Consider the following 113220-nt stretch of genomic DNA (forward strand, 5'->3'; position numbering starts at 1 on the left):
GCTGCCAGCCAGGGCTTCCATGTCTGGGAACTGAATGGTGTACCTTTATAGTGTAGCACACCAAGAACCAAACCACTGGCCCACGAAAACATCTGAAGGTCTGAAGCAAATGTTTACTAGGAAGATGAATAGGTTAGGAAGTATAGAAACATGTCTTTAAGAAATCCTTCTCAAAATTGTGTAAGGGCTGAAGGCAATTTTTTTCTCAAAGCTATAGTTGTTCTACAAACATGACTTTCATTACAGTTACTAAAGTGTCCATCATTTATAGGACAACCTGTACACCATTACTCCTGGACAAAAACAAATGAGTTGACTAGATTGAGATGCAAATTCTGAAGAGTGGGAGAGATCCCTTTCTCTCTCTTTCAAACTTCTGGAAAGAGGAGCTTATTCTCAATCTATGTTTGCTAACCTCCTCGTCAGGCTTGGCTTCTGCCTCCACCATTTGACTGAAACTGCTCAAAGGCAACCTTTGACCTCCTTACTGCTAAATTCAATGGCTTCTTTTCAGTCTTCATTTCTACGGGCTCTCTGGTTTGTTTCTGCCTCCTCCATTAGACAGAGTTAACAGAACAGAAATCCTACCTTCCATACTAGGCTTGGCCTAGCACAATGCCTAGGCCTCCTAGATGCTCAGCAACTGTTTGCTCAGTGGCTGGCAATCTCTGTGACCTTGGGCATGCCACCTCACTTCCACGGATCTGTTTTCTCAGACATGAAAAGGTGAACTATGTGGGACCCCTTCTTCTTTTCCTTCAGTTTGTCAAGAATCACCTGTAAGGGTCTTGCAAGGGCTAAAAGTCTCCCTATTTCTTTCTTTCTTTGAGACAGAGTCTCACTCTGTTGCCCAGGCTGGAGTACAGTGGCGTGATCTCAGCTCACTGCAACCTCTGCCTCCCGGGTTCAAGCAATTCTCCACCCTTAGCCTCCTGAGCAGCTGGGACTACAGGCGCATGGCACAACACCTGGATAATTTTCATATTTTTAGTAGAGGCAGGGTTTCACCATGCTGGCTAGGCTGGTCTCAAATTCCTGACCTTGTGATCTGCCCACCTTGGCCTCCCAAAGTACTAGAATTACAGGAGTGAGCCACCACGACCGGCCAACTCTATTTCAAGTGAGTATTATAAGTGGATGTGTCCACTTTATTAGCAGGCAGACTCCTGGATTTTCACCTTCTCTTTGGTCCTTGGGTCTAAGCCCCAAAGCTATCCCTTTGCCTTCTGTTATTTCTTGGCTCAGAGTCAGGCTGAGTGACCTTGAGGAAGTTAAATCGCCATCTTCCCAAGCTACACAATTGGAATGAATGGGAGCTGTGCAAGACAAGCCGGCAAACGTTGAGGACTCCTGTGAGATCTGTACACTGCAGGTACTGGAGCTACATCCCCATACTTGAGCTATGCATATTTTACCTTCATAACATTTCTCCCCTGGAGTTGATCCCCTTCAACTCCTTAATCATTTCGGTTGTTTGCACCGAATTCCCAAGTCTAAAATTCTTTTTTTTCCTGGAGTTGCAGAAATCAGGACCAAACAGTATTCCAGAAGCCACTTTCTACTCCAGCACTATAGGATTTACAGAGGGGGAGGGATCATCTTGCTAATGGCTCAGTGGCATAAAGATCCCATCAGTCAACATTCAAGTTCCTGTTCTCATCTGGAGGTCAAAGCTTCCAGTTCTCCCAGCTCATTATCACAAATACTGATCGTCCTACATTTACCTTCTTGCTCACTGTCTCCATGAGGTGTCCACCTATTGGGTCAAAGGCCCCAACATGGAGGGGTCACCTCCGAAATTAAAAGGGGGAAAACGCATTCACCTTGCACATACACGTACATAAAGAGTAGTCCAACGATACTCACCTGAATGTTAGATTAGTCAGCAAGCCATTAGAAATGAATCTAAATGATGTAGGGCAGAGTTCAGTGACAAGTCATGAGATAAAGGAAACACACAGGGCTCAGGCTGATTAAAAAGATAATTAGTTGTGGAAAATAAGGTTGGGCTCCAGCCAAGAATTTGTCTTTGACAAAGATAAACCAAAGGCTTTGATACAGTCATTTTGGGGGGGATTTAGTTGTTCTTTTATAGGAGTTGAAGAGCAAGAACAAAGCACTAGTCAGTTTCAAAGTGCAGCTCAACTCCCCCTCTGTTTGTTGTTCGGCTCATAAACATACAAGCTGCTTCCTTTCATCTGCACAGGCTCATACAATATGGGGATCCCACAATAGATTTACACCAGATTTAAAACTGAATGCACAGAGTTGCGGTCGAGCCAGAGATCTTCTAGCCTAAGAAAGATCTCAATGTCCCTGGCTAGAATTAAAAAAAAAAAAAAAAAAGACTATCTCTTCAAGACCTGAAAGGCTTTAACAGTGAAAAGGAAAAGAGGAGCATCTCTTACCCAAATTGTTAAAACCCACAAAGGTGTTTGAGATGTCTAGTAACAATGCAAAGAGCTTTAATCTTTACATAGGAAATGGGAAAAATTTTCCATAGGTAACCAGATATATGGGGGAAGCTGACAACACAGGGGAAGGGGAGATGGGGATGATGCCAGACACTCTGTTGGGACCTGAAGCTGCAACTCCAATGGTTCTGTGAAACTACTTGCCTGAAATACTGTTTTGATAAATAAGCCATATCCTTGTGGAATTGAAATCTCCAACTGTTTCACTGGCACGGACATCTCTGCAGTGACAGCACATGCCCCAGATTGTGGAGTTAACTTGAATTAAATTTCAGATGTCGGGGAGCTAAGGGAGGGGGATGGTGGCAGTGGGAGGTTTATGAACAGTATGCTGGGGCTCGATGTTGTCATAACCAGATGGCTTCAGCTGTATCATTTAAAACAAAAACAAACATGTCCAGAAAGAATGAAATAATGACAGAAGCATCGAGTAGCTTTACCTGTACCTGAAATCCCAACAGCTTTGTACCCACAGTAAAGCCCAAGTTGGAAATTCCATAAATATTGAAGATCCCAGAAGGACCTGCATCCTGACAGAAGCTAGGTGCCAGGACTGCTATCCTCCTGAGGGCATAGTCCCTGAACTCACCAGCCCTCCAACCCACAGCTGTCTGTGAATGAAGACGAAAGCAAATCTGAAGCCTGGTTTGTCCTTCTGGAACCTCTGAAGAACAGGTCAGCAGAGGCACCTTTCCAGAGCTTTGTTCTTGCTATTCCCACAGGAAGGAAGCTTCACTTTCAGTTTTGTACCTAAACATTTCAGAAATGGAACTTCCTCCAGTTAATTACATAATTTTCAGGATACTCCATTAGAAGATCTGGCATTCAACAGTTGTGTGATCTTAGCATGTCCCTTCTCTGGGTTTCTGTTTCTCTCATCTACACAATGGGAAGATGCTGTGTTTCACCTGTCCTACCAAGTTCATCAAGTTGTTGGGGAGTACAGATGAAATACTGTATATAAATTTAGTGGGAAAAACCTAAGATGATATGGGTAGAGGAGACTTTGAGTCCAGCTGGATCGTTGGACTTCTGTGCTGATCTGGAAAGCTAGGAACGAGGAGGCACAGGACAGCAGCCAACAGCCAGCACGCAGAATGGGTATTTCCTCACACAGGGGATGCTTCCCAGGGGAAACCGGGAAGTGCAATGGAGTGGTTTCCAATAAACGAATTCTGCCTTTGATTATATTAGTAACTGATCATATTTATCCATTCTAGAAGTAGTAAGAGAAATCAAAGTTGGAAAATTTAAAAAGTCTAAGGTCCATTGATGGGAAATGGAAGGAAAGAGGTTGAGGTTCCATCAAAGGTAAAAAATACACACATTGGCCAAACGGTTATGCATTCTTCAGTATATCCCACTGACCTAACAGAGCCACAAAAAAGGCAGACAGGGAGCCCAGAACATTCTTCTGAGCTCAGATATTAGCTTTTCTCGAAACACATCAAGTCAATGACAGAACCAGTCAGAGACAATAATTTCCCTTTATTTAATCTCCACATTTATGTCCCCTGGATCTTTTTATATTTGGTTAGGAGAAGGGAGATGGGGATTAGGTCTTAAAACATACAGGGTGCAGAAAAGCCCACTACCATTACTTGCCTTGGCAGAGGCAGGGGCCTGATCCCTCATCAGGATATGGACTGTGAGATACTCAGGGAGGACAAGAGACTGGCAGACAGTGATAGCTCACAAAGAAAACTTGAGATTACGGAGTCTCAACAAATCCCTATGGCTCATTAGACATTTCAAACATAATCTCTGCAAGCTGAAAACTAGGACTTCAATATCCCTTAAGCAAGGGATTCCGACCCAAGAGACAAGGCAGGTGAGTGAAACAAAAGACCAGAGATACCACACAGTACAAAATAGTAATTATTTATATTTTCAAAAAGAAAAAAATTAACATTTGGAAGTTTTCCCCTGGAGGAGGAGGGGCTAGTCAGAAGGAACAGAACTGGCTCCTATGCAGGCGGCAAGTCAGGTACAAACAGCTGAGCAATCTGGGCTGGGATTTTATCACGCAGCATTTTTAATTAATAAAATTTCCTTCTCTCTTCTCTTCTTTCATTCTGTTTTTATGTTTTTTGTTTGGTTTTTTAGAAAAAGAGACGGGGGAAAAGAAATAAAATCAGAGAAAAATGCCAAAAAACATTTTCCACAATATCTAAAAACAGATAACCATAGTTCTTGTCAAGACAGTATGAATTCTGGATGAATTATTTTTTCCAGTTTTCAACACCAATAAAGATTTTTGCAAAAGCCACCACATCAGAACACTCATCTTCCAGATGAAATAACCTTCCCCTTTCGCCTTCACTTGTCATTTTTCATAAAAGCATGAAAGGATGTATTCTGCTCTTGCAAACAGTAAGTGCTAACAACAAGAGAGCTGTTCTGGTACTCGTATGGTGGTGAGGAGTTTTCACAAATATCCAAGCTTTAGCACAGCTGGAAGGACTAAAATTTGTTTCTCTCAATATAAATACTACTGGAATCCACAAACTGATTTTTGAGAAGCTCTGCAAAAATCTTTTCTTCTTTCCTTTTCCCTTCTGTTAAAATTCAATGTCCTTTCTTTTTTTTTCCTTTTTGCTCCAGGCACCTGACGATTTGTTCTGCTCAGTCAGATGCAGACAGGTTGCTCCGAAGTACCACCGCTGGGATGTCCTCGGGCCAGCGCCTAAACTGAATTCCCACAGTATCAAACTCGGCCAGGCCAAAGAGAACACAGTGACGCAGCAACAGGGTTTTCATTAGGTTCAATAGCCCCGAGTCCTGGGCCCTTCCCTCCCCCCGTTTCCCCCAAGTTATTTAGTGCTGTTTTAAAAGTTTGGGGCCACAATGCAGTCTCTTCCCCTCACAACAGAGTAAAAGCTCCACAGATTGCGCTGTCTACCTGGTGGTCAGTGGCAGCAACAGTGGCTGCTGCTTCTGGAAAATAAACGGAGTCTTACAACAGGCAGGATCTTAGGATTGCTTCAGGCGTTTGCGTGGGGGTCCCAGAAAAGGACACTGTGCTGAAGCCAGAGAGCGGTATGCCTCAGCCACCAAGTGGGGATGTGACACCACCATTGACTTCCACCCAGAGGTCTCCAAGACATCCGACGCGTGACTACGAGAAATGTGGAGAAATGGGTTACCAAAGGGAGTGAGCAAGGGACGAATTCAACAGCCACCTAGATAGCCTAATTTACCAGCGTTAGGTATAAAGGGTGTCAATGCAGGAAACAGACAGAACCCTTAATACGCGTGAGAATTTGCTTGTTAGACAATGTACAGACTGGTGACTTGCCTGTGGCTGTCGTCATCTGAAAACCAGGACTTTGAGCCACTGTATTCTCAAAAACAAAAAGTGGAATGTTCCCCAGGCCCTCAACACACCCAGTGTTCCTTATATTCACCAGTGATGCCAATCATAAAGAAGGATCCTGGGTTCCCTCGGCCAGACAGCCCCGAGCTTCTGCCTGGCTTTGCCACTCACCAGCCTTTAACCACAGGGCAGACCAGAGACCGGGGCCTACTTGATTATCAAAAAAGAGGGGAGGATAACAGTACTTCATTCAATGGTTAATATCTCAAAAGCACCAAGTGAGTGTCCGGCACACAGGAAGCATTCAAAGGAACTCACACTGATGGGCCTCTCCCCTCCCTCTTCTGCCTCACTTGATAACTCCATAGAAAATAATTCTACAACTAGACCTAGAGGATATCATTCCCTGACTTTGAGAATTTTCTATGTTGAATACTGTTCACTCATCCACCTGAAATATCTCAGACCTGTCTTGCTCCAGACTGCTGTTTTGAGGGCTTTTCTTCTTTGGGTTTTTTCAAGCCTTTGCTCTCTCCATTGGGCAAGGGAGTAGAACATGTTGTAACTACACCTCATCTTGGCCCCTTCCTATCTATGAAGGAATAGACCTAGTGCAATGAACATTTCTTTCTCAAAACAGTGTTATGAAACCAGCTACTGATGATCCTTTCTCTTTTCCTCATTCTACAACCGAACATGAGATACATTTTATCAACTCATAAAGGTACCTCTATCCTCCTAGAAATCTACATGTCTTTTATTAAGCCACTGAGTGTGAAGTAAAGATACTATGTCTGGGGCACACAGCTTTTTCAGGCAGGCAAGTTATTTTCATCAATTCGATTCACTATGAGGAAGTAAAACACTTTACTCACCAATAGGATTCAACCTGTGAAAGTAAACACATTTTCCATACGGTCAATTGAAGGAAAAGATGAAAGCTCTATACTTAACTGCCAAAAGGTTAATGAAGCTACTTGCCCGCTTTACCCACTAATTCAAATTCTTTCTCATTTCTTCAGCTATCCAACTATTCTGAAAGAAGAACTTTGAAGATGCCAACTCACTAGTTTATGAAATCCACTGCTTGAGTTTTCAACTGATCTGCGCTGTGGAGGTCAGCCAGGATGAGAATTTCTGCAGCATTCTCCACGGACAGGTTACTGCAGAGGGCATCCTCACACATGACCTTTAAACGCTCCAGGGCATACTGTAAAACACAAGCACTGCTGTTGTCAGAGCAGCAATAGCTCTGGGCTGACCACTACTGAAGCTGTTTTTTTTCTTAGCCGTACCATCGTATTAACTAGATACTTGAGCAGAACTGCACAGACCATGAAAAGCTACTACTGCAATGATAAATCATAACCATATTCTGAAGGTTAGATGTTTAAGCTTGAAATGTAAACAGCTAAAATAACTTGGAAAGCTGCCATTAGAGTTCTAAAATCTACCTATTAGAGAAATGGCAACTACAGGGTAGACCTGCATCCTGAAGTTTACTCTCCTCCTGACTGTGATGAAAGTCTTTCTTAAACCTTCACCACTTAGGATTACAGTGAGGCATTAGTCTGCTTCAAGTCAACAGAGACATTACTGCAGTCCCCTTATTTACAGCCAGAAGAGGGCGAAGCACAATACTTTCTACTTAAGCATTGTCACTAGCCCAGCAGGATATCCCAACTGGCCCATCAGGCTGTGAAAAGGAGCCCAGTGGTAACTTTTACCAGCATCTCTGCCACTAGTCGTTCCAGAATGAGGGTCAACTAAAGGCCTCCTTTTAAATAGAAAAGGATAAACAGAGTCTTATTTTATTGAGGTTGAGGTTAAGCTTCTCAGGGTAAAAGGACAAAGTGCAGAAACCCTAAATCCAGTTTCAGTTTAAAAACTCCTATTTCTAAGTACAAGGCATAAATGTTCTTGAAATGGAAAATCTAGGTTAATGCTGGGCACGCACATCTGATCTACCTGATTGGTGCTGATACAACTCTACTACTTGTTCTCTAATATGAGATTATAAACTTATTAGGAACTTCAGGGATAGGAAAGGGAAAGGAAATACAAGGAGGCACAAAATAAAATGTCATTAATCAGTTCACAGGAAAACAGTTTGCTCTGAAGCTATGTACAATCTCCTTACAGGCCCCAGCTTGAAGGCCCCAGAACTCAATGACACAATGCCCCTTCAGGGTGAATCATGGCAATCAAACCAGGACAATTGCATTGTTATGAATTCTGGGTGAGGAGCATATCTGCTGGCACTGTGATCTCCTGCAGCAAAAGAGAGGTTTTATTGGTTTTGGTGCAGCTTTAATTTTTTACATTTGAGGACCTGGAAAACAGTTTCCATGGAAAACAGGAATGACATTAGATAAGCAAGAAATGAAGTTGCTGTTTTTGTTTTAAAAGGCTGGAGAAAAAAGGTTTAGTAAATGTTCAGTCTTTATACAGTGCTGCCCAGACGTTTCCTCTTATCCTTTCTCAATACATTCTTTTAAAAGGACTTTTACTGTGAATAGCTCTGATCCCTACTGCATAATTAGACAAAAGTAGCCATTCTTGTCCCTTGGGGACAAAGTTTTTTCTTAATTATGCTTCTGAAAAACCTGCCTAATGGCAGTACTTACCCAAGAGATGGAAATTGTGTCTCCCAGGCCTGGCCGACGTGTTTTGTTTTGTTTTTGGTCTAATTACACATGTCCCCAGGAGACTGGAAAAGCTCAGAAGAAGCTGTTTCAGCCTCTTGGGTAAATTCTAGATGTTTAGATCATTCCATGAAAGATTTCTTATTCTGTTTTCCTAAAACTCACAAAGAGGTGTAAAGGTAAAAATGTTTTCAAACAGGCTTGGAGCAAAAACTGTCTAGTCGGAAAATCTGAATGGAATTTGACAATGCACCCTTCAATTACTTCTCATTCATAAATTTAAAGCAGAGCTGTGATTCAATAGCTTTATCTTTTAAAGCCACAAGTTAACACATTGTGCTGAAATGCCATCCTTGAAATGGCAGTTCAGGCTGATCACCATGCCCTGTGTACTTACAGCAGGTTATCAGTAGGGTCTCTGGCTAAGGAGCAAAAATGAAAACTCAGGGACACAGCAGAAGTTGAATCTTGGCTCTGTGGATATACAACTCTGAGCCTTAGTATTTCTGTCTAAAAAGTGGGCCTTGCAATACTTATCCTTATGGAATCTAGAAGATCAGAGGATAAACACCTGATGTGTATAAGCACAAGTGACCACTTCATTAAAAATCAGAACAAAGATCAGGCAGAATCATATTAACTTTATAAAAGGCAGGTATTGGGTTGTGTCTTCTGCTTTCCCAGAGCTTGCAGTGAATATTTTCTTACTGTCTCCATTAAAAGCAAGTTTCCCCTGGTCAGAATTGAGGTAGACTGAAAGGGTACGGAATTTTCACACTGCTTAACTGTACTCATAAAGTCTTGAAAGGTGACAAGAAGGATATGGTTAATATTCCAATCTTCTTCATCGGGAACTGACTGCGTTTACTTGCCCCATCTTCTACATACACTCCAAAAAGCCAATCAATAAAAAGCTCCACTTATAAACACAGGCACTTTTCTCTGTCCTCAGGCACAAAAGGACGTAGGAGACTACCCCATAAGGAAATCCTGGAAGGCTGTTGTGTCCTTAGACCAGAGCCCACTTTTCCCTCCAATGGGTATTGCAGCATCATGGCAGGAAGAGGGGGTGCTCTAAGCAGAGAAACTTCTTTCTCACAGGGTCTACTGCTGGCAGGGTCTGTGTCCTTTTCCCACCCTCATGCCAACTGCACTTGTCGCCCAGCACAGGAAAAGCTCCATGGGGTAAATACCAATTCTTTTGCCCTTCCCCACAGGTCATGTTTCCACAGACCGCAGGGCCTAGAAGGGCAGAACACTGATCTCTCGCTCTGCTGTACCTACACAATGAAAGTCAGTTTCCCAAAGTGTTTTGGGGACCACTAATCTTGCAGGTGATCCTTGAGAAACAGGATTCCAAGGTTAAAACTAAATTGGAGAAATGCTGTCTATCATAATTCCTGTTAGAAAAGAAATCCTGCAGTAAAATAGCAACTATTTGACTTGGTTCACTCAGTATTTTTCATAAGACCAACCTAATATCTGTTGATATTTCACCTTATTTTGGGATTACAGGCTGGATGTACCACGAACCCAGCACCACTGTGCCCAGCCTGTTTTTTCTTGTTTCTTTTTTTTCTTTTTTTGGAGACAGATTCTTGTTCTGTTGTCCAGGGTGGAGTGCAGTGGCACAATCTCAGCTCACTGCAACCTCCGCCACCCGAGTTCAAGCTATTCTCTTGCCTCAGCCTCCTGAGTAGTTGGGACTACAAGCACGCACCATCACACCTGGCTAATTTTTGTATTTTTTAGAAGAGATGGGGTTGTGCCATGTTGCCCAGGCTGGTCTCGAACTCCTGAGCTTAGGTAATCTGCCTGCCTCGGCCTCTCAAACTGGTGGGATTACAGCCGTGAGCCACTGTGCCCGGCCCCTTCTTTTTTTCTCAAATATTTTTGATCTGAGGTTGGTTGAGTCCACACGGATACAAAGGGCTGTTTTACTGATAAAGTTTAAATACGTTAATAAACTCAAAACCATTTTATAAATTATAAAGCACAATCCAAATGTTAGTATTATTTGAATCTTTACTATCACTGTGGTTAAATTTGAGCTGGAAAAAAGAGGAGAGGTAAATGTCAAACTTACCCATCTTTCCCATAGTTAGGTGACCATATAGTTTACTATTCAAAGCAGGACACTTTTGAGAATAAAAAATGTGCTATTAATAATTGTGTTGGAATAATATGTGTAAACCAGGACCGTCCTCGCCAAACCAGGATATATGCTCATTTTACCCACAATGCAACATAGAAGCCCATTCATGAAACTCAAGAAGTCTCAGTAACTCCTAGTCATGATTATTTTTCTATTCTTATCTTACCTTGTCAGCAGCTGCCAGCAAATCATCAGCCATTTTGTCAAGGTTTGGAGCCTTCCCCGTGTAAATGAAGCACATCATTTCCTTAAAAACTTCAGGCTCCACATCGTTGATTTCGACCCGATTCTATGCCAGGAAAACTGAAAATGAGAAACATTCCGACAGAACAAAATCCCTAAACTAAACTATTTTCATGATTTTAAGCTCTGGTGAGGAGAGAACCTTGTATCATTTAAAACCTAACATTAATGGGAAATTTCTTTGTCTGGCTTGATTATAATATATAATAGCCTTTTCTCCCATCACACATTCCATCTCTGTCTTCTCAAACACAACAGCAAAACAACTCTTTAATTTTTTCACCTTTTCCTCAATTTTCTGAGTGAAAACATATGTCTAAATACCCTCACCCAAAACTGTGTGGATGACCAGCCTCACTGAATAAGTCAATCTGCTTTAGCTATAATTCTTCTAGACCACTTCTCTCTGCTCTCAGAACGAGTCTGTTTAGGGACTCATATTCCATTTTAGTAACACAGTAAGAAAAAAATAATTAGGAAAATAAATCTGCAGCTAAAGTGGGAAAGCATCTGACTCTAGATACCCGGCTAAACAGACGTGTCTTCAGACATGTCTTCATCCTGTACATACCTTTTTGCTCTCTTCCATTTCATGTTCAAACATGGCACTAAAAACCGGAGAACGAGCTACAAAGTGAAAGAGAAACAAACAGATAAGGCTATCACGGTGAAATCTCCTGGTTTTTGCCAGTCATGAGGGAAGAGATCATTTTCTTTCCAATCCTACTGCTATATAGGAAAGGTCTCAGCCTCAACTTTTATCAGAATTATAAAATTCCTTTCTTTATATATTATAACGATAAGTAACTAATTATAATACATAAAGGAAAGTAAGAAACCACTACTTCCAAAATAATTTCTTATCAGTTCTACTCCAACCATTCATATTTCAAGGAAATTACTTAAGTTATCTATGTTGGATGACAATGCTATGTTCTCTGTATAGATTTGGGGTTCAAATGGAAGGCCCCTTATGATCAAGCAGGGTGTACTAATACCTGTGTTTTTGTTGGAACTGACACCATACTTTCTGCACCTCCAGGGACCGCACAGGAAGAAGGTCAAGAACTGGGCTCAATGGCATCCACTAACCAGATGAAGTGCATGCTCACCTATGACAAGCTGTCTGTTTTTCTAAGCTATGCATTCCTAACACAGATGATACTGCCCTAAAGAGGTGGCAGGGGCGGGGGGAACCTTAGATATTATAACGATTTGTGTCCCTTTAAAGCACAACCCTACCTCATAGAATCTTCTTAGTATTTTATTTCTCTCATCAGGGAGAATTTAAATTTAGTTTTTCTCCTTAGAGGTAGGGATAATGAAGGCTGAAAAACAGTGCTCCAACTCATCCTTATTCTAGTCCAATGAACACCATGAAAAATAAGTAAATAATCTCAACCACCAAAAGTAATAAAATGGCTAAGAACTCAAATTTTTTCATGTTGTCAAATAAATCAGGGGTTTTGGTCAAAGCTGAGGTCCAACCATTACCTAAGAGTAAAGGAATGGACAGAATATATAGTAGAAGGGCTTTGAGCTACCAGGGGACTGGAACTTTTAGCCTATAGTTTATGTCAGAAAGGACTAATTTTAGCTCTGCCATTTCTCTTCTTTTCTTTTTTTTTTTTTTTTTAATTTTTTTGAGACGGAGTTGCCCAGGCTGGAGTGCAGTGGCACAATCTTGGCTCACTGCAACCTCCGCCTCCTGGGTTCAAGTGATTCTCCTGCCTCAGCCTCCCGAGTAGCTGGGCTTACAGGTGTCCACCACTACGCCCAACTAATTTTTGTATTTTTGGTAGAGATGGTGTTTCACCATGTTGGCCAGGCTGGTCTCGAACTTCTGACCTCAGATGATCCACCTGTCTTGGCCTCCCAAAGTGCTGGGATTACAGGCATGAGCCACCGCACCCGGTCTCTTTTTTTTTTTTTTGAGACAGAGTTTCAATCCTGTTGCTCAGGCTGGAGTGCAAAGGTGTGATCTCAACTCACTGCAACCTCCACTTCCTGGGCTCAAGCGATTTTCCTGCATCAGCCTCTAGAGGAGCTGGGATTACAGGCATGTGCCACCATGCCCAACTAATTTTTGTATTTTTAGTAGACAGGGTTTCACCATGTTGGCCAAGCTGGTCTCGAACTCCTGACCTCAAGTGATGGGCCCACCTTAGCCTCCCAAAATGCTGGGATTATAGGTGTGAGCCACTGCACCTGGCCTAGCTTTACCATTTCCTAACCACATATTCTTGTGCAAATCATTTAATCCTCTGAACCTCGGTATTTTAATTTATGCCAAAATGATATTAATCCTCATTGCTCTTATCAGAAGGGTTATAGACTATAGAGTACTACATAAATATATTTCAGAAATTTAAGACTAAAGGCCTGGTGCTTTTCATAAAGAAGCAAGGGTCCGAAGCAGCCAGGTCTTGAGGGTCCTCAGTACACAGGCAGCAGCTGGTGCAATGGGAATAAATGAAACCACTCAGGGAGAAGAAGTGGAATCAAAACAGAACTGAAGCAGATCCTTAGGGCTCGCCAACGTATAAAGGGATGGACAAAGCAGAAATAAGGAGACCACGCATTAGAAGCAACCAGAGAACCAGGAGAGAGGAGTCCTAGTATATGAACTAAAGTCCTTCAAATTTAGGAACTAGTACATCACATAATTTTGAAAAACTGTTTTCATAGCCCAGAGGTGAACTGAGGACAAGTGAGAGTAAAGAAGCAGAAAATGAATATGCTAACTCAAGAAACTCAGCTCTGGGGAAAAGAGAGAGAATAACTAGAGGGAGAAGCTCGGAGCCTGTTTACAGGCTGAAGGTGAAGAGGCAATAACAGAAAGAGAGCTAGTGAAGAGACCAGATAGCAAAGGTATAAACCAGTAGAGTAAGGTTTCTATGAAGGCAAGATGGGATATAAAACAGAGCAGAAGTAGAAAACAGTCTGTTTTTCCACAAGGAAGAACACCTGCACTGAGAATGCAGGTGAGGCGAGAGGCAGGAGTTGAGGGAGTTCATACAAAAGGGCCTCCTTTTCTCTTGGACAAAGTAGGCAAGGTCATCTTTTAGGAGTTTGGAAAGAGTTAAAGAGCGGTTAAGGTTTGAGACAGCTATTGTTAAGAAAGGGACTTGCCTGTGTATCTGTAGAAAAACTACTGGTGGTGTTGAGGGCCTAGCTAAGTGTGGAGATACTAACCAAAGAGTTACAGACTTCCTTGGGTTTTTTTTTTTTTTCCCCCCAAGACGGAGTCTTGCTCTGTCCCCCAGGCTGGAGTACAGTGGTGCAATCTCACCTCGCTGCAACCTCTGCCTCCCAGGTTCAAGCGATTCTCCTGTCTCAGTCTCTGGAGTAGCTGGGATTACAGGCGCATGCCACCACACCCAACTAATTTTTGTATTTTAAGTAGAGATGGGGTTTCACCATGTTGGCCAGGCTGGTCTCGAACTCCTGACCTGAGGTGATCCATCCGCCTTGGCCTCCTAATGTGCTGGGATTACAGGCGCGAGCTACCACACCTGGTGAATTCCTTGAGTATTACACAATAACAGTTGTGAGAGGGAACAGGAAAATGTTTAGACTGAGGCAGATTGAGGTTTTACCAGGTGTGCACTTTAGAATGACAGAGCTGAGGGTCTTGGTAAGAAGTGTGTTACTTGAAGGTTTATGAAATCTCCTGTTAGGTCTTACGGTCTTAAGAGAAGTCTTAAGAAGGTGACTGTTACCCTTCCCTGGGCGGTGAAGTCAGTCCTTCCTCATCAGTTCCTCCTTGATGTCAATCTCTCTCGTCTTGAAAACCATGGGCCTATTAGAAGCAAGACCTGATCCTCCATGTCGGGGCAACAGTTTCATTCTTTGAGTATGTTTAAATTGAAGAGAGGGCTAAGCCCTCCAGGGCTGAGGACTAGCTAGATGGTATTTAGTCCTGAGTATAGAATCCTCTCCATTACATCCTAAGCCCCTATCTAGGGGATGATTCCTGCTTTTAACCGGTACTCTGACACCTACTCTCTAGGGGCAAAGGCATTTAAAACCTTTGTACGTGATCATCCATTCCTTGAAAATGATGGCCTAAGTCCACTACAGAGAGGAAATACAGAAATGTCATTTTACAGAGAGCAGCTTTTTTTGGTTCTGAGCATTAATGTTACCAGAATACAAAGATAATATTTAGCTGCAGTTTGTTTTGTAATCAAGTTCAAAAAGTTGAAGTTGTTCAAAAGGTGATTATGCAATCACTTGTTTTTCCTCATTTCACCAAAACTATAAAATTCCTCGTGAATAAATACCAACCTGCTAAGATAGCTTTGTGAGCCTGGAATTCCTGGCCAGCAACACACAAGCAGCAGTCTGTGAACCGGGAATTCTCCCACAGTCCTCCTAACTCATCTGCCAAGCGGCACTCGGGAACCTTTACCATATTCATGGTATTCTGGCCAGAAATGTTGACAGAATCTTGTACAACACTCACCTGTGAAAGACAAGGAAACACAAGCCAAGGTTTTGTTACCAAGAATTTTTTTGCCAGCAGATAGAGAGACGACTTTTACCTCATTGCTGTAGTCCATTCAGATATTAATACTAATCATATCATCTTGAAACCACCTCCACAAATCAAGGCTTTATCCCTGGATCAAGTAACTCCTGATCTGTCACAATCAGATTTATTCTATACCATCTCAGGACAATGGGGAGAGAGCCCCACAAATCTCCTTTTCCTCCAGTTTCTAATAAGCTTCACCTCCCTAAGACTACAAACCTGGGCAAAGGTGCCAGAGAGACAAAACAGAAACAAATGTTAAACCTCAAGTATTTACCTTATTCTGCCTTAAGTTAAATAAAAAGAACTCCTAAAAATATTACCATTTAAATTAAACTCTAGCGACAAGAATCTAATAATTTTTTTTGTGTGTGACAGAGTCTCACTCTCTGTCGCCCCAGATGGAGTGCCGTAGCATGATCATAGCTCACTGCAGCATTGACCTCCCGTGTTCAAGTGATCTTTCCACTCCAGCCTCTGGAGTAGTTGGGACAACAGGCGCATGCCACTACGTCTGACTGATTTTTTATTTGTTTACAGAGACAAGGTCTCACTATGTTCCCCAGGGTTATCTTGAACTTCTGGGCTCAAACTGATCCTCCATCCTTGGCCTTCCAAAGTGCCGAGATTACAGACGCAAGCCACTGCACCTCGCTAAATCTAATAACTGAAGCCTAAAAGCACTTATTTTAGTTAGGTCGAGAACATGCACATAAAATGCACCCTTGACAGGGCCTGGTAAATAACTGGCAATTCTTCAAAAATATTAGTTTAATGAACATGACATTACTGACCCACTATGAGTTAGGGTCAGACTTGGAAGCTCTTTCTAGTAGTGATAACTGGGTGAGTATCCCACAACTTCTATACCTTTAGTCAGTTGTGATAATGACATCCAAGATGCCTGGCTACAGCTACACAGGCACTTACAGCTTTGGAAGAGAATGATGATGATAGGTTTATAAAGGAATCCCAACTTCCCACTATAAATTCAGCAGAAGCATGTTTTAACCAGTACAGCCTAGATAAAAAAAATCAAGTTAACTTCTAGGTGGGTCAGTGAAACTGAGATAAATTGGTTAGGGTACCAAATACAAGGATTTATAAATCATACATCATAAAATAAATGTCAGCTGCCAAACTGTAGCTAGGACCCTGCAGATCAGTCGTCTGCCTCACAATCATTGTTATGCTTCATCTCCATCTCCTACATCACATTCTGTTAGAAAAGTTAAATTCAAAGCAGAACTCAAAAACCTTGAGAATTAGCTCCTCACTCTTGCTATTCCTAAAGGTAAGATGAGAAAGACAGCTTAGGAACATCCTTAATGACCCAGATTTCTTTTAACCTTCAAGATGCAAGTCATCCCTTAAATGCAGTCATAAACCCAGAGGCAAAGTTAATGACCTGTAGTTCCTTCTGTGCAGGAGTGAGATATTTACTATCAGGTCAAGAAATTTATTCATTTGTTTAAAACTAGCTGTTATGGTCTTGGGCAATGAAGCAGCCAAGTTAATCAATTATGAATGTACTTGGCATTAGTATCACATTTATCAGAGCCAGATTATAACATTATTTTAATAGCCTAGGACCCAGTACAAACCATCCCACAGAGATTCTCTCTTGTCCTCTGTAAGATCTCTAATTTGTTTCTGCCACTTTCTCATATTACTGCCCTCACTTCTTTGATATAACATTAACACCAAAAGTAGAAGTTGCCTGTTCTTAGTTATAGCTCCAAAATACTAATTAAAAAAAAAAAAAGGAAAAGACCAATTAAATCCAACTTTCTCACAGGGAAAGGCAGGAATCTCCTGGGAAGGCCAATGAAGGGAATGGAGAATGCTTTTGGCACTGGGTTCCTAGCTTGAATTAAACCAGGTTGATAGGAGCCCAAAGTCATTAACACTTGATGGCAATTTAGTAGACTGGGTGAAATGAATTGGCAAGAAGAGCTAAACTGAATTTCACATAATCAAACCATGGTTACCAGTGGGCCTTCTGCTGGTTAGATGCACATGTGGTAATGAGTGGGGCCCAAAGACTGTGACATTTCTCACTGGGGCAATTCCTCTCTCTGGACACAGACAGGAACATGGCAGGAAAGAGAATGTACCTTTATTGTCTGAGCTAGGCTTGTTCTGTAGATATATAGATGCCTGGAGTCTCCAGAGCTCTGAATGTCTGGCACCTCTCACCAACATTAAATACGCTTAATTAAAAATAAATTCTAAATGGCATTCACAAATGAGTCTTCAGAGCCCAAACTTTTAACTTAGAAAGGGATTGTTTTCCTCTGCAAATGATGATGCTAAAATGAGACCATTTTGAGAAAAACTAAAGATTTTTTTAATGCCTATAAAGTTGACTGTAGAGACTCATTCAGAACTGCAGCTGTGAAGATGACGTGACTGTGACATTTATGTCATCTTATAAATGACTGCATGAAAATGTCTCAGGAAGGCTGTATAATCCCTTAACTTCAAGTTGTAAAAGGGTCTCACTTTTAAAGTCAATCCTTTTCTTAAAAAAGAAAATTTCCTAAAAAACTAAAGATTGTGCCAATTCTTGTACATTTAATCTATACATAAAGTAAAACCTAGGGAAATACATTTTTTAACTTCTATATAATTAAAACAATCTAAGAAAAATAGACACTACCTACAAATTATTTACAGCAGGAGCACTATTTCTACTAGAAAAGATTAGCAACAACCTAAATGCCCATCAGCAAAAGAATGAATAAATTATACATTCATACAGACTATTATATACAGCGATAAATATGGATGAAGTATAGTTACATAAATGTTAGAAACATAATATGAAAAAGCAAGTCTTAGATGACTACATACAGTCTGACATCATTTTTATAAAGCTCCAAAACAAGCAACCTAAACAATATATTATTCAGACATACAAATAATAAACAAGTGCACAATAACATAAAACTCAAAATAGCTATTTATCATCTTCTGAGTGGGAAACAAATCTTAGGGATTGGGGAGAAGCATATACTGGTTAGTTCCAAGTTACTGGTCACATTTTTAGGATGGCTGGTAGGTTAGCTATATTCTTATGCTTTACAACCTACAGTAATGTTACCTATTAAATCACCATTTGTGTAGGTCAAGAAAAATCAAATATTGGTATTTTCATCCAGTACAAATAATATATTCAAATAATCCAATAATTAAAGGATAAAAAGGTAAAAAGGAATAGATCCACTTATTTAAAATTTGGCAAAAATACTTATTCCCAGGCTATTAAAAGTGTGTGTGTGTGTGTGTGCATGTGCGCGCGTGTGCACACATGCATGTATAAAACTATTATTTTTAAAATTTAGAGACAGGGTCTCCCTCTGTTGCCCAGGCTGGAGTGCATTGGTGATGGTGTGATCATAGCTTACTGTAGCCGCCAACTCCTGGGGTTAAGCAATTATCCTGCCTCACCCTCCCAAGTAGCTAGGACTACAGGCATATACCATCATACCTGGCTAATTTTAAAAGTTTTTGTAGAGGCAGGGTCTCATTGTGTTACCCAGACTGGTCTCAAACTTCTGGGCTTGAATGATCCTCCTACCTTAGCCTCCCAAACTGCTAGAATTACGGGTTATAGTGAGTTATGATTAACCAACTGCACTCCAGCCTGGGCAAGATCAAGATCCCATCTCTTAAAAAAATAAAATAAAGATGATTAGTGTCTGGATATTTCACATTTATATGTTATTTCATATTTCATCTTTAATTGCAGTATCACAGAGAGGCACTGGGATTATCTACCTGTCAAAGGCATATATGGTAAAGTTGGAATACAATGCATCTTTATTGCTAATGGCTATTTGTTTTCAATGTAAATAATTGGAGAGAAGGGTCAATAGAAGCTGAAATATTTCATGAAGATTTTCTGTGGACCAAATTATTAAAGAGAAAATTTTAAATGGAATTTAAACATGCTTTCATGTCTCTGTTTATTTTTTTACAGACAGGCAGACAGGGACTAATTATGTTGCCCAGGTAGGAGTGCAATGGCTGCTCACAAGCACAATCACAGCACACCACAACCTCGAACTCCTGGGCTCAAGTGATCCTCTTGCATCAGCCTCAGGGGTAGCTGGGAGCCACAGGTGTGTACCACCTCGCCTGGCTCTCATGTCTCTCTCTTTTATTACCAAAGTAAATGCTCTATCAAGAAAACTTGGGAGAGTCTGTGCTTCCTGGGTGAATGGCATTCAGCTCCAGTTAGTGTAGTGCAGTGGACTAGAGGTAAATAATAGGGAGCTGACATGACCCTCACACTAGTTTGCTGCACAATGTTACGAAAAATTACCTGACTCCCTACACACTGCTTCTTTCCCTTGTAACATGAAATGAAGAAAACAGCACTAAACCTGGCTCAAAGAGTTGTAATAAGGAACAATTCACGCAATGCTTAGGAAATGCTTCCAAATAAGTTAACAAAGTAATACCAATTTGGGAGAAACGCCAAATTTCCTAATAGGTAAAACATCACTGAGAATTGAAAGTGATCTCAGTGTCTATGGTCATATCACCCTGAACACGCCTGATCTTGTCTGAAAGTGAACTCGATGTAGGGCACATTATAAACAAGACCACTCATTCATCATTCGCAGATTCTGCAATCATTTAAACATTTAACAACAGTAATACCACTGAAATAAAGACCACACATAAATAAGTGCTTCTGTCTTTCACTGTAGAAGTCCCTCTTGTGGCCTCTGGGAGCACCAAAACCCCTATGAAACAACCATATTTATTATATCAAGATGAGAATGAGAAGTGCCTGAGCCAAAGGCTGAGTGAGGCATGGGGCACTGGGGTATTCAGAACCCAGATTTCTATATGGACATCAACTTCAAAAAAGCCTCAAAACAATAAGAAAATACTAATTAAACCAATAACAAATAAAATGTAAATACAAATTAAAACAAATACGTTTATAAATATTCCACTGATAGAAGGGAAACAACAGGTCAAAGGGATAAAATGTGCACCAAAAATGATCTAGCTATGAAAAGTGCTAAGAACTGAGATGACAAGACGAGCTGCAGACATCTTTAAAACCCACACATCCAATACACACCCCCACGCAACCGTCTTGCAACGCTGAATGCTACTAAGTCCACGGAGAGCCTTGGAACAGAAACAAGTCTCACTAGGCATAAGCCCAAGTATGAGAAGCAACACTCAGCACCTGTGGCCAACAGAGAAGTGTGAGAGGAACAGATGGCACACCTGGTTCGATGGTAAGAAACCGATGGCATCAGCAGAACCCAGCAGACGTTTCTCTGTTCAACATCTCCTCGTTTCCAAAGTGTCATCTCACTTCCCATCTAAGTCAAGGCACATCTAAACTTAACCACAGGATTTCTCCTAAGAGAATTTCATATGGGGAAGTGAAGGGAGAGAGACCGAGCTGGAACTTGGCCTCAGATTTAACCACAGGATAAGAGACTGCCAAGTGAGGGCAGGCCAACTGGTTTCCAAATCAAGACTGTGAAGACAGGGGTTGGAGCAGCTGGAATGGATAAGGGAGAGAGGGGGAAGCATATGAGAGAAAAGGCTGGACCCACCATGGACTCAAAAAAGCTGCAGTAAAGGTTACTGCATTGCCTAATACTGCCAGATGCGGTATTTAGGGGAGATTTTCTTCAGAGAACAGTTTCAAGATTGGCTTTCATTTCCAACAAAAACTAGCATCTTCTACTATTTTTAAGATTTTCTGAAATGCAAGTCTCTAGGTGAAGATTCAAACTGTGGTCTGATTATATAACATCTAACCTCATGTAAAACCAACTAATTGTTCGCATTTCTTCATTCAGGCAACTGAGTATAATCTGTGACCAGTTAGATTTACACAGAATGCACACTTCAAGTTTATCAGACATAAAAGAACTGCCACATTTTATGAATGTATTATAGATGCTATCACTCTAGTATTTCCTTCTTGCTTAGTAATTAAAAAGGAGAGGAGATAGCAATTTATGCAAACCATATTTTACATACTTAGTGTGGTATTGTAAGAAACTGCCTCCAAAGTTTTCTAAACATTTGCAACCACTCTGTTGCAATACAGAATGCTGGCTGGGCACAGTGGCTCATGCCTGTAATCCTAGCACTTTGGGAAGCCAAGGTAGGCGGATGGCTTGGGGTCAGGAATTCGAGAAACCAGCCTGGCCAACTTGGTAAAACCCCATCTTTACTAAAAATACAAGAATTAGCCAGGCCTGGTGACACACGCCTGTAATCCCAGCTACTCGGGAGGCTGAGGCAGGAGAATCACTTGAATCTGGGAGGCAGAGGTTGCAGTGAGCCAAGATAGCACAACTGCACTCTAGCCTGGGTGGCAGAGCAAGACTCCATCTCAAAAAAAAAAAAAAAACAGAAAGAAAGAAATACAGAAGCCTGCTACTGACAGCCAGGCCTTTTCTGGAAAAGGGCAAGATTTCTAAGGGACTCCCTTTCCTGCTCTCAGGTGGTGACATGCCTTTGAAACGGTCATTAACTCACAGTGTGAGCCTATTATTTGACAGAGCGAGTTGGCAATTGGGGAACAACTGTACCATCCCCCATGATGATACACTGTTTATTATTATCAAGCGGTGCTGCTCAGGAAGTGGTTCCTCAACCACACTATGTGCAGGGAACACTTAATGCCCCAGTTGACTGGAGATTTTATTCATTTATTACACTGTGAGTTTGTATTTCTAAATGTATTCATAACAGCATGAAATGACTAATCAGTATATACTCATTAAAGAAACCACTTTCCAACTCATTCTTGGTTTGGGAATTTTACTTCAAGGCTTCTCCTGTAAACCTGGGAAAGGCTCTTAGGTCACTGGTGAGAGGACTTTCCTAATTGACTACAGCTAACTCTCCAAGCTAACTGTGAGTTAGAGAGCTTTAAGTAGCCTTCACCCTAGAAAAAAAAATGGTTCTCACCTTCCTATTTCACAATTACTCCAGCAAGACAAACCATAGGCACTCAACTCTGGATAAGAATCTAGTTCAAAGAGCAGGAAAGAAAGTAATCGCAAACACACATGGCCCTCACAGTTAAGGAGGAGCCAGAAAGTATAAAGAACAGATACACATATTTAGCTTGAAGTGACAGTCCTTTCAAATGCTATCTGAAAAAAACCCACAGTGAAAACTCCTGACCAAAGCAACTTAAAACTGACACATACCAGGATAGCACACAATCTTTGTTTTTAAGAACAGTAACAAGCAGAAAGCTGACATGCCCAACAACCTTGAAATCATCAGGTAGCTCAATCAGTCATATAAATAACGTTTGTGCAGCACTACTTCACTTGGGGATTTTTCTTACTCTATATCCCTGATACAATATAATTAAGTCTACCAATACTCATCAGGTCTGGGAACTGCTAGACTCAGCAGAATACAAGGACTCACCTCACAGAAGAGGGTAAGCTTGTCATCAGGGAGAAGCCCATTGGCCTCATCCAAAAGAAAATCTCTACGGATGAATTTCTTGAATCCCCAGTCTTTGCCTTGCACAAATCTATATGCCCGTTGACTCTCTGGGATGAAAAAAAAAAGTCACATTTAAGGTTACGCAAAAAGCAGATCAAATCCACAACTTGTCAGTGTATGAAACTGCTGGATATCAAAGTTAAGAGCTGAACAAAGAGGACAACATTTACCCATAGCTTTGGTTTCTTCTCCCTTGGCATTCAGGATGGAAAATTTGAATTTTGCCCGAACTTCACTCTTTGGACAGCTGACCAGTAACAGGTAAAGTGACAGGTAATCTTTGCTTTCTTCATCTAGCCCTTTGGGGTTTACTCGCAAACACCTGTCCAAAACAGGTAGAAAAAAGAAATGTCAAAAGCATCCATGTTGATAGAAATGAAACATCAGACTCAAGAGGGAGATATTTAAAGAACAAATCCAGGCCCCATAGAAGAATATAATCCAGTAGAATGATACTTGGGAACCACTTTTCTCTTCTTTTTTAATTTTTTTTGACAGAGTCATATGCTGTCATCCAGGCTGAAGTGCAGTGGTGTCATCATGGCTTACTGCAACCTCAATCTCCCTGGGCTCAGGTGATCCTCCCACCTCAGCCTCCTGAGTAGCTGGGACTACAGGTGTGCACCACCATGCCCAGCTAATTTTTGTAGAGATGGGGTTTCACCATATTGCCCAGGCTGGTCTTGAATGCCTCAAGTGATCCACCTGCCTTAGCCTCCCAGAGTGCTGGGATTACAAGAATAAGCAACCACACCTGGATGTGAACCACTTTTCTAAAGCAATCTGAGTCACCTTTTAAAGATCAAACAACAGGCTGGGATGCAGTGGCTCACGCCTGTAATCCCAGCACTTTGGGAGGCTGAGGCAGGCAGATCACTTGAGGTAAGGAATTTGAGAACAGCTGGCCCACATGGTGAAACCTTGTCTCTACTAAAAATATCAGGTGTGGTGGTGGGCGCCTGTAATCCCTGCTTCTCCGGAAGTTGAGGCAGGAGAATCGCTTTAACCCAGGAGGCAGAGGTTGCAGTGAGCCGAGATCACACCACTGCAGTCCAGCCTGGGGAATAGAGTGAGACTCTGTCTCCCAAAAAAAAAAAAAAAAAAAAAAATGGCTGAGCACAGTGGCTCACCTCAGGTGATTGAACTCCTGACCTCAGGTGATCCACCGGAAGCCGAGGCGGGTGGATCACTTGAGGTCAGGAGCTCAATATCAGCCTGGTCAACATGGTGAAACCCAGTCTCTATTAAAAATACAAAAATTAGCCAGGTGTGGTGACGGGTGCCTGTAGTCCCAGCTACTCAGAAGGCTGAGACAAGAGAATCACTTACACCCAGGAGGCAGAGGCTGCAGTGAGCTGAGATCACACCACTGCATTCCAGCCTGGGCAACAAGAATGAAGCTCTGTCTCAAAAAAAAAAAAAAAGATAATGATAACATACATAATCTTTTATAGATATGTTACCAATCTGGCAATAATATTCTAAGACTAAAATAAAGAATGTAATATGAAGGAAGCACAGAGACAGTAAATTCCCATTATACAACACAGAATGTCAGGCCAGACTTCTAATAGTTAGAGATGCCAAACTGTTATGAAGAGATCAAAACAAAATTCAGACAGAATAGGTTGAACTAAGTTGTGAATGTCATTAGTCAAATGCATGTGTTTCAGACACTGCTTCTACCACATGCAATACATAGGCCATAAGTATCCTTAGGCCTTGTCAGTATTATTGCACCTCTCTCAAATAGGTGGCCCAATCCAGTGTCTCTCTAGGGACTGCATATGCCACATAAATTACTATACACCTTGCTAATGATGAGGATTTAAATACAACATCTAAGAATAAACATCTCTCTCAACATTTAGTAGTACAATGCACAATATATAGCCAACAAATACTAAATGAATGAAAAAACAACTTTTGGTGGGTTATCAGAGGTCAAAACTGGTGGTTCAGGAACATGTGTTTTGGTCTTTGCAGTGGGTATATGGCTGTGTCCTTAACTGCCTGCTCCTCGGGCAAGATGACGCATAGTTTGAATGAGGCTGATCCCCACTCCTGGATCATATTTCCCCTGCTCCAGGGATTAGTTCAGGGAATGCAGACATAAAACAATCAGTGCATGTTTGTTTTATGACATGACATATTCCTGGCCACACAGTTAGTTCAGAGAAAGCTCAAAGACTTTTGCTGGCATGTAGTGGATTACGTTCATTGCTACTGCCAGTCATCCTTCAAGCACAAGGGAAGCCAGACCTGAGATGTCCAAGAGCGTGGAGAGCAGGGCCAGGAGAGAGATGGGGTTCTTACTCTAACCACTGGCTTGCTGGATCAAGCTACCTTCAAACCTATCCTATACCCTGTTAACACAGTTATATAAGCAAATAAATCCCCTTTCTTATTTAAAAGCAGGCAGTTTAAAAGTAAAGAGATTGTATGTTAAAATCTAGATTTCTCACTTTTCTTGAAAAATTAGGCAGGGCATGGTGGCTCATGCCTGTAATCCAAGCACTTTGGAGGCCAAGGCGGGTGGATCACCTGAGGTCGGGAGTTCAAGACCAGCCTGACCAACATGGTGAAACCCCGTCTTTTATTTAAAAAAAAAAAAAGAAAGAAAAATCAGAAAAGCTGGCAAGGGTCAGCCCTTACTCATACATAGCTATAGTTAGCTGGAGCTGAGTAGCCAGCACCTCTTTTAGAAGAACACTTACTAGTTTGCCAAGCAGTCACCATTCATCCATTTATGGATATCATTTATAACACTGGCCTTCTTTACTTGTTTGCATTACCCTATAGCCTGAATTTGCTGATCTCTGATATACTCATTGAATTAATTCAACAAATATTTAATAAGTACCTATTATGTGCCAGGCACTGTGCTAGGCACTGGGAAATACAGTAAGAACAAAACAAAGTCCCTGCCTTCATGGAACGTACATTCCCATCAGTGTCCCATAAAGTCAAACAAAACAGACAGCTTTAGAAAAATTTTTACAGCTAGATGTATTCTTCCTCACCATTTCAGTTTATCATTAGCTCCTGATGAAAACGTAGAACTTTTAATGACTTCACCCATTTCCTCACGGCAAAAACTAAAGTTATTGATGGTCCACATGTAGGAGAATTTCACTACCTTGATCTGTTGATAGAAAAACAGGAAGCAATTAAATAGGAAGTGGACAACCTGAAAAAGCAGGCTGAAGAGTAGATCATCATTTCCCCTCCCTCCCTCTGCATGATCCTGATAGAAAGACAGCAGTTTTCAGCTTTTTCTCACCTTAGGTTTCCTCATCCACATTTTAAGAAATCTCACACTGACCAATAGCTTTTGCAACTTTTTTCAGCTGCTGAGAAACACTGGATGGAAAGTGAGAGAAATATGGACAGGAAAAAAAAGGCCACCACACCACCATGATCAGAGCTGGGAAAGCATATGATAAAACTGTACTTAAAATGGGTCTCTCTAATTAAAATGCTGATGTCACTGCCTGGGGTTGCCCATCTCAAATTTATTTCCCCAACAAAGGAAACTTAGAACACACTTTCATCAAGGGCAATGTAAGTGGATCTAGTTTCAAAGATTCCCCCTTTCAATCTCCACTGAAAAACACTAGCCTAGGGAATCCAGATTCCACGTGGAAAACTAAGGAACCTAAGGTTAACAAGTACCTTATCTATCTGCTCTTTGGCAGTTGTATTCCAGAGAAAGCAGGAAGCTCAATGTGGAAAAGCAATCCTACTCCTTTTGTCCACCAAACCCTCTCCAAATGTAGGATTCACAGGGTGAAAACTTGAACTTACCTGTGTGTAGCACCAACTCTCAGCTACAGGGCCACTCGACATTTCTGCCGGAGGTGGAGGACTTGGAACCCTTGACATCGCCAGTTTGAAGGTTAAACGAGATTTCCAACGTCAGGGGGCAAAGATTTCTGTTCTCTCTTCACCCTGGTCAGATCCAAGAAGCAAGAATTTTATTAGATTATTGAGATACTATCCCAACTATTGTTTGACCTGCTAGATACTGGACATTTTGTCTCCATATTGTTTGAGTGGCTCCTTACCATTGAGGTCCCAAATTTAAATGTTAACATCAGAGAAGACTATCTAATGCAAAGTAATCACCTAGTCACAATTATATCACTCTATACCACTGCACAATATTGAGAATGAATTTACTCAAAGGGTATTTAAAGTATATCTATGAAAAGGCTGCCTGAAGAGAAGATAGACTCGTTAACACCAAACTTGCCATGGGCTCCTTCCTTTGGGGTATAAATACTCCAGTAAAGCAAAATGACCCTGTTACCCTCTCTAAGTTTGTTTCATCTTCTCCTAAGCTTTATTGAAACTTAAGGAGTCTTCTATTCCTCAACCCTTTGCTAGCTGCTCTCTTGAAAGGCAACATTTTTACACCTTTCTTAGATGTATTCCTTTCTCTGCAGCATTCGTGATCTCTCCCTGCTTACATTCCTGTCACCACTCATGTTTCAGATTCTTCTCCTTACTCTGCCTTGTGATCATTCCTCAGCCTCTTTTACCAGATTATCTTTGTCTACTGTTGCTTCCCATGGTTTAATCCTCAATCATTTTCTCAATCTACATTCTCTTTATGACAATTTTTTGTTTGTTTTTCATCAGACAGTCAGACATATCTTTATGGCAATTTCATCCATCCCAACAATGTCAAATTTCTGCCTTTATACAAATGTTTTCCAAATCTCTACAACTACCACTTCTCTCATAAGCCTCAGATGATCCTCAAATAACGTCTATATATCTCAATGGGGTGTCTCGGTAGCAAATCAAATCCAACTCAAAATTCTTCCCTCCAAAGCCTTTCTAAATACCAAAGCCATTTGAAAAGCTGGTGAACTTGGGGATGAGGGAGTGGGAACAGGGAGATGTAGGTCAAAGGGAACAAAGTTGCAGAGGGGTAGGATGAATCCATCTAGAGATCTAACGTACAATATGAGGGCTATAGTTAATAATATCGTATTACAGATTGTAGCTGCTTTTACTACGTGTCCATGCACACACACGCACGGTAACTGTCAGATAATGGATATGTTAATTGATTTGACTATAGTAATCATTTCATTATGCATATGCAAATCAAAATATTATGTTGCATACCTCAAATATATACAATTTTTACTTTTTGAGACAGGGTCTCACTTTGTAACCCAGGCTGGAGCACAGTGGCGCGATCTTGGCTCACTATGACCTCTGCCTCCCAGGCTCAAGCAGTCCTCCCACCTCAGCCTCACAAGTAGCTGGGACTACAGGTGTGCACCACCATACCACCTTGCTAATTTTTAATATTTTTTTGTGGAGACAGGGTTTTGCCATGTTGCCCAGGCAGGTCTCGAACTCCTGGACTCAAGCAGTCTGCCCACCTTGGCCTCCCAAAGTGCTAGGATTACAGGGATGAGCCACTACACCTGGCCACAATTTTTAAAATTTGGTTACAATTTTGGCCGGGCGCAATGGCTCACGCCTGTAATCCCAGCACTTTGGGAGGCCAAGGCGGGCAGATCACAAGGTCAAGAGATCGAGACCATCCTGGCCAACACAGTGAAACCCCGTCTCTACTAAAAATACAAAAAAATTAGCCAGGCACGATGGCACGTGCCTGTGGTCCCAGCTACTCGGGAGGCTGAGGCGGAAGAATCGCTTGAACCCAGAAGGCGGAGGTTGCAGTGAGCCGAGATTGCGCCACTGTACTCCAGCCTGGTGACAGAGCAAGACTCTGCCTCAAAAAAAAAAAAAAAAATTTGGTTACAATTTTTAAGTACCATAAACAAAGCCAAAAGACAAACTTAAAAAAAGCTTGTAACGAGGGACTTAACAAATATGTAAAAATTGATTCCATAAAAAGAATTCTATAAAACCAATTGGCTGTATCTAGTAAAGTTGAAAATGCATGTACCCTAAAACTTAGTAATTCCACTTTTAACTATACAAGTGCTAGAGCTGTGATTCTGAAGTGTAGAGTGCACCAGAATCTCCTTTTAAACAGATTGCTGGCCCCACCCCCAGAGTTTCAGATTCAGAGATTTGGGATGGGCCCAAGTTTGCATTTCTAACAAGTTCCCAGATGATCCTGAGGTACTGTTCCTGGAACCACATTTTGAGAACTGCTGCCCTAGAGAAATTCTATACGTGGGCACAAGAAGACACAGATAAGGGTGTTCAATGTGGCACTGTTTATAACAGTAAAAAAACTAGAAACAAACTAAAAATCCTTCAGTAGGGGAATAATTAATTTGTATTATTTCCATATAATGGAAAACTCTACTTCGGGATTTAAAATTAATGAACTAGATCTATAGCAACATGGATATCAAACACAGTGCTAATTTTAAAAAGCAAGTTTAGGAATGACATGTCCAGTACATTATTTATGCAAATTTAAGGTTTATATATTATTTACAGATACATGCAGTAAAAGTTATAAAAAGAAAAAAAAAGCCTTGACAGCCTATATATCAGTTTCATACTGAGAGAAGGAGGGAGAAGAAGGAGACTGGGAAAATAATATAAGACACTTCAAGTTTATCTCTCGTGATTCTTTTTAAATAAGGACACAAGAAAAATATGATAATATAAATATCTGTTAGGGATGACAAATACTGGGTATAAACTATTTTTTGTACTGTTCTGATTTTTTTTTTATATTGGAGCAAAAGTGTAAGGATGTATTCCATTATATCACATATCTCTTGTTTATAATATACAATGGAGAAATTTCCTGAACACCTAGTTTGTTTTCAGCTGGCCAAACAATATGAATCTTATAACTGATCATGTTGCCCTCATTGCCTGGCTACTAGGAAATCCTGAGACAAATTTGTGACTCATCTCTTTTTTTTTTTTTTTTTTTTTTGAGACAGAGTCTTGATGGAGCACAGTGGTGCAGTCTCGGCTCACTGCAACCTCCACCTCCCGGATTCAAGCGATTCTTCTGCCTCAGCCTCCTGAGTAGCTGGGACTACAGGCGCCTGCCAAACACCCAGCTAATTTTTATATTTTTAGTAAAGACGGGGTTTCAGCATGTTGGCCAGGATGGTCTCGATCTTTTGACCTCGAGATCCGCCCACCTCAGCCTCCCAAAGTGCTGGGATTACAGGCATGAGCCACTGCGACCAGCCTGTGACTCATCTCTTAAAAACTTAAGCCCATACAGGATCATATACTCATTCTGTAATAGTTTTATTTTCTTAATTATTCCCTTTGCTATAATTCTCCCAACTTTTAATCTTTAATATGTTAAGTATTTTTGGAATCTGCCTCAAATCATATGTAGAAAGAGGTATAATAAGTAACAAGATGGTTCCCAAGTTTTCTCAGCTACAGTGCAAAAAAAAAAAGTAAAAACAGGCTGGGCATGGTGGCTCATGCCTGTAATCCCAGCACTTTGGGAGGCCGAGGCAGGCAGATCACCTGAGGTCAGGAGTTCAAGACCAGTCTGGCCAATGTGGCAAAAACCCATCTCTACTAAAAATACAAAAATTAGTTGGGTGTAGTGGCGCGCTCCTGTAATCCTAGCTACTCGGGAGGCTGAGGCAGAGAATCGCTTGAACCCAGGAGGTGGAGGTGGGGGTTGCAGTAAGCCAAGATTGTGCCATTGCACTCCAGTCTGGGCGACGGAGAAAAAAAAAGTAACAACAAATCATGCAATAGTAACTCAACTCACAAATATTCACTGACTACTCAAATAATAAACAAGGAGATTAATAAACTACAGTTGCGCCTTCACAGAGTAATACTAATAAATGGAATGAGATGCTATTCCCATGGTCATAAACACTATCTTACAGGAATTTACAATTAAAGCATCTATGAAATCACAGACGAAGCTAACAGTCATATACATGGTGTGCTGTCTCACTTAAGCTAATAAACTAAGCACTGCAGTGGCATTTGGGCCTCCCTGGCTTCTGCAATTCATGATTCCATGATAACATGAACAAAAGAGGCCAAATGCTACCGTGGTCACCTCCAAGGTAGGTTTGCATTTGATGGAAAACACATACTCAAAGAACTGTTTATTTTTCCATTAACAAGTAAGTATAAATTAGCTAGTTTTACAAGTCCCAATTATCGTTAATGGCCAGAATGAAATTTCAAAATTCCTACTTTGGGACAGGGTGGCAATGAAGGTTTGATTTTATGCATTAGTTAGGAACAAAAAATTTGGCTCTGGAGAGGTGGATTATAGGCACAGCTCTACAATGAGTAATCATAAAATACTAATTTGAACTTATTTTGAAGTTAAAAAAACTTCAAACTTAGCTAACAATGAACAACTTATGAATTCTCTGAGCCCAGAGAAAGGCCAAATTTTAAAAACCAGTTTATTTTAATACCTTAATTGTTGCTACTGATCCTTGCTTCATTATTATAACCAGAAACAAGAAAATACTACTTTGATCTTGGCCATTTTTTCCCACCTATTTTGCTTCTGACTTATTTTGTAGCTATATCTTTTCCTTTCTTCTCATTTTTAAAAATCCCTAACCCCACAGTCAGTAGAACTGGAGAATCAGTCTCAGACTCTGAGGAGCTCTAACCATACAACCTGCTGGGAAGAAAATTGACTAGGACAGCACAAGTCTAATTAATTTCACTCATAGCAGGAACCATGGGCAAAGGGTTCATCAGCAAAGTAGCCTGGTGCTACATGAACTCTCTAGCACTTCATGCCAATTGCTGCAGACGACCAGCGGAAAAATATTTTAGAAAAGAGGAGATCTACCTGAGGGTTAGCGTTTGAGAAACTCCACAGTAGACAACTAAAGCCAAAATATATTGCTCCTGCCTTCAAACAAGTTAAGACAAGTCTGTCTGCATTCCCTATTAAGAAATTTATTTTCCAAAGCTTACCAAACTTTCTAGTACACTGAAACTCTGAGGCTGAACATATCTATTATATGCCACCATTCATTTTCCTGTTTACTCTATTAAATTCTGACCTGTGAGGACAGACCTCTTTGAGTTGCATCAAAAAATACACTTTAAAATATCTCTGTCAACTGTAATACTGCTTAATTTCCAATGAAGGTATTATCAGCTAGTAACTAATAGCAGTCTCTAACACATTGCCTCCTAGTGGGTATGGTAAGACCATGAAGTCATTAACCAGTTTTGATGTGACTCAAGTCAACAATACAATTTCTAACTAGAACATTAAACTTTGGAGGACAGACAGAAGGACAAACAAAAATGCATTACAGGTTGAGTATCCCTGATCCGAAAAGTTCCAAAATCCAAAAGTTTCTGAGCAATTACATGACATACTCATTGGAACACTTTGGATTTCAGATTAGGGATGCTGAACCGGTAAGCACATAATGAAACTATTCCAAAAAATCTAGAAAAATCTGAAATCCAAAACACTCTGGTCCCAAGCATTTCAGATAAGGGGATATTCAACCTGTAATGCTGTCGTGATGCACAGATCATGCACAGATCACAACTGAACCTATGGTGCATTTCTTCTCTGCCTTCTTTTATACTTAGGAACACTTCTGCTGACTCCTGTAGACTTTAAGCTCCTTAAATAGAACCTACAACTTGTTCTAACTATCCCTTACCACCTAGCACATCCTGCCTGGAACTCAATGGAATCAGTAAAATACTCTGTTGAAGGTCAGGCGCCGTGGCTCACGCTTGTAATCCCAGCACTTTGGGAGGCCGAGACAGGCAGATCACGAAGTCAAGAGTTCGAGCAGCCTGAACACCATAGTGAAACCCCTTCTCTACTGAAAATGCAAACATTAGCCAGGTGTGGTTGTGTGCGCCTGTAATCCTTGCTACTCAGGAGGCTAAGGCAGGAGAATCACCTGAACCTGGAAGGCAGAGCTTGCAGTGAGCTGAGATCCCACCACTGCACTCCAGCCTGGGTGACAGAGTGAGACTCCCAACTCAAAAAAAAAAAATCTCTGATGACTGAAACACTCATCCAGCTGCATTCAAGTTCATTAAGTTTTCTGTTTCTTTCACATACCTCTAAAACAGCCCTTTGAACAATGCTGAGTGTGTAAGATTTATAATACAATGAGAGTATTAATTTCAAAAAAATTATATTACAAAGCCAAAAACTCCCAGTCTGGTACCTCTAATCCTGGCCCTGATAAAAGTGAGTTTTTCATCCAGTGTCAAGCATATATTTATTACACAAGAGGAGAAAGACTTTTTATAATTTTCTTCATTTGAAAACACAAATCAGTAACTAATCTGAATTGAACTCTTACATAATCAGAATTCTTTCAAGACAGAAGACAAATTCCCTGTACAATAAAGAAAAATGTCTCAATAGTTTACTTTGCAGTATTTACAGAGCTAGGCTGGAACACCCTCTGAAAAGTGTTACATAGACAGCTTGTGCAGTCACTTTTCAAATCTTTCACCTATTTCCCATGGGCTTTTCTCCATCGTCAGTCTAATCTACTTATCCAGAGAATTTAAAAACATAAAATCAATCAGTTAAGACAGAGGCATGAATCTGATACATGGTATCTATGAACCAGCCTTACTTATATCCATCAGTTTTAAGATGACAGGCGTTAAGATTGTGAAGACGTTAGATTGAACCATAAAAACTGTTATCTTATATAACAAAAATAGTTGAATATCAGCAATTTCATATGGTTGAACATAATACACAGCATGTACAAGCTAGATGGCTAGGAACAAAGCTTCTTGCCAGAGAATGTTAGGGACTTTTTAAAAGCCTAACTCTCTCTCTGTTTTTTTCTAGTTTAAAGCTTTGTACAGTTTCCAAATAAAGAAAAGCCCCAGTGTCACAACTGTTTTAAACCTGAGATGTTTACATTTTCCAAAACAGAAGATGCCAAAAAGATGGATGACAATTGAAAAAAAAAACTATATGACTTTGGTATACTCATTTTTGAGAAACTAATGTGACCTAAAAGGAGCTTTTTGTTTCTTCTGTTACAGTGTGCTCAATCATATACAGCCCAGGAGGTAATCATTTCTTTCTCATTACCCCAAGGGTAGTTATAACAGGTCATCCTGACTTCTACTGTTGCAAGGTTTAAATGACTTTTGAATATTTGTTATGAGTAAACTTTCTGCAGTTCAATCTAGTCCAACAAAATACTAAATGTACTTAAAAAATATTTAGAGACACTGCTTAAAATGAAACTCAGGGTGGCCAGGTGTGGTGGCTCACGCCTGTAATCCCAGCACTTTGGGAGGCTGCGGCGGGCGGATCACAAGGTTAGGAGTTCGAGACCAGCCTGACCAACATGATGAAACCCTGTCTCTACTAAAAATACAAAAATTAGCTGGGCGTGGTGGTGAGTGCCTGTAATCCCAGCTACTTAGGAGGCTGAGTCAGGAGAATTGCTTATACTTGGGAGGGAGAGGTTGCAGTGAGTCAAGACTGTGCCACTGCACTCCAGCCTGGGCAACAGAGTGAGATCCTGTCTCCAAAAAAATAAATAAATAAATAAACAAACTCAGGGCTTCAGACAGACCTCAATCAGCAAAGGAAAGACTCAGGTTCCCTTACGTCTTTTATCAGGTTCATGCTTTGTAAAACTTTATAAATTAAAGATGCCTCTTTGTTTTCTTTCTTTTAAAATTAAAAAAAAAATTGTAGAGACAGGGTCTTGCTTTGTTGCCTAAGCTGGTCTTAAACTCCTGGCCTCAGAAAATTCTCCTGCCTTGGGATTGTAAGCATGAACCACTGTGCCCAGCCTGTTTTCATTTTTTTAATTCTTAAACACTGCATCTATAGGGGAATTTACCAATACTAAATGAATCTAGTGATCAAGAAGAAAAAAGTCAACAGCCTTACAGAAAAATGGGCAAAGAACAACCAACAGTGTACAGAAATGGAAATACCAATGGTTCTTAAACATATGAAAAGATGCTCAACTCTCATTCAAGATAAAAATGCAAATTAAATCACACATTGATTCACCCACTGAATTGGCAAAGATCAAAATGTTTGATAACACTTACCCAGGGTAAAGAAAACATTTCTGGTTGGAGTATAAATTGTTATAATCTCTGTGAAGGGCAATGTCTATCAAAGAAAAAAAATGCATATCCCCTTTGATCCAGCAATTTCACTTCTAGAAATGTATCCCTTCTGATATATTTTAAATGACAAATATAAAAGGTTTTTCACTGTGGCACTATTTATAAACACATAAAAATGGAAATAACCTAAAAGTTCATCAACAGTGGATTAAAAAAACTATGATACAGATAATGCAATAATATGCATCTGTTAAAAAAAAAGGAAGCTCTATTTTTTAATATAAAATATATATTTATTTTAACATATAGAATATCTCTGAAAAGACATAAGAGTCTATGGATGCTGGTTACTCCCATGGAAGGAAACTGGGTACACATGAGTGGGAAGAAGTCCTACTGTATTACTCTTAGTACTTTCTGAATTTTGAACCATGTAAATATATTACCTATTCAAATAGTAAATTAAAACATTTAAAAGGGAATTAGCAGCCTTTACAATTAATTTTTCCAAGTTGTTAGGAGGCTTCTACATCAGACCCACATGAGAGACAAGAAAGGAATTATTCACTGGCTTCCAATGCTATCGGAATAAAATCAACCTTTCCTCACAATCACCATGGCCTCAGCATGCCTCCCAGACCTTCTCTAATACTCTTCTCAAGCCTGATGTTTTTAGTCACTCAGGCCTTTAACTCTAATCCACAAACACATTGGGCTCTTTCCTCAGCCTAGAAAACTCTTTCTTCCCTCAGGTCTTTTTACTGCTGGGTCCTCCTTGTCAGTTAGGTCTCCAATCCAATGAAGTTACCTTCACAGAGGTCTTTCCTGACCACCCAATCTGAAGCCACTCCCACTTCTAGCCTGTTCCTCTCATCATATTACCCTATTTTATTTTCTTCCTTATTACCACTACCTGAAATTATCTTGTTTTTATTTTTTCACTTGTCTATTGTGTTCCCTACTAGAAGTTAAACTCAATGAGAATAGCATTCCCCTGTGCCTAGAATGGCATCATAACAGGCACTCAGTAAATATTTGTTCCATGAAATTTTGGTTGAAAACCTAGACTCCTGGCTGGGTGTGGTGGCTCACGCCTGTAATCCCAGCACTTTGGGAGGCCAAGGCAGGTGGATCATGAGGTCAAGAGATCGAGACTATCCTGGTCAACATGGTGAAACTCTGTCTCTACTAAAAATACAAAAATTAGCTGGGCATGGCAGCGCACGCCTATAGTCCCAGCTACTCGGGAGGCTGAGGCAGGAGAATCGCTTGAACCCAGAAGGCGGAGATTGTGGTGAGCTGAGATCGCACCATTGTACTCCAGCCTGGGTAACAAGAGGAAAACGCCGTCTCAAAAAAAAAAAGAAAGAAAGAAAAACTAGACTCCTCCTCTTTTGGGATCATTTTCCCTTAATGAGTTCTAGTTAACAAGTTAAAGTTTAGGAGCTGTTGAATGAATGTAGCTGTAGGAATCCAGATATACTTTTAAAACAATAAAACACAGCCAGTCGCAGTGGCTCAGGCCTGTAATCCCAGCACTTTGGGAGGCCGAGGCGGGCGAATCACCTGAGGTCGGGAGTTCGAGACCAGCCTGGCCAACATGGAGAAACCCCGTCTCTAGTAAAAAAATACAAAATTAGCCAGGCGTGGTGGCAGATGCCTGTAATCTAAGCTACTCAGGAGACTGAGACAGGAGAATCGCTTGAACCCAGGAGGCAGAAGTTGTGGTGAGCCGAGATCGAGCCACTGTACTTCAGCCTGGGCAACAAGAGTGAAATTCTGTCTCAAAATAATAATAATAATAATAATAAAACATTTTAAAAAGAAAACTATCAAGTCACTCCAACTTTAAGATCTTAGTCAGTCCATTACAAAACTATTTACACCCTTCCCTGCTTAAAAAATGTTTTCAAAGCCAAGAAAACAAAAGAAAAGGGAAATCTGCAAGGCTATGGGGTGAGTTGCTGAATCCACAAGACAACAGTGAGAGAAGTCCATTTCCCAGAATAAGTCGATCCTGGCTATAGACAGTACCATTACAGCAGCTGTCAGGAACCAGGTTAAACTCTAAGTTATTTCAAGTTAAATTCTTTTTTTTTTTTTTTTTTGAGACAGAGTTTCGCTCTTGTTGCCCAGGCTGGAGTGCAATGGCGAAGTCTTGGCTGACTGCAACCCTTGCCTCCTAGGTTCAAGTAATTCTCCTGCCTCAGCCTCCCAAGTAGCTGGGAATACAGGTGAGCACCACCATGCCCAGGTAATTTTTGTATTTTTAGTAGAGACGGGTTTCACCATGTTGACCAGACTGGTCTCGAACTCCTGACCTCACGTGACCCACCCATCTTGGCCTCCTAAAGTGCTGAAATTACAGGCGTGAGCCACCACATTTGGCCTCAAGTTAAATTCTATATATTATAATAAAATTCCAATATATTGATTGAGGGAAATCCTTAGCCTCTACTTAGATTTGATCTATTATTTTTATATCTGACACTGGGTTTGATTCTGGATGTATGGAGAAAAGATAATTAACATTTATTAAATACAGACCAGTGTAAATATCTATAAATGTAAAAACATGTCTAGGTGTGTAAACTAAATTTTTTCTATACCAGGCTAAGATGTACAACACATTTCTGGCACAGCCAAGTATTTCTCTAATTAAGAGCTGAATTGCTTTGTAACTGTTGTATATAAGGAAAACCTAGAAACGAGCATAGTATTATGTGTTCAAGTCAGTACCTGTAAGATTTTCCCAGTTTACAGATATTTCTTAGGTAAGTATAGATTCTAAAATGATTTTGAGGATTAGATATGCACTTGTACATAAAAGGCTATTTCTCCTTCTCCTCAAGCTAAGTGTTATAAAATAATTTTACAGAAATGCCTAGCTAGTAAGGCTCATCTAGATAGATAAAGTCAAGCTGAAGACAAACTAGAAGGTACATGACTCTCAAGTCACTAAACCCAATAGGATAACAACAGAATGCTCTGACTCCCAAGCCTCAGTGTGTGCTGGTAGTTTACGGGCTTACTGCTCTTCTTACAGTTTATAACTAACTACAAACTGTCCTTATCCCCAAGGAGACCTTAGCATCCAGCTCAAAGGTTAAAATATGGAATAATTCTCACTTTGGATGGAACTTTTCCAGTTAGCAAAAAAAATCAAAAAAGCAGAAAATGTATTGCCAAGTTAAGTTAGGGCAGGGGGACTATTCCCTTACCCTAGAAACTGTCCACTATGTAAGTTATTGATATAAACATATTAGCATAATTATCTATCCCAAAAATATGTCCAGGGAGAATGTAATGCATCACTGCTGCAAATGTAGAACTTTGTCCTAGAAAGGGGAAGATGTCACTCAACCACCTTGCAGGACTGCAATTCCTTGGATCTTAAAAAGACTTCTTGTATTTTTGTTTTGCTTTTAATTTAGGCACAAAAGATTCCTGAGCTAAACACATCCACATAACAGCATCAGAGGAAAAAATTCCTCTGTCTCCATTTGGATGGAGGATCCAGCAGAATAAAGAATGACCACAACAGGCCAGGTGCGGTGGCTCATGCTTGTAATCCCAGCACTTTGGGAGGCCGAGGCGGGCGGATCATGAGGTCAGGAGATCAAGACCATCCTGGCCACGTTGAAACCCCATCTCTACTAAAATACAAAAAAAAAAAATTAGCCAGGTGTGGTGGCACACGTCTCTAGTCCCAGCTACTCAGGAGGCTGAGGCAGGGGATTCGCTTGAATCTGGGAGACAGAGGTTGCAGTGAGCCCAGATCGCACCACTGCACTCCAGCCTGACGAAAAGAGCAAGACTCCGTCTCAAAAGAAAAAAAAAAAAAGGAATGGCCGCAACAAGCACCGATTTCACAAGGTCTAGGTTAATACCATCAGGTGACGTGCTGCTGCTGTTAATTATGGAACCACTGCTAGGAAGAAAAACTCCCCCACAGCTGCTAACAAAAAGCAGATAGGGTTCCACACTGGGAAATACCTGAAGTGGAAGGACAGGAATCTGAATCAGGAAACAAACCTGATTATAAAGGAGCTATTTCACTTCAAAGTAGGTCTCAATTCCAAAAGAGAACATCTTTAGAAATGAAGTCAGAAACACAAAAGCAATCAATCAACAATTTCTCCATTCTCACAAATTAGAATCACGTGTTGATTCCACTGAATGGCTTGGGCACAAATCTCTAGGGCCACAAAGAGTGAACTTGGGAAAGATGAAGATTTTAACACCTCCCACATGTTATCAAAGATTCCTCCTCTAGGTTGAGAAGATTTACTTATTCTAAAGAAGAGCTGAAAAAGAATCAGAAAAGGAGGAACAAGGAAAAGCCCTATGATAAGATGATTCCATTTATTATATAGGTTAATATTCTCACAGCTGTTTTGAGATTTTAGCAGTTATAGCCTATCTCCCGCTCCCCTCAATTATGACTATGAAGAACCTTATAAAATCTAAATGGTAGACAGATGAAAGAGCTGGCCCTAATACTATTTAAGCAAGTCCAATCTGCAAGGAATTCGAAAACAGAAGAGTCATCTCATGAAACAAATAGAGGTTATGTAACCCCAGAGAGTCCCCTGGCTTTTAGAGAAGCCAAATTCAACAGGCAGTTCTCTTTGGCCATCTACTTCAGCCAAGCCATTTAAAAATATTTCTTGCTAACATGATTTGGCTATGTAAGGGACCCAAGGAATGAATATCAGAGAAAGTCTAATTAGTCTTCGGGCATACAATTTGGAATAAATTCATTAAATTGCAGACTGAAAAGGCCCACCTGCTCCAGAGGATTTGGTCTCCTTCAAGGACAACTAATTACGTTCAGCATTAACTATTATTATCCAGCAGTACAGAATTCAGTATTCCCATGAGACATTTTTCTTCCTGAAAGGCACCTAGACCTCCTTCCAACTATGAAAAAGAGAGGTATATGTATGTTTTTAATCTTCTCCTTTACGGTATTAACTAAAAAAACCAGACTACTATTTACATAGCCTTACCTAGAAACAATCTGCAGAAAATAAATTCCCTCTTCTTCCAACATTATTAAAAATAAGCGAAATTCTATGTTAATGTTACAGTTCTAAGTAAACGAAATGGAACAAAGGATGGGCAGGAAGTTCTCAGTTTTAAATGTTCATTCCAAAATTCATGACTCAAGGAAAAAGTAAAACCACATAGGCAGACAAAATAGGGAAAGTTAGACAGAATGTCTGTCTTAACAGAATTTCCTGGCTCCTGATAATCTGTGTCAGAATTTAAAAGATTAAAATGCAGTAATACCTATTTAACCCAACAAGACTCTGACAAAACATACGCAAGCTTTGGAGGCAAAAGTCTCACACTACAAAGTAAAAGTTTTAAGATGCTACACAAAATGGTAGAGAGTTTTTTTCTGTAAGTTACCCAGAGAGAAATGATCTCCGAGGTGCAATACACAAAGGCAACTTATTCAAAATCAAACTCCTTTTATAGAGTAAAATGAAGCCTACAAATTTCTTTAAGGTATCCCTTTTCTTTTTTTTTTTTTTTTTGAGATGAAGTCTCACTCTGTGACCCAGGCTGGAGTGCAGTGGCACGACCTCAGCTCACTGCAACTTCTGCCTCCCAAGTTCAAGTGATTCTCCCACCTCAGCCTCCCCAGTAGCTAGGATTACAGGCATGTGCCACCATGTCTGGCTAATTTTTGTATTTTTAATAGTGACGGGGTTTCTCCTAAAAAATGATCCACCCACCTTGGCCTCCCAAAGTGCTGAGATTACACGCATGAGCCACTGCGCCCAGCCTTTTTTTTTTTTTTTTTTTTTTTTTAAAGACAAGGTCTTGCTCTGTTGCCCAGGCTGGAATGCAGTGGCACAATTATGGCTCACTGCAGCCTACACCTCCTGGTATCATATTATCCTCCACCTCAGTCTCTGGAGTAGTTGGGACTACAGGCATGTGCCACCACACCTGGCTAATTTTTATAATTTTTGTAGAGATGGGTTTTCACCATGTTGGCCAGAATGGTCTTGAACTCCTGAGCTCAAGCAATCATCCTGCCTCAGCCTCCCAAAGTGCTGATATTAAAGGCATCAGTCACCATGCACAGCCTTCCTGAAGAACTTCTCTAGGAGGAAAAATAATCTGATCCTAAGTTTTCCATATCATATATTATCAACCATTGATTAAAAATTTAAATTCAAACATCATTTCTCCCCTCTACCATTAGTGTAAATTCTTATCCTATATCTAGAAATCACCAGAGAAGATCAGAATAAATAGTTCTGGCTTACTCCAGGTAAGAATATTTAGAATAAGACTTTTTTTGAAGCCACTTATGAATAATGTTTATTTAACACTGTAATTATTCTTATTTTAAAAAGAAAATCTTACATGCTTACCTTATATGACTTTAACTTTTTAACTTTACCTATCATTTGCACTAAAATGAAACAGTAGATTATACTCAAGAGGTATATTTTTAAAAGTCATGGTAAATATTTTTATGCATTTCATTGCTTTTTCCCACATGATTAAACTATATTTAAAATAAAACTATGTAAAAACTCACCAAGTTAAGTCAGTAGAAAAACTCTAATTTGTCTTGTCTAACAGGAAATCTCTGTTGGAAATAGAGAAGATGAATCAGACTTAACTAAATTCTGAATCTCATACAAGTCTTTACTTACTTTGTCTATTCCTAAAAGGGAAAAATCTCACAAAAGCAGGTGATACATTTGCAAAGAAATGGTAAAAATTTACTAGCCAAAATTACCATTCTTAGGCCAAGGCGAGTGGATCACTTGAGGCCAGAAGTTTGAGACCAGCCTGGCATCATGGCAAAACCCTGCCTCAACTAAAAATACAAAAAATTAGCCAGGCCAGGAGTGGTGACTCACGCCTGTAATCCCAGCACTTTGGGAGGCCAAGGTGGGCAGATCACAACGTCAAGAGATCAAGATCATCCTGGCCAACATGGTGAAACCTCATCTCTACTAAAAATACAAAAATTAGCCAGGCATGGTGGTGCGTGCCTGTAGTCCCAGTTACTTGAGGGGCTGAGGCACAAAAATTGCTTGAACCCAGTGGGAAGGGGTGGGGTGAAGGTTGCAGTGAGCCGAAATCGTGCCACCACACTCCAGTCTGGGTGACAGAGTGAGACTCTCAAAAAAAAAAAAAAAAACCATTCCTTTATCGCATCACTGGCTCTGAATGCTCTATTTCTTAGTCATCTCTAAAAAAAAAAAAGATTATGCTTAGAAATGGAAGTCAGAAAAATCCAAGCTAGTTCTTTCTGAGATGAAGTCTTGCTCTTTCACCCAGGCTGAAGTGCAATGGAGTGATCTCAGCTCATGGCAACCTTCACCTCCCAGGTTCAAGCAATTCTCCTGCCTCAGCCTCCCAAGTAGCTGGGATTACAGGTGACCGCCACCATGCCTAGCTATTGTATTTTTAGTAGAGATGGGGTTTCGCCATGTTAGCCAGGCTGGACTTGAACTCCTGACCTCAGGTGATTCGCCAGCCTCTACCTCCCAAACTGCTGGGATTACAGGCATGAGCCACTGTGCCCAGCCCCAAGCTGGTTCTTCTAATAAACTGGCCTATGAGTGCAGCAAAAATGAAGTAAGTGACTTGTCCTGTACAAGAATGATCATTGTTGCCAGCTTTCTCTTTTGCAAAATGCTTAAAGAATTACTATAATTTTTGTATTTGTAGTAGACGGGGTTTCACCATCTTGGTTAGGCTGGTCTTGAACTCCTGATCTTGTGATCCACTTGCCTCAGCCTCCCAAAGTGCTGGGATTACAGGTGTGAGCCACCGTGCCTGGCCAAGTTTGTATGTAAAACATCTTTTTAAAGAAGTGCTCTATGGGTAAACTGCACCAAAGCAAGACACATTTAAACAAAGGCATGTATCCTATGATTTTCTGTTTGTTTCTTTGTTTAGAGACAGAGTCTCACTATGCTGCCTGGGCTGGAGTACACTGGCTATTCACAGATCTGATCATAGTGCACTACCTCAGCCTCCTATCTCAGGAGCAGTGGGGACTATAAAGGCACACCCCACCATGGCTGGCCCTATGGTTTTAATAAATAACTGTGACAATGAGATGCAGAATAGTGGACACTAAAGACTGGATTAATACTGATTATACAAGGCAGAGAAAGAGGTTCCTGTTGAAGACTGGAGAAATAGCTAAGCAACACCAACCCCTGATAATCTACCATATCCTACAAAGTAACCCAAAACAGAAACAGGGATAAGAGAAGTAGTAATGCTTCTAGGAATCTAACATAGGCAGAAAATTCCAGTGCTATTATTTCCTTTTGTGGGAAAATAAAGTATTGCATAAATCATGGGTAAGTGATTCCTTAAAAACAGAATCTCTTCCTGAAAATGTAAACACCAACTTTAGTACACTGGTACAAATAAACTTCTCTTAGATTATAATATGTTTTGGTAAACCGAGTCCAGCTACTATCAGTAAATGAATGAGCCACCACCAAAAACTGTGCTAAATGAGTGATGCTAAAGCAGGGCAGTTTTAATAGATACTATAAAATAAATTCACTTGAGGTCAGGAGTTTGAGGCCAGCCTGACCAACATGGTAAACCCCATCTCTACTAAAAATACAAAATTAGCTAAGCATAGTGATGGGCACCTGTAATCCCAGTTACTTGGGAGGCTGAGGCTGGAGAATTGCTTGAACCTGGGAGGCAGAGGTTGCAGTGAGCAAAGACTGAGCCACTCACTCCAGCCTGGGCAACAGAGCGAGATTCCATCTCAAAAAAAAAAAAAAAAAAAGCCCTTAAAAATCCCACGTAGTTCAGTTAGTAGCAGCAGGAGTCAGGCTGAATTCATGCAACAAATATTTACTGAGTACCAATTGCAGGGCATTCTTTGGGACACAATGGTAAAAGAAACAGACAAGGTTCCTGACCCTCTGAGGACAGAAAAATAGAATGCCATTAAGTGACTATGGCAGAAGGTATCAACCAACTCTAACAAATGAAAATGAACAGCTGTGATTCTTAAAGCAGAAACCAATACCTTTAATTCATTACTCTCCAATTTTTTTTTTTATAAGTTTAAGGTTTTGGTTTCTCAAAATTTAAAACGTCTGACAATATAGGTAAGGGCTAGAACAGGTTGGCAGGAGAACAAACTGGTACCACCATTTTGGAAAATAGTTTATTATCTAATAAGACTGAAGATTCTGCAATTCTGTGGTAAGTATATGGCCTAGAGAAACTTCTGTACATATTCGAAACAGCACTGTTCATTAACAGCCAAAAACAAGAAACAATCCAAGTGTCCATGAACAGTAGAATGAATACATAAATTGTGGTATATTCATATAACAGAATGCTATATGGCAATGAAATCAAACTACAGTTCTATATAGCAATATGAACAAAAGTTATGAACATATATATTGTTAGCTTCTTCCTGAAAGATGACATAAAAATATAAAAATGACATATTGTATTATTCCAATTTATACAAAGTTTAAAAACAGACAAAACTACATTATATTGGTTTAGAATGAATCCTAGGTAGTAAAATCATAAAGAAAAATAGGGATATGATTATCACACATGTCAGAACAGCAGTTACTTCTGAGCAATGGTATAGGTTATAATCTAGAAGGGAGACACAGCAGGCTTCTTCCAGGTGCTGGCAATGATACATTTCTAGGTCTAACTGGTGGTTGCATAGGTATTTGCCTTTTGTAATTAATCCTTAAACTATACATTAATGTTTTGTGTATTTTTCTGTTGTATTTCATGATAAAAATGTTCAACCCAGGCATGGTGGCTCACACCTGTAATCCCAGCACAGTGAAAGGCTGAGGAGGGCAGATCACTTAAAATCAGGAGTTCAAGACCAGCCTGGCCAACACAGTGAAACCCCATCTCTACTAAAAATACAAAAAAAAATTTTGCCAGATGTGGTGGCACACACCTGTAATTCCAGCTACTTGGGAGGCTGAGGTGGGAAGATCGCTTGAACTGGGGATGTGGAGGTTGCAGTGAGCTAAGATGGTGCCATTACACTCCAGCCTGGACGACAGTGAGACAGTGTCTCAAAAAAAAAAAAAAAAAACCATTCAAAGCATACCTTATTAAAATAACCTAACAAAGTAATCTCTATGTAGCCTCCAATGATATGTAAGTGTGAGTACATCTTGCACATAATACATTTAAAAAAAAATACAATTTAGGATGAGAAGTCAATAATAAAGCAGGGCCATCCAGGAATAAATATCTATAGGCAGGATTTTCTATTACTTTATTTCAATTTAAATGCCATATCTAAGATCTCTATTTCAGGGAAATTTTCTGTACTGACATAAAGGTTTAAATCTACATATGACTACCACCAGGAACCATTAGTTAATCCTCAAGTTATTTTGAGACAAAATCATCTGAAAATGCAAAGCCAAGACACAAGTATTTTTTGGTTTTACTAGTTTAATCATGGCCTCTGATGGAACCTCCAATAAAATCCCAACTCCCTCTGAGTGAAAGCCTTACGATGGCCAAAAGGGTCCTGCACAATCTGGACACGATTACCTCTCTGGCCTCATTTCCAACTACGTTTTCCTGATCTCACTATGTACCAGCTACAATGCCCTTCTTTGTTGTGGTTTCTCTGAATAGGCCCATTCCTGCCTTGGGGCTTTGTACTTGTCATTTTCCGTCTGAATAAGTCTTCCCCTAGATGTTCTCAGGGCACACTCTTTAACCATTGCTAAGACTTTCCTTGTCACTATCTCTGGGAGGTCTTCCCTGACAACCTTAAAAATGAATTATTGGCTACGTATGGTGGCTCACACCAGTAATCCTAGCACTTTGGGAGGCTGAGGTGGGTGGATCACTTGTGGTCAGGAGTTCAAGACCAGCCTGGCCAACATGGTGAAATCCCATCTCTACTAAAAACACAAAAATTAGCTAAGCATGGTGGTGCACACCTGTAGTCCTAGCTACTCAGGAGGCTAAGGCAGGAGACTAGCTTGAACCTGGGAGGCAGAGGTTGCAGTGAGCCAAGATTGCACCACTGCACTCCAGCCTAGATGACAGAGCAAGACTCCATCTCAAAAAAAAAAAAAAAAAAAAGCAATTCCCTCCCCTAGCAGCCACAATCCTATTCTTGTTTCATCAATTTTTTTCTATAGCACATAAAGTCAAGCACATAAAGTCATCTACCATCCTGTATCTTTTTACAATCTGTCTTCTCTAACTGGAAAATAAGCTCTACCAAGGCAGGTTCTTGTCGTTTTGCTGCTGCACCCAGACAGTGTCTGGCACATGGAAGGCCACAAATCCTTATTTAATAAATGACTGAATTAATGTTTTCTTTTAGATTCCTGTGCTTGAAAGATCAGACAGTAACTCTATAGTTAAAAAACCAAAACAAAACAAACAAAAAAACCCACCAGTTTCCTCTCTCTGTATGTCAAATTAACAAAGTTTATTTTACTAACATGTTTCAGGTTTATGCACTTACTAATAAGTCAGAGTTAAGACTTCTAAAAAGTTGATACAAACAGAACTATATTTTCCCTTTAACAAATGTGTAATATTGGCCAGGTGCAGTGGCTCATGCCTGTAATCCCAACACTTTGACAGGCTGAGGTGGGTGGATCACCTGAGGTCAGGAGTTTAAAACAGGTCTGGCCAATATTGTGAAACCCCATTTCTACCAAAAATTACAAAAATTAGCCAGGTGTGGTGGTGGGCACCTGTAGTCCCAGCTACTACTCAAGAGGCTGAGGCTGGAGAATCACTTGAACCTGGGAGGGAGACAGAGGTTGCAGTGAGCCAAGATCATGCCACTGCACTCCAGCCTGGGTGACAGAGAGACTCCGTCTCAAAAAAAAAAAAAAAAGGAAAGTTATTTATATTATTTTTGACTCCAACAAAAGCAATAAAGGCTTCTGTTGCATATCCAGATGAAATATCCCAAGAGGGTAACCACAGTTAGAAAAATAATGATTTTTTACTTAGGAACTAAAAAAAGTTCTATAGCAGTTTCCAGAGTGGAAGGGAAAACAAACTCTATGGTGTTAGTGTTCCATATAAGAGCATAATTTTCTTCTAAAGAAAGATTTAAGATAGGAACATTTCTCTGCAGCATAAAATGTGGGATTGATGTGACAAAGAGCAGGTAAACAATTCCATTCAAACTTGGTGACTACAATGGCAAAGGAAAGATAATTCACTAAATAGAAGTGCCTACTACTGGGTGACATGACAGATACTCCAGAATATACATACAGTGCTTGTAGTTTGGATGAAATACATCATCTATGTTAAAGCTGGTTAAGCCTAGATCCAAAGGTTACTTTCCAACCACAATACTTATTACCTACCTGAACCAAACCCTAAGACAAGAACAGATCTGAGAGAAAACACACAGATATCTAATATTCTAGTTCTATTTATTACTCTGATTTCTATCTGAAGGTCTTATTCGTTGTCTTAAAAAAAATACTCAGCACACAAATTCTCAAACTCTTAAAGATAGTTGATATATTCATGAGACAGGTGGCTGCCCAAAGTACTTGTTAAGAAAGGAAGTCCTACTCAAACACTTGCAGCAGGCAGAGTGTGTTATTAGAGAAGAGTAACAGTTTTCATTTGTAACACTTCAGGATTCCAAGTGCTCAAAGCTCTGAATAGGAGCCAGGTTTAAAGGGTGAAAAAAACAGGGAGCATAAAAATTAAAAATATACTCAACCTCACAATAATGAATAAAAGCATAGTGGATTAGACTCCAGAAAAAATTTATAAATGAAAACTACTGGTAATTGAAACATATGGTCTTCAAACAAAATTTAAATGTAATAATTCTAATCAATTATCAACGTGAAGACATATTTTTTAAACGCTTCCTTTGGCTAAGAATGCTTCAAGAAATCCTTCTATAAATATCAGCTATGTCTGGATCACACTGAACTCATAAAGTAACATAAGAAGTGCATAAACTGGATTGGAGATCACTAAACAGTCACACACTCAGCAGAAAGAAAGTATTCTAGGAGTTAAAAAGTAGTAAAAGAAAGCTTGTAAGAGTAATAAAAGGTGAGCAGTTACTGAAGCTTATTTTAAAAAAAAACAGTTAATAACTTGAGACAATAGAAATGCAAAATATTAAAATGCAAAGCTGGCCAGGCGTAGTGGCTCACACCTTGTAATCACAGCACTTTGGGAGGCCAAGGCAGGAGGATCACTTGAGCTCAGGAGTTCAAGACCAGCCTAGGCAACATAGTGAGACCCCGTCTCTAAAAAAATTAATTAAAATAAAATTCGAAGTTGCAAAATTTATCAGATTCCAAAAAGAATCTATGCAGAAGAAAATTTCACAGCCTCTTGTTTTCTGATAAAAAAGGACCCTTATTCAAAGTATGGACGGTTTTCCTCATCCCTCTCCCTCCCTCAAATAATGACTATAAATACTTAAAGCATTGGACCCAGTGGGAGAACTTGAATAATAAAACAGTTTAGGACAAAAGCAAACCATTGAAACAAAAGAAGAGAAGGCAGAAGAAGAAGAAGATGATGAGGACAAAGACGAGAAAAGATATGTACAAGGTTGTTCACCAGTTGTCTATAATGTAACGAGGAACAAAAGGAAAACGATTTAAATATCCATCAAAGGGACTGTGGAAAAACTGTGAAATATTCATAGTATAATAAAAACAAGAGCTAAAATGGGAGACCTAGATCTGAATCTACCAACATGTACAGATTTTAGAAAACAAGAATGAAAATAAGAGTGCTGTAGAATTTATATATAAATATATATAGGTATGCACATACTCACACATACATATATAATTTATTGTCTAAAAATTAAATACATAAAGCAATACACTTTCATACACACACACATACATATACATCTACATTGCACTGGAATGATACACACTGAATTCAGGGCAATACGCTGTCTCTGGGAGTGAAGGTTGAAAACAGAATTGAGTGTGTAAATAAAGAAAACTTTAGCTGACAGTGTCACAGTCTCTTTGGCTTTTTTTTAAGCTTTTCAAATTGATGAATTCAGCATAAATGGTTAATTAGAAAAGCTAAAGACTGCTTAACAACTTGTGATATAAAGAGAAAAAAAGCTAAAGAAAAAAACTCAGAACAATATTTAAATAGATACTAAAACAGCCTAAATCAACCCAAAAAGAACCAATGAATTCAGTCCAGATCATCTCACTAATGAAAATCCTGTGTTGGTAAATATTTTTCCTATAGCATTATACAGCACTGGGGTTGCTTAAGCAGAGAAAGCGACTGACTTCATATATGTCAGTAAGAAAACACATCTTAAATAAAAATAATGTTCATAGTAGTGTTCATAGTAATCCAACACATCTTCAAAGAGACCATAAATCCTTATTATTTTGCCTTAATTTTATTTATTCCTCTAAGAACCAACCTCTCTTTTAATCATCTCACATTTTAGTACCTGAAACTCAAAGACAGATTATAAAAAGAACACTTGAGACTCTTTTGCCTTCTTGAATTGATTTAAGCCTTTTTTCCCTTCTTTCAAATGTTTTTCCTCCTTCTTCCTTTACTTTTCCCATCTCTAACCAGTTGTTTGTTTTGTTCTTTTTTTCCTTCCATTCTCTCACTGACCAACAGTTGCTTTTAACTGCTAGGTAGCTCTGGCATGTTTATATTTTTCACTTCTTAAAGAAAAAGATGCTTCCACTCCACAGCCCAAAAGTCAAAAAAACTCACATAAAAAGTACTAACCATATTTTGCTGCCTTTCCTTTCTGTATTATGGCTAGGAATAAAGCTCTAATTACCAAATAAGAGAGCAAAATTAAACTTACCTGTACATTTTATCATCTTTATAGCATTTAAATTTATCCAGGGTCCTTTGTTTAACAAGTCGCTTTAGTTAGGAATTATAAGGCCACTTAGAATAGGCCACTACAGTTGAGCACTATAGTCTAGTGGAAACTATAACCTCAAGATTCATAGTAGAGGAACAACCTAGACTGGGGGCATTGGCTCATCCCTTTAGTCCCAACACTCTGGGAGGCCAAGGCAGGCAGATTACTTGAGGTCAGGAGTTCCAGACCAGCATGGCCAACATGGTGAAACCTCGTCTCCACTAAAAATACAAAAATTAGCCTGGCATAATGGTGCAGGCCTGTAATCCCAGCTACTTGGGAGGCTGAGGCATGAGAACTGACTGAACCTGGGAGGCAGAGGCCACAGTGAGCCGAGATCATGCCACCGCACTCCAGCCTGGGCAACAGAGTGAGACTCTGTCTCAAAAAAAAAAGAGAGAGAGAGAGGAGAGAAACAAACTCTGCATTTCTACCCCCAACCTCCTTTAAAAGGATTTCCAAGGTCCTTCTCATTTAAATGCTTTAAGCTATATTAACCACTCCCTCATAAGCAGTATTCAACGTTTCACAGTCTTCAAAGTACTCTGACATTTATGATCTTATTTGGGATTTTCAACGGCTCTGTGAGGCACACAGAACAAGTATTTTACAAATAAGGGAACAGAAGCTCAGAGTTCCGATTTGCTGTGGTCACATGGCCATTAATGGGCTTGAGTTCAGAACACAGTCTTTTAACTCCTAAACCAACACTTTGGAATTCCTTTGGGGTGACTCTTAGAGCAGGTATGGTCTTTTATTCAACATGTAGAACAGGAAAAACAGCTGAGAAAGATAAGCATATTCCCTAGCTTTCGGTTCCAATTTCATTTTCAAGTGGCAACTCCGTATGAAAGTATGGTCTTTTGGCTGGGCGAGGTGGCTCATGCCTGTAATCCCAGCACTTTGGGAGGCCTCGGCGGGCACATTGCCTGAGCTCAGGATTTCCACACCACCCTGGGCAACATGGTGAAACCCTGTCTTTACTAAAAAATACACAGACAAAAAAAATTAGCCAGGCATGGTGATACACGCCTGTAGTCCCAGCTACTCGGGAGGCTGAGGCAGGAGAATCACTTGAGCCCAGGAAGTGGAGGTTGCAGTGAGCCAAGATTGCACCACTGTACTCCAGTTTGAGCTATAGAGTACGATACCATCTCAAAAGAGGCCGGGCGTGGTGGCTCACGCCTATAATCCCAGCACTTGACTTCATATATGTCAAGTGGGAGTCCAAGGTGGGAGGATCACGAGGTCAAGAGATTGAGACCATCCTGGCCAACATGGTGAAACCCTGCCTCTATTAAAAATACAAAAAAATTAGCTGGGCGTGGTGGCATGCACCTGTGGTTCCAGCTACTCGGGAGTCTGAGGCAGAAGAATCGCTTGAACCCAGGAGGTGGACGTTGCAGTAAGCCGAGATTGTACCACTGCACTCCAGCCTGGCAACAGAGCAAGACCGCATCTCAAAAAAAAAAAAAGAAACAGGAGAAGAAACGCTTAAAGAAGGAAAAGAAACAGCTGGCTGCACTTGCCCTCGCATCTTCAGAAAACAGCAGTAGTACTCCAGAGGAGTGTGAGGAGGCAAGTGAAAAACCCAAAAAGAAGAAAAAAACCAAAAGCCCCAGGAGGTTCCTCAGGAGAATGGAATGGAAGACCTGTCTACTTCTTTCTCCAAACCCAAGAAAAAGAAATCTTTTTCCAAGGAGGAGTTGATGAGTAGTGATCCTGAAGAAACCACTGGCAGCCCCAGTCTTCCCAAGAGGAAGAAATGATCACCCAAGGAGGAAACAGTTAATGACCCCGAAGAGGCAGGCAACAAAAGTGTCTCCAAGAAAAAGAGGAAATTCTCCAAAGAGGAGCTGGTCAGCAGTGGACCTGAGAGGCTACTAGCAGCAAGAACAGCTCCAAGAAGAAGAAAAAGTTCCGTAAAGAAGCCCAAGAAGATTAGAATGCAAATGGACATTCTCTGGGAGGCGGGGCGTACCATAGCCCAAGGTGACATTCCCCACCCTGTGTCCTGTTCCCCAATAAAAACAAACACACACACACACACAAAAAAAGAAAGTATGTTCTTTTGTTCTAATGAATTTGGAGCACCTCAGCAAATTAATGGAGACCTTAGCACATCATTAATGAGTTTGTGCCTACTTCCATGACTGGATCCTAGGAACAAATCTCATGTTGTATTTTTTTTATTTTAATTTTTTTTTTTAATTTCTTGAGTTAGAGATGGAGTCTCTGTCGCCCAAGCTGGGGTGCAGTGGTGCAATCTCGGCTCACTGCAACCTCTGCCTCCCAGGTTCAAGTGATTCTCCTGCCTCAGCCTCCAGAGCAGCTGGGATTACAGGTGTGCGCCACCACACTCGGCTAATTTCTGTATTTTTAATAGAGATGAGGTTCCATCTTGTTGGCCAGGTTGCTCTCAAACTCCTGACCTCAAGTGATTCATGTGCCTTGGCCTCCAAAAGTGCTGGGATTACAGACGTGAGCCACTGTGCCTGGCCCTCCTATGTTGCAATTATTTTAGAATGACTTTTCATGCTTTAGCACCTAATTATCATTCATTTTTTTCAAATAAAGTGCCTACTGTTCTAACATGTCAGAGTAATTTTTCTAGTCTAAGTTTTCAAGAAACCAGGGTCTTTCTCCACAGCTATCTTTTTCTTCTTTGCCACAAACTTACATAATTAAAAAGCACAATTTCTACCATTCTTTAATTATATTCATTGCAGGTGTCTAACATGACTAAAATACTAACTGGTATCTCTTCAACTCAACTGCTTAAGCTAAAAAACCCTATCTTTTCCTATCCTCTTTATCAGCAAATCCTGTCAGCTGTTCTGCTCCTCAGTGGATCCCACATTTATCCATTTCTGTCCAAGCCAGACTTTTCTCACCTGAATGGTTACTGGTTTCTAATTGATCTCCCAGCTTCCTCTGTAGCCCAATTTATGTATTCTCCACATAGTAGCCACAGTGAGCTTGTTTTTTTTCTTCTTTTTTTGAGACGGAGTCTCGCTCTGTCACCCAGGCTGGAGTGCAGTGGCACGATCTCCGCTCACTGCAACCTCCGCCTCCCCAGTTCAAGCAATTCTCCTGCCTCAGCCTCCCAAGTAGCTGGGACTACAGGCATGTACCATCACACCCAGCTAATTTTTAGTATTTTTAGTAGAGACTGAGTTTCTCCTAACCTCGTGATCTGCCCACCTTAGCCTCCCAAAATGCTGGGATTATAGGCGTAAACCACCACGCCTGGCCAACACAGTGAGCTTTTAAAATGTAAATCCAGATATCCTCCCTTCACTCAACCACACTTAAAATTCAGGCTCTTGGCTGGGCACAGTAGCTGTGATCCCAGCACTTTGGGAGATCGAGGCGGGTGGATCACCTGAGGTTGGGAGTTTGAAACCAGCCTGAACCAACATGAGAAAACCCATCTCTACTAAAAAAAAAAAAAATACAAAATTAGCTGGGTGTGGTGGCACATGCCTGTAATCCCAGCTGAGGCAGGAGAATCGCTTGAATCCAGGAGGCAGAGGTTGCAGTGAGCTCAGATCTCCCCATTGCACTCCAACCTAGGCAACACGAGTGAAGCTCTGTCTCAAAAAAAAAAAAAAAAAAAAAAATTAAAGCTCTTTATCTGAACCTACAGTGTCCTATAAGAGCTGGCCCATTATACCAAATTTATCACTTACCACTCTCCCTTATCACTAACTTTACTCCAAACACACTTGGTTTTATTTCTACAAACAAGCCAAGATTGTTTCCATCTTAGGGTCTTTGTATTCTTCCCTCAGACTGAAAGACACTTTTTCTAGATCTTCACATTGCTTCTTATTAATTAGGTCTTCTCTGACCACAGCCAAAAGGAGTAGCTCTACTCCTACCCCTGCTATGAATTTGTTTCATGAGACTTAATCTTCTACACTATCTACAGTCTATAGCCTGATCATCTGGGTGCACGTATAATAATCACATGTGGTCCTTCAGGGCTGAGACTCAGAACCTTGACTAATGGGGGCTCTGCTGAGTGAATGCCCATTTCCAAGTCAGAAGCAGCCCCCGGTCTTTTTCTTTTAAGTGCCCAACAGAATATCTACTAAACTTTCTTTTTACTTTAGGTGTAAAATTTTTAAACAAAGCTATTCTCAATCTTAGAAAATTTTCCTATGATATTGTTTAGGTCTTTTTAAAAATTACATCACACCTCTAGATTCTGTATTTTTTATTTGCCTTAAAGAAATCAGCCAGGCGTGGTGGCTCACGCCTGCAATCCCTTCACTTTGGGAGACCAAGGTGAGTGGATCATCTGAGGTCAGGAGTTTGAGACCAGCCTGGTCAACATTGTGAAACCCCGTCTTTATGAAAAATACAAAAATTAGCCAGGCATGGTGGTGGGTGCCTGTAATCTCAGCAACTGGGGAGGCTGAGGCAGGAGAATCGCTTAAACCCGTGAGGTGGAGGTTGCAATGAGCTAAGATTGTGCCATGGCACTCCAGCCTGGGCAACAAGAGCAGAACTCCACCTCAAAAAAAAAAAGAAAAAGAAAAAAATCACTAGTTTTTCTTACTCTATAGTACATAGTTCACTTTCTACCAATTAAAGAAAACAACAACTAGTCATAATGTGACCAGGAAGATGAGATTTCTTTTCCAGGATAAGAAATTGGCTTATAAATAGAAAAACAGGCCCGGTGCAGTGGCTCATGCCTGTAATCCCAGCATATTGGGAGATCAAGGCGGATGGATCACTAGAGGTCAGGAGTTTGAGACCAGCCTGGCCAACATGGTGAAACCCCATCTCTACTAAAAATACAAAAATTAGCCAGGCATGGTTGTACACATCTGTAGTCCCAGCTACTCAGGGGGCTGAGGCAGGAGAATTTCTTGAAACCGGGAGATAGAGGTTGTAGTAAGCTGAGATCGCGCCACTGCACTCTACCCTGGATGATAGAGCAAGACTCTGTTTTAAAAATAATAATAAATAGAAAAATAAACAGTAGAGATATGAGTATTTTTGGAGATGAAGATCTAAATAATACCAGCAATTTTAACAAATGCCTTGTAGAGTGATAGTAAAAACTGAGAAAACTTGCTAATACAAGACTAAGCTAATTTGAATAATGTGACAGAAGTTCTTAATTCTCTTTGTGGGCAAGGGGTTTGAACCCAGAACATCTTGTATTGTGCCTGGCACAGAGAAGGTGCTTCATAAGAAATGTCTGATGAATAAGAAATGTCTGATGAATAAAGGAATTAATAACTCTGGAGATATAAAAAGACTTGATAATATCCAGTCAAATGATTTCATTTTACAGATCAAGGAACTGAACCCCAAATCAGCTTAGTAGTTTGCCCAATTTGATATATTATAACACATATAGGAAGCCAGCAGCAGAGTTTAGAACAGTACCTAGCTATCACACTATGTCTCCACAGTTACGTGGGAAAAAAGAGATGATGGGCTCAAGAATTTCAGTGCGGGATGAAAAATAAAAGATTGGTGAAAAATAATCAGACTGTAATTCAGGACATTGGGTCCAATAATGATTGATAAATTGAACTAGCGCAAGAATGATATTGGTGAGGTACTATAGTTACCCGTTAAGTAGGGTCCAAATGGGCCACCAAATTCTCTCTGTTATCAGAAAGGATACTAGAAACAAAACCAGAAAACACACACAAAATTGACTTCCCTCAACCTAGCTTTCCAGTGACTGTTCAAATTAAGTCAACTGTCAAGCTACTCAATTCCACTGCTCAGTCTATATTCACAACAAAATTAATGTGGCTATACAAACTGGATTCCTCCTAAGGATATGGAGTTACAAAGATAAATTTGCAACTCTATGTGTTCTTGGCTCCTGTAACCTTTTTTATTTTCAATTCAACCAAACCTTTACTGATTAAAACAGCATAGACCTAATTTGACTGATTCTATTTTTTTTTTTTTTTAGACGGAGTTTCGCTCTTGTTACCCAGGCTGGAGTGCAATGGCACAATCTCGGCTCACCGCAACCTCCACCTCCTGGGTTCAAGCAATTCTCCTGCCTCAGCCTCCTGAGTAGCTGGGACTACAGGCGCGTACCACCATGCCCAGCTAATTTTTGTATTTTTAGTAGAGACGGGGTTTCACCTTGTTGACCAGGATAGTCTCGATCTCTTGACCTCATGATCCACCCGCCTCGGCCTCCCAAAGTGCTGGGATTATAGGTTGACTGATTCTTAAGATGTGAAAAGGTATCTTTATTTCCTGAATAAAAGGCTACCTTTATTTCCTCTTTCTTATAAAGCAAAGATTCATCCTATCATTTAATCAAATTGTTATTAAATATTTAGAGTACCCATTTTGTGACAGGCCTGTGAATCACTAAAATTTTGGAAGAATAGGCTCCGCACAGTGGCTCATGCCTGTAATCCCAACACTTTGGGAAGCTAAGGCAGGAGGATCACTTGAAGTCAGGAGTTCCAGACCAGCCTGGCCAACATGGTGAAACCCCATCACCACTAAAAATACAAAAATTAGCCAGGCGTGCTGATACACGCCTGTAATCCCAGCTACTCGGGAGGCTGAGGCATGAAAATCACTTGAACCCAAGAGGTGAAGGTTGTAATGAGCTGAGATTGTGCCATTGCACTCCAGCCTGGGCAACAATGACTGCACCCCCACAAAAAAAATTGGAAGATAAGTTTTCCCCACATATACTACTATAGGTTGATCATCCCTAATCTGAAAATCTGAAATGCCCCAAAATCCAAAATTTTTGAGCACAGATATGCTCAAAGTAAATGTTCATTAGAGCATTTCGGCTTTGAGTATTTGGATTGGGGTATAAATATTTCAAAATCGGAAAAAAAATAAAAAATCTGAAACACTTCTAGTCCCAAGCATTTTGGATAAGGGATGCTCAACCTGTAGTAAAGTCACTAGTACAGGTAGATTTTAATCTTAAATCTAACAACTGATCTTAACAATAGTCAATGTGTTTCTATTGCTTGAGCCTTACTAAAGTCAATTAACCATAAAAAATATTCATTGAATGTAGTTTGAATGTCCAGTCCCATGCTGAACTGCCAATCTCACCATTACCAATTTCTTTGTGTGGTTTGAATACGGAGAAAGTGTTTCTGGCCTTGAAGAGCCAGGAAAAGACTAAATTTTAAAGAATAACTCATATTTTCAAAAACTAAAGAGTTTCTCTTCTTTAGGAATACATAAAATTTCCTCCTTTAGACAATTTCCTACCATCTCTTACAGTAAATTTTTCCTTTAAATGCCAAGCCATTTAGAAGTAACCAAGATTATATCCCGACTCTTTCACCCCTGCATACCGAATGGAACAAAAACACAGTAAAACCAATTTTAAATATCTAGAATAGTCAGCTAGGAATTCAAATCAGGAAGGGAAACTCTGGACTCTAGACTCAAATTCACTTCAAATAATACTTCAGGAACTTATAAATATATTTCTAAGGGATTGGGCCCCTCAAAGTTACAAAACATGGGGAAGAGTTAACACTACCACTTGATCATTATTGCCAGAGGTAGTTGCTTTGAGAACCGTCTTACAAAGGTCAACATTTTATTGGGTCTTCCAAAAATCAATCCTTCACAATGAGAAACGGACATCAGTTAAGTAAACTGTTAGAACAAGAACAAGTCAATATATTCATAAGCTACTGCTATCCTCAGGGCCTGAATTCTAGTGCAGGCTTACAGATACTTTCCTAAATCTGAATTTCCTCATATCTAATTGAAGGTGACTGTATAAGAATCTCTAAGGTCCCTTCAGTGCTAAAGTTCTATGCCCCTTTGGAAAAACTGTTAAAATTGTGTCTGCCTTTCTTCATATATGCATTTTAAAGATGAAATATATAACCTAAATAATTAAAAAGTTACAGGAAGCTACAATTGAAAATTAAGTTTCCTTCTAAATTCCAAATCCCTCTCTAAGCCTTTAGAGAGGGATTTTTTTGTATCCTCAAAAACAATAACAACAAAAAATGAATACAACCGGCATCTACCAGCACATATGTATGTATATATATACACACACATATATGTATATGTGTATATATATGTGTGTGTGTGTGTGTGTGTGTGTGTGTATATATGTATTCCCTGTACACACCTTATTCTTTCTAATGGTTGCAAAGAATTCCACCGTACCCTGCTCCTTTCCAGGTTTTTGCTACTGCAAACAATGTAGCAAATAAGTGTATCTAAACATAAGCACAAGTATGCCCAATAGCCTGCATGCTGTTTATTCTGATACTGTCAAATTACCCTCCAAAATATATCAACATGTACTTCCAATGTGACTCCCACTTGAGCATCTACCCTCTTTAATACATTCAGCATGGTCAGAGATAGTCATAAAAGAGTAGGTACAAAAAAACCTTTTGATCAGGCCTCTTTGCACTGGAAAAAAAAAAACAACCCTTTAAGAGCCAGTGAGATTTAGACCAAAAAAAGTCAGAAATATCTTTGATAAATATAAAAATAATATAAATATAATATACATTACATATAAATATATAATGGATATGATATGTGGTACTTTGTTTACAAGATTTAAGTGTTGATGCTTCCTTGCAGAGCTTCTGAAAGAAGATACAGATAGAAAAAAAAGTTTCTTCTATTCAAGAAGAGTAGGTGAGCAACTTGTATTGCAAAGCCTAAGAATCCCAAGAAGGCCTAATTCTTAGATCAGGATGTGAATTTAAATGGACAATTGAATCTGGACTCTTTCACCCAGAAATGGTTATCAGCGAAGTGAAAAGTGAATTTAGTTCCTGTCTTTGTCACTGACAAGGATACCTATGAATGCAGCCATTATCCCCTAATTAAATATGACAGTGCAGGACTCCAGAGGTGATAAACATGTTCTTGGGGTATTTTTTGAATTGTTTTTCACTAGTGACAGTGTCTCACTATGTTGCCCAGGCTGGTCTCAAACTCAGGGACTCAAGTGATCCTCCGACCCTGACCTCCCCAGGAGCTGAGACTACAGGTATGCTACCACCACATGCAACTAAATGTTTCACTGAGTAACTCTTACAATGTCTGGCATGTAGTAGACACTGAATAAGTAACTATTAAATTCATGGCATCCACTTTGGAAATCATGTTAGTTTCTTTTTTCTTTTCTTTCTTCTTTTTAAAGAGACAGTAGCACTTTGAGAGGCAGAGGCGGGAGGATTGGCTGAGCTCAGGAGCTCCAGTCTACCCTGGGCAACATGGTGAAACCCCATCTCTACTAAAATATAAAAAATTAGCCGGGTGTGGTGGTGCGTGCCTGCAGTCTCAGCTACTCAGGAGACTGAGGCACCAGAAACCCTTGAGCTCTGGAGGCAGAGATTGCAGTAAGCCAAGATCATGCCACCGCACTCCAGCTTGGGCTACAGAGACTCTGTCTCAAAAAAAAAAAAAAAGAAAAGAAAAGAAAAAAAAGAGACAGTAGCCGCATATGATGGCACATGCCTCTAGTTCCTGCTACTAGGGAGGCTGAGGTAGGAGGATCACTTGAGGCTAGGAGTTCGAAGCTGTAGGTTGCTATGATTGTGTCTGTGAATAGCCACTCGAGCCTGTGCAATACAGTGAGAGGTATCTTTAAAAAAGAGAAAGACAAGGTATTCCTATGTTGCCTGGGCTGGACTTGAATTCCTGGGCTCAAGGGATCCTCCAGCCTCAGCCTTACTAATAGATGGGACTACAGGCACACAGTATTGAATATCAGCTTAGTTTTAACAGAAAGTATTTGCAAAGGACTATGTAAACACCAGACAACTCTGGGAGTGGGTGTGTATGTATGTGGTGAGGAAGAATATATGAGTTCCTAAAATCAAAATAAGTGTGTGAGAAGTTCCAATTTTCCTTTCCTGTAACTTGCTATTATAAATATTTATTATATCTTCAATTGTAACATGCTATCAATTTTGAGGAGAAAAAAAAAATACTTTGCTCTTAAATTGAAATGCAAAAAAACTGGCTATTTTAAAATCAGAGAAACTTAGTATATCTAAAGTGGTACATTTGTTTTCAACCGAAGCTCCCTCTAATTTTGTAAGTAGGAAAATACAATTTATGAACATTCATATGAGACTATTTCTAACATATTCTTTCCTCTCCTCACCCAAGTAAACCAACTACACCCAACACTAAATCTCTTAAGAAAACTGCCCCCTACCAGGCCCAGCTATGAGAGAGACTGAGGCAGGGGGAATTCCTTGAGTTCAGGGGATCAAGTCTAGCCTGGATAACAAGGAAAACCCCATCTCTTAAATAACTAAATACAACAACAACAAAACCTGGCCCCAGTTTCTTCTACTATCAGGAGTCACTAAAACACAGGCCTCACTATTTTAAGCACTGATGAGAAGCACTCAGAGTCAAAGCCAGCCTTATATACACTTACACATAAAACCAACTGGTATTATGCTGAGGACCAAAAATACCTCTTTCAAAATGAAGGTGGTCTTCTAGTATTTGCTCTGACTACACCACAATTTATTGATAGGGCTCAAAAGCAGACACTGGGCTAAGAGCAAATAGTTCCAGGTATCCAACTGGGCATAAACTGGAAAAGGGAGGATGAGCTGAATTAAATGGGACGGAAAGTCAAATATAAGAGTACTTTGGGATGGGTGCAGTGGTTCGTGTCGTAATCCCAAAACTTTGGGAAGCCAAGGTGGGAGGATCGCTTCAGCTCAGGAGTTCAAGACAACCTGGGCAACACAGCAAAACCCCATCTGTACAAAAAACACCAAAATAAGCCAAGCATGATGGCTCACCGCCTGTGGTCCCAGCAAATTGGGAGACTGGGGTGAAAGGATCACTTGAGCACAGGAGGCAGAGGTTGGTAGAAACCATATTCACACCACTGTGCTCCAGCCTGAGTGACAGAGACACTGTCTCAAAACAAAACAAAACAAAAAGTTACTTTATAAGTCTCCTGGCCTATTATCAAAAAATTATGTGGGAGGTCCCCAAATTCTATCACTAATAAAGAAACCCTTACCTGCAGGTACATGATTTGAGTTGCAGCTGAAGAAAAATTAAAATCTTCTAGGTGCTTAAAAATTCTGCTTAACAGAGTCAACGTCCCATTTATCAGACTGAATTCCACAGATGAGTAAATAAAAATTTTAGGTTGTTTTCAAATAAAAATTTTAAACAACACCAAAAGAAAACAACAACAAAAATGTCACAAATATTCCAACCAACAAACAAACCGGCCTCGGACTGAGGAAAAGTAATCACACCCCTCAATACAATCTGCTGTTTCCAAGATATACAACAATCTGTTTCTTGGACTTGAGATTGGTATTAAGTGGCAATGGAATAAGGAGAAAAAAATAAATGACATGAAACTAACCCAAAAATCAAATCCAAAGACAATTCAACACTGAGCTTGCACATACTGTCAAGAACAAACTAAAGCAATGTTTGCTTGGGTTGCCATAGCAAACTACTATGACATAAAAGAAAGCAATAGCTCACTATTGGCTGTCAACAATCTACATATCCAAGTGCATATTTATTGGTTACTGCCCACAGCTGTCAGAAAAGTTTATCCAATCAGATCAGGTAATACAAATAACCTTTTTTTTTTTTGAGACAGTCTCTCTCTGTCGCCAGGCTGGAGTGCAGTGGCACAATCTCGGCTCACTGCAACCTCCGCCTCCTGGGTCAAGCAATTCTCCTGCCTCAGCCTCCCAAGTAAATGGGACTACAGGCACACACCACCATGCCCAGCTAATTTTTGTATCTTTCATAGAGATGAGATTTCACCATGTTGCCCAGGCTGGTCTTGAACTCCTGAGCTCAGGCAATCCACCCTCCTCGGCTTCCCAAAGTGCTAGGATTACAGGTGTGAGCCACTGCGCCTGGCCATACAAATAACTTTCAAAAGTCAGTAGTTTTTAAATTGTTGTCCAACATTCTTGAGATTTAGAATTAACCCAATCACTTCTATAGGTATCACAAGTCTAAAAACTTTGACTTTCACAGCCCGGAGCAGTGGTTCAGGCCTGTAATCCCAGCACTCTGGGAGACCAAGGCAGGTGTATCATTTAAGGTCTGGAGTTCGAGACCGGCCTGACCAACATGGTGAAACCCCGTTTCTACTAAAAATACAAAAAAAAAAAAAAAATTAGCTGGGCTTGGTGGTACATGCCTGTAGTTCCAGCTACTCAGGAGGCTGAGGCAGGAGAATCGCCTGAAACTAGGAGGTGGGGATTGCAGTGAGCCAAGTACATCACTGTACTCACTGTATTCGTCTCTACTAAAAATACAAAAAAAAAAAAAAATTAGCTGGGCTTGGTGGTACATGCCTGTAGTTCCAGCTACTCAGGAGGCTGAGGCAGGAGAATCGCCTGAAACTAGGAGGTGGGGATTGCAGTGAGCCAAGTACATCACTGTACTCTAGCCTGGATGACAGAGCAAGACTCTGTCTCAAAAATAAAATAAAATAGGTCCGGGCGCGGTGGCTCACGCCTGTAATCCCAGCACTTTGGGAGGCCGAGGTGGGTGGATCACGAGGTCAAGAGATCGAGACCATCCTGGTCAACATGGTGAAACCCTGTCTCTACTAAAAATACAAAAAATTAGCTGGGCATGGTGGCGCGTGCCTGTAATCCCAGCTACTCAGGAGGCTGAGGCAGAATTGCCTGAACCCAGGAGGCGGAGGTTGCGGTGAGCCGAGATCGCGCCATTGCACTCCAGCCTGGGTAACAAGAGTGAAACTCCATCTCAAAAAATAAATAAATAAATAAAAATAAAACAAAATAAAATGGCATTCTGATTTATTTTGTCAACTATTAGTGAGTTTAGTTAACTACTTTTCCCAAGACCAATTAACTCTGTTAATAAAGAAACTGAGTTTACTAGCAAAACTGAGGAATGAATCCTGAATCTTCAAGACCTCACCCAGTTCACAGTATCCTGAGAAGGCCTGTCAGAAGAGCCAGTCACCTTATGGTGCCTTACCATGGTTCTCCCTAAAATGCAGTATTTTAGTCAAAAGTTGTATAATTTAGGGAAAAGAATGTGATGCTAGGAAGGAGATACTTAGTATGTCCCTGATAACTTCTGACCATGAATATACACTTTAAAAAGAAAGTCTCTGAGCTTAAAAAAGTACTAGTCAGTTCTCAATTATCCATACTAAAGGATGTAAAAAGTGATACAAATATTCCAAAACAGGTATTAAAAAAGAAATCCTTAACATTTTACTTTGGAATGCATTATGTAATTTTTCCTATAGATTTACATCCAAAATTCTATCTTAGCTGAACTAATAGTAATTATTTATGTAGCTTGGACATTGATTAAAAGACATCATGGGAGTAAATTCAAGATAAAATAGGAAATCAGCATGAGATAAATAAGGATAATTTAAAACTGATTATTATATAGTAATTCCTCTTGATCTCACAGCATCTTCTAGCAGCTCAGTCTTAGCCATAAAATATATTTCAAATGAAACCTTCTAAATGTCATTTAGAAATAAAAGATGAGGCTGGGTACAGTGGCTCATGCCTATAATCCCAGCACTTTGGAAGGCCAAGGCGGGCAGATCACAAGGTCAGGAGTTCGAGACCAGCCTGGCCAACACGGTGAAACCCCATCTCTACTAAAAATACAAAAATTAGCCGGGAGTGGCAGCAGGCACCTGTAATCCCAGCTACTCAGGAGGCTGAAGCAGGAGAATGGCTTGAACCCGGGAGGCGGATGTTGTAGTGAGCCAAGACCGCGCCATTGCATTCCAGCCTGGGCGACAGAGTGAGAGAGAAAAAAAAAATACTTTGCTCTTAAAGAGAAACAAAATATGAGAACTGAATTTCCAAAAGTGAATCAATCTAGACCTAGGAGGCCATTAAAGAATCGTCCAATTGAGGATTTTTGCTTCTACAGATACTGGGATATATTTTTGTGCCTGAGGAGATACCAATGGGTACCAGCCTGACTATAGGCCAAGTTATTTCATAAAGTCAAGGTATTCTTTTTTTTTTTTTAGACAGAGTCTCACTCTGTCGCCCAGGCTGGAGTGCAGTGGCGCTACCTTAGCTCACCGCAACTTCTGCCTCCTGGGTTCAAGTGATCCTCCTGCCTCAGCCTCCTGAGTAGCTGGGACTACAGGCACGGGCCATCACATCTGGCTAATTTTTTGTATTTTTAGTAGAGACGGGGGTTTCACCATCTTAGCCAGGATGGTCTCGATCTCCTGACATGATCCGCCCGCCTCGGCCTCCCAAAATGCTGGGATTACAGGCATAAGCCACCAGGCCCAGCATTTTTTTTTTATTTTTTTAAATTTTTTTTTTGAGATAGAGTTTCACTCTTGTCACCCAGGCTGGAGTGCAATGGTGTAATCTCAATTTACTGCAACCTCCACCTCCCAGGTTCAAGAGATTATCCTCTCTCAGCCACCTGAGTAGCTGGAATTACAGGCATACTCCACTGTGCCTGGCTAATTTTTGTATTTTTTACTAGAGATGGGTTTTCGCCATGTTGGCTAGGCTGGTCTCAAACTCCTGACCTCAGTCTCACAAAGTGCTGTGATTACAGGTGTAAGCCACCGTGCCCGGCCAGGTATTCTTAAAAGTTATGTGATAATCTCTGTGCCAGAAAGGACTTCAGAAATCACTATGTCTGATATTATAAAAGAATCTGAGATCCACAAAAGTTGCAACATGTTTGTCAAACTATCGAGTAAAATAAATAAGTATTGGGAAGATCATTATTTAAATAATTCACATTTAAATAAAGAACCTTTCTCCTGGCGGGGCAGAGTGGCTCATGCCTGTAATCACAGCACTTTAGGAGGTAGAGGCAGGAGGATCACCTGAGGTGGGGAGTTCAAGACCAGCCTGGCCAGCATGATGAAACCCCATCTCTACTAAAAATACAAAAATTAGCTGGGCATGGTGGCAGGCACCTGTAATCCAAGCTACTCAGGAAGCTGAAGCAGGAGAATTGCTTTAACCTGGGAGGCAGAGGTTGCAGTAAGCCAAGATTGTGCCATTGCACTCCAGCCTGGGCGACCGAACGAGACTCAGTCTCAAAAAAAAAAAAAACTTTCTCCTGTATTTCTTGTAAAAAGACATGTCAATGTATCCAGTTTGCTTAAACTTAGACCACATCTAGGTATCTGCTTTATCTTACACTTGCATACTACACAACTTGAGATGTGCTAAAAATAAAATCAGTCCTCTGGGACACAGCTCCCATAAAAACCTCTCCACTACACCACAACGCAAACCCTCCTCTCCAATTAGTTGACACTAGCCTGTTTGTCAGCTCATATATACAACCATATGCCTTTCTCAAATTTATTCATACCACCCAGAAAGCTAGAAATGTTCTCCTGCCTCCTATCTGAATACCACCCTTCCAGGTCCAAGTCAAGTCCTACCTTGTCCTGAAGCATTTCCTAACAGCCCCAGTATACTCTAAATTCCTATTGTCACTTTCTTGGCAGTTAACAAATGTTACTAAGAACCCATGAGCTGCCAATTAACGTAGAATGCCAAGAGTTTTAATTCTCTATATGTTTTTCCATACTCCAAAATTCTGTTTTGTAGGTCTAGTAAGACCTAGGAATTGGTACTTCAAAAACAACTCCTCAGATGGAAAGAAGAAAACAGTTGCTGTAAGAATAAAGTTGGCCAGTCGCTGTGGCTCATGCCTGTAATCCCAGCACTTTGGGAGGCTGAGGCTGGCAGATCACCTGAGGTCAGGAGTTTGAGACCAGCCTGACCAAAATGGTGAAACCCATCTCTACTAAAAATACAAAATTAGCCGGGCATGGTGGCACATGCCTATAATCCCAGCTACTCAGGAGGCTGAGGCAGGAGAACCACTTAAACCTGGGAGGCAGAGGTTGCGGTAAACCGAGATTGCACCATTGCACTCCAGCCTAGGCAACAAGAGCAAAAAACTCTGCCTCAAAAAAAAAAAAAAGAACAAAGTTGATTTTTTTCCCTTTATCAAAATGTCCTTTAATGCTGTTTACATATTTTTTCAATTATAAGAATATTTAAGGAATAATTAGGAAAAATCTAATATTGTATAGCAATTCTACTCCAGGAATAAATCTTAAGCAATCAATCTGATTGATGTATAAAGATTTACATACAAGGGGCTGGGCGCAGTGGCTCACGCCTGTATCCCAGCCCTTTGGGAGGCCACGGCGGGCAGATCACAAGAAGAGATCAAAATCATCCTGGCCAACACAGCGAAACCATGTCTCTACTAAAAATACAAAAATTAGCCAGGCGCGGTGGCGCACACCTGTAGTCCCAGCTACTCAGGAGGCTGAGGGAGGAGAATCACTTGAACCCGGGAGGTGGAGGTTGTGGTGAGCTCAGATTATGCGCCACTGCACTCCAGCCTGGCTACACAGCAAGACTCAAAAAAAAAAAAAAAAAAAGATTTATGTACAAGGATATTCATCACAGAAAAAAAAATTTAATTTTTTTTTTTGTAGCCTCACTCTGGAGTGACAGGCTGGAGTGATCTCGGCTCACTGCAACCTCTACCTCCTGGGTTCAAGTGATTCTTCTGCCTCAGCCTCCCAAGGAGCTGGAACTGCAGAGCGTGCCATCATGCCCAGATAATTTTTTGTATTTTTAGTAGAGACGGGGCTTTACCGTGTTGGCCAGGATGGTCTTGATCTCCTGACCTCATGATCCGCCTGCCTTGGCCTCCCAAAGTGCTGGGATTATAGACGTGAGCCACCGCGACCAGTCATCACAACAAAATTTATGAGGAAAAACTGGAGGAATAAAGTTCATTATTGGGAAATTGGCCACATAAAATATGATGCATCCATACAAGAGAATTCTATGTAGTTTAAGAAATTATTTTTTTTACTGGCATAAAAGAGGTCTACAACATGCTGAATTTTTAAAGCCATTTTAAAAACACACAATCAATTTTCTGTAAAGATATAAATATCAGTATACACACACACATTTAGAGAAATGCACAATAAGATGTTCAGAAAAGTTAACTATAGTTAACTCTGTGTGGTGGGATTTGGGGTAATTTTTTCCTATTTCCTTTATACTTTTCTTTTTTTTTTCCATGAATTGTTTTATAACCAGAAAAAGCAAATACTTTTATTCTAAAATAATACCATGTTGATTTTTAAATCTCAAGTCTTTTTAAGGATTCATGTAGAATGCATTACTCCCGTTTACTACTAACACCACCACTTAAAGAGCCACACAGGTGCTCCTAATGAGTGGTAATTCTTAACAATGTGTCAAAGTAGACTGCAATGAACTTCCCTGCTGTTTTCCTGTTGTTTCTTCAAGCCAGCAAGTTTCTGAAATAATTTACCCATAGCTTTCACTGAAGAGAGTTTCTCACATATGCAGAAGATGTTTCCATCCATGGTGGCAGGAAAAACAGCAATGAGGCAAATCATCACCAAGTCAAGTTACATTTCCAAGGTGGACCACCAGCACCATCAGACCACCAAGTGGAGGGGAACTACCACTGCTGTGGCATCTCTGGTCAACAGATTTGAGTCCTGGGATACACTGAGACCAACATGCTACTCTGTGTCTTTATGTTGACAGGACGTCAACATCAAGTCCTGTCAACATCAAGGGCTCCCACAGCCACTCTCCTTCATGTGCTCATCCATACTCCCACACCTTAGCAAAAATCTGGTTGGAACCTTCTCCACTTCCCAGATACCAACTTCTGAATTTTTTTCTGTCCCCTTATCCCTCCACCAAGAAGGAGAGAAGAGTTAAAATGAGAAAACAAAAAGTGCAAAAGCCCTAAGGGAGGACCTAGCTGGGTATACTGAAGAACAGAAAGAAAGGCAGTATAGCTTGAATATGGTCATCAAAGGAAAACACTAAAAGAAACAGGCAAGGACCGTATCACAGAGATCCTAACAGGTCGTAATAAATCTGTGGATGTTGTTATTTTCATAAATGTTGCTGCTCCCATAATGAATCAATTTTATGCAAATGAAATTGTTTCATTTTTAATGTATGAAAATCTATTTCTTGATCTATGTTTTGAACCTCATTTACTCTTCCAAAACTCAGAGCAACAGATCCAACTGCTTGCCTACTAGGCAGCCTCTCCTAAATATCAATACAACCAAAGCCAAACCCTCTTTTTTCCCAAACCAGCTCCTCCGACAGCTTCGTATCTGCTAATGGACGGATCATTCACCCAGGCTTTATCTCAACATTATCTTTCATTCCTTGCCTGCTGTCCACCTCCATATACACAGGCTCCTCAGTCCTTAAGCCTCCAACCTACTTATGCTTTTCTAGTGCCACAGAAACTATCCTGATTCACATTAGCACCATTCTTGTTCAGATTACTAGAATAAGCTAGTTTCCATATCCCCAGTTCTTTCGCCCTTAAGTTTATCCTATATGATGTTATTTAGATACTTTCAAGACCATCAATAAGCAGATGATATAAAATTGTATTACCTCAAGCTCTGATTTCATTTCAAGTTCCACTCATATATCTGCCTACTTAACATATTTATACTTAGCCTCATTCGCATCTCAAATTTAACATGTCTAAAATTGAACTCCTGATTTCTGATCTTCCCTCCAAATTCCACACCTACTCCTCCCATTCCTATCTCCCACCCTCATCTCAGTAAGTGACACATCTACCCATCCAGTTGCTTCAGCCAGAAACCTGGGAGTCATTCTTGACACTTTCCTCTTCCTCAACCCCCACATTCAATCTATAATTAAATGAATTCTTTCTTTAACATACTTCTCAAATCCATCCACTTCTCTCCATCTCTTCTGCCACTAAGTCCCACCTGCAAAGATTCTTATTTAAGTAGTATGGGTGCAGCCCAGGCATCAGGAGTAGAAAAAGTACCCCAGGTGATTCTAACAAACAGCTAAGAGTGAGAACCACTGCTCTACAGCATTTGGACTTCCACCAACCTCTCTGACTTCACGTCGACTACTTTCTCTCTTGTTCACTTAACTCCAGCCATGCTGGCTGGCCTCCTTACTGGTTCGCTGAATATGCCAGGCACATACATACCTCATGGCTTTTGCTATTTCTTTTGTCTAGAGTGTTAGTTCACTCCTTCATCTTCTACAGATATTTACTCAAGCATTACCTCTGATGTGAGTTAGTGAGGCCTTCCCTGGCATTCTATCTAAAATCACAACACCTACTCCCACCCCAACACTCCCTATCTATCCCTTTTTTGGGCTGCATTTTTCTCTTTGAAACTTATCACTTTCCAATATACCATATATTTTACTTATTTTGTTTGCTGCCTGAATATTAGCTCCATGAGAGCAGGGACTTTTGTCTGTTTTGTTAACTATATCCCCAGCATCTAGAGTAGTATCTGGCACATAGTAGGTACCAAATTAATATTTCATGCCTAAGCAAGGCCTTCACTGACTCCTCCGACTAAGTCTAATCTCCTCATTATTTTCCTTAATAATTTATTCCTTTCCTTCATTACATTTACAATAATCTGTAACTACATTTGCTTGTTGAAGTTCCTTTTCTAGACTGCAAATTCTGTGAGAGTGGGGATTTTCTACTAGGTCCACCATTATATAAACTTTTCCTCACTTATATGGCAAGGGAGCTACTAAAAAAAGTCAATAAATCAGTAAATAAATGAGTGAAGTCAAATAAAATTTGTGAAAGCACACCCTAACCATGTTATTTCTTCAAAAATTTTCAGTCTCTAATGCTTTACCACATTAAACCCAAACTGCCTGGCCATTGTTGAAAACCTTCCATGCTCTGAGCCCATTTATTTTCCACTCTTATCCTCCATTATCCCATCTTCTGCTTCAGCCATGCTGTGCTCTTCATTATTTCCCGTACACACCCTAAACTAATACTGCACCTTCCCCACCTCCACATTTTCACTCATGACATTCCTTCTCCCTGAATTCCCTTCCCCATCTCTGCCAATGAAAATTCCAACTTCAAAATACCTACCCTTCAAAGCCCAGCTCAAATGTAACCTTCACAAAGACAGTCCTGACTCACCCCAGCTTCCCCAAAGATCTCTTCCTCTTCTAAGCACTAAACATATAATACTGGTTTAATCTCCCACTCATTTCAGACCATACCTCTCCCTGACTTTATACTATGTCTTTTACTTATAGTCATTCAGCAGATATTTGTTAAAAAGAAAAGTCAGTTAACACTATTCCCTTCCTTTTTTTTTCTTTTCATTATTACTTTTTTTTACTTTTTATTTATTTTTTTTTAATTTGGTAAGAATCCTCATCTGGATTTTTTTTTTTTTTTTAAAGATGGGGTTTTACCATATTGGTCAGGCTGGTCTCGAACTCTTGACCTCAGGTGATCCGCCCACCTCAGCCTCCCAAAGTGCTAGGATTACAGGCATGAGCCACCGCACCTGGCCAACACTATTCCCCCTTCTCTATCATAAAACATATTTAAATTTTGGGGGGGATGGAGGCCTCTCCCTCTTTAGAGAGACCCCTGAATAACCAAAAGATAAAAAGCTAGAATGGAGGATTCTCCGTCTAAACTTTCTCTTCCATGCCTTTTCTAGAAAGGCAGGACCTGCCCAAATGCAATTTATAAAGCTCAGATTTTTCCCCCTTCAGATTCTGACAGATTTTGAAAATACATTTAAGTGCTTGGAAAAAAACGTTAAGCTGTATGTACTACTACATGAGACAAATTCCATAAGCTTCATTAAAATGGTCTGCCCTAAGATTATCACATACTTGAAAGACTAGCTGCCTGAAAATCTGAACACCATAAACTCTGCTGTTTGGAAATGGTAATTCCAGGCCTGGCTCAGTGGATCACGCCTGTAATCCCAACACTTTGGGAGGCCGAGGCAAGCAGATCACCTGAGATCAGGAGTTGGAGACCAGCCTGGCCAACATGATAAAACCCTGTCTCTACTAAAAATAAAAATATATATATAGCCAGGCGTGGTGGCAGGCGCCTATAATCCCAGCTACTCAGGAGGCTGAGACAAGAGAATCACTTGGACCTGGGAGGCGGAGGTTGCAGTGAGCCAAGGTCGCGCCACTGCACTCCAGCCTGGGCGACAGAGCAAGACTCCATCTCAAAAAAAAAAAAAAGAAAATAATTTTTAGAAAAACATTTCTCTTCAAAAGAAATTTGAAAGTTTTTATAATCTTTAAAAATATCCTGGCCGGGCGCGGTGGCTCACACCTGTAATCCCAGCACTTTGGGAGGCCAAGGCGGGTGGATCACGAGGTCAAGCGATCGAGACCATCCTGGCCAACATGGTGAAACCCCGTCTCTACTAAAAAATACAAAAATTAGCTGGGCATGGTGGTGCACGCCTGTAATCCCAGCTACTCGGGAGGCTGAGGCAGGAGAATTGCTTGAACCTGGGAAGCGAAAGTTGTAGTGAACCGAGATCGCGCCACTGCACTCCAGCCTGGCGACAGAGTGAGACTCCGTCTCAAAAAAATAAATAAATAAATAAATAAAAATATCCCATTCATGTTGACATTATGCTCAGTGATGTTAAGTGACTGCACTAACAATCCAGTAAAATTCCATCAGGAAAAACCTGCACTTCAAGTACTGACCTTTGTTTCCCCACCCACATCCTCTCTTAATGTTGTGGTTCTCAAAGTGTGGTCCCAGTGGATTCCTGGAGGTCCCTTTCAAGTGGTCTGTGAAGTCAACACTATTTTCATAACATTTGCCTTTTTTATTGTGTTGATACTTGTGCTGATAGTACAAAAGCAATAATGGGTAAAACTGCTGGTGCCTTAGTGCAAGGGTACCCACCCCCAGGGCTGCAGACCTTACCGACCCATGGCCTGTTAGGAACCAGATGCACAGCAGGAGGTGAGTAGTGGGCGGGTAAATAAGCATTACTGCCTGAGCTCTGCCTCCTGACAGATCAGCAATGGCATTAGATTCTCAAAGTAGCCTCAACCCTACTGTGAAACAAATGGGAGGGATCTAGGTTGCATGCTCCTTATGAGAATCTAATACCTGATGATCTGAGGTGGAACAGTTTCATCCCAAAACCATTCCCTACTACCAGGTTGTAGAAAAACTGTCTTCCACAAAACCAGTCCCTGGGGCCAAAAAGGTTGAGGACCACTGCTAGCACGAATAAATGACATCAAGCTGTACTACAGTCATTGTCCTTGTCTTTTGCCATCACACATAGGTGATTTAAAAAAAAACAATTGCCTGCACTTAAGAATGTTCTTGATGCAGCAATAAAAATTATTAGTTAAATCTAAACGCTTGAGTGTAGGTCTTTTAAAAAGTCTGTAATAAAATGGGGAAGTATGAATAAAGCACTTCTGCAAGGCACTCAAGTACCATGGGTGGTCTCCAGGAAAAGCACTTGTGACTCTGAGCTGTGAGTTGAACTAGCTGCTTTTTTCATGGAACCCTACATTTACTTGAAACAAAGAACAAACTGGTTATTTAGACGTGAATATTTAGCAGACATTTTCTTGAAAATGAAGTCTGTCACTGGGGAAAACAAGTGACAGTATTTGTTGCCAATGATAAAATCCAGGCTTCTAGCGAAAAACTAGAATTTTGGAAAACTTGTAGCTACTTGACAGCTTCTCAATACTTACAAAGACTTTGCTGATGAAATGAGTGGTGATAATTCTAAGGCCAGTTGCCTCACCAGGAGCACGGATGCGCACACCCCCTACCCTTTTTTCAAAAGCTCGGACATGCTCGGGCAAGCTCAGACAAGCTCAGACAAGCTTGGATATGCTCGGACATATTCCCTTCTCCCCTTCTCGCACCGCCTGGCTTTCCCTTCAAAGGCTTGTAACCTTACCCAATAGTAGTCCTGCTTTGCCCACACCCTGCTCTCCCACAACCAATTGAGCTCCTTCACTCCCTATAAAACCCCGTGCCTGAGAGAAGTCCGTGCAACTTCTCCGGCCCCTCCTGTCGGACTGCGGAACCTCACCCGGGAGCCTGAATAAACCCTTCACATTGGATCTTCTTGTGCTGGCCTCAGTTTCCTCATTTTAAACTTGGCGAGAACAAACCTTACAAACGGTGCTGAAACCCGGGGGAAGTTGTAAGACCCCTCCTGGGGGAAACTGACTCCTCCACACAAAGCCGGACCGGGGAGCTGCTGTTTGACCACAAGGTAAGACTTCTGTTGCCCACCACCCCACAGTCGGGGAGTCCCTGTCGGAAACCGCTGCAGCATGAGGGATTCCTGCTGGGAGTCCGGGACTCTGGTCATGGGTCTGGGGCCCCAGCTTATGACTTGAGTGTAAGAGGAGACATCCCTATACTCTTGTTCTGTCCCCGTGAGGGGTTTTTAGGGTCAGGAATTTGAGGGAGACGTCCCCACTTTCCTGAACCCTTTCCAGTGACTGAGGTGTGGGTACTCAGAAGCCTCGTTCAAGCAGCCCTGCCTCACGGCAGAGCCAAACCCCTCAGCTTATACCAAAATCTTTGTTTTAAACTAGCCCATTGGCATAAAAGGCTCCCGTAAAGTAAGAAACTGTATTTTCGGTTTCTTTCTTTTTCTGTTTCTCTCTTTTTTTCTCTTTTCTTCTCTCTCTCCCTCTCAAAATGGCGGCCGTACCTTGCCCTTAAGATGGCGGCCGCTTCCCACTCTTAGCTCTCTTTCTCTCTCACCTAAAATGGCAGCCGTTCCTCACCCTTAAGATGGCGGCCGCTTTCCACTTTTAGCTCTATCTTTCTTTCTCTCTTTCTAATTCCGATGCAAGTGAGTGAGTGAGTGAATTTATGTGTAGTCCCATGGCCTAACAGCTACGGGGCTTGTGTGGGCCTCAACCCGCGGTTCCACGGGGACGTCATAAGGCATAACGGTGATTCACCTCTGGACTGAAAAGTTCTGAGATGACGAGGCCCAGGGGTTATACGGGTACACCTTAGCCAAGATGCCCCTGAAACATCCCTTCGGGGACGTGGCCGGGAAGGCATCAGACTGGTCTCCCATCTGCGGGGCACCCACCCTTTGTCCGTCACTCTTATATGTGGTACTGTCTTTATTGTAGCCTCTAATTTGCCACGTGGCAGACAGTCCTAGCCCTGTCTCTTTTTGTTTTCCTCCTTATTATAATCATTGTAGCCTGTAGGTTTTCTCAGCCACCCCCTCCGGGAAAGGAACTCTTCTGCCCGTGTTGGGTGTGACATCTGTTCCTATCCTTTCCTCGCTTCCGACTGCCCCACAAAAGCCAACTATGGAGAACCAGAAGTCCCGCTTAGACCCTAAGTCACCATTAGGATGCCTAGTCCAAAACCTACCCAAACTAGGTCTTTCCATAAAAAGGAAAAAGCTGCTCTTCCTTTCCACCATAGCCTGGCCACAGTATCCTCTAGACAACCAGTCCAAGTGGCCTCCGGAGAGCACATTCAACTTTAATGTCCTGACAAACTTAGACAACTTTTGCGAAAAGAACCGTAAATGGTCAGAAATCCCTTACGTGCAGGCTTTCTGGTATCTTCATTCCTGCCCCACCCTCTGTTCCTCTTGCACCACTGCCCAGGTGCTCCCAGCCAAAGAAACCTCCTCTTCACCCTTAGCCCCTCCACCCTCCTCCTCTTTCTTTTCCGATCCCGACACACCTGAGGAACTCTCCTCTCCGCTTGCCCGACCCAATAATCCTCCGCCCTATGATAGACCTCAACCCCTTCAGCTCCTCCACCTCCTAATCCCAATCTAGCCTCTTCTATTAGTGCTCACACCCACTCGCGCTGTGCTCCTAACAACAAAACCCTCCTCCTTTGCCCCCTCTGCGAGGTGGCCGGAGTACAGAGCATTGTTCGAGTGCATGTTCCCTTCTCCCTCTCCAATCTATGGAGACGCGTATGTAATCCTATCCTCCACCCTCACCCCAGATGAGCGGGACCGCATCTTTACAGCAGCCCGAGCTCTTGTAGCAGCCCTGAGGCCAGCAGCCCACCGAACATCCAGTGGGAGAGGTCCATCGAAACTCTTCCAAAATGCTTCAAGGGCCCGGTCCAGGCCCTGTTTCAGATGTGGTCAAGAAAGACACTGGGCCCAGCAGTGCCCCTGTCCTCATCCACCTCCCAGACCCTGCCCAAACTGCAAACAGACTGGACACTGGAAGGTTAATTACCCGTCCAGGACCACAGGCTCAGTCCCCGCACCTCTATGTGAGGAGCAGGCCGGTCTGCAGGAAGCAATGCCTTCACTTAAATTTCTCGGCCTTCTGGACGACTGACGCAGCCCGGACTCGAGGACCCCCATCACCTTTGCCAAGCCCAGAGTAACGCTGCAGGTAGTGGGTAAATCCATTTCCTTCTTAGTGGATATGGGAACTAACTATTTCTTCCTACTCAGGGCCTAGCATACCTTCCCAGGTCTCAGTCCTTCTTTACCATTCCTCTACACTCTAAGTCTTACTTTCTCTTTAAAAATCCTTCAGTCAGCCTTCATCCCACTTCTCTACTCAACTGGGCTACTGTGTTTCCTCTTCCATCCCATTCCCCCTCCCCAGCCCATTCCTATCCTAAACTAATAGATACATTTGTTACACATCGGGAGGGCCTGTCTAACCTTCCTCTCTCTAGCCCAGACCTTGCCTTTTTGTAAATGGGAGTTCAATAGTGACAGCCGAGGGGCAACAAAAAGCGGCCTATGCAGTAGTTACAGATTCAGCCACCCTCGAGGCACGTCACCTCCCCAGTTGACCTACAGAATGAGGCCACCTTAACTAACCAACTCAGGCCCTCGAGCTGAAGGTAACTGTTAATAATGATGAAGGTAATGATGAAGGTGATGGTAGTATGTTGTAGGTGATGATGGAGGCAATGGTAATGATGGTAAAAGTGGTAATGATCATACTGAAGGTTATGGCGATGGTGATGATGGTGAAAGTGGTGATCATAATGAAACTTATGGTAATGGTGATGATGGTAATGGTAGTGATGGTAGAGATAATAATGCTGAAGGTGGTAATGATAAAGGTTGTAGTAATGACAGTGATGATGATAAGGGTAATGATGAAGGTGCAACAATCCCCAACCTTTCTGTTGGTCAACACTAGTCGAATCCATAAACTTCACTGATTACTTTTATGTGCCTCCCTTAACAAATCCCCCTTAGCTGCAGTTCCCCTCTGGACTGGGTTCAACCTGTCTCTGACACCACCCTAACAGGGATCCTGCTGTTCAAGGCACACTCCCAAAGATCTTTTCTTCTGCTATGGAACGACTAATAGCTCCAGCTGCAACACTACTGTAAAAGTAAGATCCACCCTTTATGCACCTCCAGGAGGATACTTTTGGTGTAATGGGACCCTAACCAAGGTTATAAATGCCTCCCTTCCCTCCCCTTGTGTACCTGTTACTCTAGTCCCACAGTTAAAGGTATATGGGCAAGCCGAGTTCCTATCCCTCTTTACGCCTCCCCGTTTGAAGAAACAAATGAGCTGTCTTCCTCCCAGTAGTAGTTGGCCTCTCTTTAGCATCATCTTTAGTAGCCACTGGAATAGGAAGCGGAGCAATGGGCTACAGTGTCACGTCAGCTGCCCAACTGGAAGACAAGCTCCGTGAGGTCACTGAAGCGTCAGCCACCTCTCTGGCCTCCCTCCAGTGACAAATCATGTCACTAGTTCGGGAAGAATGCTGCTATTACATCAATGAATCAGGCCTAGTAGAGGAGAACATCAACACTCCCCACTGCCTCCAGGAAGACCTCCGTAAAAAGCAAAATACAGGAGTCTTGCCTCTAAGCTGGTGGCATTCTCCCATGCTTACCTGGCTAACCCCTATCGTCACTCCTATCATTGTAATCTGTTTGCTATTACTAATGGCCCCTTTCCTTCTCAGGTTCCTACAAGCTCGTATGCGAGAAATTGGATGAGTGGCTCTTAACCAAATGCTGCTTCATCCTTTCATCCGATTCACGTTGATGCACCAGCCAACTGACCTGTCCCCCTTACTTCGCCCCTATTCAGCAGGAAGTAGTCAGAAAGAGTGGCGCCCTCTATCTATCATCAAAAGGTCTGAATGTAAGGCCAGTTGCCTCGCTGGGAGCACAGATACACACCCCCCCCCCCCACATTTCTTCGAAAGCTTGGACATGCTCGGGCAAGCTCAGACAAGCTCAGACAAGCTCAGACATGCTCGGACACGTTCCCTTCTCCCCTTCTCGCACCACCTGGCTTTCCCTTCAAAGGCTTGTAATCTTACCCAATAGTAGTCCTGCTTTGCCCACACCCTGCTCTTCCACAACCAATCGAGCTCCTTCACTCCCTATAAAACCCCGTGCCTGGGAGGAGTCCATGCGACTTCTCCGGCCCCTCCTGTCGGACTGCAGAACCTCACCCGGGAGCCTGAATAAACCCTTCGCATTGGATCTTCTTGTGCTGGCCTCAGTTTCTTCATTTTAAACTCGGCAAGAACAAACCTTAAAATAATAATGTGGGTTTTCTGATATTGTATTATAAAATGTTTAAACATTCAGAAGATCTGCTTAACTCAATTCACTAGTATTTCCCAATGACCACAGCACAATACTCTAAAAATCACGTGGGTAAAAGATCCATTCAAGTGCAAGTCAGACCAATGGATTTTAATGTAACAGTAACATCAATATAACTTCAGATTCCATACTGCAACTTAATTTATAAGAAACTAATACTTGTCAAGTTTTGGTGTAGTATCAGAGAAGAATATGTACAATTGTCTGAAAAGGCTATAAAATACTTCTCCCTTTTCCAACTACATATTCTTTCAGGTCATATTTTCTTCGGGTACTTCAATCAAAACAAATTATCACATCAAACTGAACAGAAGCAGGTAAGAAAACCTGGAGGCCAGGCACGGTGGCTCACACCTGCAATCCCAGGACTTTGGGAGGCCAGGGTGGATCACGATGTCTCAAAAAAAAAAATTTTTTTTTAAGAGTATACACTCCTGAGACAACAGTGAGAATCACTGTTCTAAGAAAAATATGCCTCTGATTCCAGCCACTCCCAAAACTACTCTGTTTGTACCAAAATCTACCCTTCCCCTTTCCTCACCCGCAACTGGAGTTGAACCTGGAGCAGATATCTGGCCCAGAGGAAAATCAAACTTTCAACTGACCAAATCGGATCTTCCCCAGGAATCTGAATTAGTCCTCATGGAGACTAAAGCCTATTTACAGCAGAACTCTTACAGACCATAAAGTCTTTCGGAAAACCCTGGCACTGTTTCGGTTCCAGCCTTTTCTGATGTTTGGTTGTTCAAACGCTTTTCCTTAGATTCTGCAACAGCTATCACCTTTTTCCTTTACATAAATCTACCTCCACCCCCACTTTTGTTTTCAACCTTGCATATGGCATCAGAAGCTCTTTTGTATCAACTGGTTTGAATAGATTTTCTTTCCTTATGATCATGGAAGCTGTAACACCATAAAACTTCAATGCCTTTACCCAAATTGTTTTATAAAATCACTCCAACAAAACTAAAAGTTGAATGGAAATTGTAGGCTCATTCAAAACAAGTGATCAGTTATTAGGTAAGGAAGACGTAATTTTTCTTTTATTTCGGAAAAGTTCGTTACATATCATGTGAATATATTTTAGACAACAAATAGCGTCATTAAAATATACCACTTTGGCTGGGTGAGGTGGCTCATGCCTGTAATCTGAGCACTCTGGGAAGCCAAGGCGAGTGGATCACCTGAGGTCAGGAGTTCATGACCAGCCTGGCCAACATGGTGAAACCCCGTCTCTACTAAAAATACAAAAATTAGCCGGGAGTGGTGGTGTGTACCTGTAGTCCTAGCTACTCGGGAGGCTGAGGAAGGAGAATTGCTTGAACCCGGGAGGCAGGGTTTGCAGTGAGCAGAGATTGCGCCACTGCACTCCAGCCTGGGTGACAGAGCAAGCCTCTGTCTAAAAACAAAAAACACACAAAAAAACAATTTGACAGAAAGCCTGACAAATAGAAAAAGAACAAGGGAATAAGACTTGCCCCGTCAAATATAAACAGTTATTATAAAGCTATGAGAATTAAGGCAGTGTAGTACCAGTACAAGATAAGCAAACAGACCAATGATACAGGATAGAGAAAATACAGATACAAATTCTCATATATGGAAACATGTAAGTGATATAAAGTTGTAGGGAACAGATGGACTATTCAATAAATGATGCTGGGTCACTAGATTATCCTTATGGAAAGAAAATTAGATCCAAACTTCAGGGTTATCCTTATGAAAACAAAAAATGTGATCTCTACTTCACACCAAACATCAAAATAAATTCTGGGTGAATTAGAGACCTAAAGGCAAAAAGCATAATTTTACAACTTTTAGAAGAAAATATAGGATGTAACCATTACCTCAGTATACTGTCATGAAGACACACACACACACACACACACACACACACACACACAAAACATATAGGAACAATATAATAAATCTGACTGCATGAAAATCTAAAACTCAAGGCTGAGTGCAGTGGCTCACACCTGTAACAGTATTTTGAAAGGCCCAGACACACGGGTCACTTGTGGTCAGGAGTTCGAGACCAGCCTGGCCAACAATGTAAAACCCCATCTCTACAAAAAATACAAAAATTAGCCAGCTGTAGTGGCAGGTACCTGTAAGCCAGCTACTCAAGAGGCTAAGGTAGGAGAATCACTTGAACCTGGCAGGTAGAGGGGGCAGTGAGTCAAGATCGTGCCACTGCACTCTAGCCTGGGCAACAGAGTAAGAGACTCTGTCTCAAAAAAAAAGAAAAGAAAAAATATATATATATCTATAAAAACTCAGTTTGATAAAAGATAAAATTAAGTTTAAAAACAAAACACGCCCATTAGGATGGATACTACAAAAAAAAAATTTAACAATAAGTGTTGCCTTAAAGAGGCATCTAAAGCCTTAACAACAACAAAAAAAGAGGCTCACGCCTATAATCCCAGCACTTTGGGAGGCCAAGGAGGGCGGATCACTTGAAGTCAGGAGTACAAGACCAGCCTGGCCAACATGGTGAAATCCTGTATCTTACCAAAATACAAAAAATTAGCTGGACGTGGTGGCATGCACCTGTAATCCCAGCTACTTGGGAGGCTGAGGCAGGAGAATCGCTTGAACCTGGTAGGCGGAGGATGCAGTGAGCCGAGACGGCACCACTGTACTCCAGCCTGGCAATAGAGCAAGGCTTCCATCTCAAAAAAAGAAAAGAAAAAGTGTTAGTGAGGCTGTAGAGAGCTTGGTACTTTTGTGAACTGCTGCTGGCAATATAAAATGGTTCAGCCACTATGGAAAACAATATAGAGGTTCCTCAAAAAATTAGAAGTGAATTACCACATGATCCACAATTCCACTTCCGGGCATATATACCCAAGAGAACTGAAAGCAGGGTCTCAAAAGGATGTCTGTACACTCATGTTCATAGCAGCATTACTCACAAAAGCCAAAAGATAAAAACAACCCAAGCGTCTATCACCAGCTAAAGGGATAAACAAAATGTGGAATGGAATATTATGCAGCCTTAAAAAGAAAGGAAATCAGCTGGGCATGGTGGCTCACGCCTATAATCCCAGCACTTTGGGAGGCCAAGGCGGGTGGATCACAAGGTAGAGAGATCGAGACCATCCTGGTCAACATGGTGAAACACTGTCTCTACCAAAAATACAAAATTAGCTGGGCATGGTGGCGCGCGCCTGCAGTCCCAGCTACTAGGGAGGCTGAGGCAGGAGAATTGCTTGAACCCAGGAGGTGGAGGTTGCGGTGAGCCGAGATCGCGCCATTGCACTCCAGCCTGGGTAACAAGAGCGAAATTCCGTCTAAAAAAAAAAAAGAAAGGAAATCCTGGCACATGCCACAACATGGATGAACCTTGAGGACAATGGGCTAGGTGAAGCAAGCCAGTCACCAAAGAGAGAAATTCTGTATGATTCACTTACATCAGGCACCTAGAGTAGTCAAACTCCTAGAGACAGAAAGGAGAAGGGTGCTTCCCAGAGCCTGGGGGAGGGAGGAAACAAGAAGTTGTTTAGTGAGTATAGAGTTTCCGTATTGCAAGATGAAAAAGTTCTAGAGATCTGTTGCACAACAATGTGAATATTGTGCAAATATTAAACACTACTGAACTGTACACTTAAAAATGGTTAAGGTGCTAAATTTAACATTAAGTGTTTTTACCATAATAAAAGATTATTATATATAATAAAAAACGGAAATACCTTATGTCTATTAACAGGAAATGGATAAATTGTGGTACAGCACATTCATACAACCAAATACTAAACAGCAGTTAAAATGAATTCAAGTTATATGTATAAACATAAATAAATCTCAAAAAACCATATTAAGCAAAAATATTAAGGTAAAGAATGGTATATATTGGAGTATATAGTACATATTGGATTATAACACAGTTAGAACATGATAAATACCAAATTCATGATAGGTGTTACCACTAAGGAGGAAGAGGAGAAGAGAATAGAAGTACCCTAAGGCCTTGCTATTTCAGTAATGTTTTATTTACTAGAAAAAATATCTGGGAGCAAATATAACAAAATGTCCAGATTTTATAAAGCTGGGTGATGGTTATATGCATGGTGGTATTCCTTATATTTTTATATAAGATATATATATATATTTTTAAGACAACCCTTGCTCTGTTGCCCAGGCTGGAGTGCAGTGGTATGATCTCGGCTCACTGCAACCTCCCCCTCCTGGGTTCAAGTGATTCTCCTGCCTCAGCTTCCCTAGTAGCTGGGACTACAGGCGCCCACCACCATGCCCAGCTAATTTTTCATTTTTAGTAGAGACAGGGTTTCAACATGTTGGCCAGGCTGGTCTCGAATTCCTGACCTCAGGTAATCCGCCCGTCTCAGCCTCCCAAAGTGCTGGGACTACAGGCATGAGCCACTGTGCCCAACCAAGATATTTTATAATTAAAAAATTAAGACAGCATAAAAGATGTTCACTGAAAAACTGTGGTTTTTATTTACAGCAAATTTCTAAATGGTTATCTGTTTCCAAATATCAAGTGAAGGAATATATAAATCTCAATTTGAGGAGATGAATGATTACACATACATTTTTCCTCTTACCAATATATAGATATATAGATAGGAGAGATTAGACGCTTTCAAAGAACTACTGCCATGGCAGGAAGATTTACACTAACAGCTTTTGAGAAAATAAAAAGTCAGGAATAAAGGTCTTCATGGTCAAGCAGGTGTTGTGTATGAATGGTTAATTCCCTAAGGTCTCATCCAGCTCTCCCAAAGCTGCATGACCAGCTCTGTCATACAGAGTACCTAGGCAACTCCTTGCCAGTTCTATTAAAACATGATCATAGTTGTAATAATGACAGCCTGGCTGGGCATGGTGGCTCACACCTGTAATCCCAGCACTTTGGAAGGCCAAGGCAGGGAGGTCACAAGGTCAGGAGTTCGAGACCAGTCTGACCAACACAGTGAAACCCTGTCTCTACTAAAAATACAAAAAATCAGCCAGGTGTGGTGGTGTGCGCCTGTAATCCCAGCTACTTGGGAGGCTGAGGCAGGAGAATTGCTTGAACCAGGGAGGCAGAGGTTGCAGTGAGCTGAGATCATGCCATTGCACTCCAGCCTGGCAACAGAGCAAGACTTCATCTCAAAAAAAAAAAACAAAACAAAAGAATGACAGCCCAAGCATTTCCTAAAGAATGTGTACTTTAGAATTTTTTTCCTGTAATGGGAGTTTTTCAAAAACAAAAGTAAAGGAAGCTACTAGATCTTATTGGCAAATGTTTCAGAATAGCCTTTCTGAGTGATTCACTATGCCTGAAAACAAACACAAGAAACAGGTGTGCTTCCCTGAATACACAACCAGAATTTAATTTGGGACAACTACTGTTATGAAACCAGGTTAAGAATAACCGTGTAAATATGACAAAATGGTAAAAAGAAACTGAAATATGAATTTCAGGTAAATATCAGAATACTGTTATTGTCTGGCTTTGAGTAACCTGAAATCAGTAAGATTACTCAAATACCACTACATTGTAGGAGTCTAACAAAACATTTTCTGCTAAGACAGGAATTAGTCTACCCCAAAACCCACTTTAGAATGCAGTTCTGCTGCATCTTTCGTTTGTATTAACCTTCATTAGTGTGATGAATTTTCAGGAAACACTGTGGCTGCCCTGACATTTCTCCTGAGTCTACAGTACATGATAGAAAGCCACAGGATTCGGCACTGTTCCAGACCCTGAGTTAAGTAAGACAGTTAGATATCAGAGTTTATGGCCTATCTGAAATTTTTCCCAAACTAAGAACAATTTGCCTTACTTCTTTTTTATAATGAAAATCTAGTGATAATAAAAAAATATGCGATTACAGCATAATCTTACATAACACTCTGTGTAGAGATGAGAGAAAGGGAAGACATACTTGCGCATGGACGCACAGATGTTTTTATATAATAATAAAACTGTCACATACCAAAGCTTAGAAACACATAATTTCAACCTCTAAATTTTATTCTGTGTGCCTTTCATCTTAAAGAAAATCAAGTTTGCTTATGAGAGGTGGGGGCGAGGGGGTGGTCAATGCTCTCTTCAGAGACACTGCCCTTCATGAAGAATATTCAAGACAAGGAAGCTGACTTCTAAAATCCAGAATCCAGCAATGCCAGTGACACAGAAGTGAGTCAAACACTAAGTACATCAGGTTAAAATAAAAGCATCTTTAGCTTTCAGAATTTGGTTCCAGAAGCTCCATATGGTAGACAAATAATTTATTAGGTTGGTGCAAAAGTAATTGCAGTTTTTACCATTACTTTTAGTGACAAAACCGCAATTACTTTTATACCAACCTAATAATTTACTGAAAGGGAAGAAAATATCATATATGTAAAGGTAAAGGTAAGGGTTCTGCATCGGGGACAGGAAAAGTACAAAGTGAGCTAGGAACTTCTGACAGAAAGCAAGGAAGCACTCAGCCCAAGCTTAAAGGGTTCCCACAGTCCAAATATGAGACAGTGTGAGCATCAAAAAGAATGTAAATGTTAGTAAAACACAGAAGAAACTAAAATCCATGACATTAAAAAAATGAGGGTGAAAAAAAACTCATTTACCACCATAAGAGATGATATTATACTGCCCCTGTACTCAGAAAAGTATTAAAGAAAAAAAATAAAGAATTTACCCCCCCAAAAAAAAGAATAATTTACCTCAATTTTTTTTTTTTTTTGAGACAGAGTTTTTCTCTGTCACCCAGGCTGGAGTACAGTGGCAGGATCTTGGCTCACTGCAACCTCTGCCTCCTGGGTTCAACTGATTCTCCTGCCTCAGCCTCCCGAGTAGATAGGATTACAGGTGCATGCCACCACACCTGGCTGATTTTTGTATTTTTAGAGATAGGGTTTCAATCATCTTGGCCAGGCTGGTCTTGAACTCCTGACCTCAGGTGGTCCACCCACCTCGGCCTCCCAAGGTGCTAGGATTACAGGTGTGAGCCAGACCTATATTTTTTACTAGAAATTATAATTTAGGCCAGGCATGGTGGCTCGCTCCTGTAATCCCAGGACTTTGGGAGGCTGAGGCAGGAGGGCCACTTGAGGTCAAGAGTCTGAGACCAGCCTGGAGAATATGGTGAAACCCCATTTCTATTAAAAGTACAAAAATGAGCCAGGTGTGGTGGCAGGTGCCTATAATCCCAGCTACTCCGGAGGCTGAGGAACAAGAATCGCTTGAACCCAGGAGGCAGAGGTTGCATGAGCCAAGATCACTTTACTGCACTCCAGCCTGGAAGACAGAGCAAGACTCTGTCTCAAAAAAAAAAAAAAAAAAATGCCGGGCACAGTGGCTCACGCCTATAATCCCAGCACTTTCGGAGGCCAACTCAGGTGGATCACAAGGTCAAGAGATCGAGACCAGTCTGACCAACATGGTGAAACCTCATCTCTACTAAAAATACAAAAATTAGCTGGGCATGGCAGCACAAACCTGTAGTCCCAGCTACTCAGGAGGCTGAGGCAAGAGAATTGCTTGAACCCAGGAGGCAGAGGTTGCAGTGAGCCGAGATTGCTCTACTGCATTCCAGTCTGGCAACAGAACAAGACTCCACCTCAAAAAAAAAAGGTGGGGCACAGTGGCTCACACCAGTCATCTCAGCACTTTGGGAGGCAGAGGCAGGCAGATTGCCTGAGGTCAGGAGTTTGAGACCAGTCTGGCCAACAAGATAAAACCCCATCTCTACTAAAACTACACACACACAAAATGTATAATTTATTCCTTATTGATGAAGAAAATCCTTACAGAAAATTAAAAGCTAATCAGTGTAAAAGAAATGACAGGATTGGAAAAATCACTATTTCCAAAAACCAATGAAATAACTGATTTAGGCAAAGATCATCATCATGAGGTGAAATATTGCTGGAGAAGTGTACAGTACAATGCCAAAGCGGCACCACTCCACAGATAACTTACTGATTACAAAGGGTGGAAAATGTCTTTACAACAAAGGAGTCTGATATTTATCACCTTAAATGATCAAATAAACTCAATATCATAGTAGTGGGATATTATGACCCTATGTTTCTCCTATTACGATGCAGCGAAGACCAGAGAAACACAAATAAAGGAGTCTCATCAAAAACGTCTAACCATAATCTAATCAGAACTTTAGAGCTCAATATCGGTTTATGAAACTGTGAGGAAATAACCAGAAAATTCCAGAAGTGATATATTCTGTAAGACAAACAGCTCAGTCTCCTAAAAAACTATCATCATGAGGCTGGGCATGTGGGCTCATGCTTGTAATCCCAGTACTTTGGGAGGCGAAGGTGGGTGGATCACTTGAGGTCAGGAGTTCAAGACTGGCCTGGCCAACATGGTGAAACCCCGTCTCTACTAAAAATGCAAAAATTAGCCAGGTATGGTGGTGGGAACCTGTAATCTGGTGGGAACCTGTAATCCCAGCTCCTCGGGAGGCCGAGGCAGGAGAATCACTTGAACCTGGGAGGCAGAGGTTGCAGTGAGCAAAGATTGTGCCACTGCAGTCCAGCCTAGGCAACGGAGTGAAACTCCATCTCAAAAAAAAAACAAAACAGTATCATGTGGCTTCTAAACTCTTCTAAACTTAAAGAAATTAAAGAGACATGTTTGGAGGAAAAAAAGAAGTGTCACCTTCAAGACAACTGGTAAAATCTGAACATGAACTGGATATTAGATGGTATTAGAAAATTCCTGTTAATTGCCTTAACTGTGACAAGTACCATAAGCTTTAAAGAGATACGTCTAAAGTATTTAAGGGTAAAGTGTCATGATGTTTGCAATACAAAAATTTATATATTTAAATATATATGCACATACATAACCTAAATATAGCAAAATGTGAACAACTGTGAACAACCGTTGAATCTAAGTAATAGATATAAAGATGGTAACTGTAATATTCTTTGCATTTTTCTGTATGTTTAAAATTTTTCACTTAAACCATTATAGAAAAAAAAAAGGTTTCAAATGCACTTCCTCCAGGAAGGCCTCCCAAATGAACTCTCCTCCAACCCTTAATCATGTCTTCACAAGGTCTTCTCAGCATGGAAAATAGTGTATTACTGTGCCAGTTCTGTTTTCTAATTGTTCTCTTATTATTCCATATATTCAGTAGGTGTGGCTTTATAACAAGATTACACCTTTGGTTTTGGTATCAGGGTAAGGCTGGCCTCATAGAATGAGTTTAAGAAATACTCCCTTCCCTTCAACTTTTTGGAACAGTTTGAGTACAACTGGTATTAGTTCTTCTTTAAATGTCTGGTAGAATTCAGCGATGAAGCTGTCAGGTCCTGGGCTTTTTCTTTGATGGTAGACTATTATTGCTTCATTCTCGTTACTCACTATTATTGATCTGTTCAGGTTTTCTATTTCTTCATGGTTCAATCTTGGTAGGCTACATGTGTCCAGAAAGTTATCCATTTCTTCTAGGTTTTCCAACAAGACTGTAAGCTCCCTTCAGGCACAGTTATATTTAATTCTTTTCTATTTCTTCGAAGCTCATAGTGAAGTATTCTGCAATCAGCAGACTTAAAAAATGCTAGTACCAGTATTCTGTGCCAAGACAGCAGACACTCACTAAAGCACCTTAACTAACTGGGTTAGCTTTTCAATTTCTCAACAGAATAGCAGTTCACTTGGATAAACAATTTAAAGTCACAGCTATTAAAAGGAGATCATAAATCATTTACAGGCTTACAGAATATCTAACAGATAAACTAGCATGTAAGAGTTAAAGGAAGAAACTAAAATATAGGTTTTGTATGTCTTCCTAGCATTGTCATGGATTTGCTATTATCCAGACATGACCTTATTCTCATGACATTATTTTTCAAACAAAATCCTCCATGACCCCTCCCCCATCTGCAAAACAGTGATGATATTTACACACAACTCTTCAGTGTAATGAAGCTTAACCGACTACATAATGAACATTAAAATCTTAGATAAGAGACTGTACAAATGATCAAAAATTTTGATAATGGTGTTGGTGAGAACATAGGCAGACTCACACTGCTGGCAGGAATATAAATTCATACAACCTCTGTGGAAAGCATTTAGTAATACATAACCACGTTACAAATGCACATCCACTGATCCAGCGCTTCCACTAGGAATTTAATCCAACAGACACCATGTACACATAGTAAGTACATACAAGGAATTAACTGTACCACCGGAAATGACCTAAGTGTCCAGTAAGTGTTGGCTGAATGATGGTACATCTACATAATGGAATTATCTGCCATCTTTAAAAAAGTAAGAGGAACTGTATTTACTACATGGAATGATCACCAAGATAAACAAAGCGAGAAAAGCAAAGTGCAGAATGAGCATAGTGTCTTACCATTTCCTAAAATAAAATTTTAAAAATGTGAATATATAGGTATATAGGCTTGTAAAAGGATATACTATCTCTGGATGAATAAACACGATTGTTGCCTTTGGGAAGGGGAACTCCTGGATAAGAGGAAGACGGTAAGAAAAAGACTTCACTCTCTGTGTACCTTTTGAATTTTGTTTCATATGCATATACAAGTGTTACCCATTTTAAAGAGTAATTTTTTTAAAAAAAGGTTCTGCACCAGTAAGAATTATTTAACGATATTCACCTTAATCTAAAAGCACTGCATGCCATCAACATTTTAAATGAGGTTTCAGTGAATTCAACTAGACAAAATATTTCTAGAAAAAATCAGGCCGGGTGCGGTGGCTCATGCCTGTAATCCCAGCACTTTGGGAGGCCGAGGCAGGCGGATCACTTGAGGTCAGGAGTTGAAGACCAGCTTGGCCAACATGGCTAAACCCCGTCTCTACCAAAAATACAAAAATTAGCTGGGCGTGGTGGCACTCAACTGTAATCCCAGCTACTCGGGAGGTTGAGGCAAGAGAATCGCTTGAACCTGGGAGATGAAGGTTGCAGTGAGCCAAGATCGCACCACCGCACTCCAGCCTGGGTGACAGAGCAAGATTCCGAGAAAGAAAGAAAGAAAAGAAAGAAAGGAAAGAAAGAAAGACAGACAGAAAGACAGAAAGAAAGAAAGAGAGAGAAATCAAAGCATCCTAATGGTTGAAATCTATTACTACAATAGTCTCACTTCTAGATATTACCAGAACCTATTCTAAATATGGACACAGGGAACATTAAACATCTCCAAGTACCAAACTAGCTACTATTAAGAGTTCTAAAAGGAGAAGTCAATAAAATACCAAATGGACACCAAATGCCCAAGCCTACGTGTGGGGTAGTCTTACAATAACTTGTATTCCTCAGTCTTCACACAAAGAAAAAAGATGACTCTCCAGCTCTTTCCCGAGAAGATATATGCACCCCAAACTCCTCTGCTTCCTGTGTGTCATCTCTTGGTTCTAACTGTAACCATGGCAACAGGAAACAGCACAAAAGACAACTGAACCCTGTAACGGCCTGGGTTAAAAGGGAAGTGAAAAATACATATACTTTAAGGCCCAAGAACATGCGGTTTTGGAGTTAACAGTGGCAGCCGAAAAAGCCTTGATAGAAGAACATCAAAGAATACAAATTAAAGAGACTAGAAAGTAAAGCTTACTAATAGGTCCCTTCCCAGTAATCCAGCTAGGAGACAGGATTGGCAAGAAGAACTGAAAAACACAAAAAATGCCCCCCATCTCGCACTCCCTTCCCCACAACCATTTAGCTACTCATTTCAGTGCTATCCAGAAAACCTTTCGCTATTAAGAGTTTATGTTTTCTTCACTCTGTTTTGATGGCAGAGGTAAGAAGCAGCAAAGTATCCAAAAGAGTGGCAGCACAGGAGCAAATCAAAGGACCATATACAATCGTCAACTGAAAACCCAGATCCTAGATCACTGAAATATTATTGTACTTCGAAGTTCGTTATTCACATTTATCTGCCAATGTGAAAGAAACACCACATTACTTAAAACCTCCACTGAATAAGTTATTGTCCACCAACAGTCTTAGATTGCCTTTGTTTTCATGTCACAGAGCACCAATAAGGTACAGATAAAATGAAAAGTGCTAAGGAATATCTTTGACCAAAAAGAGGCAAATAGGTCACACAAAGTAAGAGGGCCGGTGGGTGAGAATCCTGATGTCTTGATTTACAGTTAAGACCCTAAACTTCACACTTTTTATAACTTTATCTCTATCTTATCTAGTTCTGCGAAGTAAGAATTTTACTAAAATGAAATGCCTCACCTGGTTTCTTTTATGATCTTTAGTCTTCTTTAGCAAGGCTTCCAAAATCCCCTGCCAGAATAAGTGATGGGTTGGAGCACCTACTCCTAAATTTAGGGTAAGTTGGTACTAAAAGGTACAAGCACGACGATGAGCGCACAGGAATGGAAAAGTAATTCTAGAACTAGAAGATGCAGTGACAGTTTCAAAAGAAGGGTCAGCGTGGGACACGCTGGCTCTGGGAGGCGTTTGTAGCCTGGGAGTCTCTAAGGCAACACCAGATGAGAATAGTGCTTTGTCCATAAGTCTTTCACATTATTTAAATTCCTCCTTTTGGACAGGAGCAACAGGCTCATTATCCAGCAGCAAGTCTAGCCCACAGTCTGGGAAGAAGGCAGACTCGTGGTCAACCGGCTCTTTATCCCGCAGGTCCCCGCAACACCGCGATGCGCATGCGCCCCGGGGGCAGCGAAGAAGCACCTCGAGCGCGTTCACACTCGCACATGCGCAGTCACCCATCTCGCCGCAGGCGACAGCTCACTATTTGGCAAGGGGGATGGGGCTGGGAAATGATGGGGGGGGCAGGTGAAGGCAGGGGGCGCATTTGTGTCTCCTGAATGCTTGAGATAGAGAGAGGGGACGGCTGATTCGGCTCTAGCTTTCGCAGGCCACGTAATCCGGGTGTTGGAAATGGGACTGAAGAGAGTATATGTGTGTGGCGTGGGGTGGGAGGGCGGTGGGGGTCAGTCACCTCTTAGGGGAGGCGCCCCCCAACCCCGACAGAACAACCCCCTCCCTCGACTCTCCTCCCCCCACTCACCTGAGAGCGGCGGCGACAGCTGCTGGTCCCCGTCCCCCTGCGCTCGCCTCATACTGTCCGCAACATCCGGGACCTGCGGGACCGCCGATACACAAATACACACACACTCGGAGCGCGCACACTCACACACACACACATACATCGACACACACCGGCCGGGGCGTCATGGCGTCAGCACGTCGACGCAACCAGCGCGTACTGCTGGGCCCCACCCCGCGCGGCCTTCTCCCCTTTACTCCCTTCCCCTCCCCTCCCTTCCCCTCCCCTCCCTTCCCCTACCCTTCCTGGGTTTTCCTGCTCCTCCTCCCTGGTCCTCAAGACTCCGCCTACCTTCACTAGTGCGCATGCGTCTCGGGCCAAGCCAGGGCCAGGGATTTAAGAGGAAGGAGGGGCCTCAGTAAAAAGAGGCGGGAACTCGGAGGGGGTCGCGTGCAGGGCGCGGAAGATCGCGCCGAGGTGCGAGGACCAAAGGGAGGTATAGCAAGCAAAGGGTGGGAGTGGGCAGCGTAACAAAGGCATTTCACAACAGCGACTTAGGTCTGCAAGTAATTTGTGGAGTACCAACGACTCTTATATGCTATTAACTCATTTTTTAAAAGCCAGCCCTGTCAGTAAAATATTTTTTGAACTTTATGATGATGCTAGAGACTCTTTTAAGTAACTTTTAAAATTTAGTACTTGGAAACAAAAACAAGGACTATCCTTTCAGGGGAAGGCAGGAAATATAGGTGACCTAACTAAAAGGAAGCTAATTCAGTGACAATTTGTTGTCTTGGACACCTGAGTTCCCGTCGGCTTCACATCTTAGCTCCCACGGGCCATAAGTGTTTGCTGAGTTGAGTGAAAGGAAAGATCTCGGATCATGTTGGCCCTGGGAGAAAAAAAAGTTGTCTCAGTGTTACAGTAATAATGTTAGTGTTGGGTGTCAGTTGTTATGATTCTTTCCTTTAGCTCAAACTTTTAAAATATTATTCTTGAGCTGGGTACAGAGGCTCATGCCTGTAATCTCAACACTTTGGGAGACTAAGGTGGGAGGATCACTTGAGCCCAGGAGTGGAGACCAGCCTGGGCAACAAAGCAAGACTCCATACTCTGTTCTACAAAAAAATTAGCCGAGGTGTTGGTGACTGCCTGTAGCCCCAGGTACTCAAGAGGCTGAGGCAGGAGGATCCCTTGAGCCCAGGACGTTGATGTTACAGTGAGCTGATTGTGCCACTGCACTCCAAAGTGGGCGATAGAGTGATACTTTCTCTTAAGAAAAGTTATTATTACGTCGTGTCTGTAATCCCAGTACTTTGGGAAGCTAGGGTAGGAGGATCACATCACTTGAGCCCAGGAGTTCAAGACTGCAGTGAGCCATGACCATGCCACTGTGCTCCAGCCTGAGCAACAAAGTGACATCCTGTCTTTTAAAAAAATTGTTTTGTTTTTGTTTTGAGATAGTTTCACTCTTGTTGTCAAGGCTAGAGTGCAATGGCATGATCTTGGCTCACCAAAACCTCTGCCTACTGGTTCAAGCGATTCTCCTGCCTCAGCCTCCCCAGTAGCTGAGATTACAGGCATGGACCACCATGCTCGTCTAATTTTGTAGTTTTAGTAGAGACAGAGTTTCTCCATGTTGGTCAGGCTGGTCTTGAACTCCAGACCTCAGGTGATCCACCCGCCTCAGCCTCCCAAAATGCTGGGATTACAGGCATGAGCCACCGTACCTGGCCTAAGAAAATGTTTTTTAATATTCTTACTGAATGAATCCAAATAATCCAGAGCAGTCATTGTCTCTCTTGCATGCTGGAATGGTGTCATTACACACACACACACACACACACACACACACACAGCATTGGACACAAGAGACCAACCCAAGGATCCTGTGGGTTGGGAGGTGACACAGTGTGGGCCCTGCCTTGGGAACAGCTTCCGAGAGCCCTGCTGTCCCCCAGGCCTATGTGACTGTTTCCAGGAGACAGTGCTCACTGTCTCCTGCCACATTCGTCCTGGTGCCAGGTGGTTGGTGAGTCTGTTCAGCTGGGAAGGCTGGGTGCCCATGAGCAAAACTGCAGGGGTTTGGGGGGAAAAAAAGCCCCCTGACAGTGCCAGCCTGTCTTCCACTTTCAAATACAGAAACAAGCCCTATAATCTTACAGTTTAAAATTTCCTAGGAATCACGGACAAAACATTCCAGACTCCTAGAGTTTACCCAACTGATTTTTCAGCCAGAATGATCAAGAAATGTAGATTCTAAATTCTACAATGATGTGTCCCACTGCAAAACAAAAAGAGCTTTTTGTCACCTATTAGGCAGATGCTTGAAATTTCCAATTAGATTTCACTTATCGGCCAGGTGCAGTGCTTACACCTGTAATCCCAGCACTTTAGGAGGCCGAAGCTGGTGAATTACTTGAGGTCAGGAGTTTGAGAACCAGCCTGGCCAACATGGTGAAACTCCATCTCTACTAAAAATATAAAAATTAGCCCAGTGTGGTGGTGCATGCCTGTAATCCCAGCTATTTGAGAGGCTGAGATAGGAGAATCCCTTGAACCTGGAGGCAGAGGTTTCAGTGAGCCGAAATCACGCCACTGCACTCCAACCTGGGCAACAGAGTGAGACTCCATCTCAAAAAAATAAATAAATAAAAAGAGAGATTTCACTTATCATTGTTATCAACAAACATAATTCCTTTAGCTGAGGCTAGCAAGATTTTTGGTCCTTGTGAAAATTCAGAATGCCCCAGAAATAACCCAGTAACCAATAACAAGTAACTGGTTCCTGGTGTCACTGAGGCTGTTCACTTACGCATTCTCTTGACTTCAGAGTTCACACGAAAGCAGAGGAAAAAGAAAAGGGGTACTCTTCACAGGAAGGAGCATGGAAGTGGGGAACAGGGTGCAGAAAAAGCAAACCGGATGCATGTACAACCTACTTTAGCTCCCTCATATTTGGAGCTAATTGTAACAGCTTCGCCAGACTCTACCCAGGACCTGGAAGGGGACTCCTCAGGGAAAGTGAGTCTGTGCCAACAGCTTGTCCAGGCTGGGCCTGAATCCCTGGTGATCTCGAAGGATATGAGAGGTCTTATCCCCATCTGTAGCCTGGTGCGATGAGGCTCCTATTATACTGTGGGGACCATACCTCCCACCTGAGATGTGATCCTATCAGCCTCTGTACAAAGGACTTTGATTTGGTGTGGAGCTGATTAAACGATTGTAGATGTCCTTGGAAGCACTATGTGGAAGAATTTTAAACAGCTTCTCCTTTTTAATATGCACTTCCTCTTCGGTTTTAATTATTTTGTTCCTACATTTTCCCTTTCAATTTACTAAAATCTAGAAATGTAATTAGAGCAGAGGCTGGGCTCAGAGAAAGCTGCCAGGATTTCTACAGCATGATTAAATATACCAGGCATCCCTTTAGTGTGGGACTGAAAAATAGGATTCTCATTATTATCTTTTCCTTATCCAGGAAAGAATCGGCACCACATACAGATACGGATTTATTGAAAATGCAGCACTAATTAAAAACTCACCCAGCCTCTTGACGAGGTTTGAGTAAAGAAAAAAACAAGTGAAGTTATTTAATTATTTCCTCCATTTAATGTTTTGTTGCTGTAATGACAACAAGCAAGAAGCCCTTCTTGTTCTTCTTTCCTCAAAATAAAATTCTTGTCTCCTCCTGAGGGACTTAATGAGGCTTTTATCTATGCAACAACAATCAAGCTTGCAATGACACCAATTCAGTTCACTGCTCCTTGTGACGGTAAGCAACATCCAAACTCATTTTCTTAATCCGAAACACAAACAACAAAGTGTTCATTGGCTGTCGTGAGCCAGGTCTGGGCGCAGGATCTTCCCCAAAGACCCTGAGATGCCTGGTATTTATTTAGTATGCCAACAACGACCTTCAGCTCCATTTTACAGTCCAGCAAGCAAAGGCATGGTTTTCCTTGAAGCTCTAGGGGAGGTGGAGGCAGGCAGGGCTGAATAGAAAATAAGTACAGACTCTCATTTGAGTTGTAAGTGCCGAGGGAAGCTGAAGTCCCTCTCTCCTCTCTGGACAGCTCTTCCATTGGGTGGTCAAAGATCAACTTTTCAGTTGGTCAGTTGGTCAGTTGGTCCCCAGGCCCAGTGGCTCCTTTGGTGGAGCCCTTCATGGACATTGGAGATGACTATACAGGAAGGAAGATCTTTAGTAGGGGCAGAGTCCTGTGTTCCAGCAGTATCCAGCCTAAACCAAAAGAGACAAATGACATACCCCAGGACACAGGAGTAAGAACGTGCACAAAGCAACAAGAAGAATGCGTTGATGACATTGCTCCGGGGTCACTATGGAATTCACAAACATTAGCAGTGGAGACATTTTGATTGATTCATGAAATTGCATAGTGAGGTAGCTGTGGCTTAATGAATGGGCTCCAGCCCCCTTGTCTGGAGACTCAAGTTCAAACCCAGTGCTGACACTTACTACAATATCAACTTGGACAAACCTCTCTAAGGCTCAGTTTTTCCATTGAAACAATAAGCAAAATAATGCCCACTTTATCATACCGTGTGAGGATGAACTGAAATAGTATTTTGTTGTTGTTGTTTTGAGACTGAGTCTCGCTCTGTTGCCCAGGCTGAAGTGCGTTGGTGCAATCTCGGCTCACTGCCACCTCCACCTCCCGGGTTCCAATTATTCTCCTGCCTCAGCCTCCCGAGTAACTGGGACTACAGGCACCCGCCACCATGCCGGGCTATTTTTTTTTTTTTAGTAGAGATAGGGTTTCAACATATTGGCCAGGCTGGTCTTGAACTCCTGACCTCAGGTGATCCACCAACCTTAGCCTCCCAAAGTGCCGGGATTACAGGCATGCGCTGCCGCGGCTGGCTGAGATAGTATTTGAACACAGCACAGTCTCTGGCATAAGTTGAGTAGACTCAACTTATTTATTAATGTGTCACTGAATGGATGTTTGGAGTAAGTATTCACATATCTGCTAGTCTTAAAGTCCCACTCTCATCTGTGCACTATGCCATTTCTTGCCTTTGTGCCCTTCTTCAGAATCCTTTGAGGAATGTGGAATCAACAAAACAGCACAGACTTCTCAGCCAGAACATTGTTACTTGCTAGCTGTGGCCTCTGCACAAGCTCTTTGGCCTCAGAACCTGTTTCCTCAAACATCAGCCAGGGTTCCCAGCTGCAAGAACTCCACCAACTCAGGCTACATCAACCAGAACTGGAATTGACTGAAGAAATATTGCTGGCTCTGAGAATTGACAGGACCTAAAGAGTCCAACTTGGAAATTCAGCTGGAAACCAGTGGCTGGTGGAGGAAGAACAACCACCTTCTTTAGCAGGACAGTCTGGAGAGGAGGCCCAGCTGTTGGGAACTGCCACAATGTGCCACCACCAGACACATTACTGCTGCTGCTGCTGCAAAGGATGTCTAATCTCTTCATCTTGTGTCTCATGCTGCAAACCCACAGCTCCACCTGGAAGTACCCGGTTGTCCAATCCTAGTCCACCTCTTGGGCCCTGACTACCATGGAGGGTAACAAGGAAAGGCCTCCCTGCCATGGTGTCCATGGTGTGATGTGTAACCTTCCTCACTGATGCGATCCACAGCAGAGGACTCATCTCAAACATGAAGCAGATCAGATGCTGGACCTCCAGGCCCCCATCCCAACAGTGAAATGGGGCATTCCATCATAGGGTAATAAACAGCATTGGATGAGATATTTGTTCAAAAGTGCTTGACATACAAAAGGATTCCTTTACTTTACTTCCCTCTGTAATAAAACAAAAGGGAGCTGGGCCATGGTTTGCGCCTGTAGTCCAGCTGCTTGGGAGGTTGAGGCACAGGAGGATTACTTGAGTGTAGGAGTTGGAGGCTGCAGTGAGCTGTGATTGCAACACTGCACTCTAGCCTGGTTGACAGACTGAGACCCCAACTCATAAAATAAAGTAAAATAAAATAACAAAACAGCTGGGCACAGTGGCTTATGCCTGTAATCCCAGCACCTTGGGAGGCCAAGGCAGGAGGATCACTTGAGCCCAGCAGTTTGAGACCAGCCTGGGCAACATAGCAAAACCCCATCTCTACAGAAAAATATAAAAATTAGCTGGGCATAGTGGGCACCTGTAGTCCCAGCTACTGAGGAGGCTGAGGTGGAGGATCACATGGGGAAGTTGAAGCTGGAGTGAGCTGAGATTGTGCCACTGTGGCAACAAAGCCAGACTCTGTCTCAAAAAAACAAACAAACAAAAACAGGCATGGAGTGGTGTACTTACCTGAGGATCTAATCCGTATGTTTACAGATATAGAAGTTCTGAGGTTTTAACTTGGGAAAGAGTTGGGATACATGATATCTACAGGGTGGCACTCTAGGCAAAGAAGATGCAATAAGAAAAAAGAAAGGAAAGGAAAGGGAATGGCGGGTTTGGGGCTGTTTTTCTTGGATTTTTGTCTTGGACTAGCAACACAACTCCATCTCCATCTCATTCATCTTTAAAACGGGTCTAAAAGTTATCTGAAGTCATTACTTCACAATAAGTTTTAGAAGGTTAATATTTGTTTTCAACAAAGAATATATTATCAAAAGTAGATTTTATTATTCACTGTCACGAATTATCTTCTGTGGAGTTTTTAGTCCTATTCTGAATGGGATTGATCTACCATCTGTTGGCATTTGCCCGAAAATAACATTTACCTAAATGTAGATAATTAGTTTAGCAAAAACAAATTTTTTTCCTACATCAACTCAAATAATAATTACTTTGGATTTTACTATTTTAGATTATCCTTGCCACGGCTCTACTTTATCAAGGTGAATTGATTTCAATTGAAAGTTTACTCTACATTAGATTCTTATTTTTTAAAAAAGAATTTAATCTAAAATTCAATTATGGAAGATCTGTGCCAAAGTGAAAAGTCAACTGAATGCTCCCCAGGTACAGAACTCTAGCAGGGTACTCCAGGATGAGTCAAAAGAATAGAATATTGTTCCTATTCAGAGACTTTTCAGAATAAAGAATTTTATAACTAAAAGGGACCTTAAAGCTTCTCCAACCCAGTGGTTTTCAGTGGTTTTCAAAAGGCATTTGCTTCCCAAGCTTTGGGCTTCTGAAGACTTGCCTCAAGGGTTCCAAGAAGTGGGTGAGGGAGGGACCAAATGGGGCAAGGACAGGCCAAGCCAAGCAAACCTGGTTCTCCTTTTACCCATTCAGTTCAGAAATTAGCCATCATCGACCGGGCGCGGTGGCTCATGCCTGTAATCGCAGCCCTTTGGAAGGCTGAGGCAGGCTGATCACTTGAGGCCATGAGTTAGAGATCAGCCTGGCCAAGATGGTGAAACTCCATATCCATTTAAAAAGATACAAAAAGGCCGGGCATGGTGACTCACGCCTGTAATCCCAGCACTGGGAGGCTGAGGCGGGTGGATCACCTGAGGTCAGGAGTTCAAGACTAGCCTGGCCAACATGGTGAAACCTCGTCTCTACTAAAAATACAAAGATTAGCTGGGTGTGGTGGCACACACCTGTAATCCCAGCTACTGGGGAGGCTGAGGCAGAAGAATCGCTTGAACCTGGGAGGCAGAGGTTGCAGTGAGCTGAGATCGTGCTATTGCACTCCAGCCTGGGCAACAAGAGTGAAACTCTGTCTCAAAAAAAAAAAAAAAAACTAGTGGGGGCGTGGTAGTGCATGCCTATAATCCTAGCTACTCGGGAAGCTGAGGCAGGAGAATCATTTGAACCAGGGAGACGAAGGTTGAAGTGAGCCGAGATCGCGCCACTGCACTCCAGTCTGGGCAACAGAGTGAGACTTCATCTCAAAAAAAAAAGAAAAAAAGAAAAGAAGAAGAAATTAGCCACTATCCTTGGCTCTTCTAGTCCCATTGTCTCACACCTAATCCATCAGGAATTCCTGTTAAGTTCTAGTTTCAAAGTATCTCATGAATCTATCCACTTGTCTACTTCTCTTCCGTCCCATTGAAGTTCTAGCCACCATCCTCTTTTGCCTGGACCATAGAAAGAGGATCTTACTTAGTCCTCCTCATTCTCTGCTTGTCTCTCAATCTACGCTTCACTCAGCAACCACATTGCAATCTGGCTTAAAACCTTGCTCTTGTACCAAGAATAAAATCTAAACTTTGTACCACCAACTACCAGAGCCTCATCTTCAATCACATCTCCTGTTGCTTCTTTTCCTGTCCTTGCCCCAGCCACACCGGCCATCTACAGATTCCTAGAACCCATCAAGCTCTTTCCCACCCCAGGCCTTTGTGGCTACCATTTTCTTTGCCTGGAATACTTTTTGCCTAGTTCTGTCTCTTCTTTCAGGTTTCAGCTTAATTGTTGTATCTTCCTCTGACCTCCTACCATATCCAAAATAAGAACTTTCTAAATGCGATAAAAAATAAAAATAAAAAATAAAGAAAAAAAAGAAAAAAAAAGAAAAGAACTTTCTGTTATTTTCTATCGTGGTACTTTGTTTACTTCCTTTACAACACCACTAACAATTTGTAATTGTTTTGGGAAATTACTCTTCCATTATCTGTCTCCGCTACTAGATCGTCAGCTCCATGGGGACAGTGACCTAGCTGGCTGGCTCTCTGTTATGTCCCAGCATCCCGCACAGTTTGAAATGAGTCTGGGCAACATAACAAAACCCTGTCTCTACAGAAAAAGACAAAAATTAGCCGAGCATGGTGGGCACCTGTAGTCTTAGTTACTCAGGAGGCTGAGGTGGGAGGATCACTTGAGACTGGGAAGTAGAGGCTGCAGTGAGCTGAGATCCTGCCACTGGGGCAACGGAACCAGACTCTGTCTCAAAAAAAAAAAAAAAAAAAGCTTGCAGCTGGATGTGGTGGCTCATGCCTGTATTCCCAGCACTTTGGGAGGCTGAGCCAGGTGGATCACCTGAGGGCAGGAGTTCCAGACCAGCCTGGCCAACATGGCAAAACCCCATCTCTATTAAATACAAAAAATTAGCTAGGTGTGGTGGTGCATGCCTGTAGTCTCAGCTACTTGGGAGGCTGTAAGGAGAATTGCTTGAACCCGGGAGGCGGAGGTTGCAGTGAGCTGAGATTGCACTATTGCACTCCAGCCTGGGCAACAAGAGCAAAACTCTGTCTAAAAAAAAAAAAGGCTTGGAATGGTGTACTTATCTGAGAATTTGATCAATATGTTTACAGACATAGAGGTTCTGAGATTTGCTGGGTGTGGTGGCTCATGCCTATAATCCCAGAACTTTGGGAAGCCAAGGCAGGCAGATCACCTGAGGTCAGGAGTTTGAGAGCAGCCTGATCAATATGGTGAAACCCCGTCTCTACTAAAAATACAAAAATTAGCCAGGCATGGTGGCAGGCGCCTGTAGTCCCAGCTACTCAGGAGGCTGAGACAGGAGAATTGCTTGAACCGAGGAGGCAGAGGTTGCAGTGAGCTGAGATCGCGCCACTGCACTCTAGTCTGGGCAACAGAGCGAGACTCCATCTCAAAAAAAAAAAGAAGAAGTTCTGAGATTTTAACCTGGGAAATGACTGGAATGCATAATATCTAGAGGGTGACACTATAGATAAGCAATAGGAAAAGAGAAAGGGAAGGAAATGGCATACAGCACGTGCTGACGTGTGGACAGGAATGCTCTGTACTTACTGAATGATGATAAACATAGAAAGCCTTAGCCTTGCCTGGAATGTTCGAGAAGACTCAAGCAAAATTCGGAAGCATAAATGGAAGGCTGATAGGTAATATGGGTGGAGAAGGGGAATGGAGGAAGAAACAGTCCAGGCAGGCAAAGAATCTAGAGCCAGAGAGGGCTTGAAGTTTTTCAGAAACTCCATGAATATGAGTGTGGTTGGGCTGGGTGCAGTGGCTCAAGCCTGTAATCCAAGCACTTTGAGAAGCTGAAGCGGGAGGATTGTTTGAGGCAGAAGTTCAAGACCAGCCTGGGCAACATAGTGAGATTCCACCTCTACAAAAAATTAAAAATTAGCTTAGCAGGGTGTGTTGACACATGCTTGTAGTCCTAGCTACTTGAGAGGCTGAGGTGGGAGGATTGCTTGAGCCTAGGAGATTGAGGCTGCAGTGAACTGCAGTCACACCACTGCACTCCAGTCTGGGCAACAGAGTGAGAGCCTATCTCAAAAAAAAAACAAAAATTAATATGGTTGGAGGCTAGAGAGCACGCAAGAGGGCTGTGTGAGGTGGGTCAGGAGGGCGAGGCAGAGCCAGCCTTTCTCCCCTGGGATCCAAACCGTGGGACCCGAGAGTAGGGGAGGAATGAATTTCCCCAAAGCACAGTCAAGATGCTCTTGGTGGGGAAGGGGGAAATGAATGCAGAGGCCAAGAATGGAAGACCATTACTCCTGGTTTTCCTCCCCCTTCTCTGGCTGCTCCTTCTCTGTGTCCTTTACAAGCTCCTTTTTTAGCAGTCCTTTGAAAATCGGCTTTCCTCGGATTCCATTCAGTTCCTCTCCTCTTCACACTGTCTTCACTTTCCTTGAGATCTCTCATTCACTCTCACAGCTCCCCTGCCATCCATCTGCTAGAGAATATTCCCGATCTGGGGCTTTCCTCTTGAGCCCCAGACTTACCTACCCAACTACCAACCTGATCACTTTGGTCAGATGTCCCATAGGCACCTAATAGTCGCAGATCTAACACCTGCCTCTCCTCTAATATCTCATCAAGCAGCTCATGCCTGAGAACTGGGGAGTAGCCTTGAATCCTCCAGCCCTCATACAATTAATCACCAAGTTCTGACATTTCATATTTTAGTTATCTCTCAATTCTGCCTACTTCCTTCCATCTCCACTAACACTTCCCCGGTTCTTCCCTGGATCACAACAGCCTTCTCGCCAGCCTCCCAGCCTCTGATCTGCCCCCTCCAGTTCATTCTCCACCCTGGAGCCAGAGTGAGCTCTCTAAAATGCCAATCTAGCTAGGCGCTGTGGCTCACGCCTGTAATCCCAGCACTTTGGGAGGCCAAGGCAGGCGGATAACTTGGGGTCAGGAGTTTGAGAGCAGCCTAGCTAACATGATGAAACCCCGTCTCTACTAAAAATACAAAAATTAGCCGGGTGTGGTGATGTGGCCTGTAATCCCAGCTACTCAGGAGGCTGAGGCACAAGAATCTTGTGAACCTGGGAAGCAGAGGTTGCGGTGAGCAGAGATGGCATCACTGTACTCCAGCCTGGGCAATAAAGTGAGACTCTGTCTCAAAATAAATAGACCAGGCACAGTGGCTCACATCTGTAATCCCAGCACTTTGGGAAACCTAGGTGGGCGGATCAGCTGAGATCGTGAGTTCTAGACCAGCCTGACCAACATGGAGAAACCCTGTCTCTACTAAAAATACAAAATTAGCCAAGCATGGTGGCGCATGCCTATAATCCCAGCTACTCGGGAGGCTGAGGCAGAGAATCACTTGAACCCAGGAGGCGGAGGTTGTGGTGAGCCAAGATGGCACCATTGCACTCTTATAGCCTGGGCAACAAGAGCAAAACTCTGTCTCAGTAAATAAATAAATAAATAAAAACAAAAAGAAATAAATAAAATAAAATAAAATGCCAATCTGATCAAGTCACTTTGCTACAACTCTTCATTGGCTCCCATTGCCCTCAGGAAAATAAAGCCCAGACTCCTTAACAGGGGTGAAAGGCGCTCTACCACTGACTGTGCTGTTGTCTCTAGGTGCCCTCTCACCCTCCCCACCCCACTTAGCAAGACAGTTTCCAGTTGTACACAGATCTACTTTCAATTCCCCGAGTGAACCAAGCTGTTTTTGCACATGCTGTTCCCTCTTCCCAGAACAGTCTTCTTTGCATCTCGTCTTTCCCTGCCCCCACTCCTTCCCCCTGTTAATTTCCTGCTGATTCTTCAGGCTTCGGTTTATCCATCTGTTCCTCCAGGAAGCTGTGCAAGTGTCTCACAGCCCTGAGCCAGGTCTTCTAAACTTCTACTCCCACTGCACCGTCACCCTGGATTGTGGGTTCCTGAGTCCTTCCCTCTGCTCATCACAAAATTGTAAGTTCTTTAGGAACTTACTCTTTTTCTCTATTGTTTTTTGTTTGTCTGTTTGTTTTTTGAGATGGAGTCTTGCTCTGTTACTCAGGCTAAACTGCCCTGGTGCAATCTTGGCTCATTGCAACCTCCACCTCCCAGGTTCAAGAGATTCTCCTGCCTCAGCCTCCCAAAAAGCTGGGATTGCAGACACCTACCACCACATCCAGCTAATTTTTGTATTTTTAGTAGAAATGGGGTTTCACCATGTTGGCCAGGCTGGTCTCCAACTCCTGACCTCAGGTGATCCACCCACCTTGGCCTCCCAAAGTGCTGGGGTTAAAAGCGTGAGCCACTGCACCCAGCCTCTTTTTCTCTATTGTATTTCCAGCACCAAGCAGCATTCCTAGCACATCATAGGTATTCAGATAAGTACTTGTGGAATGAATACATGAATGAATGAGTGAAATAAACATTCCTCTCAAGAATTTGGTTCCGGGAGTTTTAGGCACAGAAGCCTCCAGAGCCTTCTTCTTCCTGCATCCATCGTTTGGCCTCAGGCTGGTCAGCAGGCTGGTTGGTCAGAAGCTGTGACAACCCTGAATACCCGTCTAAGAGGCTCTTTGACTCAGACCTTCTACTGGGAGCCCAGTCTTCCCTTAAAAGGCCACCTTATCGGAAAGTGCCTGTGATGGCATTTATGAGCTCTATTTTTATCTATGTTGGAAAGCCTCAAAGTCAATTCCCAAGCCAAAGACATTAAACTCAGGAATGCGGATGAGCAAGGAGGCATCTCCGTGATGCCTTTGAGTCACAGCTTTGTTTTCTGTGGCAAGGGCCTCGGTTCCTCCCCATTACTGGGCCCTTGTTTTTAAGGACTGGCTGACTCTACATTTGCGAAAACCAGATCTTGCAGCCCTTAATGGTCTGTGCAGTGGTGTCATCTTCCCTAAGATTCTCTTAACTCTGCCAGGCAGGAAAGAGCCAAGTGGATTGCCAAACATCTCCCAGTTATTCAGACTGGCTTCCCACCCCCATCTCCAAATGGAAATTAATCTTGGATGATAGCAGGAAGGAGGCAGCGTGGTCAGAAGGGAGGGCTCCCAACGAGCCTGGTCAGAGAGATAATTGGACAGATGCTACAAGGCTGAGGAGAGTAACACAGCAGGGCTGGGGAGCAAGTTGAGAGCCTTTGCCAGGGAGAGGATTCACTGTCAGAACTGCAGAGAGCGAGAGCGGGAGAGGGAGAGCAGAAGGGAGGAGTGTGAAGAGAGGAAAAAGACAGTGAAAGACCAGAGGGAGGGAGGATGGTGGGAGGAACGCAAGAAGCTGCAGGATGGAAGGATCATTGGTAGTTCATGAAGAAGGGGAAGAAGAAAGAGAGGACATGCATCTTCCCTTTAATTCAAGTCGGGTAAATTGGGGAGAGAGGCGTTAAAGAGTCAGGTGGAAGCACCAGAGAGATGGTCAGTCACACCTTGGGATGTGACTAGAAATCTGGATGTTGGGATTAGAAACGAGACTCAGGGAAGACAGGAAGGAATGTTCCCACTCCCAAATTCCAGGCACAGACTTTGCCACCATTCCTGTTCCTGGGGATTTAGGAAAGATAGGGTTTTTTAAAAAAATTTTTATTTGTTTTGTTTTGTTGTTTTAGAGGAAGGGTCTCGCTCTGTCACTAGGCTGGAATGCAGTGGTAAGATCATAGCCCATTGCACCTTGGCCTCCCTTTCAAGTGATCCTCCCAGCTCAGCCTCCTAAGTAGCTGGGACTACAGGCGTGTACCACCATCCCAGGCTAAAGATAGGTTTTGTCAGTTGGGTGTGGTGGCTCAAGCCTGTAATCCCAGGGCTTTGGGAGGCCAAGGCAGATGGATCACGAGGTCAGGAGATTGAGACCATCCTGGCCAACATGGTGAAAGCCCGTCTCTACTAAAAATACAAAAATTAGCTGGGCATAGTGGTGCATGCCTGTAATTCCAGCTACTCCGGAGGCTGAGGCAGGAGAATCGCTTGAACCAGGGAGTCAGAGGTTGCAGTGAACCAAGATCGTGCCACTGCACTCTAGCCTGGGGACAGAGTGAGACTCTGTCTCAAAAAAAAAAAAAAAAGATAGGTTTTGTCAAATAATGCTGGAACCAGAGGACTCAAGACACTGTTAATTCACTCTCCTTTCCTTTAGCAAAAGAGACCCTAAACAACTCAAGGTCAGTGCCCCACTGTCTCTCCAACCCCACATTCCCCCTTCTGAGAACAGACACTTACAGCCCAGTACCACAGTCCCTTATGTGCCTCTGCCTCTGTTGGCCACTCTGGGACAGGAACCAGAGTTAGAACTTGGAGTCTGGGCCGAGTCAACACCGCCTGTGGGAGAGATGGCTTCCTGGGAAATCTGGCTTCAAAGCTTCTGGCTGACCACGCACGAGGTACCATGGAGGCTGGGGGTGGCTTTGGCTTTCAAAGTCCCTCTCACTAGAGAGAGAATCATGGGATAGAAGTTTCCATAGTCCAGGCCAGGCTCAGTGGCTCACGTCTGTTATCCCAGCTCTTTGGGAAGCTGAGGTGGGTGGATCACTTGAGGTCAGGTGTTTGAGACCAGCCTAACCAATATGGTGAAACCCCATCTCTACTAAAAATGGAAAAATTAGCTGGGAGTGGTAGTGGGCACCTGTAATCCCAGCTACTCGGGAGGCTGAGGAAGGAGAATTGCTTGAACCTGGGAGGCAGAGGTTGCAGTGAGCCAAGATCGCACCACTGCAGTCCAGCTTGGGTGACGGAACAAGATTCTGTCTCAAAATTTTTAAAAAAAGTTTTCCGAGTCCAGGCTAAAGAGTAAAGAGTGACTCCAATCTAATTAGGCTGCCCCAACACCTTCTGCTGTGTCTCATTTGGAATATCCGATTTTCCAATCACCACAAGAGAAATCAGGGCCAAGATGGAGGATCTGATTCCTGAATGATTTACTCACTTCTCTCAAAAAATCGGATCAAATATTTTCTTTTTCTTTTTTTGAGACAGCGTCTCACTCTGTCACCCAGTCTGGAGTGCAATGGCGTGGTCTCAGCTGCATGCAACCTCTACCTCCTGGGTTCAGGTGATTCTCCCGCCTCAGCCTCCCAGGTAGCTAGGACTACAGGTATGTGAAACCACACCTGGCTAATTTTGTATTTTTAGTAGAGATGGGGTTTCACCATGTTGGCCAGGCTGGTCTTGAACTCCTGACCTCGTGATCCGCCCTCCTGGGCCTCCCAAAGTGCTGGGATTACAGGCGTGAAACACCGTGCCCAGCCTTAAATTTATTTATTTATTTATTTATTTATTTATTTAAAGATAGAGCCTTGCTCTGTTGCCCAGGCTGGAGTGCAGTGGCACCATCTTAGCTCACTGCAACTGCCACCTCCGCCTCCTGGGTTCAAGCTATTCTCCTGCCTCAGCCTCCCCAGCAGCTGGAACTACAGGCACATGCCACCATGCCCGGCTAATTTTTTGTATTTTTAAAGTAGAGACGGGGTTTCACCGTGTTGCTCAGGCTGGTCATGAACTCCTGAGCTCAGGCAATCCACCTGCCTGGTCCTCCCAAAGTGCTGGGATTACAGGCGTGAGCCACTGTGCCTGGCCCTCAAATTTATTTTCTAAATCTGAGATATCTATTTTCCAAAGACATGTTCTTATTCACTGGGGCAGCAGGAATGCACACGGGTTGCCCCATGTGGGCCTGAGGCCACATTTTCTCCTGAGGAAAGGACGGGGGACCATCAGCAGAAACTGGCAGCCTACTCTTCGGTCACACACCTGCTCTGCTTCTGAGGGCCACGATGGTGAGTCTAAACCACCCCCACCCTTCACCTTAGCTTGGGAGTTTTAATCCCTCATAAGTCTCCTCCCCCAATGCAGGGTAAAGGGTCATGTTTATTATCTCATTTCGGACAAGCCAGGAGAAAAAGCCTTTTACTCTGACCCACGCAGCTGCTTGCTGTGCACTGGGCACTCTCGTGGGTAGATGGTGGGTGACAGCTGTTGCCAGGCGCCTTCCTCTCAGGATGCATCGGTCGGTGCCAAGTGCCTATATAAACTCTCTCTGATCTCTGTGCCAGTGGCTACCGGTCCTGGAAGGAAGCCAGGAGGTCTACCATGAACCTGGAATTCTTCTCCTCCCCCTCCATCCTCCAAGAACGGGGAGGGATAACTTGGGAGCCCACCGAGAAAGGAGCTGGTGGTTCTTAGACATATTATCTGGCCGTCATGCCTCCTAACACGGGAACTCACACGCACATGCACACACTCGCACTCAGCAAAATATTCAGGATCAGGCTTTCTTATTCTACCTGCCCCACGCCCGGGGCAGTAGCGATAGGAACTTTCATCAACAAATCGTTCTCAGGTTGTCTCCTTCCTCTTTCCTCCTTTCCTTCCTTCCACAAACAGTTAGGGAACACCTACCATGTGCCATCTGCCATGTTAGGGGCTAAAGATACAGCCTTGGGGGAGAAAACACATATAAATACTAATCAGATGCAAGGCAATGACATAAGTACTTCAGTAGAGTAGGTGGCAAACTAGTGAGTGACCCAAGGCCAAATCTGACCTGCAAGCACCTTTCGTTTCAACTGACAAAGAATTTAGGCTAGGCATGGTGGCTCACACTTGTAATCCGGGCACTTTGGGAGGCCGAGGCGGGTGGATCACTTGAGGTCAGAAGTTCAACTCCAGCCTGGCCAACATGGTGAAACCCCATCTCTACCAAAAATACAAGAATTAGCCTGACATGGTGGCAGGTGTCTGTAATCCCAGCTACTCGGGAGGCTGAGATAGGAGAATTACTTGAACCCAGGAGGTAGAGGTTGTAGTGAGCTGAGATCGTGCCCTGCACTTCAGCCTGGGCAACAGAGCGATATCCCACCTCAAATAAATAAATCAATAAAATTAAATAAACTGACAAGGAATTCAAAAGATCGAGGGAGTTCATGTAAAACTTGGGATTTCCACCTTCTCTTAAAAAAAAAAGTTGGTGCCAGGCATGGTGGCTCACGCCTGTAATCCCAGCACTTTGGGAGGCTGAAGCGGTGGATCACTTGAGGTCAGGAGTTTGATACTAGCCTGGCCAACATGGTGAAACCCCGTTTCTACTAAAAATATTTTTTAAAAAACTAGTTGGGCATATTTTCCATTTAAAAAAAGAAAAAAAATTAACTAGGCGTAGTGGCAGGCGCCTATAATCCCAGCTACTCGGGAGGTTGAGGGAGGAGAATCGCTTAAACCAGTGGTGGTGGGATGGGGGGGCGTGGGGGTGGGGCGCACATTGCAGTGAGCTGAGATCCCACCACTTCACACCAGCCTGTGCAACAGAGCAAAACTTTGTCTCAAAAAAAAAAAAAAAAAAAAATTGGTAACAATGGGAAGGAGGTGAAAAGCCACAGCATTCTATTTTTATTTATTTTTAATTTTTTAAATTAGCATAGTGGGCTCAGTTAGAACACAGCATCTTATTGATTGATTGATTGATTGGTGATGAAAAGCCATCACAGGACCCAAAGGAGGGAACAGCGGACTCTGCGTGAGGAAGGCAGACCAGTTAGCCTTTGAACTAAGTCCAAGTCCGCTGTTTATTTGTTTACTTGTTTATTGCCCCCACCCCCCACCCCACCGCCCTCATTGTGAGACTCCTAAGAGAAGGCTCTGGCCAGCCGTCTTCTTCAAGTGGCTCCGGTGCATAGCCTGGTACAGAGTCAGTCTCAATACCTATTCGTGAAATGTGTTGAATGAACAGAGTTGCTAAAAGTGCCAAATGGAAGAGGGAATTCCAAGCAGAGGGAACTTTGGGCACCAAAGCTTGACAGTAAATAGCATACAGGAGAACTGCAAATAGTTCCTGGTGAGTGGAAGTGCCGGGAGTGCGAGGTGCGTGGGATCAGGCAGGGTGGAAGTAGCAGGAATTGAAGCAGGAAAATCGACTCCGGTGGGATCCTGAAGGGCTTTTGTGCTGCCCTAAGAAGGTGACTGTGGAACCTTGGAAGAAATTTGAGAAGTGGAGGGCCAGGATCAGAATTTTGTTGCACAGAAATAGCTCTGACTGGGTGAGAGGGTGGGAGATGTGGGCTCCAGAAGAGAGACAAGCAACAAATAGAACCTTCCATTCAAACTTCTGAAACTGACCTGGAAATCTATTTTAAGAGAATGGTGCCCCCTGCTGACGATGTCTGGGCTTTGCACCTCCCCTGGGCCATCAGGGAAATTAAAAAATTTTTGGCCCTGAACAAAAGCACCTGGAAGGCTTGTGCACAGAACTGCAAGTCGTGATGTATCTGAGAGTGCCTTCCTAGGAAGAGAGGGGCCCATGAGAACACTTGTGATCATGAGTAATGCCACAATAGTGTTGCCAGATAAAATACAGAACACCAGCTAAATTTGAATCCAGGGACATACTTATACAAAAAATGTATGTGCTGTTTGTCTGAAATTCAACTGTAGCCAAGCATCCTATACTCTTAATTGTTAAATCTGACTTTCTAGATAGTGTGTAGAGGGGTCAGGAGAAAACTGGAAATGAAATTGGACAGGTTACTCTCCTTGGGTATCTCTGCAACCTCAACCTCGTCTAAGCAGACAGAGCTGGAGATGATGCTTTCTCATATTTTGCAGTGGCTCTTAGTTGTTTAATTCTATTTGGAAAATCACTTTCAATTGAGTTCCACGATTATGGTGGATCCTGTGTATGGACTCATTCGTGAATGTGAAGACAGCTGTGGACCATTTTTACAGACAAATGAACCTACTAGCTACACACACACACACACACACACAGAGAGAGAGAGAGAGAGAGAGAGTTTTCAGGGAGTCCCCAGACTTCACGTAAGAGTAACACATTCCCTCTAGGGCTGTGGTCTGAATGTGGCAGTTCTTGGGTTCTGAGTAGGAGGAAATGGTGTCTTGTCGGTAACCTCAGCTGAAACATAGTGCTTCTGTTAGCTCTGGCCACCCACACACCATGACAAAACACAGAAGTGGGCAGGAAGAAACACACCATCCCTCCCCTTGGTGAATGCCTCGAACCACTTCCCTCTTCCACCTCTCCCAGAAATCACAGGGAGTCAGGCATATTCAGACAGAAAACCCACCTGCCGTCGTGGGCTCATGCTGCCACAGAGTGGAAGGCACAGAATGAAGTCACTGTTCGTCCCACGTCCCTCTTCACTCCCCCTCTCACCCTTCCTGCCAATGGCAGGCATAGCCCACTGGCTCCCACTCTGAGGACCATGCCTGTCAGAAACTGGCTCTCACCAGCTGGTGGCAACCCTCCAGAATATATTCTGGACACTCTGAGCTGGGTGATCAAAGCCCTGGTCTGAACGTGCTGGGGGCAGATCTCAGCAGGCATGCCTGGAGTCTCTTTATGGCCCTTTCTGGAAAGCTCTCCAAGCCTCCATAGCCTGCTGTCCTCCATAGCCTGCTAACCCCCATCTCTACTAAAAATACAAAAATTAGCTATATGTGGTAGCGCACCTGTAGTCCCAGCTACTCAGGAGGCGGAGGCAGGAGAATCACTTGAACCTGGGAGGCAGAGGTTGCAGTGAGCCAAGATTGTGCCACTGCACTCCAGTCTGGGGACAGAGCAAGACTCTATCTCATAAAAAAATAAATTATTTTATGAATACAGTAGTATGATTTCCAATCATAATTTCTTTTTCTTTTTTTTTTGAGATGAGTTTCACTCTGTCACCCAGGCTGGATTGCAGTGGTGCAATCTCAACTCACTGCAACCTTTGCCTCCCGGGTTCAAGCGATTCTCCTGCCTCAGCCTCCCGAGTAGTTGGGATTACAGGCCCATGCCACCACACCCAGCTCATTTTTGTATGTTTAGGAGACACGGGGTTTCATCATGTTGACCAGGATGCTCTCGATCTCCTGATCTCGTGATCCACCTACCTCAGCCTCCCAAAATGCTGGGATTACAGGTGTGAGCCACCGGACCCAGCCTTGATTTTTAAAAAATGTCCTTACTTGAAAAAAATCAAAAGCCAGCATACCACCAAATTATTTGAAAATTCTACTGGGAATTTTCAGAAAATCTGAACAGCTGGAAACCACTGATTTAGCCTACTGAGGGTTAGGGTTCCCTGACCCTGGAAAGTGGGAAGTGAAATAGGAGCCCACCCACGGAGCTCCTGCCTTCCTGCGGGGCGGTGCGACGTGACCTTCAGCTGATGCATTTTGGTGGGTTTCAGGCTCCCTCTTCCAAATATGGGGAGACTGTTTTCTGGCCTAACCTCTTCCCAGAAGTGTTCTAAGGATAAAATGTCATGTACTAAAGAGCTTTGGGAAAGAAGGAGCTCTATAAATATACGAGATTACTGTTCCCAAAGACAGCTGGTGTGTTTTTAGTGGGAAGGGCTCAAAGATTCCACAGAGACTCAGGACAATTTCTCTGCCAGGGCATCTGGGGAAAATGACCAGCACTACTCATAAAACCTGCAAACTGTTCCACTGACAAGCGGGGCCAGACAGAGGCAAAGGGTCTCCCAGCGGGCTTCACTTTCCTCCCTCAGAGGGCACAGGTCCAAGATGTGCCTAGAATGCAGGGAACCTGGAGTTATAGTTCGTGTCTCAGGAACATATTTAGGGACCTACCACAGGTCACGTAACTGTCCCTCATTTGGGTTTTCCCATCTTTCTTTAAAAAGTGCAGATGTCTGCTGAGTCCCCTTTTCACAAGGGTGGTAGGAAGCTGTGAGGAAACACATAATCCATTCCTAAATACCTCACTTGATAGATTACCTACCGTTCATGTTTAATTCCTGACATCTTAAGTCCTTTTAAAAGCAATATGGAACTTTAGTTTCTCTTTTTTTTTTTTTTTTGAGATGGGGTCTCACTCCATCCCCAGGCTGGAGTGTGGTGGCGCAATCTTGGCTCACCGCAACCTCTGCCTCCTGGGTTCAAGGGATTCTCCTGCCTCAGTCTCCTGAGTAGCTGGGACTACAGGCGCGCGCCAAGCCTGGCTAATTTTTTTCGTACTTTTTTAAAGCAGAAGCAGGGTTTCACCGTGTTAACCAGGATGGTCTCAATCTCCTGACCTCGTGATCTGCCCACCTCGGCCTCCCAAAGTACTGGGATTACAGGCGTGAGCCACCGCGCCTGGCCTCTCTTAATGTTTAACTCCAGAATAGCTTTCCCTATGATTGTACCCCAAATCACATTGCGGTGGCGGGGGGGGGGGTTACTCTCCTTGCCACAGGGAATGAAAAATCATTTGATCATGAACCTGAGCATGAACAATAAAGGAGGTGGCTCAGATGCTTTGACCAAAATAGCCATAAGTACCATACACCCCAAACTAAAAACGGTGTCTGGGGAAATCTGCATGCCGGTTCCCTCCCTTCTACACATAGCTGAGAATTAACTGCAGCTGAAAGTCCTTTGATCTTCAGAAAGCTGAGGCATCAGGCCGCCCAGGGTTAGCGATCACCATCACTTTTGTTTGAACTTGTCTGGCATTTCACATTTATCAGCCCTCTTATAAGCTAACAGTGTTACTGACTTTAGTCAACTTTGGCACTCCCGGTCCCTGTGCCATCTGGAGCAAGCTGGCAGCTCACAAAACCTTTTCAGGTGTCTTCGAGTTGAGCAAAACAATGCCTCCCGTAAAATCCGCTCTCCTGCCATATGTTCCCTATGGAACTGACCTAGGCAGGAGCGAGGGGTGAAAGGGAGTCAGGCGCCCCTTTTCCTGCTTGGCAGTGGAGCCCAGTTCCAGCTCCTCCTCCTCCTTTCATCTTCCCACACTCTCCAGCTCAAGCCTCACCTTGCCCGAACACCTTCCTTCGCTGTTATCCCTGCATTTCTGAGATACAAGAATGTGTTTTCCTGTCTCCGTACTAGACCGTGCAGTCCCTAGAGGGTAAGTTTTAGTCCTACTTTAACTTTGAACTCCCAGCATGTTCGTAATACACGGCACCCAAAAGGAAGTCAATGTAAGATGGATGGACAGGGACTGAACAAATACACTAGAACTCCCCACCCCCAGGCTTGCTCTACAAGCTGTTTTTCTAATACCAGGTAAGAGCCATGCTGAGCTACTGAAACCCTGTCTTGCTCAGGACTAGTACTAGGTGTTTTTGAGACAGTTGGTCAAAAATGGTAGAAGAAAGAGGAAGAGGGAATTGGTCTGGTAGCTGGGAAGATGTCTCTTAAAACAGGCCCAGATGACAATTGCTTGCACCTGTATGTCCCTGGCCTTGGTAGCAGGGCCTAGCCACCTAACCAATCTGTAGGAGAAGAGTTTCAAAGACCTAAAATCTAGTAGGGAAGAAGCTAATTGATGCAAATTTCAGTGTGGAAAAAAAAAAGAGAGAGGGGAAAGAGGGTGGAGAAAGGAAGGAAGTAAGTTCAGCCAGATGTACTTAAAGCATCTTCTCTCTCCAGCAGTTCAGAATGATAGGGGGCTTTTTTGCGGCAGGACTGCAGCGACACCTGGGCCCCCAGAGAGTGAGATGAGCACAAGTGAGGCAGGGCTTGAAAGGCTGGGCAGGGGGTGGCAAGGCAGCCGTTCAGGAAGGAGGCCGGGCTCCCATCTGGAGAGCCAAGGGGTTGGGGATGCTGAACAGATGGAGAGAAAGTTGCAGCTGGTGGAAATGCACTTTCATGTGTAAAGTTTGGTCCTTGGAGAATTGTGACTTCCAACTCGAAAGGCAACAGTGGGCAGGTGGCTCTGCTCCATGCTCCGCCTTTTCCCTCCATTGCCACCTAGACAACTCGACAGTGCCTGTGCCAGGACTCAGCCACCATGACTTCCGCCAGCATCCTTTTCAACAGGCAGAAGCTGGCATGGTGACACCTTGGCACAGTTAGGATGGCAGAGGACTGCAATGCTTCAGCAGCTGGAGGAGGCAGGGGAATAGGAGGAATTAATTCAGCCTCCCCTGGAGGGGACCAGGT

General features: G+C 42.2%; 1 protein-coding gene and 1 pseudogene across 4 annotated transcripts; one reads left to right on the top strand and one right to left on the bottom strand.

Annotated features, from left to right (window-relative positions):
- Positions 1 to 4339: 4339 nt before the first annotated feature.
- Positions 4340 to 90540, bottom strand: SPOP (speckle type BTB/POZ protein). Of its 4 annotated transcripts, XM_064367511.1 has the most exons (12): positions 90310 to 90497; positions 80724 to 80784; positions 41478 to 41528; positions 26699 to 26842; positions 25915 to 26036; positions 23062 to 23213; positions 22811 to 22938; positions 15124 to 15301; positions 11405 to 11460; positions 10757 to 10879; positions 6858 to 7000; positions 4340 to 5592 (listed from the first exon to the last, which is right to left on the bottom strand). In XM_064367511.1, the coding sequence occupies exons 4-12, from the start codon at positions 26774 to 26776 to the stop codon at positions 5448 to 5450; spliced, it is 1125 nt and encodes a 374-aa protein (XP_064223581.1). In that variant the 5' UTR covers positions 26777 to 26842; positions 41478 to 41528; positions 80724 to 80784; positions 90310 to 90497; the 3' UTR covers positions 4340 to 5447. The 4 variants fall into 4 exon arrangements, with proteins under 4 accessions (XP_064223581.1, XP_012318908.1, XP_064223582.1 ...); XM_012463485.2 differs by lacking the exon at positions 80724 to 80784 and having other exon boundaries at positions 90310 to 90540; XM_064367512.1 differs by lacking the exon at positions 41478 to 41528.
- Positions 31542 to 51867, top strand: LOC105724711 (nucleolar protein 56-like; annotated as a pseudogene).
- Positions 90541 to 113220: the final 22680 nt, after the last annotated feature.

This window comes from Aotus nancymaae, unplaced genomic scaffold, assembly GCF_030222135.1.
Source record: "Aotus nancymaae isolate 86718 unplaced genomic scaffold, 86718_ANA_hifiasm-v0.15.2.pri h1tg000072l, whole genome shotgun sequence".
NCBI classification, from domain to species: domain Eukaryota; kingdom Metazoa; phylum Chordata; class Mammalia; order Primates; family Aotidae; genus Aotus; species Aotus nancymaae.

Bases quoted from the DNA above. Each gene is read 5' to 3' on its own strand.
- SPOP (XM_012463485.2), bottom strand. From the start codon at position 26,776: ATGTCAAGGGTTCCAAGTCCTCCACCTCCGGCAGAAATGTCGAGTGGC. The intron at 22,939-23,061 runs GTAAATGTTGTC...TTTTCATCCCAG, and splicing joins AGAAGAAACCAAAGCTATGG to AGAGTCAACGGGCATATAGA. The intron at 11,461-15,123 runs GTTGGTATTTAT...TTCACTTTGTAG, and splicing joins TCACAAAGCTATCTTAGCAG to CTCGTTCTCCGGTTTTTAGT.